The 144,179-nt window shown below is 33.7% G+C and overlaps 3 protein-coding genes and 1 pseudogene across 4 annotated transcripts in view; 2 read left to right on the top strand and 2 right to left on the bottom strand.

The window, feature by feature from the left end:
* The first annotated feature begins 30,889 nt into the window (after positions 1 to 30,889).
* LOC145265474 (condensin-2 complex subunit H2-like) lies at positions 30,890 to 113,161 on the top strand. Of its 2 annotated transcripts, none has more exons than XM_080121342.1 (19): positions 30,890 to 30,933; positions 46,939 to 47,055; positions 59,661 to 59,759; positions 60,932 to 60,987; positions 62,092 to 62,170; positions 67,926 to 67,982; positions 69,205 to 69,281; positions 75,812 to 75,945; positions 78,776 to 78,948; positions 81,603 to 81,680; positions 85,484 to 85,553; positions 87,369 to 87,488; positions 88,389 to 88,513; positions 89,207 to 89,276; positions 94,115 to 94,222; positions 97,380 to 97,438; positions 99,853 to 99,954; positions 112,541 to 112,687; positions 112,992 to 113,161. In XM_080121342.1, exons 2-19 carry the CDS (start codon positions 46,939 to 46,941, stop codon positions 113,142 to 113,144), a joined length of 1,824 nt encoding a protein of 607 aa, XP_079977468.1. In that variant the 5' UTR covers positions 30,890 to 30,933; the 3' UTR covers positions 113,145 to 113,161. The 2 variants fall into 2 exon arrangements, with proteins under 2 accessions (XP_079977468.1, XP_079977467.1); XM_080121341.1 differs by having other exon boundaries at positions 30,933 to 31,069.
* Positions 32,789 to 37,849, top strand: LOC145265652 (uncharacterized). The gene has a single exon (XM_080121718.1). The coding sequence runs from the start codon at positions 32,789 to 32,791 to the stop codon at positions 37,847 to 37,849; it is 5,061 nt and encodes a 1,686-aa protein (XP_079977844.1).
* On the bottom strand, positions 58,003 to 58,127 carry LOC145265809 (U2 spliceosomal RNA; annotated as a pseudogene).
* A 9,969-nt stretch (positions 113,162 to 123,130) lies between the features above and the next one.
* LOC145265650 (pleckstrin homology domain-containing family F member 2-like) overlaps positions 123,131 to 144,179 on the bottom strand; it is a 219,959-nt gene continuing 198,910 nt past the window's right edge. Inside the window, exons 6-11 of the mRNA XM_080121717.1 lie at positions 143,511 to 143,574; positions 136,471 to 136,596; positions 136,187 to 136,296; positions 135,226 to 135,382; positions 132,133 to 132,248; positions 123,131 to 123,555 (exon numbers count right to left, since the gene is read on the bottom strand). Coding sequence (XP_079977843.1) covers positions 123,526 to 123,555; positions 132,133 to 132,248; positions 135,226 to 135,382; positions 136,187 to 136,296; positions 136,471 to 136,596; positions 143,511 to 143,574 — 603 coding nt within the window. The 3' untranslated portion in view covers positions 123,131 to 123,525. The remainder of the gene's footprint in view (positions 123,556 to 132,132; positions 132,249 to 135,225; positions 135,383 to 136,186; positions 136,297 to 136,470; positions 136,597 to 143,510; positions 143,575 to 144,179) is intronic.

Here is a 144,179-nt window from a genome sequence, read left to right as displayed (position 1 = left end):
CAATTCTATTTTGAGTGTCACTCGCACTGAAGATTGAACCTTCAACCTCCACAAGAGTGTAACTTACAACTGAATTTTACTAAGTATTTTATCCACTGCACATAGGTTTCTTGCAGACAATTCTAGTATGAATTTTGGGAGACTAAACTCTATTTTTGGGCGATTACCACTTATCACTATTTAAACTCTTACCACTTATCACTATTTATATATTTCACAGCCAGATTTTGGCATGGTTTGCTTGATCTATGTTAGTTAATAGTATTTCTTGTGTACAGGGCGTTTGCTCAGTTGGCAGAATGCTTGTCTCGCATGCAAGAGGCTCGAGTTTTGAATCCTGAGTTCGGATGTGTCTAACTGATGAGCCCAAATGAGGGCGAAACTCGAGTCTTGGATTTCCCGTTCGTTGACTGTCATGGTTTTTGTGGACTGCGACGTTGTTTGGCTGTGGAAATTATATATATATATATATATATATATATATATAATGTTAAAAGTCCACTATGCTTCTAGAAAATGAGTTAAAGGTTATGAGGGTTTTTGAAGCATGAAAACGATGTTACTTTTTGCATTTAATATTTCATTTTTTATATTTCAAGCGGTCTTCTGCTCTTGGTCACAAAAAAAATATCAAAACTTTTCCGATATTTTTGTGACCAAGAGCAGAGGACCGCTTTAAATATAAAAAATAAAATATTAAATACGAAAAGTAACATCGTTTTCATGCTTCAAAAACCCTCATAACCTTTAAATCAATATATATATATATCGTTGACTGGGTTCAAAAACAGCCTAATGGATTCTGATTTATGAAAGTATGATAGGTTATGAAAAGGAAACGTTGTAAGGAGATAGCTTCGAATTTGGGGGGTATCAAAACCAAAGCAAAATATGATGAAAGTAAAAATAAAATAGATAAACCCCATAATTTATTATACCATACGTGTTCACATTGAAACACTTATCACAATATTCTGTGGATCTATATTAAAAGACCTTGTTAAACTTTGTGACATATTTCCATTCTATGGAGGTCAGGCGCGAATGAACACCCCATAATTTTATTATACCATTTTTCTTCAAACTGAAACATAATTATCAAAGTATACTTACGCAGATAGATATGAAAAGTCTTTATTAAAGTTTGTGCCTATTTCCATTCTACGCAGACCCCACAATTTTATTATATCATCCCTACTCAAGTTAAAACATACTTATCAAAGTATTATTATGTACATCTATATCAAAAACCCTTGTAAACGTTTTTTTTTTTTTTCATTTTTAAATTAAATTTTTTATTTCCATACTTTGTGGACCAGGCGCGGACACAGACCCCACAATGTTAATGAACCACCGTTCTGCCAGATCAAACATACCCATTCCTGTGTCTCGATACATCTTCTATCATTATATGTTATCAGTTTTCTATAATAGTCAACCATATAGGAGCCTATTCGTGACCAGACACACACACATACACACAGACGTTCAGCTTTATATATATATATATATATATATATATATATATATATATACTAGCATGACTACCTGGCGATGCCCAGGTCGACATGAAGTTCCGTTTGGAAAAAACCTGCTATACTAAGGATATTAATCATTTTCATTATGGGTAACATGGATACCCCCACAACAATTTCAAAAATAAAAGAATGGATAAAAACATGTAAATGTAATCGCCCAAAAAATGAAGTACATGATAACCTCTCCACCAGATATTTCGGCAGATTGGATACAAAGAGAAGAAGCTATTCTCCAGATATTGATCACTTTTTGTTGCTCGTACGCTGGACCCCACCCCTGCCAAAAAAAATAAAAAATAAAATAAAAAATATATGAATCAAAACAACTTTTGTTTCAATAAAAATAGTGGCGAGTGCTGGAACGACCAAAAAAAAAACTGAATAGCCGTGTAGGCAGACTCCAAACCTTAAAAGCGAATAAAGGGAAGAGCTAATTTACCCACTACAGAAATAATAACGTTATAAACATTATTAACGCGTTTGAAAAGTTTAAGAACAAAATGGAATTCCTTTTATTTGCTTGTTTTTGTTTTGTTTTTTTCACTGGCTTTTTTTTTTTTTTCATAAATAAATGAAATTTTCGACTTGTTTCTTTTCTTATGGGGGGGGGGAGTCAATTCCAAAGATTCTGTATAGTCATTTCAAGAATAATAAAAACAAACAAATGAGATCTTTTCGTTTATTCGTAAGTGTTTTATTTATTTTTTTTTTTAATATTTAAAAATAAAGCAAAACATCTTTCTGTCTACATGAAATTATTTTTTCACACTAGAAACTTATTGCGATCACCAAATTATTTTATGGGGGGAAGAGTTTTTTTTATCATTTGAACTTCAGAACATATATAAAAAACTAATCAGTGGAAATAACTCTACCCGTTTCTAAAAAAATGAATGTCGGAAATAATAATTCCAAATAAATTAAATTAAATATATTATCAATATAATTATAATTTAAAGTTGATGAAATAACAATCTTAAATAGAACACTTAAAATAACTCTCTCGCTAGAAACTTAGACTAATATAGAACTATTTAATAAAGCGATTTTCCTTAATACATATGCAAATGAGGTGACCTCTTAATCGTATATTTTGAAAGAACTATACTATATGTAGAAATAAATGAAATATTAAAGTAATGGAGCTTTTGTATATACCAATCAATTTGTGACCAAACAAACAGTCACGTCAGTATAGTGGTAACATCACAGCTTTGAATGCTGAAGTTTTGGTTTCGATTCTAGCTGATGACACCTAAATACATTATTTTTTACTTTTGAAATCATGACTCTATAATAATATATACAAAATCTGGACAAATTAAAATAGCATATTTAAGCGTATTTTACGCCTGGGCAGAGCTGGGCTCCCACCCCTGCTAATATATATATATAACATTTTAAAAAATATTAACAATTATTTTTACGAGGGGCGTGCAATGAGTAATGCCCCTGACCCACTTCCAGTTGTCTGATCTAGCTGAAATTTTGCATGTGCAATGATTTTGATTTATATCTCTACGGGTGATGTGGCAAATTACAGCTCTGAACTAATTGTGGTTTCTGTTTTACAGGTGTTTGAACTGAGTCATGTGTGAAATGGAGCCTGTTGAATGTCGAGCAGTGATCCCGTTTTTGCATTTGAAAGGACGCACACCACAGGAGACTTTTGATGAAATGAAAGAAACTTATGGTGATAATGCCCCATCATATGACCTTGTAAAATGCTGGCATCGTGAATTCAAACATGGCCGGAAGTCTGTGGAAACAGCTCCCAGAGCTGGTCGCCCCCTTTTGCCATTGATGAGGCATCTGTCTGTCAAGTTGAGGCTGCCATTTTGGAAGATCAGCGCATTACTATTCGCCAAATAGCCCAAGATGTCAAGATTAGTACAGGGTCTGTGAAAACTATCATTTTGGAGATGTGCCAAGAAGATGAGTCAAAGTTTTTCAAAAGACTGATTACACAGGATGAAACCTGGGTCCATCACTATGATCCAGAAACCAAAGCCCAGTCAATACAGTGGAAGCACTTGGACTCACCATCTACAAAGAAGGCAAGAGTGCAGCCCTCCGCTGACAAGGTCATGCTCACAGTCTTCTGGGACCAGGACGGAGTAGTGATGACAGATTTCCTGGCAAAGGGTACCACAATTACAGGAGCCTATTATGCTTCAGTTTTGAGGAAATTAAGGGAAGCTATCAAAATCAAGAGGCGGGGCAAGATCAGCAAAGGTACCCTCCTCCTCCAGGACAACGCTCCGGTCCACAACTCGCATGTCGCCAGATCAGAGGCAAGGGTGTGTGGTTATGAAATCCTACCCCATCCTCCCTACTCTCCTGACCTTGCACCCTCTTACTCACCTCTTCTCAGCCATGAAGTTGTTTTTGAAAGGAAAGCGTTTCCCAGATGATGCAGCCTTGATTTCTGAAGTCACATCGTGGTTGGAGGACCAACCTGGGTGTTCTACCAAAACGGTCTCCAGAGCTGCATCAAACGATGGGAGAAATGCATAACTCTGGGTGGTTCCTTTGTAGAGGAAGACTAATAACTGTGCCAAGTTTCGTTGCTCTACTGCTATGGGAAGTGGTTCAAGGGCATTACTTATTGCATGCCCCTCGTATACTTACAAACAGTAGTGCTTCATGCTTATGCAGTCATCAGTGTAAGAAGTGATAATTACTACTGGCTGCGAGATTTGAACCCATTCACAAAGTCATTCTTGATTTCGTAGGTTAGTACCATACCTCAACACAACCGACAATTAACACAAGAGGTGAAGGAAATTAAATGCCTATAAATGCAAGGTCGGCAAGCATACATAGTAAACAGTCAAGGAGTGTTCAACAACCAAAAGTCAAAATGTTGCATTTGTGTTAAAGTTTACGTTTTTTCTTAATTCTCTAAAGAGGGTTCAACTTTAATTTAATTGTGACTTTATCCAATATTTATAATAACACTCAAGATGAGAAAAGTAGTCCGAATATTCCAAATAATATAAACGTATCAATCTTCATCTAAAAAATTCAGAAACATTTAAGCATTGTTTCCTTTGTTTATGTTCTATGCTAGCTGATGTTGAAAATCCTAGCAGAGTGCTAGATCTACTAGGAGAGAGTTTATACATATATAAGATACTCACAAAGATGTGCAAAGTTGAGTCACCCACCAAGCTTAGTTTACAGTGTAGCTTACAGAGGCAAGAAATACATAAGAAAAAAATATATTGCTATCGCAAACTCTCCTGTCTTATGACTTAACATGAACAATACTGTCAATACGATCCGACATAGTACCAAACAGCACAGTCCTGAACAATTCCACCGACACGACCCAATATGGTCCTGAACAATTCCATCAACATTGCCTGGCACCCTCACAAATAATCCCGTTAACACGACCCAACACAATCCCAGACAACTCCGTCAATACGACATGACACAGTCTCAAACAACTCCATTGACACGATCCGACATAATGTGAATGTGAATGATCACGAACAATTTTGTTGACATGACCAGACATTTTGTGAGCAATTTCATCGATATGACCTGACACATTACGAGACCAACCTCGGCAGTTATTCTCTGACATCATTTTTTTCTAGCCCTTGGATGATCTCATTTTCAACATAGGTGGGCCCAATTGAGACACTGACACACAATTCTTGAGCACTTCTGTGTATGCCTGTCACAGCTGATAATAAATCAACCACATTCCTGAAGGAGGTAATGTCTGGGATGATGACCTCCTAAGTCCTGACCGGACTGAATCATACCTAATTCAAACAAAAGGTTCAAAACGCTTGGAAACAAAGATCCTAGAATCAAAATCTGTCAATGAATCTCAGGCTAATATGACAAGAAAAGCTCTTTATTTACATACGTCTCACGCAGGAAGATGTTACACAAGGTCAGTTTAACGTGATAGAAAACCAGCTCCACCAAGGATGCAGTTCTTCTTTTGTTTTGTTTTTTTTGTTTTTTTTACAAATGAATCACCATTTATCAAGGCCCAGAGCCCACTCGAGGATAAGGGCTAATGAGTGTACAGTATTCAATGGAACAATATCATAAGTAGTAGAAATTTGGTAAATTAGATTACTTAAGGAGGCGACTCATCAAGTACGAGGAGGGACCATAAATTGGAGCTCAGACGAGCTCCTGCCATGAAAATAACGATAAAGCAGAGACAGGCTTGCAACATCTTTTCTGTAGGAAAAAGGTTGCAGGGAAAAAGAAAAGGGCATCCCCCATTAGGCTACAAAATCTATTTTGAACTCTGTCAAGGCATGATAAGATGCTTCTAGCATCTCTTTCCCAAATGTGACAGCAGTACTCCATCCTTGAACATACTTGTCTCCTATAGACATAGAGAATTGCATCAGCAGTAAGATATCTTCTGGAGCAGTCGAATGATTCCATCATTTTTCAAGCAACTTGGTAACAGATTTGATGTACGTGTTCCATTTCAGATCAGGAGTAAAGGTCAGAGCCAGAAGCTTGATTCCCTTCCTAATAAATGAACACCATTTCATTATAGTTTTCTACTAACTAGGGCATTGTGTATGTGTATGTGTATGTGTATTTGTATGTGTATGTTTATTGTTGAATTTGATCATCCGCTCAACCACACTGTTCTCTGGCATGCTACCACACTTTCATTGCATGCCAGAGAAGCTACTGCTGCTCATGGGAATATGATTTTTTATTATTACTTCTCTAGATCCACCATGTTCTATCTATGCCCATGCATATTAACAGGGTGACCTTTTGAAGTATGAGACTCTCCACCACATACAGACGGTCATTTATTATGGGGTGACTGTTACAAACTGCAACTGCAAAATTGGTTATTTTACATTTCATATCGTGCTGGGTATATGGAGATCATTCCATGATGCCATAGAAGACAACTGAACTGTGTTAAACTAAATTTGCATGAGTTATTTCCTTTTGCATTTTAATGGACTACTAATACTAATGGACTAGTAATGCCTAGAAATGAACTACTTAGTAATGCTTAGAAATTAACTACTTAGTAATGCCTAGAAATGAATTACTTAGTAATGCCTAGAAATGAATTACTTAGTAATGCCTAGAAATGAACTACTTAGTAATGCCTAGAAATGAATTACTTAGTAATGCCTAGAAATGAACTACTTAGTAATGCCTAGAAATGAACTACTTAGTAATGCTTAGAAATGAACTACTTAGTAATGCCTAGAAATGAACTACTTAGTAATGCCTAGAAATGAACTTCTTAGTAATGCCTAGAAATGAATTACTTAGTAATGCCTAGAAATGAACTACTTAGTAATGCCTAGAAATGAACTACTCAGTAATGCCTAGAAATGAACAACTTAGTAATGCCTAGAAATGAACTACTTAGTAATGCCTAGAAATGAACTTCTTAGTAATGCCTAGAAATGAACTACTTAGTAATGCCTAGAAATGAATTACTTAGTAATGCCTAGAAATTAACTACTTAGTAATGCCTAGAAATGAATTACTTAGTAATGCCTAGAAATGAATTACTTAGTAATGCCTAGAAATGAATTACTTAGTAATGCCTAGAAATGAACTACTTAGTAATGCCTAGAAATGAATTACTTAGTAATGCCTAGAAATGAACTACTTAGTAATGCCTAGAAATGAACTACTTAGTAATGCCTAGAAATGAACTTCTTAGTAATGCCTAGAAATGAACTACTTAGTAATGCCTAGAAATGAACTACTTAGTAATGCCTAGAAATGAACTTCTTAGTAATGCCTAGAAATGAACTACTTAGTAATGCCTAGAAATGAACTTCTTAGTAATGCCTAGAAATGAATTACTTAGTAATGCCTAGAAATGAACTACTCAGTAATGCCTAGAAATGAATTACTTAGTAATGCCTAGAAATGAACTACTTAGTAATGCCTAGAAATGAACTACTTAGTAATGCCTAGAAATGAACTACTTAGTAATGCCTAGAAATGAACTACTTAGTAATGCCTAGAAATGAACTACTTAGTAATGCCTAGAAATGAACTTCTTAGTAATGCCTAGAAATGAACTACTTAGTAATGCCTAGAAATGAACTACTTAGTAATGCCTAGAAATGAACTACTTAGTAATGCCTAGAAATGAACTACTTAGTAATGCCTAGAAATGAACTTCTTAGTAATGTCTAGAAATGAATTACTTAGTAATGCCTAGAAATGACCTACTTAGTAATGCCTAGAAATGAACTACTTAGTAATGCCTAGAAATGAACTACTTAGTAATGCCTAGAAATGAACTACTCAGTAATGCCTAGAAATGAATTACTTAGTAATGCCTAGAAATGAACTACTTAGTAATGCCTAGAAATGAACTTCTTAGTAATGCCTAGAAATGAATTACTTAGTAATGCCTAGAAATGAACTACTTAGTAATGCCTAGAAATGAACTACTCAGTAATGCCTAGAAATGAATTACTTAGTAATGCCTAGAAATGAACTACTTAGTAATGCCTAGAAATGAACTTCTTAGTAATGCCTAGAAATGAATTACTTAGTAATGCCTAGAAATGAACTACTTAGTAATGCCTAGAAATGAACTACTCAGTAATGCCTAGAAATGAACTTCTTAGTAATGCCTAGAAATGAATTACTCAGTAATGCCTAGAAATGAACTACTCAGTAATGCCTAGAAATGAATTACTTAGTAATGCCTAGAAATGAACTACTTAGTAATGCCTAGAAATGAATTACTTAGTAATGCCTAGAAATGAACTACTTAGTAATGCCTAGAAATGAACTACTTAGTAATGCCTAGAAATGAACTACTTAGTAATGCCTAGAAATGAACTACTCAGTAATGCCTAGAAATGAACTACTCAGTAATGCCTAGAAATGAATTACTTAGTAATGCCTAGAAATGAACTACTTAGTAATGCCTAGAAATGAACTACTTAGTAATGCCTAGAAATGAACTACTCAGTAATGCCTAGAAATGAACTACTCAGTAATGCCTAGAAATGAATTACTTAGTAATGCCTAGAAATGAACTACTCAGTAATGCCTAGAAATGAATTACTTAGTAATGCCTAGAAATGAACTACTCAGTAATGCCTAGAAATGAACTACATAGTAATGCCTAGAAATGAATTACTTAGTAATGCCTAGAAATGAATTACTTAGTAATGCCTAGAAATGAACTACTTAGTAATGCCTAGAAATGAACTACTCAGTAATGCCTAGAAATGAATTACTTAGTAATGCCTAGAAATGAACTACTCAGTAATGCCTAGAAATGAACTACTTAGTAATGCCTAGAAATTAACTACTTAGTAATGCCTAAAAATGAACTACTTAGTAATGCCTAGAAATGAACTACTCAGTAATGCCTAGAAATGAATTACTTAGTAATGCCTAGAAATGAACTACTCAGTAATGCCTAGAAATGAACTACATAGTAATGCCTAGAAATGAACTACTTAGTAATGCCTAGAAATGAACTACTTAGTAATGCCTAGAAATGAACTACTTAGTAATGCCTAGAAATGAACTTCTTAGTAATGCCTAGAAATGAATTACTTAGTAATGCCTAGAAATGAACTACTTAGTAATGCCTAGAAATGAACTACTTAGTAATGCCTAGAAATGAACTACTTAGTAATGCCTAGAAATGAACTACTTAGTAATGCCTAGAAATGAACTACTCAGTAATGCCTAGAAATGAATTACTTAGTAATGCCTAGAAATGAACTACTTAGTAATGCCTAGAAATGAACTACTCAGTAATGCCTAGAAATGAATTACTTAGTAATGCCTAGAAATGAACTACTTAGTAATGCCTAGAAATGAACTACTTAGTAATGCCTAAAAATGAACTACTTAGTAATGCCTAGAAATGAACTACTCAGTAATGCCTAGAAATGAATTACTTAGTAATGCCTAGAAATGAACTACTCAGTAATGCCTAGAAATGAACTACTTAGTAATGCCTAGAAATGAACTACTTAGTAATGCCTAGAAATGAACTACTTAGTAATGCCTAGAAATGAACTACTTAGTAATGCCTAGAAATGAACTTCTTAGTAATGCCTAGAAATGAATTACTTAGTAATGCCTAGAAATGAACTACTTAGTAATGCCTAGAAATGAACTACTCAGTAATGCCTAGAAATGAATTACTTAGTAATGCCTAGAAATGAACTACTTAGTAATGCCTAGAAATTAACTACTTAGTAATGCCTAGAAATTAACTACTTAGTAATGCCTAGAAATGAACTTCTTAGTAATGCTAGAAAAAAAATGGCCGCTGAATCTTGTCTATGTTATCTTCTAAATGGACTGGAAAGCTGAAACTCTTATTCCACTAATCCGCTAATGGATATTACCAGGTACATATAATGAGAGAAATCTGGGCCAAATAAGTTTGGCGAGATTATATGTTACATTCAGTTATTTGTTTTAATATACTTTCTTATTTGAAGTAATTTTCAATTATTCAACTTCAATTCTGAAAATATTTATTAATAAAATAAATTATTTTCTTTTAAATATAATAGTTTTGCTTTTTAATTTGTTTTTTTATTGTTGTGGTTTTTTTTTTTCCAATAAAAAATTTTTAATTATTTTTTATTAATGAAATTAAAATTTTCTTTTCGATAAAATAGTGTTTTCAACAACAGACTTTCACTTTTTATATTTCGTTTCAGGTTCTTCCAGTTTTTATATAAACTCAGACACCAGAAGTGTTGTGCTTACATATTACCCGACTAATTCGATATTCATTCTTTCCTTTATTTGTTACATTCGACTGTTAATAAACAGAGAGGGAGGGAAGGAGAAGAGAAAGAGAGATAGAGAAAGAGAATGGTTAAGATAAATAAACTTATTTCATTTTGACTTGTGCTTTTTTTGGCTTCATTTTAATTCAATCAAATTTTCCGAAACCAATGGGGTTTACACTTGATTTCTACACAGATATGACAGAAAAGAATAGATACTAAAATAAATATTTTTCCTAAGATTAATACATGCTTATTTTTATTTAAAGATAAGAATAGTGCTGAAATAACTTAAAATACCTCATTAAAATTGCATCTAACAACACTGAAGCATACCACGAACCAAAGGAGCATCAGACCTATCAGAATTTCTGCAATGGTTAACATGAAGGTGATCTTAGTCAATGCAAAATAGCAGGAAATCTTTCAATACGCCTTTCTACTGTTAATAGAAGTATCGTACAATTCACAAGAAAGGACAAAGAGTGCACAAAACCTTAACTAAGTTGTCTCGGGCTCTCTGAAAGAACCTTGCATCTTGTGAAAAGAAATGTTGAAGAGAATCTTCAGTGAAAAGACTCTGACATTGCAACACCAGCTGGTGTCGGTATCTTCACAAGCTGAGCTACTATGGTAGAATTGTGAGAAGGAAACTGTTTCTTCATCCTAAAGAAAAGATTGCGCTTGTAGATGGTGGAAAGACCTATGACCTTTTGGACTAATTTTGGTATAAAGGCTCCTTCAGCAAGAGTTTGACTTAAAAATACTGTAACCAACATTGAAATTGACTTAAAAATACTGTAACCAACATTGAAACATGGGGGTGGGGGTCGGTTATAGTATGGGTTGCAATTTGGAATGATGATCGCTCAGTTCTGCTAAATATATTTTAATATAACATGAAGGACTTCAATATTCTCAAGTGTTAAAATAAACCAAATTAACTCTTATTTATGGAAGAATTGTCACTCTGCTAGGGCAGCACAACATTGGTTGAGCCAAAATGAGATTAATAAACTTTCATGGCTAAGTTAGTCCCCGGATATGGATCCAATTAAAAACCTTTGGGCCATATTAGACGAGAACTTTTACAAAAAGAAAAGGAAGCAATCTGAACTTTGAACATTACTCCATCAGACATGATATCCATCAACTGATCAATGCCATGCCTAGCATTAAACATTGAAAAGGGAATGTCAGCCAGTATTAGTTATGAAATTTGTAACCATTTTTTTTTTTATTTTGTTCTATAAATTATATGATTATTGAAATATACTGTTTCTATTTGTGTCTATTCTTTTTTGTCATGTCTGTGTATATGAGACATACAGATATTCAAATAAATTACTTCTTAAACACTGAGGAAGTAAAAAATTAAGAATATTAATTTTCCTCTCCCTAGTTTACCAGTGAAATATATTATAGTGAATCTTCCTTGTATTCTCTTGATTTTACTGGATTCCGAGACAAGAATTCATCTAGTCTGGTGGAACTTCCAGCTAAGTGTTGTTACTATAAGTGTTGTTACTATAAATGTTGCTACCATAAGTGTTGTAACTAAGTTCTTTTGTTTTTACAGAAATCATGTTAATGTATATCGAGGAAACGTCCCTTTTGATTAATGCTCATGCAATTCCAGTTGAATTTTAAAACTCTACAATAAATGTTTCATGTCCGGATGTTTGGCTATGTGTGTATGGCAAAAAAAAATAGTAGTAGGCAGGCAGGCTCGAATCTGTACCGCGAATGAGGAAAAGAATGTGAAAAAAAAAACCCCTGATATTTTTGTCGTTGCATCCATCGCCAAACCGAAAGTGGCGAAGGTTTAAATTAAGGCTAGTCAATCAAAAAACGGGGATGAGTTGAAAATATCGGCGGAAAAAGCGACTCCTCCTTGTAGGAAAGTGCCCAGTTGAGGGTAAAGGAATTAATATTTTTAGCCAATTTTTCGTTATTTGTTGTCCGAGCTTCAAAACAATACCAATCTTGTGAAAATCCATCGCTTCTGTCGAAAGTTTTAGGCAAACATACATACATACATACATACATACATAATGATTGCAGCGTCTTGTCAGACGAATGCCACTCCCTCATACACTTAAAAGTCCATGAGCCCAAAAATGACTTTCATCGCCACAGGACCATTTTAATAGACAAATGTCTGAGGGAGTATCTATACACAGATGATGTTACAGAGTCTTAGCTTTGTATGACAGCTAAGTCTCTCTCTCAGTCCAAAATGTTGAGATCCAGCAAGAGCAAGATAGCCAGCAACAAGTTAAACTGCAGACCAGCTTAATACAGGTACTGGTCTCCCGCTTTATGGTTTTTTAAATCAGAGATTTGCTTCTCCTAGAAAGGTTGCCTTCACCACGGCTTACGGGAGCCCTCTCCACCCCAACACACATATACATACACACAAACACACACGGTGCTAGTTGGCCGTTGACCCCAAAAAAGGGGTTCATTCGCCATACATACATGATGATGATTGCAACGTCTTGTCAGACGAGTGCCACTCCCTCAGACATTTAAAATCCATGAGCCCAAATACCTGAGAGAGTATCTATACAAAGATGATGTTACAGAGTCTTAGCTTTGTACGACAGCTAAGTCTCTCTCTCGGTTCAAAATGTTGAGATCCAGCAACAAGCAAGAGCAAGATAGCCAGCAACAAATTAAACTGCAGACCAGCTTAATGCGGGTAATGGTCTTCCGCTTTATGGTTTTTTAAATCAGAGATTTGCTTCTCCTAGAAAGGTTACCTTCACCACGGCTTACGGGAGCCCTCTCCACCCCAATACACATATACACACACACAAATATACACGGTGTTAGTTGGCCGTTGACCCAGAAAAAGAGTTCATTCGCCCTTTCATACATACATACATACATACATACATACATACATTTAAACAGACAGGTGACATTTATATTATAGATTGTTTTATTTTTAATGAAATATAATATGGTTTGATTTTTAATAAATTTTCAGAACGGTTAAAAAAATATATTTTTTAAAGTTTACATAAAAATAGTCTTTACTTTTAAATGCGTTTTTAATATTTTGTTATAAATATATTTTTTTAGTCTTTGCATTGAAATGTTTTCTTTTTTTTAAGTTTATATGAAAAATGATCTGTACTTTGAAATTATTTTTCTTATATTATATTTTATAAAAAATAAAATCGTCCTGAAAAAGAATGATGTCAAAGTTAATTAGTTTATAAGTAAATCACTTTTTGCTTAAGAGCAAGGATATAATGCTTCATCTTTTCTGTCCTCAGTCAGTAGAAAAGAAATCCTTCTAAACTGAGGTAATTATAATTTCAATCCATTGTACCTCTTTTGGAGGAGCTGGATTTCTCCCCACATTAAAAACTGACCTTGTGTTGAGTAAATATAGAATCTTAGTCAATTTCTTTTTGGTTTCTGACTTTTAAGAATAAAAGTATCAATGTATTTTATATACAAAAAAGCTTGTCTATGTTTGAAGGAAACTTTTAGTTTTTTCTACTTGTCATAGAATAAGAAAAGGAAAGAAAAATAAAATATAGAAAATAACCCTTTTTTTTTTTAATTTCTTATCAGTTTTTCAAGCTGGAGATAGGGCATCCTACCGGATGCTGAACATTTACCCACTAACTCAGATATTCCAATTGAGAGATCTTTTTTAAATTCTGACTCCTTTTCGGAGCAATTGTTTGAATTTCTCTTGCACTTGGGTCACTAGGTATATTCGCCAGGTAGTTTTCGAAATTCTTTTTCATGGATTCAGTTGTTCCTATGATTACTGGAATGAGAGAAATCTTCCGAAGATTCCAGTTTCTTTTCATGTCATGCATAAGACTTAATTATTTTGTTATCTTTTCCCTCTCCACTCTGTTTAAGCCAAGCATCATTGGGGGATACTAACTTCTACTAAGGTTGCTTCTTCCTCCTTCTTGTCTCATATCATTATGTTAAGTTTTATGGCTCAGTTTTCTCAGTACATACATTTTTAGGAATTGGATAGGCATAGTGGATGGTGTATGACTTATTTCCAACTGTTTTTTTCTGGTAAACATGTTCCTAAGATTTGCTGTTGCATTCGATATTCAGCGTTTTACAGATCGTCCAGTGGAGATATTTACACACTCTATTGTGTAGTGGCCGTATTCCAGCAGAACTTTACAGTTGGTTGCCAAGTGGCTCACACTCTCTACTTTTGTGTGGCTGAATCTGCACCTGTTGTCATTGCTGAGACCACTCATAACAATTATCCTACAATATGACTACTCAAATATTCAACCTAGTATTTTTCTGGACAAGGGGAGAGAACTCTGCATATTCATTTTGTTGTCATAAAGTTAGTGTTGTTGGCTTGACAAATGTTGTTCTCTCTCTCTCTCTCTCTCTCTCTCTCTCTCTCTCTCTCTCTCTCTCTCTCTCTCTCTTTTAAGCATCAAACTAGACATATATTTAACCATTTTCAGACAAAGGGCCGGATTGAAATTATTATTATTCGGTTTTTTTTTTTAGTCATGTTCACCCTTTGCAGAGCATATCGCCACTTGGACGTAAGGGGATACTATTTGGGGCTAGGTCTAGGAAAGATTAACAAGATATTTGTTTGTTACATTTAAACTTCTGCATATCAGTACAGTCAGGGAAGCAGGCAGCAAGAAGGGAATTCCAAAGTCTAGCTGTTCGAGTGAAAAAACTATTAGAATAGAAAGCTTTCTGTCATTTAGGTTCATCAACAGTGAAGGGGTGAGATCTTATGACTTTGTATTAATTTGTGTAAATTTCAACGCAAAAATAAAAGTAAATTTTTTTTTTTTTTTTAAGGTTGAATTTAGAAGTAAAAAAGTGAAATGGCCGAAGTGACTCCACCCCCACCCCCAATTTTTGTTTTAATATCGTCATCATCACCATCGTCATCATCATCATCATTACCACTGACACAATAACAGGATGATGGTGGCAAAGTTGTTAAATGACACTGGCTGACAACCTGGATTTGCCAATTTTAAATCTGGTTCTCCTTCACTGACTGAGGACAGAGGAGATGAAGTGCAGCTTCAAAGCAGATACTACACTTTGCGCTTGTTAACTATTCTGTACTTTCGAAAATAGATTGTTAACTATTATGTACTTTCAACGTAGTGGAGAAAAAAGAGTGTAGCAACTAGAGCCATTTGTTTTTTTAGCATTTCACAAATAACATGAATTGGAACAAATACATTGAGGTAATCGCCAAGGCTGCTGCAAAGAAAGTGGGCTCTTCTCTACCGTGCTAGAATGTTACTCACACCTGAAAGTATCCTGTATCTCTACAAAGCCACTATTCACCCATGCATGGAATATTGTTGTCACATTCAGGCTGGTTCATCTGCCACTTGTCTCTCACTCTTAGACAGGGCTTAAAAAAGAGTCACCAACCTAATCGGTTCCACACTGTCGGCCAAACTCCAACCTCTGTTCCATCGCCAAAATATGGCATCCCTGTGCCTGTTTTACAAGTACTTTAATGTTAAGTGCTCGAATGAACTCAAAGCACTAGTACCCTCTTGATGTAACTACAAACCAGACAAACAGCAAAATCTCATCCCTACACTGTAGAGATCCCTAGATGGCATAAAGCTTTCTACTCAAATAGCTTTTTCTCTCAAACTGCTAGACTCTGGCATTCTCTTCCAGGCCTCTGTAATGGTAAATGCTGTGACGAACTGCAGACACTTTTGCCCCCACGACGTAGACACCCTCGACAAACCCGACAGGCAGCTAAATCCCACCTCCACACAGTAGAGATCCCTAGATGTAAAAGATCTTTCTACTCCAGTAGTTTCTTCCCCAGAACTGCTAGACTCTGGAATTCCATTCCAGGTCCTTGCTTCCCTAACTGTAACTACATGCAGAAGTTCAAGTGTAATGTGAACCGACATCTTGCTGCCCAAATCCCAACATAGTGCCCCAGTAGTTGCTGCCCCTGATAGTAGCCCCCTACACCAAAGTTGCAATGTGCCTTGTTTGGGGTGAAAATGTAATAAAAAAAATTTTTTTTTTAAATGTGAACAGACATCTTGCTGCCCAACTGTCTACATGGTATCCCAGAAATCTGGTCACAAATAATAACACCTTATGACTTAGTGGCACTGTGTCTTGTTTTTTTTAATTTTAAATTTGATTAATTAAATTTAAATTTTTAAATCGCTTTACTACAAAACTATCCCAACAGATTCTTTGCATTGATAAATAACATATTGGCAAAAGTAAATCTCTGCCATAAGAGCTCTGCATGCGGCAGACATTTATAGAAAGGGACATCACTCTGCAAGACGAAAAATAAGTCTTTATTTATGACGGGGGGGGGTACCCGGCATTGCCCGGGTGTGGAGAGGTGGTGCAGTAAGGAGTCAATACAATCAGAAAAAAAAAGTTTAAACGAACAGTAAAATAATTCAGTTTTAGTTTTAAAAAGAAAAAAATCCCATTACATAAGCCTCAAAATAAGAAAAAAATAAATAAAAAGAGTAGGCAGGCTTAATGCCCGCAGCCACCATGGCATACAACTTTGTTACCATTCATTGCAAAATTGTTGGTGAAAAAGTGACCCCCTCCTTGTACAAAACTGCCCAGTTGAGGCTGAAGGAATGAATGTTTTTGGCCAATCTTTTGATATTTATCACCCAAGACATCGAACTTCAAAACGAGCTTATCTGGTCAGGATCTGTTGTGTGTGTCAAAAGTTTTTGTGAGACATATAAACACACACACACACACACACACACATTTTTCCTTTTATATATATATAGACTAGCAGGGGTCCCTGGCTTTGCACAGGTGTTTGTAGGTGTAAAAAAAAAAAGTGGTAGTAGGCAAGCAGGCTCAAACACGCGAGATAAAGGCAGAAATGTAAATGAAAGAAAACCTGACATCTTACCACTATGTCGTGATGTAAGCGTAAGTGTAAAGCGTTGAAATTTAGCGATGTCAACCATTGCACCATAGCAGAGAGCAAAATGACTGGCTTTAGGCCAGTTAAGCTTTCAGCTTTCTGCTATATTTGTTTACCCACGATGATGGGGAAAACCAGCTTCCCAAAAAAAGGGAGCTCTGGCAGTGTCCAAATGAATAGCAATTGTCTGCTATAAAGGGTTTCTGCCACATTGATCAAAGCTAATTGCCTTCAAGACGCCTCAGTTCGGAAGGCCAAGCAGTCGACTTTGCTTCAATCGCTTTATTTATACAAAGTACTGAAAACCAGGGATTTTTTTTTTAAAACTCGATCAAATAAAAGATAGAGACGACATTCATTCGCAAATCGGAGATATTATGATCTAGGGAGTATAAGGAAACTTCTCCAAAATAGTAACCTTTTCAAGACATACACGAATGCGAGGTGTAAAAAAAGAAAAAAAAGTTTTGGTAGGGAGGTAGGCTTGAGCCCAAAGCTTTGAGGCAAATAGCCTGATAACTTACTATGATGCTACGAAGGTACAGAAGTGATGATGGTTGAAATTAAACATTTAAAAAAGCATATGTTTAAACGAACGCCAACATGTGGTTTTCTAGATCAAACATCACACCATAGGAGTAGAGAAATGAAATTACAGTGCAAATTTTCTAGCATAAAAGTCACTGAAATAAAAGATACAGACGACCTCCTTTCATAAATTAGAGATATTATAGTCTAAGGAGTATATAAAAAGTTCTAAGAAACAGTGACCGCCCTGAGCATCCCCCCCCCCCAAAAAAAACCCTTTGGCGGACATACAAAAAAAGGCACACACACACAAGCACACACACACATTTTTGCTTTTATATAATAGACTAGCGGGTGTCGCCGGCATTGCCCGTGTGTTTGTAGGTGTAAAAGAAAAAAAAAGAAAAAATTTTGGGGAGGCAGGTAGGCTCGAACCTGAAGCCTTGAGGTGAAGGTGGAAAAGAAAATGCAAAAAAACCTGACATCTTACCGCTTGGAAAAGCATTTTAATTTAATGCTTAAAAAGTTAAGTGACAGGTGTGTAAATTTCATGTGGTCAAACATCACGCGACTTAACTTTGGCTGCAAGCAAGTTTTCCCAAGATGTTGGGAAAAACCAGCTCCCCATAAAAAGGGGAGTGTCCAAATGAATAGCAATTGTCTGATATAAGGGGTTCCCCCTTGCATTGATCAAAGCTGATTGCTTTTCTGGGCCTCCAGCACAAGTGACAGGGAGTTGCCTTTTCTACGGATTCAGTTTTGCTTATATACAGAAAAGCCAAACAAACACACAGAGATTTTTTAAATAATTGTAAAAATAACGTTTAAAAAGCGCCTAAATTAAAGATACACGTGATCTCGTTTTGTAAATCGTAGATTTTATAGTCTAGGTAGCATATAAAAGCAGTAATTTCTCCAAGTGCCACCCCCCTGAAAAAGCCTTTGTCGGACATACACAAAAAATGCACACACACACACTAACACACATTTTGCCTTTTATATATATAGATTGCTACACATTAAGCCCACAAAAATAGTCTATAACTTATAATTATGAAGCAGAAACCAATGCAAACAGTAGGCTCTTTTGTGCTACAGTTGGGAACTTTGTTAATGACTATGGATCAAATTTAATGCCAATCTGAAATATTTTAATTTTTAAATAGGAGGTTGTTCCCATTTTATGCTACTCAAAAAAAAACGTTTTAAAATACTCCAAATAAACTAAAATTTTGGAAACGTTTATTAATTGATATCTAATATGTATTGTTAAATTTTCTCCCTCCTTCTGTTTCTCTCTTCCTCTCCCCACTTCTCTTTTTCTTCTCTGCCCAGCCCATTCCTCTTTCTGAACACACACACACACATACATGACTCATTTTTATGAACTCCTTGAGAAATCAGTTGACATAAGGGAATTAAGTTAGAATGACTTCCTTTTATTTAATACATAACTGTCAGAAAAAAAACGACCTCTCCGATGAAATCTGCACCAGTTTGGGGTTAAAAAATGAATAATATTTTCGAAGTTTTAGATATTATTTATCCAAGGCAATATCGATCAAGAAAATACCAACTTTGTGGGTATTTGTTTTGTTTTTTTTTTTTAGTTTTAGCTGGATATACAAACATACAGACAATTATTAATGACAAAAGAACAACAACACATTTGCTATGAGAGCTCTGGATATGGCATATATTAAGCCCACAGATATATTCTGTAACCAACATAAACTATGAACTATGACATAGTAATTAATACAAACAGCAAACACTTTCATGTTGGAAAACTTTTCGGAATCATGCAATTTTCAGTCTATAAATAAAAGCCTATAAGTCCGTGATTTTTTTTTTATCTCTTTTCCTGCAATTTGACAACTATTAGTTATTCAGTTGTTTTGTATGCTTTTTGAACGTCTTTTCACCATTTAGTTCGATCCATGATACTCACCCCTCATGAAGTTGCTAAGTTTTCAAGTCCTTCTTGATAGTTGCAGCCCATGTCTTGCATGGACGGCCAATGCTAGACAAGCCATCAATTTTCATAACGCAAACTCTGTTTATCTACAAATCTTTGCATTTGACATGACCAAACCAACTTCCTATATAGTGCTACATCCAGAGATGAGATTTGCAGTTTTCCACAAAGAATGGAGTTGTTTATATACTCTGTCATCCGTGTGTGGCACATCCAGTGAAGCATGGTATACTCACTATACTAAAGTCATCGCCTGTTCTGGACTCGGAGAGGCCAGCACTTGTTGGCCTGCAACATTCCATTGTGGATGCAGTTATGAAACACCGAACAACAGTTATGTAAGGATCTGTCCTTAATGGTCAGGAGTGGAATAAGCTCCTAGAACTTGCCGCATGATGGATTGTGCACGCCTCACAGGTGCCTCTTGGACATTGACTATCCCTAAGGTAGCAGAACAACACAAGACCATCCTTTTATCTTGACATGGTCTTTTCATCTATTGTACAACCTATGCCAAGACATCTAGAACTTTTTATTCCACAGCACTTTTTGTGAATCCACAGTGTGAAACTCTCTTTAGTCCATAATCCTTTCCTGCAAATACTACAAGGATACTTTCCTAAGCTATATCGTGTGTTCAAGTTAAGCCACTGAGCATTATCTTGATCTTTCTCAGAGTAACTCGAATACCCCCGGCTTTTATGTGAAATCTTCCCTAACTTTTCAGGAAGCTATAGAGAAAATTGTAATGAGTGCAAAAAATTACTTGCTTCAAAATCACCCACGTTTATGTGTGTCTTGTTGGGTTCAGTTTCTGAATAACAGAAAAAAAATGAAGGAAGCGATACTCAGTTGATTTTATCATCAACAGTTGTTTAATTAACCAGATTTCTTACTGATGATATGCAAATTAAATGATCTTGGGCTGCATATAATCAAGCTGTTTAAAGAACAGGAGAGCTCATTTTGAGCAAGGAAAGCCGTGTATATGTGCTATGTTAAAGTATGACATATTATTTGGAGTTGAGAGAATACATTGAAGAAGTGGTGGGAATTACAATGTCAGTGAAAAGGGGTGCTGTCAATTTATTTAGAACACAGAAGTGTAGGAGATGGCAAGATCTATTGAACAAGTTGGAAAATTGTATCAGAAGTCTTTGTCTAATGCAAAGCAACAAAACTTTTTGGCTAAAAGGTCAAGCAGAGGTTCGCTAGTCACAAGTTGAGTCGAGTAGAGTTTGTTGTTCACAGCATGAGATACCCATTGACGTTCTCTATTCACATGTCTTAAATGCTTCCCCCACTCCTCCCAGCAGCTTGCCTTTTATAATGTTTTGGGCACACCCAATTTTCATATACCACACGAGACTGCTAGAGATCTACGTGTGACCGGAGGTATTAAAAGACAACAGCCACCATCTTGGGCCTCTCTTTTTTTTCTTTTTCTGATTTCAGCCTGCTACGAGACAGATTCTCACCCGTTTCTGAGGTAGGTCTTCTCTATGTCTATCACACTCCCTCCTGATCTCATAATCACAGAAATGGCAAAGGGGTGGTGATCGCCGTTTCCGGTGCTTCTCCAAAGGAGAACAATGCATGGCTCTTCTTGACTTAAGCTCTCATCCGCGGACTGGGGGTTGAAGAATACCACTTCCGTTAGGAGGCTACTGATATCAGAGTCACCTTCTGAGGGAGCTGCTATGAACCACAGCGATGTCTCACTGGTCCCTGACTTGGAGTCAGACTCACTCCCGTTGTTCACGGGTAGCTGCGATTGTGTTGTCGGCTGTAAGTTCTTAATGTGACGGGGCACACCGTCGACACACACTGCTTGCTTGCTGATCACTTCAGTGATGCGTCCAAGTCCATACTGAGTCGTACATTTGCCAAGCAGGTTCTTGATCCAGACAACATCCCCTTTTAAGCCTCCCTCCAGTTACTTTCATCTCAGGTACTGGGTGCGTTTCTATGCTCTTCACCCTAACATGATACCTGTACAATGTGTCAGCCGGCACTGTAGAGGGTGATACAGCATCCTTTGGGGTCACATTGTATAAATAAACTGCTTCAGACACCGCACAGCCCATTCTGGTGATGATAGTTTTGTGGTTCTGCTCAATAATATGATAGTCCTGTGGTTCTGCTCAATAATCCCATTCCCACTTGGTATGTAGGCACATCAAAACCGCAGATGTACTCCCCAGCCATCAGCAAACTTTCTGAATTGTTCACTGGTGAAAGCGGTGCTGTTGTCAGTTAGTATCTCTGTTGGGGAGGGGCCATGTTCGAAGAAGATGCTGTTTAGCTGATGGATGACTGCTGCCGTATCTTGCCGGCAGAGCAGCCGCCATATCGCAAACGTAAATGGGCCGCAGTCAATGAGCGTTAGGTAATCCTCGCCGTTGTGGTGAGTAACATCTATTGCCAGCCAGCTCCAGTGGCTCTTTATGTCCAGTTATTCTTTTCCCAGTGAACGGATTCTGGGTCAATGGATTGGCAAGCGTGTGACATCGTGGGGCATGTCTGGGACTTTATTTCCCCGTTTCCAATGCATGACGCCATGTTATCCCCAGACCTGTAAACTGAGCACCTGTGCACCATACTGTAGTCTCTCTGGCTCCTTACTGAGAAGTCCAAAGTTGTGGAAATGCTCCTCTACACGCGTCGCGGATACAACCCCTTCATTCACGTACACGTCATCAATATATGCAGATGTTGCCTGCCTTATGAGCTCATCCTGAGCCAGAATGGTGTCAACAATCGTTTGCATAATTGATGGTACCACGTTGAGTCCGAACCCCATACGGGTTAAGCAGTATCTCTTCCCCTTAACCAGAATTGTCTGATAAGGCAATAGTGACTGGTGTACACACACTTGAAGGTATGCCTTCCGAAGATCAAGCACGTACATATTAGACCCTGCTTGCTTCCTGTAATTTATCAGCGCACACATCTGCACGGCCGTAAAGGGGTCCATATGTTTGTTTAACTCCCTATAATCAAGCACTTTTTGTTTGTTTGTTTGGCTGGACGACCACCATTAGTGAGATTAAACACTTTAGAGGCTCTAATGCCTTCTCAGGATAAGGAACCAGCCATCCATTGTCGATCCAGGTCTGTAGTTCCCTATCATACTCTATGCGAGCTCCGGGGGAAATCTTGTACTCTGGTACTCTATTGAACAAATTCTCTGGCGGTTGTTCATCCGACCACTTCCAAGCCACAGTTCAGGACTTTGTGCACTGGTCAAACTCCGCACGAAAATCAGGTTTATTCAGGGTCAGTGCCGCGCAAACGCACTCTTCGCGTTGGGAGAACATCACGTTCCCGGCTCCATCTACTATGACTCCGTCCAGCTGCACAATTGCGTCCATTCCTAAGAGTAAATCGTACCCAAGTAGCTCCCTGTCCATAATCAGAGCTTGCACGACTACATCAGGCCTGCTACCGATGCTTATGTGGATGACATCTTCTCCGTAAGAGGACAACGAGCTCCCGCACCGGAGTTCTTGTCATTTTCCAAGTGTTGCAACATTCTTTGCACACAAGTGCGTGGCATTCACGCTCGTTAATGCGTACGCTCACCACAGGTAGCGCCTTGTTTAATGACGATCTGGGGAGAAGACTGGCGCTGTAACTTCCTCCCCTAGCCCATTTCCCAGACAGGCGTGAGCCAGGTGTCCCCAGTTTTTGCGGTCCGCTAGGCTTCCGGGTCGTTGACCACGACGAAATACAATCACAGGCTAAATGGTTTGGGCCCCCGCATCTGAAGCAGTTAACACTTCTGGTGTTTTCGCTAACTGTAGGAAGGTATGCTTGATTTCCTCAAGGTCACTCCATTGGTCCTCCAAGAGTTGCTGATATGTCTCACAAGCCACACCCTTCAGCCGCAGCGGCACTACTCATTCCACCTTAGTTATCTCGCACAGCTCACACATTAACTCTACATCCTCTAGCCATTCTACTATTGGAACGTCCGTTGCTGTGCCACTGAACTCAGGGATGAGTCGGAGGTCAAACTGTCTTAGAGCCATGATTAGAATACAGCCGGAATAGCTTGTCTTTGTCTAACGCAAAGCAACAAAACTTTTTGGCTAAAAGGTCAAGCAGAAGTTCGCTAGTCACAAGTTGAGTCGAGTAGAGTTCGTTGTTCACAACACGAGATACCCATTGACATTCTCTATTCACATGTCTTAAACACTTCTCCTACTCCTCCCAGCGATTCGCCTTTTATAATGTTTCGGGCACACCCAATTTCTGCTTCCTTGAAATAAGACTAAAAGGAAAAATGTACAATAAGAATTAAGTCTTTTATAACACATATCTTCAAAGTCTTTTATAAGTCCATTTTTTTTAAATAGCATTTTCATAAGGTACAAATTATTGAACTTTCTGGCTCCAAAGTTTATACAAAAAAAACTGTTTTATAAATAGTCCTTTTACTCAAAAATGGGAATTCCACTCAAACCGCTTCAGGTTTAAATTATCTTCTCAGACTCTTTTTCACCTTGTTGATAAATTTGTTAAATGAACAGCGGATCTCTTTTTGTGGCGTTTAGTTAACCATGAAGACAATGAAAGGAAGTCTTATTTTAACATTTAATAAACAACTTTATTTGTCATTTTCGTTAGTAGCGTTGGTAGATGCGGTGTTCTTATGTAGAGATAGAATTAATACATGGCTGGCTTGTTGAGGCGAGAACACATGTGTATAGTCCACATGTGTTTATAGCTAGTAGTCGCTGGAGCAAAGGAAGCCGATTAAGGGAAAAAGAAAGGGCAAAGTCTTCAGAATATTAATGTGTTGTTGCGGGTGTCAGTGTATGTTCTTTAGCTAAGAATGTTCGTTTGGGTAAAGCATGTGGAAAGGATCAAAGAGGGTTAATGGTTGCAGATTTCACCGTTTATATACTCTGTCACGTGATAGAGAGCTGGGTTGTGATTGGACAAACCAGGGAGAAAATGGATTTCAAATCTCGAATCATGAAAAGTAGCTCCTGCCTATGTTTGTAGCGAGTGTCAGTTGCTACAGGTGAAAGTAATGCAGCACATGACTTACACAAGCAACGGCGCCTCTGTCTATCGTGTTGAGTGATGGAATCAAGGAAGAAAAACCCTTCATCTATAGAAGGTTTATTAATAATCATATGACATTAATTTGCATATGAGGACAATGACGGCCGTGAAAAAGAATGAAGGGGAAAGCACAGGACAGATTTTTGTTTTTGAACAGCTGAGAGAGAGACTGGGAAAACGGTGGATGAAGATTACAATTGACGTCGGGAGTTGGCAAAAAGAAGTTTGGTGAATATTTATTATTATTAATAATTTTAAATTTTAATTTCATTCACATTTTCAATCTTTAGAAAGAAAAGTTGCTTCTTTACCAAATGTTATCTTTTTTTCTGGCTGTTCGACAGATTTAACTTCTGTATCTCTTACAGAAGAAGTCCCAAAAAATGTATACTTTCTCTAAGGAGAATCTCCTTAAACAAACAGTTAACTTGCTTCAGTTAACAAATTGTATTAGGCTTTCGAACTAACGTCTGAAAAAAAATTCCAACCGGCTCTTTGGTAGTAAATTTAGAATCTGATTAAAATGGGCTACCTTCCTGAAACACCTCCTTCATCCTTCCTCCCTCTTTCATCCCTGGCCTGGACTACTATGAAAGCAGGGAGGAGACAGACAGTGGTCATGGCAGATCATTCATACTAATTGAGCAGGCAAAAAGGGTCAAAGCCCCCACCACGTTCCCTGCATCACTTATGGCTGAGAGAGTTAAAAAAATAAAACTCTCAAAAAGAGAAAATACAAATCTGGCTAATTATAATAATAATTTTCAAAATCTTACCCTAATCCGGTGGTTCCCAACCTATTTTCGGCCATGCCCCACCTAGGCATTTCTAAAATCCTGATATTAGTAGCAGTAGTAGTAGTAATAGTAGTAGCAGAACTACTACTACTACTACTACTACTTCTACTACTTGCATATATATATATATATATGTATATATATATATATATATATATACATATCGCACACACATACACAGCCAGACGCTCCCCTTAATACAAAGATTCACTATGAAACAATTCACTGTTAATATAATAATAATAATAATAATAATAATAATAATAATAATTATAATGATAATGAAAAAATAACCCATTCTCAAATTGCCCTATAGTCTTTGGTATAGTAAGCCCAAGGGTGCACGTCCTGCCCATGCCCCACCAAAATATTGCCATGCCCCACCGGTGGGGCATGCGCCTCACATTGGGAATGACTGCCCTAATCCGACTAACAACAACCCCTTTTCAGTTGGATTATGTAAGCTTTTATTATTATGAAAAAAATAGAATACGCATCAGGTGCGCTTGAAAGCCAAATCACAACGTAATATTATGAAAATAGACAAATATTTTACTTGCTTGAAGTTTATAATTTAAATATATTTCGGAGTCAAACTCCACCCTAATCAGACCTGATTAATAAATCAGATTTATACATCAAGATGCGATTCAGACAAATTCTAAAAAGCGAATGACTTGAATAGCAACTCTTTTTCTTTCTCCACTCTGTTGAAGTTCTTCTCGTCATTTTCAAAAGCAAGTTAGTTTCCACAAGAACATGTTAACTCAAAATAATTTCAACCAATGGAAATCATTTCTAAGTCACAATCCTGTGACAAATTAAACAAGCCTATAAAACAGTGACTTTGTCAACTCAAATCAGAGATCTTCCATGGTGACACCTGCGATGTGCTTCGACTCTCAGCATCAACAACGCTCATCCTAAAAACTGTGAGTGTCCCAAACTAAAATGCCTTTAAGCCTGCTACGTTTTCTCCAGTGATCTCGGCCACCGAGAAGGTAAACTTACACACATACACACAAACAAAATTCTATTTATTCAAGAACTTTAAAACTTCTCCACAAATTTTTATCTTTCAAAGTATATTTTACATCTCGGTAAAATTTTTCATATAAATATATTTTGTTTTCTCGTTTCATTTTCCAAATCCTGTTGTTGAGTTAGCACTTGCTAACTGGTGACCCATTCATAACATTCACGTTTTTATCCATTTTTTTATTCACTAATTTTACTACAGTTATATTGTTAGCGATGTTCTTAGCACTTTTCAAAGACAATACTATCGTCAAAATATCCTATCTGAAGCCAAGTATGCTCATGTTTGGCTAAGGGCTTCTGGGCTTGACCATTACTCCTGATCTTAAATGGAACACGTACATCAAATCTGTTGCCAAGGCCGCTGGAAAAATGGTGGGATCTTTCTATCGATCCAGTAGATATCTCACTGCTGATGCAATTCTCTATCTATATAAGAGCCAGGTACGTCCAAGGATGGAATACTGTTGCCACATCTGGGCAGGAGCTGCTAGAAAGGACTTGGCCTGCCTTGATAGAGTTCAAAATAGACTTCGTAGCCTCGTAGGAGATGTCCTTTTCTCTTCCTTGCAACCTCTATCTCACAGAAGAGATGTTGCGAGTTTGTCTCTGATGTATCGTTATTTTCATGGAAAGTGTTCGACTGAGCTTCAATCTATGGTCCCCCCTCGCCAAACTTTCACAAGAAACACTCGTCTAGCTGTAAACACTATCAATAATTTCCCCCACTCTTTATCTGTGCCTAAACCTAAACGTAGATTCCATGAACAAAGCTTCTTTCTTAGAACTGCACGCCTGTGGAATTGTCTTCCGTTTTCCTGCTTTCCGGCTGACTACAATAGGGTTGTCTTCAAGTCTAACGTAAATAAGTTCTTGATGAGCCGTTCCATATAAGTTATCAAATTTAACAAATTTTCATTACTAATGATTATTATATTGTCCAATTTCTACTGTACACTCTTTAACCCTTATCCTTGAGTGGCCTCTTGGCCTTGATAATGTGTTGATAGCTATGAAAAAAAAAAAAGAAAAAGTCCAATGTGAACAAGTTCTAATTGAATCGTCCCCCTAAGTAATCCAAGTTACAAAATTCCCACTGTTTACTATGCTAAAATCACAATGACTAATGTATACCTATTAACCCTTATCCTTGAGTGGCCTCTGGGCCTTGATAAGTGGTGACACCCATGTAAAAAAAAAAAAAAAAAAAAAGTACAAGTGACGATAACAAGTTCATAAATATCTGAATATGAACATTCAACAAGAAAAGAGAAAAGGAAATTTTCTTGCCTTTGGTAAAAGTTATATGTTATATATTTGTTTTTTTGCATTATTAACTATACTAAACTTCCAATCTTTTTGTTCATATCAAGATGAGGATATGTCCTTGATAATCAGTTCGACAAAGTTTAGGTTATGTTTTAGTATGTGATGACTACATATCTGTCTGTGTGATTTATGGTTCTCTGCAGTTCTAGGAGATCCACTCCCCCAAGTTTTACCTTCTCTCTTTGAAAAAGGGTTGGTTCATTGGTAATTGCCTGATGTTTCTCTATAAGGAAATGTTAACGGGTTTGCTCAGGGATTTTTGCCGGTCAGAATACACACACCTTTTATTCGAACCTTGTGCCATATCTTTCTGTAGTGGGAGGGGGGCAGGGGTAAATGCCTACTCCTAGGCAGACTCTTATACAATTTTCTCTTTTCATCCTCAGCCCCAAAATCAACAGAGATTAAATCATTCCTGTAATGACCTGGTTCCTGTCGATTGCAGTGTAATGCTGTTCCTGTGCAGTTCGAGGAGGTCCACCCTCCCAGGCTTTGCGAAAGGGTTAGTTTTGTAGTGGTACTCAGGTCTGATTAGATCCCTTTTTTCACCACAAATAAATAGATAATAATAAAAAAAAAAATCAAACATGTGAAATAAACTTTGTTTATTTACACAAAAAGTGACAAGTAAAAACGAATCATTTTTCAATGTCCAAAAAGTGTGTCTTGGTAGACAGTTCTTGTAAATGTGAAAGTTATTTAGACTGTTCGTTGAGTTGAAAGGAAAGAACAGAGAATGTCCTTTGTTTTCTTAGTGAGAAAGCAGGCTTCCTTTTTTGAAGTGATATGAGAAAGAAAGAGGAAAGTAAATGTCTTTGTGCACGGCTGAACATCAGCATTATTCTGTGTGTGTGTGTGTGTGTGTGTGTGTGTGTGTGTGTGTGTGTGTGTGTGTGTGTGTGTGTGAATAGGTGTGTTTTGTCATGCTGGTGAGAATAAGTAGCTACGATGACGTTGGTAAGAGAAAAAAGAGGAGTAGAAAGTACACGTTTGTGTGTGCGTCTGAATGTCTGCATTATTCTCTCTGTGCATGCATGCGTATGTGCAAATAGGTGGATTTCGTCATGCTGGCAAGGAAGTAACAATGAAGACATTGACGAGAGAAAATGAAAAGAGAAAAGAACAAAGAATGAGTGAGTGAGAAGAGTTCGCTCATCGTTTATATATTTTTCGATATGCCCCCAGGCGAGTTGTGAAAAGGTTTGGAAATTAAGTCTTTCGCTGAGCATTGATTGGCTAAAAAATACACGTCTTTGTCATGTGGTATGCTTTCAACTACTTCCACCGAACAAAATACATTTTAAGTTTTCTTCCTGCAGAATTTGCGTGGGGGTATTTTTTTTTTTATCTTTGCACCTCTAAAATTTATTAATTTCATTTTTCATCACACACACATACACATGCTCGTGCGCAAATAAACAAACCTTTATACATTTCAATTTCCCCATGCATTTTGCACAAAAATAAGTTCTTCCAGCAAAGGCACAATTTCAAATACGGCCACACACTTCTCTCACAACAACAAAAGTAAAATGAACATATTTCTGGCAGACGTAGTTGGCGACAGTATCACATGACACGAGCAACCAATGAGAAAATTCAAAAGATTGTCTTTTTAACGCTTTTCCAAAAACCAAAATATCAGCAGTAGCAATCTTGCTTTTGGAGCCGGCCCAAAATGTATAAAAACGCATCAAGCAGTCTTCTAGAGGAATTCAATTAATTCAATTCATTTCGTTTATTTAGTCACTTGAGTCCTCTTCCTTTCTTCTCGCTTCGATGACACACGAGAACATGCCTCTCGTCTTCATAACATCGTCGCTGCCAAAGCCGTCAACACCATGATTACACACGCCACGCGGACATTCAAAAATCACACTTATGCACACACACATCCATTCCGCACATTTTCTAATCAATAACACCAAATTACTTTCCTCACAAATTACTTTCCTCATGGGACTTTTAAGTAAGGCGAACTTCGCCAGATAAAACACAAACTTTAAAATAATGTCATTATTTTCACACAGGACTTTAACCCTCTAAACTCCTTGATTCCATGAAGGACTTTCATCTAACATTTAATCATAATGACTTCGAAAGAACTTTCACCGATTGGACCTTTGTTCATTGACCTTGTTGTTTTTGCTAAAAAATAAATGCAGCGCATTTTAAATCAGAAGAAGGTGTCATTTTGTTTCATTCCTTTTTTATTATTTTGTTTGGGGCAGAGATTTAATTTTACTTAAATTTCTGCACCCCTACAGATTTTTATTTATTTATTTGTTATTTTTAGAACAAGAAATTAATGCATTTTTTTAAGTGTGTTTAATCACACAGTTTATTGCTAATCGCCTTACGCGCCCTTACTGGAGCTGGCCAGTCATATTTTGCAGATCAGAGCTCCCCTCCTCCTGGGCGCTGGCTTCTCAAATGTGGTGTCACAGTTTTTGCAGTGGGAAAGAACTAAATACCCCCTTAGCCTTTAGTTACTACACTTCATCTTTTCTGTCCTCGATCAGTGAATGAGAAATCCTTCTAAAACTGAAGCAATTTTTATTGTTGTCCTAACCCAGAGCGTCCTTTTGGAGGAGCTGGACAAAAATCCGACCTTTGTGTCTAAAAAATCCGACCTTGTGTCTAATTCTACCCTCATTAGTAAGCAAATTGATTGCGACATTGCGGGCATATATTAAATGGGGACACAACAAACTACTACACCGCTTTAATGTTGTTTGCAAAAGGCGCTAAAGTAAGGCAAAGTAAAAGAAAAAAAAAAAGCTTTTGTTTTATAATTGTTCTTAATAGTTGTATTTTTTTCTACTGAATAATATGTATAAAAATATATCTATATTTAAAATCATAAAATAGGTAATGCAAGCGGAAGTTTCTTTTTTTGCTGCGATATAGAAGAGGGAAATCGCAAATGAAACGGCTTCACTGATTGGTGAGTATCGGCATTAACTGTGTATTGTTGATATTATTGACCAATCAGAATTCATTTTAAAAGGTTTTTGAAATTTGTTGGTTAGCGCGATTGTATGAATCCAATGAATTCAATGGACGTAAACCCACGTTAGAAGGTAACGAAAAACAAAATGAAAAATATTTTTTTATTTAAATAAATAAAAGAATATTTTTCAAGAAAATGCAAATTAATATTTTTATAATGTTAGTTTATGATGATGAGATCTTTTTTTATTTTGTTGAATGCTGGTACGAATTAAGTTTATGTAATTGTTTTGTTAAAAGTTTGAGTGTTGTCTAGCTTTTTCGAGCGCTTTTTTGTGTTTATTTTGGATACTTATGCAGGATATATACCGTGCTGAAATAATAACGTTATCATTTAGAAAGCCATTCTTCATATAAAGAGGATGTTTAATTTAATAAACAAAAGATACCGTAAACATTGAATTTAGCTTGAAAATCATTAAAAAAAAAAATAACGTTTCGTATTTTGCACAAGTACCTTTATTTTATAAATATTTACAAAATAAACGTCAAATTTAACTGAAATGTTTTCGATTTATTTAATATATTGGATTAAATTACATAAATTAACTACTTTGTTGTTTAAAAATGCCTCCATAAAGATATGAGGTTTGTTTTACAATAGACAGAGGTGCAAGGTGCAATATATATACATAACAAACAAAATTATTATTGTTCTGGAGAAGAAATTACTGGAGTAAAAAGCTTTATTACATCTAGGGATTTCTACTGTGTAGGGATTGCATTTAGTTGCTTGTCTGGTTTGTCGGGGGTATTTACGTCGAGGGGGTACAAGTGCTTGCAGTTCATCGGAGCATTCACCATTTAAATACTTGTAGAACAGGCAGAGGGAAATATTATTAAAGTTACACTTGGACCTGAACGGTATACTATGTAGGGAGTTGAGCAGCAAGATGTCTGTTCACTTGAACTTATATGTCCGGGAAGCAGGAACTCGGAAGGGAATTCCAAAGTCTGGCAGTCCTAAGGAAGAAACTATTAGAGTAGAAGGCTTTCTTACATTGTTGAGAAGACTTGAAGCACTTACCTGCGACTCTCAGGAAGAGTGGCAGCAAAAACCTTTTGTGTGGGCGATGCCTCTTTTTATATTGGTAGATGTTACATTTAACTTATTTGATTGGCTAACTGGATTATAAGAGGGGTGGAGTGAACTGAATTTTGGTGGTGATTTCAGTTTGGGATTGGAGTTGAAGGAAATTGAATCGTTACCCTTATTACCAGACCGACAAGGTTCTACAATTTTTACCTAGTCACAGGTCGCAACAAACCATTGTTGCAAAATCCTTGTTAACCTCTACCTTTCAGTGGAGAAATTTTCCACACTTTGCAACATTGATCTGCAGACCTTGTGCATTTTTTTTTCCCCCTTTTTTTCTTCTGTTATTTTTTTATTATTATGGCCGCGGAACAAATGTCTTCCCTTGAGGATTCCTTAGGAATGCAAGAAAAACTGGATCACCTTCTTGAGGCCCTTTTGGATACGGAGGAAAGATATAAAAACATTATCGGATACACATTAGAAAAATTAAAGAAAAGAGTCGCAGTGGATGCATGTGCCTTGAAGAACACCACAGACAACATAAACGAGTGGCTTTCTAAAGTAGACCAAGTTCAGGAAAACTTGGTTAAATTCCTTCCTAGAGATAGGGTGGCACCGCATGCTTATGACCTTATCAAATTCAAAGAGGACGTGAAAAGAGATTTACAAAACTTAACTGCAGAGGTTCACAAGGATGATTCTCCTCCCTTCATGCTCCCAAATGTAATGCAGCCATCTCAAGTTGACACCTATGTTTAGGCCTAAGGTCAAATGCCCTAGTTTTGATGGCCTGGACTTTGAGAACAAATTTGCATTGAGAGATTTTCTCACTAGATTTGACTATTGCACTTCGGGATTAAAATCAAGGAGAGAAAAATTAACCTACCTCAAGACTTGTGTTACGGGACGTCCGTTTCGGCTAATACATCATCTAGAGGAGACATCCAATAATTATGATGCCGCAATAAAAATTCTTAAGGATAATTATTGGGATGAAGAGGGCATTAGAGAGGAGATATTCTCTAGCCTATTCAAACTGTCCACCCGAGGCAGGTATGATATTGAATACCTTAAAAACTATTTGTCTCAGGTTAAATACGAGTTGTCGGAATTGGACTCTATGTTGGGATATGGATTTATGGAAAGAAATTCAGGCGGAGGGGCATTAGCGGCTCATATACTGTTCCAAAGACTGCCCAACCGTCTTAAGGAAGAATTAGTGAGGTCTGTAGGGGCACCGCATCCATCTTTAACTTCTATTTTAGATACGGGCATCAGGATCTTAAAATCCTGGAAAGCTGCACTCCCTGAAGCAAACCAGAGAGATTTGGATTATGGTAGCTCTCGTAGATACATTCATCCAGACAGAAAACCGGAGACAACAACACCAACATTGGAGAATTTCCATATCCAGGAGAGGCATAAAACCTGCAACCTTTGTTTGAGGGATGGTCATTCCACTCAAGTTTGTGAAGAATACCATACATTTCCTCAAAGATGGCGTCGTTGTCAAGAACTCGGACTATGTTATAGGTGCACAAGTAACAATCATTTCAGTGATTCGTGTCCCTGTAAAAGAAGCCCTAAGGGCAATTGTGAGCGATGTTCAGCCCAGGACCATACCGCAATCATGTGCCCTATGCCATATACATCAACAAATGAATGTATCAATACCAGTTTGGGTGAGCAGCAGTGTATTTTGCCGATTGCTACCATCGTACTACAAAGAGGGGACAAAGCTGTGAAGCTGCGATGTTTGATAGACACGGGCAGTCAAAATTCGTACTTTAGTGGAAGAATTTTGCAGGATCTGGCTTATGACCCAAGATCTGTCTCAGAGGTAAACCTTGAGATTGTGACGTTTCTAGGAAGGAAAACCTGCAATTTTCAGCGACTTACCACAACAGTGGAGTTGACGCCAGGGGTAAAGCGGCAGCTACCTATCCTTATTGACAAGGAATTAGACATCATTCATACAGTGGAGCATTTGCCGATTGTGGTCGAGAACCTTACGAAATTGGATTACACCCTGGATACAGATTTAGGAAGAAATGCCAATATAACTTTGGAAGGGTTAATAGGGGTAGACCTGTTACAATTTATGGAACCCCTACAAATGATAAAATGTATGAATGGGAAAGCTTGGCTTTCCCCACGAGGAGTGATACCTTTTGGGGATCCCAGGAATTTCATGTTTCCTCACCAAATTAAAACGATCCAACGCAAGGTTCCAGTTTATGGAGAAGTCATGAGAACTGTTAAGTGTCCGACCTCCATTGTTAATAGTGTTCTTGACGTGTGTTCTTCTTATTCGGACCCCTATAAAGAAACTTTTGAGGACAGTACTGTAGAAAGAGGTCTGGAGTGGATTTACAGTGTGGAGTCTTTGGGGCTATCAGAGAATGATACCTTGTCCGACTATGATGCCCAGAAGGTAGAGGAGTTTATGAGAAATATAGAGTTTAAGGAGGGACGGTACTGGGTGCAGTTACCGTGGCACACTGATAAATTAGCTCAGGTGCGCTCTAATCACCAAGTAGCCCTCAAGGTGTTGGATAGGGTGGTACACACTCTGGAAATGAAGGGCCTCTATGAGGAATATTTAGAGGTTTTTGCCGAACAAGAGGCAGAGGGCATAATAGAACCCTTTCATTGTTCACCTAAACAGTTCCATAAACATGTTTGGATCCCTCATCGACCGGTCTTTAAATCCGATAGCATAGCAACTACTAAAATGCGACCAGTCTTCAACTGTTCATTGAAGGTCAAGGGAGGAGTATCCTTAAACGAGGCTGCATACCCAGGGGTAAATTTAACCGGAAACATGTTAAATCTAACTCTACTCTTTCGGACTAATAGATATACATTATTGGGCGACATCAGGAAGGCATTTCTGATGATTAGATTATCAAAGCAATCTGATAGAAATAAGTTTTGCTTCTTTCTAAAACGGGATGATCGTCTGGTATGTTACCGTTATACGACCATCATCTTCGGCTTTAACGCAAGCCCTTTTATATTGAACTGCATATTGAAGTATCATGCATCGAGATTTCCAGTTGATGATTGCACCAAACTGTTGAATTCAAATTTTTATGTTGACAATCTGGTCAGTACGAATAATTCGGAAGGTGTGTTGAGAAAACTATATCATGAAATAAAGGAAAGATTGAAGAAAGGAGGATTTGATCTTCGATCATGTAACACCAATTGCCCAAAGCTACAGGAATTGATGAGGAAGGATGAGACTTTGACAACTCACAGTTGTCCATGGAAAAAGGTTCTGGGTTACAGATATGACCCAGAGTCGGACTCCATCAGCCTAGTCCAGCGAACTTGTGACCCCAACTTAGCAACAAAACGTCAAATACTATCAGCCGCATCCAGTGTATTTGACCCATTGTCTTTATGTCTCCCAGTCACCATTCAAAGTCGCATATTGGTGGGAGAAATGTGGAAGGCTAATATTGATTGGGATGATCCCATTCCAAAGGAAATGCAGGAAAGGTGGAGATTACTAGCTAGTGATTTGTCGGTACTTCATTCGTTATCGTTTAGAAGACAGGTACTTGATAGCGATACTGTTGCGGATTTGTACATATTCACAGATGCCTCAAAAAAGGCATATGGGTTTTCTGTATATGCAGTTCAGGGAGGTATATCTTCTCTGATTTTTGCTAAAGCAAAGGTGGTACCATTAAAAGCTAAAACCTTGCCAACGCTGGAACTATTAGCAGTTTTTTTGGCAATTAAATGTCTTAGTAATATCTTGAGAGCCTATCAAGGAACGAAATTTGGAAGTTTGTATTTGGCTGTAGATGCCCAAATTGTACTCACTTGGCTGATGTCCAAGCAGACGAGCCATAAAAACATTTTCACGAAGAATCGCCTCAAGGATGTGACACAGATGGAAGAAGTGATACTTGCAAATTACAACCTTGCTATCAGGTATAAATATGTGCCTTCCAATCAGAACCCTGCGGACCTAATGACTAGGGGACTGACAGCAGCTAAATTTAAGGAAAATTTCTCTTTTTGGAGTGCTGGACCAAACTGGTTGTCTGGTGGAACTGTCTGTTGGCCTGATAGTACTTTGGATTGTCTTAGTGCAGACAACCAGCAAATAGTTCGTACGAACCTGTTCTACACCTGTAATGAGAGCTGGTCTCAGCCTATCGTCGCCTTTGACAGATTTTCGTGTTTTAACAAACTTCTACGTGTGGTCTCCAGAGTCTTCGAATTTATATCCAAAGCAAGAGGCAAGGAACTGGACTATAAACAAGCTGCTGCTGACTACTTGTTCAAGACAATGCAACAACAGGCATTTCCCCTTGAATTGAAGTTCTTACGTGCACCTCATGATAAACCCATTCCGAACCTTGTGAGTCAGTTAAACCTATTTCTGGACAAGTCTGGTGTCGTCCGCTCCAGAGGCAGGATCAAAAAAAATTTTACTCTACAATATGAGGTTTTAAACCTTGTATTGCTCGGGAAGAATTATCCCTTGACTAATCTAATTGTGAAGGATCAGCATGAGAGGGCTAAACACTTGGGTGTGCCGGCTACACTTAGTAGAATCAGGATGTCAGGATTTTGGTTACCTCAAGGCAGACAGGCTGTGAAGGGAATATTGAAGGACTGCTTTATTTGTCAGAAAATCAACTCGATACATTTTCCGTATCCTAAGATGACAGACCTGCCTAAACATAGAGTAAATCTGATAAGGCCATTCTTACATACAGGGATAGATTATACAGGACACCTGTGGGTTCAAAACCAAAATCTTCAATCTAAGGTTTACATTCTCATATTTACGTGCTTGGAAATCAGAGCGGTGCATTTAGAACTGGTTGAGGACATGACAGTACACACATTTATACTGGCCTTCATCAGGTTTTCAAACATGTGGGGCTTGCCTTCTCACATATATAGTGACAATGCAAAGTCATTTCTTGCTGGAGTTAGTTTACTAAATCAGGCCCTAACTTCTTCCGAATTTGATGAAAAATTTGGGCAGTATAATATAAAGCATGTTAAGATCCCTCTTCATTCGGCTTGGTATGGAGGAGTTTGGGAACGCATGATTAAAACATTAAAGGAATGCCTCTATAAAACTGTTGGAAGGTCTATTTACAGTCAATCTGAGTTGTGGACAGCCATTTCAGATGTCCAACGGGCAGTGAACAATAGACCGTTAACCTATGTGAGTTCGAATGACTCTGGATTGGAGGTAATTACGCCCAATCACTTCCTGCGCCCAGATCAAAACCCTGGACTTCTTCTTAGAATGGAGATTCAACCAATTAATGAAGGGGAACTGCCGTCCAGACAGATATTGTTGGAATCTTTGAAGAACCGGGATGAGCTGCTCAAGGAGTTTAAACGGATATGGAACGAGGATTACTTACTCTCTCTTCGAGAACGTAAACAAGATCGTTATCCAACTATATCTAATAAGGTACGACCTGGAGATATTGTGACGATAAAACTTCCAAACAAGTCTCGACCCTTCTGGGCATTGGGGAGAGTAGAAGAATTGTTTCCGGGAGACGATGGTATGGTACGATCGGCACAGATACGACGGGGTGATGGGAGTGTGAGAACATATTCTCTTAAACATCTATATCCGCTAGAACTACATGCGGAATATGAACCACAAGAGGATGGTCCGGAACCTAGTTATGATGACTGGGAGTCCATAGAAGGAATTTCTTGGTCAGAAACCAGTTTTGAGGAACCCACTTTAGTACAGGAGAGTGAGCAAGTTTGGATTTGTTCGGATGTAATAAACCTGATGACGGATCGGCCATGATCTGCTGTGATCAATGTGATAACTGGTTCCATTTTAGATGCGTTGGGATCAGTGCAGCTCCGCCAGATGAAAAGGATTGGGTTTGTCACCACTGCTCTGGGGATCAAGAATGAGGAATATGTATATTGAGAAGGCTTTACAAAATCAATAACAATTGATTTTGTTTTCTGTTGAGTGGGAGGGTGTTGAGAAGACTTGAAGCACTTACCTGCGAGTCTCAGGAAGAGTGGCAGCAAAAACCTTTTGTGTGGGCGATGCCTCTTTTTATATTGGTAGATGTTACATTTAACTTATTTGATTGGCTAACTGGATTATAAGAGGGGTGGAGTGAACTGAATTTTGGTGGTGATTTCAGTTTGGGATTGGAGTTGAAGGAAATTGAATCGTTACCCTTATTACCAGACCGACAAGGTTCTACAATTTTTACCTAGTCACAGGTCGCAACAAACCATTGTTGCAAAATCCTTGTTAACCTCTACCTTTCAGTGGAGAAATTTTCCACAACATCTAGGGATTTTGCTGTTTATCGGGGTTATTTACGTCGACAGGGCACAAGTGCTTGTAGTTCGTCGGAGCATCCACCATTAAAATACTTGTAAAACAGGTAGAACGATGCAACATTTCGTCGATGGGACAGCGGTTGAAGCCCACCCCAGCTGATAGTGCGGGGCTTATTAGGTTTTTTTGTTTTTCACTTTGTTTACTCTAGTTAAAATACTCAACATAACCGGAAGAAAAACACGCTTTAATTGGGAAAATATGGACACGATTTGGTATTTTTTTATTTATTTACTTTTTTTTTTTTTTTTACAACCTGCCTCAGCGAAGTATAAACACCCCCAACCACCCCATGTTAAGAACGGCTTTCGGAATACCCCCCCCCCCAATCTCCCCATGTTAAGAACGGCTTTTGTGGTTGGGTGTTTACTGGGGCATGTCGTAAAAATTTACCCACGATTTTTATAAAAAAAAAAAAAATTTACCGGCTTTTTTTTACATGGAGGTTGGAGGTCACCATTTATCAAGGCCCGGAAGCCATTCGGGGATAAGGGTTATTGTGTGTACAGTAATCAATGGGATAGCATCGTAGTAATCGTTAGTATTGGAGATTTAATAAAGTGTTTTACTTAAGGGGGCTGTTCATCAGGAATTTGTTTATGTTGGACTGGAAGACATTCAAGTTGTAGTCAGGTGGGGAACAGGCAAACGGAAGAGAGTTCCACAGGCATGCACTTCTAAGAAAGAAGTGTTGTCTATGGAATTTACATTTTGATTTAGGCACAGATAAAGAGTGGGGAAAATTGATGACAGTGGTTTCAGCTAGACAGGTGTTTATCGTTAAAGATTGGCGAGGGGGGACCAGAGATTGGAGCTCAGACGAGCACTTGCCATGGAAATAACGATAAACAAACACAGGCTCACAACGTCTCTTCTGTGGGAGAGAGGTTGCAGAGAAGAGAAAAGGGCAACCCCCACTAAGCCACGAAGTCTATTTTGTACTCTGTCAAGGTAGGATAGGCTGTTTTGTCGGATTTTAACTCCCTAAAGGGGGGGAGGCGTTTCTGCAACTCAACGGGTTAAACCAGAACTCGACGTAGAAGGAAAAAAACAATGAAACTCTTACCTTGCGTGGTGACTCCTTCACGCCTTTTCTTGGTCAACAAGATTTGCAACGAATTGCCTCGTTGCTTACGACAGATCATCTTTGTAACAGTAACTATGAAACGGGTTGCTAGACTAAAACAAAAAGACCAACCAAAAACATATCGATGATAGGGGTGTTTTTATAACCCACTAGTTGATTCTATGCAAATGTTAAGTCCGACCCAGATGAGTGGATAACAAACTAACACTATTATAAAAGCAGTCGACCAAGCACTTTCAAACATTTTGCTTGAACGACTGCCACACAGAATTCCATTGCTTCACCCCTCCACATCGAGTTCTGGTAAGTAAAAATTACCACACATTCCCATATCAAAAAAAGGAAAACTGTCTTTTACAGGATGTGAGATAGGGGAAAAGAGAAGGGAATTCATCATTTTTTAGTCGCAGTTTTTAAGGTCTTGCCTGAGACCTGCACCAGAAATTTCTGGTGCATTTTAGACCCCTAACCAGCTGGGTCTACCCTAATGCCTTGGCCTGCAAGTTGGAGAATCTTCCTACAGAGACTATAGAGGGAGTTTCGTTTTTATGTCTCATAAACAAGTTCATTGCAGGATGAACGCATTCCTTGTTCTTCCGAGAGGCAACCTAACTCGACCCTGTTCCACCGAATCTCTTCCTGCTTTATCCACGCAGGGCCTACATACCAATAGGAAAGGTTTTCCTTAAATTTTTTAAAGGTTAGTCCTCTTGTGATGTAGTCAGCTGGGTTCTCCTTAGTTGGCATGTATTTGAAACTCAACTGCAATTTCATCTCCGACCTGATTGTTGCAGACATTTGCGTTATATCTTGCAGCCTCTTGCGCGCAAAAATGTTTTTGTGGTTATCGACTTGGCTAGTATCCAAGCCAATACCACTTGCACGTCCGTTAGAACATATACTTTTTCTATCAGGGAGTTCTTTAAGGCTTCCTTTATAAAGGGAAAACATTTCAATGCTAGGAATACTGACAACAGCTCCAAAGTGGGGAGAGATTTACCTTGTAAGGGTGCTACTTTGGCTTTAGCAAACACCAGTGCCGATTGTCCATCTTGTACGGCATATGCCATATTTTGGAGGCATCACAAAATAGGAACAATTTTAGTGGCTTATTTTCGTCTAGGACTCTCCTTGGAAATGATATAGAGCCCAATTCCGTTAAGTCCTTTGCCAGAGCTTTCCATGTTTTTTGGGGGTTTTTTGACTCCTCTGGAACTTCATCATCCCAATCCAACTTTTGCCTCCAACGTTGTATCAGCATTCTGCTCCTCACCGTTACTGGAAGACAAAGGGACAAGGGATCAAACATTTTAGAAGCTTCAGACAGTATTTTCCTTTTTGTTGATGTGGTTACATCGCATTGGTGTGAACAGACCTTCATAGTATCATGTTCGGAACTGTACAAATACTCTAAAGCTTTCTCCACACCAGAATCAAACCCTGACAGTTCCATCTGCCGTCATCTTTTTTCGTAACACTGCACTGTTGGAGTTGCAGGATTGTATCTCAAAGTTACACACTTGCAGTCGCTCCTTCACCGTTGTGTACAACGTAGATAGAGTATTTACATCATTTCCTGTTTTCACCAAATTGTCCACATAAAAGTTCAACCTGAATACCTGGGAACATTCATCCGAAGGAAATTTTTCTGCATGATATTTTAAAACCTAATTTAAAGGGACTTGCATTGAAACCGAATAAGATGGTAGAGTATCTGTAACAATGCAAGTTGTAACCTTTCTTTAAAAAGAAACAGAAACGATTGCGGTCCTTTTCCAGGTCTAGTCGAATCATAAGGAATGCTTTTCATTTGTCGGCCAATAACACATTTGTTGGCCCTAAAGCGAATCAACAGTTCCAATATGTCTCCCATTAGGTTGACTCCTGGATAGGCTGCCTCATTCAGTGATATAGAATTTGCCCCCTTGTAGGAACAATTGAATACAGGTCTCATCTTTGTGGTCGTCTAATCAGCCAGTTTGAGTACCGGTCTCTGCGGAATCCATATGTAATTTTGAAAGTCTTCTGGAGTCACCGTTATTTCCTCTATAATTCCTTCATCTTCCTGTTGTCTAAAGACGTCCAAGTATTGATCATAGAGACCTTTCTTCTCCAGGTCTTTAACTACTCTTTCTAGTATTCTAAGAGCGGCATTGTGGTTAGAAGGTACAAACTTCACTTTGTCTTCATACCATGGCAGCTGTACATAGTATCGGCTATCTCTGTAGGATATAGTGTTCCTAAACTTCTGTACTTTCTCTTCATCCACAGTGGAGAATTCCTCTGTGATGGGTAACCCTAGTGACTCCATACTAAACATGCTTTCTAGTCCTCTCTGGATGTTTCCTTCTTCAAACCAAGCTTTTAACGGGTCTAGGTATTTCTCCTCTGGATTCAGCACAAAATTAATGTTGTACTCTGAAAGTGGAGGTGTTTTTTCCAACAAGGAGGTATAATTAATTTTTGCCCCTCTCTCTACTTTGTGTCTTGGGTTTAGTTGATTCTCATACATGAAGCAACGGCTGTTACCAAAGGGTACAAGTCCTCTTGGAGTGGAAAAAGCAGCTCCATACATGAAGGGGACGATTTGAAACGGTCCTATGAATTGAATGTCGTCAATTCCCAATAGCCCCTCAATTTTAATACGTTCCTGGAATTATACTTAGTTGCCAATCGATGCTGTTTCAGGTTTTTAACTATCTGCAGAAGCTCCAGTAACTCATGTGAAAGATTCAATTCACTGGAAAGAATTTGAAGAGTGTGAACTTTCTCAGGGATAAGTCTTAATTCCACAGAGGCCTCTTTAAAAGGTCTTGTTTCTAAGCCCAAAAAGGTCTTCACTTCCAACCTACTTTCTTTAGCTGTAGAAAGGCAATTCAGTTTTTCCAGCACAGAGGTATCCAAGTAGGTCCTTTGGCTTCCGTTTGCCTCGTTGCTTACAACAACAGATCATCTTTGTAACAGTAACTATGAAACGGGTTGCTGGACTAAAACAAAAAGACCAACCAAAAACATATCGACGATAGGGGTGTTTTTATAACCTACTAGTCAATTCTATGCAAATGTTAAGTCCGACCCACGTGAGTGGACAACAAACTAACACTATTATAAAAACAGTCGACCAAGAACTTTCAAACCTTTTGCTTGAACGTCTGCCACGCAGAATTCCTTGCTTCACCCCCTCCACATCGAGTTCCGGTAAATAAAAATTACCACAGTTTTTAGTCGCTCCTACCCAAATGTGGCAGCAGTACTCCATCCTTGAACGTACTTGGCTTGGTAAGATACCATTTGGTAAATGATGAGATCACCGTCCTAAACAGAATATGATAAAAAAAAAAAAAAATTGTGCTTGTGCATCTTTGGTTACCGTGCTATTTTTAAATAGTATTTTCAAGTAAAAATCAATTTTTACAATATTTTGGGGCATTCCGGCATATTCCTTAAGACAAGATTGACAAAATAGCTTCGAACCCTATATCACATAAAAAGAACCAAATTTCTCTAATCACCAGTATGTTACTTTGTAAACAGTTTTAAATAAACTGAGCATAAGCAATATAAACAAAACTCTTCTTTTTTTTTTTTTTAAATAAACATTTTTTATTTAATTTTAAACAATATACAGGACTTTTGTAAATTTTAAACAATATAGCAATTTCAACAGCTACCCATAGGAATTTCTGACGTCCAAGAATTAAATGCAATTTCTTCAGCAATATAATTTGTAAGAATACACACACATATATATATGTGGTAATCTTACGTTGGGTGAGTCCATCCATCGGACATACCTAAAAACATAATTAAAAAAAACATTCATACCATAATGTAAACTATTGTTAAAATCTGAGAAAAGATAGTAAACAAACATTTACAATAATAATCACTGTAGTATCTGTTCTGATGCTACACTTCATTTGTTCTGTCCTCGGTCAGTGGATGAGAAATCCTTCATGACTGAGACAAGTTTTATTTTATTTTTGTTCCTATCCAGAGTACCCCTTTTTAGGAAGCTAGATTTTCCCACATTAAAAACCGACCTTGTGTCTAACTGTGCCCTCGTGGGGAGGCAAGTAAATACATTTTAAAAAAAATATTTTTGACGAATATTCTCATGTAAAAATTATTTATAATTCTAAAAAGAAACAATCAATTTTTAATATATAACGTCCAGTCACAGAACAATTCATAAAATATTTTATTTTTAAAAGTATCTACAAATAAATAAATTACAATTAAATTATTAATAATTAATTATTAAATGTGTGATTATATTGTTTTAAATTTCTTTAAAAGTCCTGTATATTGTTTAAAATAAATAAAGTGTTTATTATAAAAAAAAAAAAAAAGTTTATATTGCTTATGTTCTGTTTATTTAAAACTAGTGAAATACCGGTGATTAAGAAAATTTGGTTCCTTTTATGTGATATAGGGTTCAAGGATGTTTTGTAAATCTTGTCTCGAGGAATATGCCAAATTGCCTATTTCTGTTTATTAAATTGTTAGGTGAGAGTACAGAATAGTTACAAATGACCATCCCCTCCCCATGTTAAGAATGAGTTTCTAAATAATAACGTTATTATTTCAGCGTGGTAACATGGATGCACAAGTACCAAAAATTTTGTAAAGACAATAAAAATGATTTTATATTAGTTTATTATTACATGATGAGCTATGTTAAATTAAAATCTATTTAGTATTACATGTAAAAGCTGAAGAAAAACCTGTTTATAATGGGTTAATATGCTGCATAATCAAGGTTTTTGCATGATAGCGTCCTATTGGGAGCAAACATAGGTTATTATGTAAAAAGCAAACTAAGTTTACGTTACCTGAAACGGAGAAAGCGTTTTCGTTATCCTAGAAAACAATTTTCATGATTCCAAAAATATTTGGCTATCTTTACAATTATTGTTTCCATTTAACTTCCGATTGATTTTTTTATGGTATCATTTGTTTATTAAATTGTTAGGTGAAAGTACAGAATATGTATTGTGAGAATTTTATTCCCACATAGCTTAGAACTCTGACAGAGAGCGAAATTAAAACACAACAAATTGAAAAGTGCACTTACCTGATGATGAAGTTACAGGTCATTTTTTTCTTGCAAAATGTTGTGTAATATTGCAACTCTGCTAAGCCTAGTAGTTGACTTCTTGATGAAGTGGCAGTTGACTAATCTTCTATGAAGATTAGTAATTATCCTTAGCATGAAGAACTGCTCTTTTAATAGAACGATCAATTAGTAAATCGGAAGCATCCAATGAGGTTGTAATTAACCAAAAATCAACAATCTTTGCTGACAGAAAAGTCGATATTACATCAAGAAAGAAAGACCTAACTTATTAGGTTAGTCTGAAAAATACCATGACAATTTGGGCGCCAAATTAATTAAGAAAAATAAAACAGCAGTTCAGCATCTTCAACGTTTTTTCCGGAACTGAATTAAAAAGGCTCGCAACTCGTGTGGTTTAAATTTGAATTGAACCAATAAGAATAGCTGTTTTAAAACAATTTATTGAACTAATCAACCAATGAGGAGACACGATTCAATTTGTAATTTCTCACGGTAAAAGGAATCCCTCCCTTCTCATGTTAAGAAGGGATTTTCTAAATATAAACTTTATTTAGAAAAAATGTTCTTAACATGGGAAGAGGCAACTGGAAATGAAGTGGAAACAGTATTTGTAAAGATAATCTATTATTTTATAATAGATAATGCAAGAAATGTTTATAATTCTATCTATGAAAGTGAGAATGTGTGTGAGGATAACTCACAACTTATATACGCAACAAATTTTTGATCTAACGACTTTAAACTTGGTATCATCATCATCATCATCGGCGGTCACTCGTGTCCGAGTAAGACTGTCCTCCGTTGAGCCCATTGAGGTGACAGATGAGGCTGTTCTTTATAGCAAAGCCCACGCCATGGATACGTGGCTCTTCTGCAGGCCTTTTCCAAAAGAAGGTGTACCCGCCTTTCTCCTCCCTCAGCTGCCCGTCGTCAGCCAGTCGGGTTTCAGAGAGCGCAGCTATGTCAATCTAGAACCTCCTTAGCTCTCTTGAGATAATGGCAGTTCTTCTTTCGGGTCGATCACTTGTTTTGTTGTCCATGAGGGTCCTCACATTCCAGGTTCCAAAATATAGGCGTAAGTTTTCTTTCTTTTTCCGACCACGTGGTGGTGATCCCTCTGGATGCGGTAGTCCAGACGGGGTTTTTTTTAGTCAGGCTATTATTAGGGGTACCTTTTCTAACCCCCCTCCCCTACTGGGGTGAGCAGAGTGGATCCTAAACAGGGCTGCTCAGTCATGGATGCAGCTGCCGAAAAACTCTTTCTGCCTCGGTCCGTGAGGTTAGCGACTAAATCTGGCACCCACCGCCTATGTGCCAGGTTGCAGCTAGGAGCTGCCAGACTACACTGTCCTGCTCCCGTCACCACTTCCTGGTCGCCACAGGACTTTTTCTATCTGGGAATTAAGGGAGAGCTCTCTCTGCCTCAGTCCGGGAGCTTAATGACTTAAACTGTCACAAGACTTTTCCATCCATGATGTAGAGTAGGATGTGTTCGCTTTCGGGAGAACGCCTGCGCGTGATGTCTTTTAACGTGGGGAGACTGATGCGCCTGCAGCCATAATGTTGATACATTTCAAGCATGTTTTTTCTCAAGTTTACATGCATAATACTAACTGGATTTTAAAAGGAAATGATTCCTCATTTAATAATTTATAAAACAAAAGTAACATAAAACTATTTAGAGCCTATACAAATTTTTTTTTTTCTTGCATTCTTCTCTGATTGCGATCCTTAACCTTAATCTTTTTATATATATATATATATATATATATATATATATATATGCCTGTGCCCAAATTGTGCTTGTATTATTTATTTCCTTCATTCTCATGAAAATTTTTTGGTGGCCTGGAAGTAAAGACTTAGTAAATGGATTCAAAGGTGGCTTCATAGCTGAGTTCGAATCATGCTACACTGATGATTTCATAAGCATGAAACACTAATGTCTAGGTATAAAAATAATTATTTAATTATATAATATATATATATATATATATATAAACTTTGATTATACAAAAACATACTAAATTTCCAATTGCAAACTCATTTAATTATTTATAAAAAGAAATCATTCTAATTATAAATGAAATATTTGTAATAAAAATAAAATTTTAAATTTCCATTTACAAAAATTAGTTTGATTTTCTTATGTGTTGACCTAAAATGCACCTGGCATAGAGTTTAATTGTTCACTGGTTTCTTCTGAATTAATTTTTATTAAGTTTAATTGCTCACTGGTTTCTTCTGAATTAATTTTTAAACAGAAGTCTCAATTCTTGGGTGTTATGTTGCATTGCTCATGGAATCCTGATTGTATTTTGTATCTCAACAAACTGTTAAAATGAAATTTTTTTTTCTTTTCAGATGATGCTGGGAGTAGAAGATGATAACCGTTTTGGATTCCTCCTCAAGCCCATCCGTGACCTCACCAAGAATTGGGATGTCGATATTGCTGGTCATCTTGAAGAATATTTGGAAGAGGTAAAAGAAATCTGTTTGAGATTGGGGCTAAAAATGGAAACTGAATCTGAGCATATTAACTGTGTAGAGTTTGATGTGAATCAAATTTGTTTTTTTAATTGTGATGTATGGAAGTGAAATCTGGTTCATAAATGTTGAGGACATGTGTTGCATGAAGAGAAATGATATCAATGATACAGTGGATATGCAATGTGAATCTTAAAGCAGCATTCCTAGTTGTTTTTTTTTAGTTTTAGATTATTTAATTAAATTAGTTATAAAGAGCTCAATAGAGATGAATCATGCAGATATCCTTATTTGGTTCAAAAGTTATCAGAATTTAAAGCTCTGAAATTGACACCCTTATATGGAAAAATTGATATAAGCATTATTTTATTTCCTTTTCTTTTCATGGTTTTGATTTGTTAAAAAAAAATCTTTCTGACAGATGAAACATCTGCATCACAAAAAAAATGTGATATACACATTTAAATTATTTAAAATTTACATTAATGATAATCTATATATATAAAAGCGAAAATATATGTATGTATGTACGCTTTTCCTCGATGTCCACAAAAGGCTTCTTTCAGAGAAGCGCTTGCTCGGTTCACAACTTCTTAAAACTTTTTATATCATCTATAAATTGTAATATCTCAGAGTTATCCACAGAGCTCGCCTGTCTATTTAATTTTATTCACTTTCAAATGTTAATTATTCGTCATTTCCCGCATCGGCACGCGTTACATTCGGTTTTCGGTATAAAAAAAAGCGAAACTCGACTCTAATCACAGGCCAAAAGCCAGTTGTCTAAAGAGAGCTAAGTAACGTTTGTTCAATGTCGACTTCGTCATATCAGACTGTAGCTTTCATAGCGGGTTTTTAAAAACAAACAAACCGATTTATTCACTTCATTCAAAACTGTCCCGTACAAAATGCTTACTGCTGAATACCAACCAGTAGAAACATACATAATTGTCTTTAAAAAAAAAACAAAAAAAAACGGCCTCACGTCCCCTAAAAAAATGCACAGGATTTGTCTCTCCTGGAAAAATAAATTAACTGCCTGAAAATGTTAAAATGGCCTGGAAAATGGTGAATTATTTTACATGAAATTTATATATGAAACTAATCACTCATTCTAAAATAATTGTTTTTGTTTTCTTTCTGCCAAGTTTTCAGGGTGTTCACATGTAATTTCCCCTAGCTCTACTACTAACCCGAAATCTGAGTAGCAAACCTCCTCGTTCTACAAATACCCTCTTAAAACCATGCATAATTATCTATAAAAAAAAAAAAACATACAGGATTATTTCCCATAGAAAAATTGTTAACTGCCCTAAAATATTATGATCTTTAAATCTAAGATTATTTTACATTAAATTTTTATCTTAAGTTTATAATTTTTTTTCTGCCAAGTTTTTCTGTGTGTTCATATGTAATTGTCTAAAAAAGGGAGAACCATATATTTTAGGGAGGCAGGTTGGGGCGATTTAACAAATGTAATCTATATATCTATAAAAGTGAAATTGTTTGTGTGCGTGTGTACATTTCTCTACCAAACTACTCTGTCAATTTTCAGTCTACAGACTGGAGATTTGACATAAGGAATATTGAGATTTGGGAAATCAGTTTTCGCCCAGAAATTTGGCTGTCAAAGGTCAATGATTTGACCTTTGAAAACTCCTCCGCCAATTTTGGGTCTAAACACTTGAAATTTTAGATGTAAGTTATTTGGACATGGATCAAACTTTTTAATTTGATTTGAAAGAGTTGACCTTTGCAAACTCTACCAAACTCCTCCAATTTTGGGTCTAAACACTTGAAATTTTAGATGTAGGTTACATTGTCATGAGTCAAACTTTTTAATATATATATATGCACGTATATATATGCACATAAAGTTGTGAACAAACAGTACATAGGGCCCGAGCAAAGCCAGGCTGAACTGCTAGTCTACAATAATATCAAAGAAATCTTTCAATATATTCATTTCTAACAATCCTAGTATTATGTTTCGCTTTCTTGTACATAAATGCATTACAATTTAACTTTTATATATATATATATATATATATATATATATATATATATATATATATATATATATATATATACACATGATATGTTTATGGTATTGCAACATATTTATGTGCATTTACTGTGGATTACTTAGAAACAATTAATTTCTGGAAATTTCCAGTGTCATATTCTTATTCCTTGCAGAAAAATGCATTTATATAATAAATTTTGTTGCTTAATCTTGTGTTTTTAACGATATTGCATTTTTACTGAAAAAGTAGTGTAAAAATATGACAAAACACATATGGTCTTAAAAAGGGAAACAATATCCAAACATGTGAGGCACAAAAATAGTCGTAACTTTCTTATTTTCAATCAGATTTTAAAAATTTTAAAATTCTTTCTTAGATCATAAAGCTCTGTCTAGGTATGCCATTATTAAGATATTTTAAGCATTTTCAATTTTTTCATGTGTATTGAGAAGTGGGTCAAGAGCATTACTTATTGAACACCCCTGCTATCAACAATTTTCATATAATTTTGTCCAGAAACCGTTTTGAATACATGTTACAAATGTAAAACACTAGCAGTTCAACCCGTCTCTGCTCGGGCCATATGTACTGTTCATAACTTGCCCTATGTATGAATTCCCTTTATGTAAAATTTCAAATGTGTAGACCAGAAATTGTTTGAGTAATTTGGTAGAGACTGCAGAGGTCAAATTATTTTTAACTTTGACTCTAATTTTGACCCCGTAATATTTATTGTTTTGGTCTCAAATAAAAATAAAGTTTGATCCATGTCCAAGTTATCTACATCCAAAATTTCAAAAATTACCCAAAATTACCAGAGGAATTTGGTAAAATCTGCAACGGTCAACTCTTTAAACTTTGACCGTTTGGCAGCAAAATTTTCACCCCAAAACTGATTAAAATGCTTGGCACATGTCTGAATACCTGTTATGTACAATTTCAAATGTTTAGACCAAAAATTAATTGAGTAGTTTGCTAGAGATTGCAAAGGTCAAATCTTTTTAACTTTGACAGCTCAAATTTTCAACCCAAACCAATTAAAAAGCTTGTCTTATCTCTGAATACCCTTTATGTAAAATTTAAAATGTTTAGACCAACAATTGGCTGAGTAATTTGGTAGAGACCACAGAGGTAATTTTTTAAACTTTAACCCCAATTTTGATCCCTTAACATTCATTGTTTTGGTCTCAAATCAAATTAAAAAGTTTGACCCATGTCCAAGTAACCTACATTTAAAATTTCAAGTTTTTAGACCCAAAATTGGCGGAGGAGTTTGGTAGAGTTTTCAATGGTCAAATCATTGAACTTTGACCTCTTGACAGCCAAATTTTTGACAAAAAACTGATTAAAAAGATTTTTCCGAATCTCAATACCCCTTATGTCAAATCTCAAGTCTGTAGACTGAAAATTGATAGAGTAGTTTGGTAGGGAAATGTACACACAAACAATTTCACTTTTATAGATAGATTTAAAATTTTCAAATGCAAATTATTTTTAGCTAACTTTTCATAATTATTTTTCAATATATATATATATATATATATATATATATATATATATATATATAATCTACTATAATATGAAAGGAACTTTGTATGCAAGTTCGTTTTCTATGGACTTTGAAACGGCTGGGCCGAGTTTTATGAAATTTCACACAAATTTACTTTATATATCTGGCAGTGTTCTTATATAGGCTTTGAATCAGAATGTCTTTGATAAGTATCGATAATCCAATAAAAGAAGGAACAGGCCATTTTGACCAAGGTTCAAACCTTATACAGCCTAACATCACAAGTGCATTAGAGAAGTTTTATTATCACACAAGCAAAAGGCCCAGCATGTCAAATCAACAGTAGGTTCTTTGATATGACGGGTGTTTTCGGAATGAATGTTTTTGCTTAAAGCACAATTGAAACATGATACTTTGATTTTTCATTTTAAACTTAAATTCAAACCATTATATATAAAAATAATTCTCTACAGTGCAATATAGATTACAATGTATTGTGGACTAAATCACTGGAGGGAAGCATGTGAAGCTCGTGATGGATTTCTTAACTAGAGCAGGTAATCAATCGATTGGATTAAAAAAAATGTGCGATTTCACCGATTTTGATGACAATAAAATATGAGTGTGAAACATTCCTTGATCATCATTCAATCCTCGGCAACGTCAGGTCTCTCTGCTAGTGTATATATGCATACCTCAGGCTTTTCTGAAAAGTACAGTAAATGTGTAACAGTTGAGGTAGGAAGATCAATTGGCAGGCATAGTTTGTTAAGCCTCTTGATTCCTTGGGGAACATAGGGCCGCAATGACACTCCTTCAATGTGCAGTCTTGCATGTCTCCTATAGGGTTCTGATGTTCTAGGTCCCTATCCTGGCCTTGGTCGTCAGAAGGGTTGTCAGCACACTGGCATCCCGGAGGCTTTCATCTGCTCGTGTCATGAACTCTACTAGAGACGACCCTTCCCAGACCAAGAAGTCCACAGATGATGTTGTTGCAGTTTCTGTAACTTTCTTTTACAGAATTGCGTTGTTGGCCTTGTTCTAACCTGGAGCCTGGAGGACTAGTGAGTTCCCTTAGTCTGATCTCTACCCTTCAACCTGTCTGGCTTGGGTGACCCTACCAGGAGACGATTCTCCCGCCAGCATATCTATCTGGATCGTAGAGACCTGTAAGCCCTCTAACCACGCCATGGTTGCACTCACTAGGGGGAATTGGCGGGCCTAGGCCAACAAAAATATGTAAGGAAGTGATAAAGCTGGCTGTGATAGAACATGAGATAAAGGACTTCACTTTCTATGGTGTATGGAGTTATTTCAGGGGAATCATATCATTAACAATCGGCAGAGCGTTACTATTATCAGGCATGTAACTGATAATGCATGGGAGTGAAACCTGGCCAATGAGGATTGAGAACCTGTGTGACACTATGTTCGTTGAGTACAGGGAGGAAGAGGAAAATAAAGGACAAACAAAAAAGGAAGTAGGTTTAGCGAGTAATAAATGAACTTATCAATAGACAATAGATATGAATTTGTTCTTAATGCAGAGAAAGGAAAAAAAAAGGGTGGGGTTTAATTCAGGGTGTGACAAGTGACAGAATGATCAATTGATAGGGAACAATAGGAGCAACACTTGACAGGGGGGGGGGGAGATAGTCATACGTTTAGTGAGTTAAGGTTTGAACTGCAAGGTGAGCAGTTGGATTTTGGACGCGGTCAAGAGCAGTTGGTCGCTCAAAGTTTCACGAGAGAGATTGAAGCTGTGTGAGGGCAGATCAGACCAAAAAGTAAATCACTGGAGACTGACAAAATCAGACAAATTAACGGACAACCTACTTTTGGGCGATGTGATGTATCACGCACACACACCAACTCGGAGCGAAACTGATTGAATTAAGGTACTAGTCTTGTATTATTTATCATGGCGTGATCACAAGACAATCAGGCTACACCTGCATTGCCTAAAGAAAAATGATATGAAGATGAATGTTTGATGCTAGATTTAGATCTGATGACCTCAGAAGGAAGAGTAGACAACATGAATGTCTCCGCCATCCTCATATACTTTTTGACAACATGAATGTCTCCGCCATCCTCATATACTTTTTGACAACATGTCTCCGCCATCCTCATATACTTTTTGACAGCATGAATGTCTCCGCCATCCTCATATACTTTTTGACAGCATGAATGTCTCCGCCATCCTCATATACTTTTTGACAACATGAATGTCTCCGCCATCCTCATATACTTTTTGACAACATGAATGTCTCCGCCATCCTCATATACTTTTTGACAGCATGAATGTCTCCGCCATCCTCATATACTTTTTGACAGCATGAATGTCTCCGCCATCCTCATATACTTTTTGACAACATGAATGTCTCCGCCATCCTCATATACTTTTTGACAACATGAATGTCTCCGCCATCCTCATATACTTTTTGACAACATGAATGTCTCCGCCATCCTCATATACTTTTTGACAACATGAATGTCTCCGCCATCCTCATATACTTTTTGACAACATGAATGTCTCCGCCATCCTCATATACTTTTTGACAGCATGAATGTCTCCGCCATCCTCATATACTTTTTGACAACATGAATGTCTCCGCCATCCTCATATACTTTTTGACAACATGAATGTCTCCGCCATCCTCATATACTTTTTGACAACATGAATGTCTCCGCCATCCTCATATACTTTTTGACAACATGAATGTCTCCGCCATCCTCATATACTTTTTGACAACATGAATGTCTCCGCCATCCTCATATACTTTTTGACAACATGAATGTCTCCGCCATCCTCATATACTTTTTGACAACATGAATGTCTCCGCCATCCTCATATACTTTTTGACAACATGAATGTCTCCGCCATCCTCATATACTTTTTGACAACATGAATGTCTCCGCCATCCTCATATACTTTTTGACAACATGAATGTCTCCGCCATCCTCATATACTTTTTGACAACATGAATGTCTCCGCCATCCTCATATACTTTTTGACAACATGAATGTCTCCGCCATCCTCATATACTTTTTGACAACATGAATGTCTCCGCCATCCTCATATACTTTTTGACAACATGAATGTCTCCGCCATCCTCATATACTTTTTGACAACATGAATGTCTCCGCCATCCTCATATACTTTTTGACAACATGAATGTCTCCGCCATCCTCATATACTTTTTGACAGCATGAATGTCTCCGCCATCCTCATATACTTTTTGACAACATGAATGTCTCCGCCATCCTCATATACTTTTTGACAACATGAATGTCTCCGCCATCCTCATATACTTTTTGACAACATGAATGTCTCCGCCATCCTCATATACTTTTTGACAACATGAATGTCTCCGCCATCCTCATATACTTTTTGACAACATGAATGTCTCCGCCATCCTCATATACTTTTTGACAACATGAATGTCTCCGCCATCCTCATATACTTTTTGACAACATGAATGTCTCCGCCATCCTCATATACTTTTTGACAACATGAATGTCTCCGCCATCCTCATATACTTTTTGACAGCATGAATGTCTCCGCCATCCTCATATACTTTTTGACAACATGAATGTCTCCGCCATCCTCATATACTTTTTGACAACATGAATGTCTCCGCCATCCTCATATACTTTTTGACAACATGAATGTCTCCGCCATCCTCATATACTTTTTGACAACATGAATGTCTCCGCCATCCTCATATACTTTTTGACAACATGAATGTCTCCGCCATCCTCATATACTTTTTGACAACATGAATGTCTCCGCCATCCTCATATACTTTCTCCACATCTGAGTTCCCATCCATCTCAATTGCCTTATCCTTTTTGCACACAAATTGGTTATAAATTCTTTCAAATTGAATTACCTTATTTCCCTTTCCACAAACTGAGCAGAAGAATTTTCTTCTTTTGGGGAGCTGCCCGACCTTTCAACCACCGATTTGATCTTGGTCACATTTCTCAAAGTAAACTTTTCATTGTTGCATAGGAAAGTATTAAATTATTAGCATGCAACATCTCTTCTAGACAATCCATACAAAACTCTCTGAAGAACAATTCTTCTAAAACACAAATGAAAAGCCAGGTACACTCTAAAATGGAATATTGTTGCCCTATCCAGCCTTGACAGAGTTCAAAATTGGCTTCAAAACCTAGTAGGTGATGCCCTTTTCTCTTCCCGCTACCTTTTTCCCACGGAAGAGACATTACAAGCCTGTGTCTGCTCTATCATTATTTTCATGGCAAGTGCTCAACAGACCTCTAATCTATGCCAAACTTTCACAAAAAAACCACTCTACTAGCTACAACAACTATATACGATTTCCCTCTCTTTCTAACTGTGCCTAAATCTAAATACAGACTCCATGAACAAAGCTTCTTTCCTAGAAACTGCCTGCCTATGGAACACTGTTCCACTGGTCTGCTTCCTGCTTGAATACAACATGGTAGCCTTCAAATCCATTGTAAATGAGTCCTTGTTGAGACGTCCTCATAAATAATCAAATTCGACCCAATTTACACCATTAATGATTACTACACTACTACCATTCATTAACACTTATCCTCGAGTTGCCTTCGAGCCTTAATAAGTGGTGACTCCCAAGAAAAAAAAATGGTCTCAGTACAGAACCCTGATCTATTCCTACTTTTACATTAAATGCGTTGTTATTTCATTCAACTTGAAATTTTCCCCCCTATTGCTTGAATTATTTTCATTAACCACATTTTTGGCCGTAGTTTATTACAGATAAATTCTCTTGTCAGCATATTAAAAGCTTTCTCCTGATTCTGTCAAGTCAAAAAATTCTTTTGGTGTTTGTTAAGATAGTCAACAGATCGATTATTTTAAATATGTCGTTTTAAGCAAAGACACTATTACATACTTAATTGTCATGTCGAAAATAGTAATATATCCAAAAATTACGAAAATTCATCAAGTAGAAAGTTATTATTAAAAGTAATATTTATGGAAAATTGTGTAAAATTGTATTATAGACGTTATAAAGTAGACACAGAAACGCAGGGGACATAGAACGAATATTTCAGATTACTTGTTCATGGTTGCAATATTTATTGTCTATAGTGATAGACTTTATTTTACTAAAAAAAACAATAGCCGTTCTTCTATTCAATGAATTTTCGTAATTTTTAGATATATTACTATTTTCGACTTGACAATTAAGTACATAATATTGTTTTCTGCTTAAAACGACATATTTTTAAAAAGCAATTTGTCGACTCTAGTTTATGAAAGAAAAAAAAACAACTCCGGTATTAGAATAGAGCAACTATTTTTCTAAGAACCATGTTTTCTTTATTTGTTTTTTTTTTTTTTAAGCATTAATTAAAATTAATCATGTGTGTTGTTTTTAACTGTTAAATTTTTTTTTACAATTATTTTTCAAATAATAAAAGCTGGACAAAACAAACGGTGCTGGGGTAAATATAATCTTCATTTTATTAAGAATCAACTTATATTTTTTATATTAATTGAAATTATTGCAGAGTTTTTTGGGTTTTTTTTAACCAAATTTGTTGCTTTTATTTTTAATTTTATTTTAAATCAAATATGAACAGACACTCAACAGGAGTTGTGATTTATTGTACATTTGTCATGCCTTAATTTGTCGCACATAATTAGTAAAACTCTTATTTTTAAATTCTATTTAAAATCAAATTTGTTTCTGTTTTTAAATTCTATTTAAAATCAAATTTGTTGCTGTTTTTAAATTCTATTTAAAATCAAATTTGTTGCTGTTTTTAAATTCTATTTAAAATCAAATTTGTTGCTGTTTTTAAATTCTATTTAAAATCAAATTTGTTGCTGTTTTTAAATTCTATTTAAAATCAAATTTGTTGCTGTTTTTAAATTCTATTTAAAATCAAATTTGTTGCTGTTTTTAAAGTCTATTTAAAATCAAATTTGTTTTTTAAATCTTATTTAAAATTACATTTGTTGCTGTTTATAAATTTTATTGAAAATCAAATTTGTTTATAAATTATATTTAGAATCAAATTTATTGCTGGTTTTAAATTTTATTTAGAATCAAATTTGTTTATAAAGTTAAATTTGTTTTTTAAATTTTTATTTAAAATTGAATTTGTTTTTTAAATTCTATTTAAAATAAAATACAATTAAAATATTTCAGTTTTGTGCTAAAATAATTCTGCTTCTTGTTATTCCCTGAATTTCTGGTAATTTTTATTTATCAAAAAAAAAAATTGAAAACAAAATTTATCAATAAATTAGATTTGTTTATAGTAATATAGTTTTGAAACAAATTAATAAAATAAAAAAAAATAATGTAAATTATATAAGCAATCAAAATGTGCCGGTCTCTGCAACAGATCCGTGTTCTAACCAGTGTTGTTGAGATGCGATACGGAACTTACTCAACAATCAATGGCACACTGGGAATCATCATAAGTTGATTTGGCTCTACAAGAATATTTTCATTGCTATTATTCAAGAGAATGCCTCAAGCCTTCTCTCAGCCTGCCCAGCCAGTAGGACATCCAATCAAGCTTCTTCATATTCCATATGCCACCACAAAGACTTTTTAGTTGTTGGCCAGAATTCCTTCTTTATTAAAAAAAACAAAAATAAAGAAAAGTTTGTATGATGTACATACTCTTGACAGAAAGAAAATATTGTATACAAAAAATCATGTAATCATGTTGTTCTTTCTTAGAACTGCACGCCTGTGGAACTCTGTTCCGTCTGCCTGCTTCCCATCTGACTGCAACCTGGATGTCTTCAAGTCCAACGTAAACAAATTCCTGATGAACCGCCCCCTTAAGTAGACACTTTATTAAATCTCCACACTAACGTACTGTACTAGTAATAACCCTTATCCCTGAGTGGCTTCCGTGCCTTGATAAGTGGTGACCACCTTGTAAAAAATAAATCAATGAAGTAGTTTTATTTTTAAATAAGAAAACAAAATCTTATGGATAACTGTAAGTGACGATCTTGAGGCGCCAGCTTGAAAAATAGTCTGAAGAAACACGGGAAATAATTCAAACTTGCAAGATTTTAGAAAGTCATACTTAAGAGGTCATTGAAAAACTCAAATTTGCTTCAAATTGATTTTTTTTTCTAACAAGGCCGATGGCCATTAGTCGCGTGCTCTCGTGTAATGAATGAATGCGTGAATGTAGGATTGGCATGAAATTCTTAAAGATAAACTAAAATGACCAAAAAATGGACTGAAATGACTTAAATAAATAAAAAGTAAATGAATTAGAATGACTTTAATGAACTTAAGGATGAATTGAATGACTTGAATGCTTAAAAAATAACTGGAATCCTTCAAAAACAACTTGAATGATCTGGAGAATGACTTGAATGGCTTTGAAACTGACTGGTTGTAAAGTGGGTGATCATTTTACATTAAATTAATATAAAAAAGCGATCCTCCACTCTATCACAATAAGTACAGCATGTAGTAAGAACAGATACTACACTTTGATCTTGGCCAAAAGGCCAAGAAAAGGGTATTTATTTGCTCCCCCACCGAGCAAATTAGGCACAAGGCCGATTTTTAATGTGAGGAGTGAAGGGGAAATGGGGGACCAACTCCCCGGGGAGTAGGGGAGCTGGATAATGACAATTGGTATGAAGGGTTGCCCCTACATTGACCAAGGTCTTATATGTGGAGTTGCCCCCACATATGGTCTTTGCTTGTAGTATCTGCCGGAACAGATACTACACTTTGAGATATTAAATCCTTTATTCATGTTAATAATACAGTGAAAATCAACAATGAACAAAAAACTTAGGCACATGGCCAACTCAAAAGGGGGGATTGTGGGGGTTGTTAGTCATCCTTGTCACTCCAGAATTAAACAAAATCAAAAGTTTCTCTCAGTTAGTATCTTCTTTCACCATAATACCGCATTCACCCTTTCATACTGGGGAACGTCCTACTTAACTCCCAGTTTTTAAAACATTTTTTTTTTTGACGTGTAAAAACAAAAGATAACAATAAAATGGTACAATAATTCATTTATGGCGGGGGAAGAAAAAACAAAAGGTGATTAGTAGGACCCTCTCAACCCCGTCTAGTTGATAGACTGCCCGTTCCACTAGGTTTGTAAAAGGAACCTCGCTTCTGCGGGTCAGTCTCTAAGTGGGGATGCCCTCTAGATGCGGGTGAATGGAGAAAAGAAAATTTTGTGGGTAAGGAATGGGGGTTAATTTGTATTTCTTTCTCTCCAAGATGGGTGAAATTTAGAGGAAGGGGTGAAAACAAAAATAAGTAGGAGGGGATGGGGATCTTGGATGCTTCCTAATCGGGGAGTCCTACTGACTTGCTGCGGTTTATCTTGGTCCCTGTAATTCTTTCGTACCGAGCGAGCGCCTCCAACACAATCTCGATGTCTCTGAAGCTCGACACAAAGACCGTGACATCATCGGCGAACGCGGATACCTTGGCAGCTGAGCCACCGGGTATTGCAATTCCGCGCCGGGCCGAATTTGCCTCCCCACGACTCAGCTTGCAGAGCAAGGGCTCCAAAGCCAGGACATAGAGCAGGGGCAACAGCGGGCAACCCTGACGAACCGACTGAGAGATAACAAAGGGTTTCGAGCACTTTCCGTTGACTTGCATGACAGCTGTGGACTGTCGATACATCAGATCCATTTGCAGAAGTCCAGTTTCAAATCGGCAGCTTCTAAGACAGATGCCAAGAAACGATGGTCGACCCTATCGAACACAACTTGAGTTAGTGTAAAGGAAATAATTCTATGAAAAACCATTGGAGTTATTTCCCTTTAGTTAATGGCTGGAAAACCAACTACATGATAACATTGTGTGTATGTCTTGATAGCATTAAATAATATAATTTGATCCCTTAATAATGAATCTTTTTCTTTAAATTTTAGATATACATCCAAGGTTTATGCCAACTTGAAGAAAAAATGATACCAACTTTGTGTGTTTGTTATGTATTTTTTAAGTTTTAGCTAGATATATAAACAGACTATTTGTTCTTTATATAATAGATTGTTTATTTGTTTTTTTTTTTAGCTTGAAAATGTCGCCATCACATTTGACGGAGGTCGAACGATGAACTTTGCAGAAGCTGCTTTGTTAATTCAAGGATCAACATGTGTCTATAGTCGGAAGGTAAAAAAATCAGAATCTCTTTCTACAAAATACAGGCGTTTAATTTAATTAACTTGGGAGAATTTATCCATTTTCCCAGATATATGGAGATTCTTTTGTAGGTTTTATTTATTTTTCCCAGAGTTTTAAAGAAATTAGAATAAACAAAATAATGTTTTCCTCTTTTTTTTTACAAATTAGTCATCAAGGATCCTAGATAAAAAAAAATTAAAATGTTTAACAGGATGTTTTTTTTTTCCCCCTTTTTCTTTCTTCTTCAAGTGATTCCCAACTCTTAAAGTTTAAATTTTGTGTTTATCTTTTTTAATTATTAATTTTTGGCACACACTCCTAAGTAGGTCCTGGATATGACCTTAAACTATATCCGATGGTGAGGCCCCAGCTTGCGGGCTCTGGGGAGTGTGAAGCCACTCTTTAATTGCCATTACTCCCAGGTCCACTCTGACCCTGGGATGGTAGTACCTGTTAGAGTCCCAACTATGGGTTAAATAGAAACGGACTTGCAAAAAAACAAATATATTCTATTAAAAAAAATTTCTTCAAAATCACCGGATTCAGCATTAAATAACCTGAAAAGGGTTAATATGCTGTAAAACAAAAACAACCAACCAACCAACCTATGGTAAGTAGGTCTATATCATTATAATTGGTTTGTATGAAAGAGTTTTGGCCCATGTAAAGCGTAAGTTCAACTGATGTCAAAGTATGTGCAGTTTTACTGCATCTAATTCCAGTTAAATGAATTGCCATCATCCTCTGAAACTGTAAATGTTACTAAAGACAAATAATATCGGTCTTGTATTTTATGTAAATGACCAACAAAATAAATTATAAATTATCGTAAAATTTTACGCTTGAAAAATTGGGTTTAATCTTGTTACAAATCTTTAATTGTTATGATAAAGTTGTCACTTTCAATAACAATCCAAACATAATCAAACATTACAGACCAACTTCAAATTTTTGGGGTTGTAGTCAGCTAACATACTTCCTAAGAGAGAAACGTGAAGGGAACTGATTTACCTTGTCACTGCTTTCAGTAGCGCTACGCAGAAGTTAGGAAGTACATTAGCTGACTATAACCAAATTTTCCTGCATCTTTAACCTGAAAATGTGTTTTTTGAGCTGTTTGCTTTTTTTAATTTTACATTTTTTTTTTGTTTTTCTCTTAGGTGGAATATCTTTATGTATTAGTATATGAAGTGTTGGATTTGTTAGTGAGTAAAAAGTAAGTGGTAATTTCTTTATTTCTTTACTGCATCTACCTGTTGTTGCCTGGGAGTCTTTTTTTTTTTGTTTTTGCTCATTTATTACTCTCCGTTTTTCTTGCTTGCTTGAAACAGCATTTGCCCGGAGCAGGTTGAACAAGCTCCTTTCAATCTTGCACTGCATTCATAACGAACAGCGACTGTTATGTCTGTCCAAGGATATGAATGTTTAACAAATTAAAAGAAAAAAAAATAATAAACTCAAAGTTAAAATAAAGAAATATTAACATAAATCAAAACCTACAAAAAATATTTACAAACTTAGTATAAACTTAGTACTATGTCTACTAGCTTTGAAAACGATTATAAGATGGTAAAAGGGAGATAAGAACTAACTTTAAATCAAATGTATGGGATGAATCTAACAAAAATATCTGTGATCAGTCAGAAAATATACAGAAATCTTTGTATTTACCAAAATTCCATTTTCTTCAAATGATACAGGATTTGACTTTTAAGGAGTTTCTTTCGGATCGATTTTCATCCTATAAACATTATCAGATTTCTTAACAGCGAGTTGGCAACTTAAAATTTAACAAACTAATGTGGCTACTAGTGCAGCGTCCTTATACAGGTTTCTGCATGGAATTTTCTTGATTATTCCAGATTGTTCCAAAAAAAGATGTATTTTTAAATTTCATTTTTCTTGTAATTATTTTTTAATAATATTTGGAATTTTTACTAACTTCAACATGTAATTCCATAATAATGTTTCTACTTAAAATGCATTTTTTTATATTTAATCGTAATACAAATTAATTTAGGTTTAAAACTAATTAATTAAATAAAATGGTTTAAAACTAATATGTTTAAACATTGAATTATTAAAATTTTCCTTAAAACGCATCATTTTATCATAACGATTTTCATAACGGCAATGGTGCCCCATAGAGTTGAGGTTGTGTATTACGGCTGAAATAATTCATAAATGTATCAATATTTTTGCAGTCTTTAAATGCATCCATACATTTCCTTTTAATGATACTAACAAGTTTTATGATATTATTTGTGTGTGTGTGTATATATTGTTTTTTTTTTTTGTTTTTTTTTATCTTGGTATAAAGGCGAAACAAACAAGATAATGCTGGGAAGAATAATGAGGATGGTGACCCGGATGTCACTTTTGATGATGAAGATAACCAGGTATTGAGATGTTTTTTCTCTCTCGTGCTTCTTTTCTTCCTTTTTTTTTTCTGTTCTTTTTTGTCTTTTCTGTCTGTTTTTCTTTTCCTGTTTTTACTTTCTTTTAATTCTTTTTTTTTTTTACTTTTCTTTTTCTTTACCTTATTTTTTACTTTTTTATCCCCTTTTTTTTTTTCATAATTTAATTTTTTACCTTTTTACTCTTTTTTATTTTTTTTTTTTACCTTTTTTGGTCTCCCGACAAAAGGAGGGTGGGCCTGTAAATTCACCTTTCTTTTTCATTTCTTTTACCTTATTATTTTACCTACTATTTTTATATTTTTTTTACCTTTTTTCACTTTTTATTTTTATCTTTTCTTTTTTACATTTTTCTTTTTTTGCCTTTTCTTTTTTCTTAATTCTCTTTATTGCTTTTCTTTTCTTTTTTCTTAATTCTCTTTATTGCTTTTCTTTTCTTTTTTCTTAATTCTCTTTATTGCTTTTCTTTTCTTTTTTCTTAATTCTCTTTATTGCTTTTCTTTTCTTTTTTCTTAATTCTCTTTATTGCTTTTCTTTTCTTTTTTCTTAATTCTCTTTATTGCTTTTCTTTTCTTTTTTCTTAATTCTCTTTATTGCTTTTTACTGTTTTCTTTTTCTTTTCTTTTTCTTTGTTTTTTCTTTACTTTTATTTTAAGAAAATGTAAGATTGAAATCTAAAACTGCTTAACCTCAATATCTTTTATATATAAAAGGCAGTTTTTCTGTGTGTTTGTTCCCTATGGAATCCAAAACAGCAGGACCAATTATTTATTTATTTATTTTTTTTTAAATTACACACAAATGTAGTTTATGTGTCTGGGAGTATTCTTAAAGAGATATTGTATTAGAATGCCTCAAATAAGTATCGAAAATCAAAAATCTAATTAAAAAAGGAACAGTATGATTTTGACCAAAGTTAACATCTTTATACAGCCTAACATCACAAATGCATTTGAGAAGTTTTATCACTGCACAAGCAGAAGGGTCCAGCATATAAAATCAACAGTAGGTTCTTTGATAAGACAGAGGCGTGTTCGAAATGAATATTTCTGTTTAGAGTGCAATTGAACCATGACGTTTTGCATTTTAAACTTTAATTGAAGCCATTATATAAAGACAATTTTATATAATCAAGAGTACAATCTCTACAGTGCAATGTAGACTACAATACAAGGAGACACGTGAAGCTTTTCTCCTGGTGCACTGCGGCAGGTCCCTGACTAAAGTAGACAATCGATTTGATTGAGAAATGGGCAATTTCACAGATTTTGATATCAATAAAAGTATTGGAAGTGTGGAAGATTTGTTGATCTTCATTCAGTCCTGGGAAACGTTGGGTCTCCCTGCTAGTTAGTTTTTATTTAATCAGAAGTTATAAAGTTCATCTGATGATGAACAGAAAGCAAAAAAAAAATTTTTCTATTAAATTTTACTTTATTCATGTACTAGACAACCCGTAACCGTGTCAGCATAACCGCAAACCTATCGAATTTTACTTGTGGAATGTGAACGATGGTTTTGCCATAATGTAATAATGTACCGACATATCATTCTATGCCAAAATTGCTAAACTCCTTTCACACTAATTAATTTAGGTGACTAAAATAGGAATTTCCCCCAGGGAAGAAAGTGTTTGTACACGTGAGGGAAAGAAAGTGATGAGAATTTTTTTTCAGTGCGAGGTTACCAATTCAGTTAATTTTTGGAGTTAAGTAAATGCAAGGTACAAATACATTTCGAGATAAATCGTAGTAATCTTTGTATAATTCAAAGATAATCAGTAAAGTCAACTCATAATTTAATGCAGTGAATATTACCAAAAAGAAAACCCCTTGTTTGCGCTAAAAATAGCATCAGTAATGAAATTCATTTTGTTATCATAACGATGTTTACAACTGCAATACAATATGGAAAATGGGAACATGAAACGAAACGAAAACATACGAAACGCAGTAAACCAGAACATCGGTTTTTAGAGATGCATATAGAAATGCATTCTCGATGTGAGTCGGTAAATATGTTAAATCACCCCTAAATTGATTTGTTACTAATTTGTGCTAAAAATAGCGTCAGTAGTGAAATTAATTTTGATATGAGTTATATCGTAATGATGTTTACAACCACAATGCAATCTGCAGAATGGGAACATGAAACGAAACGAAAACATACGAAACGCAGTAAACCGGAATGTTGGTTTTTAGAGATGCATATAGAAATACATTGTTTACATTTTTAAATGTATTAATTCTCGATGTGAGTCCGTAAATATGTTAAAGCACACCTAAATTGATTTGTTACTAATCGCTGTAAGTGCAAAATCAACATCGTACATTTTGTAATGCATTAACCGGAAAATTAATATGTAAATCAGTAATCGGAAAAAATTAAACAGAAAAAGAAAGCAGCGAACAAAAGGGAATGTAAGGGAAATGATGTCTTATATGTTAATGAGAAAAAGAAAAGGAGATAAATGTTTATTGTATCCTAGTGTAATAATGTTTCGAAATAAATTGTAAATAAGCAATGTATACATTATGCGTCATGCGTTTCCTGTAGTAGGAAACATTTCAGTTTTTGTATGTAACGACAAAACCCCTAACCGGTGTACGTTTGTATTAGTTCCTTGTGAACGACGAAGCGGTGGTGTAAATGGGGAGCAGGCTGAGGAGGAATTAAATGGAGAGAAAAGATTTTACCACTTCCATTGATTCTTACAGGTTTTGGCAATGAACTCTCACCAGAAAAAATATAGGAACATACGATTATCGAGCAAGTGTAGAGGTAATAGGCCTAACGCACACCTCAGATAATGTGCTGCAGTTTGTGCATATTACATTTGCATGAAATGTCTTTATTTTCAATCCTATTAAGGTCAAACTCAGAGGGGAAAAAATCATGTTATAAAATTAAAAAAAAAATTTTTTTTAATCCATTTACTTTTTCTGAAGATCGAATTATATATGAACTCCTTTTTTATATAAAAAAAATGATGTAAGTAAAAGTATTTCCACTGTTTAAATGTATTGGAATTTGAAAAAAATAATTGAAAAAAATAAAGATTCAGAGAACAATCAAAATGCAGATTTTGTAAAAAAAAAAAAAAAATAAATAAACCTCTTTATTTAAATTTTAATTTTTAACCCATATGGGTTTTTGTCAAGAAAATCTGGACCTTTTTTTTTTTTTTTTTTTTTTACATAGATTTTTGTTCTTATTTTTTTATCTGAGTCCAGTGACTTTGTGCCAGAGTGTTCACATGTGAGTAAATAGAAGTATTTCCACTAAAATATTGTTTGTATTTTCCTGATAAAGACGTCTTATCTTGAGTGTCATTTTCACTACAGCCTTCTTCGGGTGTGTCTTTTCGAACTCAGGAATGTTTCTGTCGAACTTGGAAATTTGGACAGAATAGGCACCCAGGCTAGTATTAGGCTAAGCAAAATTGGGGTGACAAAACACCCCATAGGACTAACACAGGGTTAAGTGCTTCTGATGAAATGATTGAAGATTACATTTTTTTAAAGCTTGGTAGACTGCAGGATTTTGTAGGTTAAAGACTTTCTTTTGTACCATGTTTAATAGGGAGAGACTAGTGGTTGGTGTACCAGCCCCAATGTGGCAACAATACTTTATGTATGGGCGAATGGTGTATTTTTTTTTTTTTTTTTTGGTTATTGGCAGGTATGAAGAGTTTTCTAGCCCAATAGAGGGAGCCCACCTTCTTTGCCACAGATTTGGTAGTATCTTTTATATATTTATTCCAGTTCATATTGCATGTGAATATTATGGTGAGGAGTTTAAACATCTAACTCTCATCCAAATGGTGCTATCAGTCATGGCAAATGAGTGATTGGGAAGGTTTTTTTTATAATTGTTGAACGAAAAAGAGATTTATACCAGTAGAATTGAATGTGACCACCACTTTTAGTCCCCATTCTACTACAGCCTGGAGGCCACTTTGAAAGGATTCAACTAATGCCTTTCATATATGTGAAAGATTGTCTATAGTTTTTCTCTTGAAATTAATTCCTACAAGTCATGTTCATGCTCGATGAAATGTTTGCTTATTTTCAAAACCATGAAAGCAGAAAAAGAGTCTGATTCAGAAATCTTCTTAATAATCAATGTTCTATTCCTTCTCCTACACCACCGTTTTAATTCCCTTTTCATCTTCTTTGTGACTGACAGCAACCTCACGTGCACAAGATGTCACTTCCCTTTTTATACTGTCGCCTTGAACCACAATAGCGCCTAACTTTTCATTTATCTTATTTTTTGTGTCAGACGGGTTTCAGGTTTTCTAGAAGACACATGTCAACTGTTGGTGTTGATTTCTGTGGGTCTCCACATCGTTATTACAATATGGGCATTCGATTTTCCCATGTTTTTAGAATAGTGTGGTGTCGTCAGCAAATATATGCATTGGCCGAAATTAGAATAGTAGTCTGAATAATATAAATGATCAATTTTCATCAAACATTATGAAACATTAAAAGTATATTGAGACTTGCCAAAAACGTTTTTAGAAGCATGTTTAAGAAATTTAAGATTTTGAATAAACAGATAAAATGTCTTAGAAATTTTGATAATTCTCTTTGAACTACCATGGCTACATATCTTTAAAAAAAAAAAAAAAAAAAAAAAAAGATTAATTTAAAAGGGATTTTATACACACTGCAGTGTGTAACAACATTCACAAAGAGCCTTGATAATATGAGTCAAGGACATTTTTTTTTTTTTACGTTAAAAAAAACAAACTCTTGCTCTGATGAATATTTACTATCCAAAATTAATAATAAAAAATATAAAGTAAAAAAAAATCTAATTTTGTTTTACTTTATATTTGCATCTTAACGTGGTTTCAAAAACCTTTTGTCTGTTTATTCAAAATAAATAAAAAAAAGTATCAGTCTTTGTATTTTTTTTTTTTTTTTTTTTTTTTTTTTTTTGGACTGTTCGAACTATTGTTCTCATCTTAGTTGTTTTTCTCACAATGTTTTGACTGATGTAATCTCCGACCGTCTTCAGGTACATTCACGCTAAATGTTATTGGTGAATAGTGAAAATAATAACATCCAGCAAGAATGCACGTAAAGACAGAGGTTACATTGACTGAAACATTGTGGAAAAAACAATCAAGATGAGAACAATAGGCCAAACAAACCAAATAATAAAAAAATATCAATCCTCATCTCAAAAAAAATACAAACATCATGAAAAAAGTATGTTGGCTTTTTTATTATTTTTAATTAAACCCTGGGTTTCATTTATTTAGTTTTTATTTGAGTAAAAACTAAAATGCAGAATCTCCATTCAAGACATGTAGCATTGTTACAATGGAAAGTCGAAAATCTGGTCATTTTTTCATATCTTATGAATCCCATAATTCTATTGTTGGCATTAGTTTCCCTGATATCATTCTAGTTAGAATTCTTTTTAGGCAGTCATCAGGTACTTATGAGCGGGACCATGTGAAGGTTGCCAATATCCTAAGTGAAGGTTTATTTGTGGAAGGAACAAGATTCCAACATGGCACACTTAGATCATCAGTCTGTGTTGTTAACTACTTGACCATCATCACCTCCCAAATCCGAAATAAAAATAATTACTAATTTTGATATTATTTTCAAGTGTCTAAGATTTGTAAAAAAAAAAAAAAATTTTTTTTTTTTTCTCTAAAAAACCTTTCTAATTTAATCTTTCCTTTTTTTTTTTTTTTTTTTTTTTTTTTTCTCAGCTTCTTCCATTGGATGATATTAAAGAATTGGAAATTGTCATGAAAGAAGATGAAAAGGTTTTTGGACGCTTTTTTTTTTTTTTTTTTTTTTTCCTATCATTATCTGTTTCTTATGGACAAAGTGATATCTATCTATACTATTAAAAGTGTTCCGTGAACAATAATGTTACAAATGTATTAAGTCAACTGAAAAAATTGATTGATAGATCAGGGAGCCTCTGTTTAAAAATTATGCAAATTACACATTCAAAGAACTGCCTTTGAATCATTCATCTGTATTTTATATATATATATATATATATATATATATATATATATATATATATGCAGGGTGTTTTTGTTTTAGAGGTGGCAAACTTTAAATTGACAACTCCATTTCCTTAATTGCAGATTTGGCAACTCGTTCTTGACCTTTTGGCTATGAACAAAGTGTAGTGTATGTTCTGATATTGCACTTCACTTTTTCTGACCTTGATCAGTGGAGGGGAAATCTTTCTAGATTGAGGCAATTTTAATTTTTGTTCTTCTTCAGAATGCTCTTTTTTGGGGAGCTGAATTTTCCCCCCACATTAAAAACCGACCTTGTCTCTCTGTCATCATGAGGGAGCAAGTAAATAGGAATTATTGTTTTGAGTTCAGCTTGGTTTGGCAATTCATCATGAAGAGACTGACATCCAAGCAGCGTTTTCAAATTGCAAATGATACAATCAATTTACTGAGAAAAATTTGATGAACAAATAATTTCATGAAATGTACCTGTCTACTAGCCACCTTATTCGTGTGATTCAACCTCATTAGTTTATTTTCTTTTGGAATATGTAAAGTACCATGTGTATGCTGATAAATCAAACACAATAGACCACTTGGAAGACAACATTTAATGCGTTATGTCTGAAATCAACCTAATTTAATGCATAGAGTTTGTAAAAATTGGACTTTTAGATTACATCATATATGTACAAGCCATGGGGGCAGGTGTCCAAAATTGCATTTAAATTATAAATGTCAAAAATTAATCATTGGAATAAAATACATAATTGTATAATAAATCTTTTTCTTTGATTTATTTTATTTTAAAGTTCATCACCTCTAAAAAAAAAAAGCACCCTTTATCTCCAACAGCTCAAATGCTTCCTTTTAAACATAATTCATTCACCTTATTTTATTTATTTTTTCAAATAGTTTAATATTTACCTAATAAACTATTGGAATATTTTCAAAGAAATAATTTAATTTTTTTTAAATTTATATTAATGAAACATTCTTATTTATTTCACAGTTAGTCGGAACAATACCTCGACGACCAATGTCAATGATTCCATTTGGCGAAGAAATGGGAGACGATCAACTTTTAAGGTGAGAAAAGATTCAGCTTTCTTTTGTCTCTTTTTTGTCATTTTTAAGTGTTATGGGTTGTTAGTTCATTTTTTAGTGAAATTTCATTTTTTTTCTTATTTTACTCTTAAATCATGGGTGTGAGTTTGCTGCTGTTTGTTCGAAATCCACTTTTTATTTAAAGAAAGTTGATTTTCGCCAAATTGCTGATCTATATTTCATGTGTTTTTATTATTAGTTTATGAATTAAAAATGGAAACATGAAAACCTAAAAACTAGCAGACCTAGTAAAGAATTTAATACAATATGTGGTACTTGTACCATTTAATCAAGACATTAAAAAATGAAAATATCAAAAAAAATTGTATGTAACTGTTATGGAATGAAGTTCTCTGAAAAAAATTTCACTTAATTTCATCAAGTTTTTTTTTATTTTTACAGTGAAAAGACAATTTATGATACCAAACAAAAGGTTCGATTTTTTGGAAGAAAAGATAGTATTAAAGATGGGGAGGGAGTGTCAGCGCTTTAAGCGTAGTTATCTCCCCGTGACATGTTAAAAAAATTCCAAGATGGCTATCTTCAACATGCTGTCATAAAAACGTGTTTTTCTGCTGTAAAAAAAAAACTAATCGATCAAATTAAATAAAAAAAATTTTTAATGTGTGTGTGTACATGATCTTTATTTTGGCAACATTTTTCATACAAGTGATCAAGGTCTTTATTTTGGCAACATTTTTCATACAAGTGATCAAGGTCTTTATTTTGGCAACATTTTTCATACAAGTGATCAAGGTCTTTATTTTGGCAACATTTTTCATACAAGTGATCAAGGTCTTTATTTTGGCTACATTTTTCATACAAGTGATCAAGGTCTTTATTTTGGCAACATTTTTCATACAAGTGATCAAGGTCTTTATTTTGGCAACATTTTTCATACAAGTGATCAAGGTCTTTATTTTGGCAACATTTTTCATACAAGTGATCATGGTCTTTATTTTGGCAACATTTTTCATACAAGTGATCAAGGTCTTTATTTTGGCAACATTTTTCATACAAGTGATCAAGGTCTTTATTTTGGCAACATTTTTCATACAAGTGATCAAGGTCTTTATTTTGGCAACATTTTTCATACAAGTGATCAAGGTCTTTATTTTGGCTACATTTTTCATACAAGTGATCAAGGTCTTTATTTTGGCAATATTTTTCATACAAGTGATCAAGGTCTTTATTTTGGCAATATTTTTCATACAAGTGATCAAGGTCTTTATTTTGGCAATATTTTTCATACAAGTGATCAAGGTCTTTATTTTGGCAATATTTTTCATACAAGTGATCAAGGTCTTTATTTTGGCTACATTTTTCATACAAGTGATCAAGGTCTTTATTTTGGCTACATTTTTCATACAAGTGATCAAGGTCTTTATTTTGGCAACATTTTTCATACAAGTGATCAAGGTCTTTATTTTGGCTACATTTTTCATACAAGTGATCAAGGTCTTTATTTTGGCAATATGTTTCATACAAGTGATCAAGGTCTTTATTTTGGAAACATTTTCCATACAAGTGATCAAGGTCTTTATTTTGGAAACATTTTTCATACAAGTGATCAAGAACAACAGGGCACAAATTTTTTGTTCAAGAACTTTTGATTTTTCACATAAGTATTGTAAATTAAAATTTTGGTTTATTTATAGTTCAAAATTTTGGTCCGTGTCCAGAATTCACCTTAAAATCTAAAAATGAAATAAAGAAAAATCTGTATGGTGTACATACTCATTATGAAACAAAAATATCATATTCCAAAAATTATGTAAATTGATCAAGTAGTTTTATTTTTAAATAAGAAAATCCAATTAAGTAAGCAAAGAACCAGCTGTCTTTTCCATCAATGGACCTGAGGTCATCTCGTCAGCATCAGTCATGGCCAAACTATTTGTCAAGAACTTTACAGCTAATTATCAACTCCCCATATTTCCACCTATAACAGAACACACTATGCAACATACAAATATCTGTGCGTGAGATCGCAGTAAAGCAACTGGCCCAGACAGCATTACAATTATAGTGTTGAAAAAGCTTCAACCAAAACTTTTACCCCATACTTACAAAACTGTTTAAGCGTTGCCTTAAGGAGAAGTGCTTTCCAACACCCTGGAGAACCTCATCCATATGCCCTGTATTTAAGAACTCAGGTGATAAGTCATCTCCCTCTCAGTACAGACTAATAAGTCTCCTGTGTGTCATGAGTAAGCTGCTGGAATTCATATTAAATAGAGAAGTAGTCACACACCTCAGCAAAAATAACCTTCTTAGAGACATGCCATATGGTTTCCGTTCTGCTAGATCTACAGCAGATGTGCTAACGGTTATATCTCATAGGATTAGTGAATCTCTCGACAAAGGCTTCCTTTCTAGGGCAATTGCTCTTGACATATCAAAGGCCTTCAATAAGGTATGGCATAAGGGCCTACTTCACAAGATTTCCAGCTACAGTATAACTGGAAATGTCTTCTCAATTATTAAATCATTTCTCTCTGATAGGCTCATAAGAATAGTAGTTGATGGGCAGAATTCAGAGGCCCAGAGTATTAATGTTGGAGTCCCTTAGGGGTCCATCCTGGGTCCAACTCTCTTCCTGATCTACTGATGTAGATCTCCCAAAACATACTTAAATCATTCGTTGACATCTATGCTGATGACACGACCATCTATGGCAACACATCAAAGGCCGTAAACGACAAAGTTCTCTTTGATTCTCTTTCCTCTGATCTTGAGCGTGTGGTACAGTGGGGGAGGAGGTGGCTGGTTACTTTTAATGCATCTAAAACCAAGCTTCTATCTTTACATCATCAACACTCTGATCCCCATCTGGCATCAATTGAAATGGATGGCTCTCGTCTTGGGGAGGCTCCATGTGTTGACAAGTTTCTGGGTTTGTCCTTTACTCCTGATCTGAAATGGAACACGTGCATCAAGTCTGTTGCCCAGGTTGCTGGGAAAATGGTGGGATCCTTCTACCGCTCCAGAAGATATCTCACTACTAATGCAATTCTCTATCTTTATAAAAGCCAAGTACGTCTAAGGATGGAGTACTGCTGCCACAAACAGCCTATCCTCCATTGATAAAGTACAAAATAGACTTCGTGCTTTAGTGGGTGATGCCCTTTTCTCTTCCCTGCAACCTTTCTCCCACATAAGAGACCTTGCAAGTCTGTCTTTGTTTTATCGTTATTTCCATGGCAAGTGCTCATCCAAGCTCCAATCTCTGGCCCCTCTCACCAATCTTTCACAAAAAAACGCCCATCTGGCTGAAACCACTGTCAGTCCACACTCTTTATCTGTGCCTAAATCAAAGCGTAGATTCCATGAGTAAAGCTTCTTTCTTAGAAGTGCACGCCTGTCGAACTCTTCCGTTTGCATGTTTCCCACCTGACTGCAACTTGGATGTCTTCAAGTCCAACATAAACAAATTCCTGATGAATCGCCCCCTTAAGTAAGACACTTTATCAAATCTCCAATACTAACGATTACTACGATACTATTCCATTGATGATTACTGTACACGCAATAATCCTTATCCCCTTGTGGCTTCTGTGCCTTGATAAGTGGTGACCTCCATGTAAAAAGAAAAAAAAAAAAAAAAACTTTTTTTTTTTCTTTTTTTAACAAAGGTAATAACTCTATAATAACTCATTCTTTCATAAAGAGTATGAGAGATTTATATAGTTTAAAGTAGCTGAGCCGCAGCTTGGTTCCCACCAGTATTGGCAAATAACAAACAGTCCTGAATAAAGGAATAACCTCTATCCCAACCATCATCAATGAACCTGAGATAATTTTGTCAGCATCTGACAAAGCACAATTCTTTGCCAAGAACTTTGTAGCAAATTCTACACTTTGCAACCAAGGCCACCTGTATTTCCTCCTGACTGAAAACACACTATACAACATACAAATATCTATGTGTGATGTTGCGAAGTGGCCCTGACGACATTCTAGTCATAGTGCTCAAAAAGATTCAACCGGAACTAGCTCCCATACTTACAACACTGTTTAAATGTTGCCTTAAGGAGAAATGTTTCTCAACAGCCTGGAAAACTTCATCATATTTAAAAATATGCCTCCTATTTAAAAATTCCAAAGATCGGTCATCTGCCTCTCAGTACAGACCAATCAATCTCCTGTGTGTCATGAGTTAGTTACTAGAATAGAGAAGTGGTCAACCACTTCGGCAAAAATAACCCACTCTATGACATGTAATATGGCTTCCGTTCTGCTAGATCTACAGCTGATGTGCTAACTAATATCACAGAAGATTTGTGAATCTCTCGGGGGGACAGGGGGGGGGGGTTCATTTCTAGAGCAATAGCTCTTGGCATATCAAAGATAGGGTATGGCATAAAGGTTTACTTCATAAGATTGCCGGCTACGGAATAGCTGGAAATGTTTTCAATCATTAAATCTTTTCTCTCTGATAGGCTTATAAGAGAAGTCGTCGATGGGCAGAAATTAGAAGCTCATATTATCAATGCTAACATCCTTCAGAGTTCCATCTTGGGCCCAACTCTCTTCCTGGTCTTCATCAATAATCTCCTAAATTAGATTCTTAGATCATTCATGGTTCTGGATATGACCTTAAATTATATCCAATGGTGAGGCCCCACCTTGCGAGCTTTGGGGAGTGTGGAGTCACCCTTTAATTGCCATTGCTCCCAGGTCCACTCTGACCCAGAGTGGTAGTACCTGTTAGGGTCCCAACTATGGGTTGAATAGAAACCGACTTGAAAAACAATAAATATAATCTATTGAAAAATTTTTCTTCAAAATAACTGGATTTGGCATTAAATAACCTGAAAAGGGTTGATATGCTGTAAAATAAAAACAAGCAAACCATTAGATCATTCATAGACATTTATGCAGATGACACTATGGCAACACTTCAAAGGCCAGCAATGACCAAGATCTTTCTGATTCTCTCTTCTGATCTTGAATACGTGGTGCAATGGAGAAAAAGGTGATGGTTAATTTTAATGCAGCTAAAACCAAGCTTCTCTCCTTTCATCATAATCGCTCTACTCCCCATCTCACTACAAGTGATATGAATAGCTTGGGGAAGCTCCATGTCTTGACAAGCTTCTTGGACTGACCTGACCGGATCTGAAATGGAACACGTACATGAAATCTGTTGTCAAGATCGCTAGAAAAATGCTTGCATCATTCTACCGTTCCAGTAGGTATCTCACTGCTGATGCAATCCTCTTTCTGTATAAGAGCCAAGTACATCCTAAAATGAAGTCTTGTTGCTACATCTGGGCAGTAGCTCAGCGTGACCTATCCTGCCTTGATAGAGTTCCAAACCAGCTTTTAAACCTAGTATGTGATGCCCTCTTCTCTTCCTTACAACCTCTTTCCCACAGAAGAGATGTTGCAAACTTGTATCTGCTCTATCGTTATTTTCATAGCAACTGCTTGTCTGAGCTCCAATCTATGGCCTCCTCTTGCCAAACTTTCACAAAAACACTCGACTAGCTATAAATGATTCCCCCATTCTCTCTGTGCCTAAATCTAAACACGTGTTCCATGAACAAAGTTTCTTTCCTAAAACTACCCACCTGTGGAACACTGTTCCACTGGTCTGCTTCCCAGAAGCTTTCAAGTCAAATCTAAACAAGTTCTCATTGATCCATCCCCATAAATAATCAAATTCTACCTAATTTACACCATTAATGATTAGTACACTATCACTTTACATTCATTAACCTTTATCCTCGAGTGGCCTTCAGGCCTTGATAAATGGTGCCTCCCTTGTAAAGAAAAAAGATTTATGTTGTAATGCGTACAAATTTCTATTAATTGCCTAAAATTGATTTTCTTTATAAAAACAAAACTACTTGATCAGTTTACGTGATTTTGGGAATATGATATTTTCATTTTGTCACAGGTGCGTAAATCATAGATTTTTTTATAAGGAAAATTCTGGAGAAAAACCCAAACTTTTAATGTGGCCACGTAATAGATCATGGCATGGCATAAACAATTATACGGATTTATTTTGGTAGCTCAGTTATCCACCGAATTATGGCGAATTCAAAATTGGTTGGAAATTGGAAAATATTGCTGTCTTGTGGGCTTAAGCTTATGGTGAATGAAAATTAATCATAATGGAAATAGATTTAACACAAATTCCATTACCTCTCGAAAAAATGTACAAAAATGATTCATTTCAACAGCTAACACATTGAAGATTCATAATATAGTAAAAACCAAGCTTTTCCTTCTCTCTGTCTCTTTCTCCTTTCCTCCTCTCTCAATAAAATAATTTTTAACTAATTCTTAATTCTATTCTTGATAGTGTTTGGTTTGTAATTTTATACAGATTTCAAAGTCCAACAAAACACACCTGGAGAAAGTCAAATCTTACATTAGCCAATATTGTGAAAATAACATCCAAGATGAAAATAGTCGTTTGATTAATACAAATTATTAATCCAATTTAAAAAAAAAAAAATCTGAAACACTGTATAAAATGTTTGTTTTGTTTATTCCAGCAAAAATGGTGAAGTCCTTGGTCGTCGAAAAGATTTCCGCCTGAACACAAGCAAAGTTAATCGAGACAGTTCTCTTCTCCTTGAAGTTTCCGCCCAATTGCTATCTGGACTGTTGCCTAAGGATCAGGAGAGTCGTAAGTAAATAATTTTATATTCTGCAATTTAAAGCTCCTTTGTGTTTTGTTTAAGAGTAAAGTGGAGTATCTGTTTTGATTACATGGCAGGTGAAGTGCATTTTTGCCTTGATGGGCAATCACTTAGAGATTGAGTCTTGACCACCATCACCTCAATAGATTGTTGCCAAAAAGAGCAGCCGTCCTATAAATTTGTTTAGGAAATAACTTGGAAAGAAACTGACAAGTGTAAAAGCAAATTTCAAAAAGTCATCCAACACATGCCAGCATGTAAAACAGACATTAAACTGCATCAGATTATTTATGTCCTCTGTCCGTGAAGAAGAAATTCATCTAGACTGAGACTATTTTTGGTCCCCCCATTTATGTTTTCAGTGGCGTTCGTGCATCCGTTATTTCAGACGATTGCCGGATGACTGTCCATAAGTTTTTGCTGTATTTCATTAAATAAATGTGCACAGTAAAACATTTTTTTTTTTTTTTTTTTTTTTTTTTTTTGAAAATTTCTGTTACATCCCCAGGGGCTCAAGAGGTCAAAAATGCCCAATAATTTAAATCCAGTATGGGTGACCCTGGCAAAATTCTGGTTCGTGTCCCCGGGGACTTTTAGTGCTAAAAACACCCCTTTTGTTGCTCTTTTTCCATATTTCTCAACAAAAACTTGATATGCCTGACTATATAGTGGTTTTTCATGCTTGTCAACTCAAATATACATATGTTATGGCCTGAAACTGCACCGTTATCCATTTACACTGGGATTCAGCATCCCCAGAGACTCAAAAGGTCAAAAATATCTCAAAATGGCCAAAAATGACACTTTTTGCCCCATAGTGTTTGATCCATCCATTAGATTTTCCTGAAACTTGGCCAAAATGTGGAGGCCATTGTTCTTAATATAAATTCTGTATGAGTGACCCTGGCAAAATTCTGGTTTGCATCCCTCTGGGACTTTTTAGGGCTAAAAAAACATGCCTTTTTGGAGCTGTTTTTTCATATTACTCAAAAACTGGTCACAAATGCCTCAAAATTTAAAAAAATGACACTTTTTACCCCATAACTTTTGCCTCATCCATTAGATTTTTCTGAAACTTGGCGAAAATGTGAAGGCAACGTTGGCCCTTCACACTTCTCACATTCATCATTTCTTCATTATTTTTTGTGGCGTCATCTCACATGCAGCACCGGAGGGGGACCACGCATGTGCGGTTTGTTATTTTCATCCCTATCCAGAGTGCCTCTTTTAAACCAACCTTATGTTTAACTCGACCTTTATGGGGAGACAAGTAAATAAGGACTATATATACTCTAATAATTTTATTTTTAACTAAATATTTTTTGGGGGGTTTTTTTGTTTGTTTTTACTTTGTAAAAAATCCTATAAAAAATGTAAACCTGACTATTTAAAACTACTTCTTGGCATTTGGTTAAGAATAAAGTGTAGTAAAAGTTAATCTCAAAGGAAGATAAAATCTGAACAATATAGGGATACATATTCATGGAGAATTTGTTGGCTTAGTCACATTAAAAGTTGAAAATAACTGGATTAGTAAATGTAGAAATGTTGGGATGGCAGATGCACTTGTTAGAGGAAGGCGAAAGAAAACATGGAAAGGAAGTGATGTGGATTGATTTGTGGGAGGAATAAAGACTTGGTTTTACGGATTTGTTCCTAGTCTAGGGGTAACGGAACACCGCAAACATATCAATGAAAAATAAGAGTAAAAAAAAGAAAAGCAAAATCAAAAATAGTAAATTAAACGAAATGTCTAATAAGCGATTATCATCGATAGTGTAAGGGAGATAACTGTTTTCTAGTTATTTCCCTTTTAATAAAAGTCAATGTTTTTATAATGTTTGTTTTTATCTTTAGACATAAATGTTTTTGGTCAAATATAATTCAGAAAAATCTATATTTACCAGTTTTTGATGAAAGTGATTTTTCTCTGTATCTTGTTTGGTTCATCTGTTATTTTAACGACTCGAATTTTCTTTCGGTCGGAGTTATAATAGGTGGTCGCCTCTCATTGCGTCCCAACGTCGTGTTATAACCGAGTTAAAAAATAACGATTGTTCGCTATTTATAGTTATTGCTAGAGAAGGTTCTGGAACAAACAGTTTAGAATGTGTTTTTGTTCCATATTTTGAAAATCTCCAGAGATGCTAATTTGAACGTTTTATATTCAAATTCTTAAGTAATACTTCTTACATTATTTTATATATAATTTTTTATTGTTTTTTTCCTTTTAATTAAGTAATTATTTTTATTAATATTATCATTTATATAATATTTTACGTGTTTTTATTTTGTTATAATTTATAATAATATTAATTATTTTTATTATATTTTATTTTTATTTGGATAATATTCTTTTGTGTAATAAATCATTTCTTCATATAGTAAGAGGAAAATATATCATCCCATGACACTTGGTCAGAGTTAAGTTAATTTTGAAAACAATTTCTAAAAGCTGTTCATGCCATCATATTAATGGAGATATTGTATAAAGTATTGTCATATTTGGACTTGTGAATCTCTGTTCCATTTGAGGGTTCTTAATATACTTCAGAAATCTTATACTTTTTCATTGCTTGACAATCGTAATGCTTTGTTGGTTAGTAATAGAAACTTCCTGAACTTACTTCGTCCACTGCTAATTCTTGCAATCACACTAGCACCTGCTCTTCTTTGTGATCTAATAATATAATTTCTGAGCTGCCTCAATAGTTTTGCCATCTAAATATACTATCTTCACATTTGAGTTCTCATCCTAACTTCATTTAAATAGAAATAATTTCTGGTTCCATTTTTTTTTTTTAATGTTTTTCATAGAGAAAACAACTTTAACAAACAATGACGGTACACCCATTGAGATACAAGTGAATGATGATTTAATGGATGCTGATTGCCAAAATTTTGATGACGATGATGATAAAGGTGCTGATGATCATTTTGAAGACGACTGCAAAGATTCTTCGGTGCTTCCAGTAGAAGAAGAAAAAGTGGTAAGATTTTTTTTTTTTTTTCATTATTTCTAATTAGAAAACTCATCTCGGTTATTTGGACTACTGTCCTTATTTCGTCTGTTATTCTCACGTTTCGGCTAACCTCAACCCACGTCATGTACATCTTGTCAAACTCTGGAATCTGTGCAAAGTTCTGAATGGAACCCTTTATTTAATCCATGTTCTCATTCTTTTCATTCCCTCAGCTGTGACCAGATAAAAGTAATTCTTAATTATGTTTAATATTGCCTATGTTGAGGAGTGAACCTTCAACCTCCTGAAGATTGTCATTTAGAACCAATTATTACTTAGCACGTTTATCTACTGATAGTTTTACATATCTGGTCATTCAATAACATTCAATGCTGCCAAGACTAAACTTCTTTCCTTTTAATAATTACAAGAAACCTTCTCAATCACTGATTGTGATGGCTAATGGTACACTAGCTGAAAGTACTTCATTCAAACTGTTCAGTTTAACATTCACAGGCAACATGAACTGGAACAAATAAATCAAGAGCATTGGCAAAGCTATAGCGAAAAATGTTACTCATACCTGAGAATATCTTACACCTCTACAAAGTCATTATTCTCCCATGCATGGAGTATTGTTGGTGCATCTGAGACGGAGTTAAAAGAGTTGTCAACCTAATAGGCCCCACACTAGCAACCAAGCTCCAATCTCTGTCCCATCACTGAAATGCAGCATCTTTGTGCCTGTTTTACAAGTCTCAAAGCATTTGTACCCCCTCAATGTAAATACCGCCAACTAACTCGACAATCAGCAAAATCCCACCCCTATATGGTAGAGTTCCCTAGATGCTGGATAGCCTATTTAAATAGTTTATTCCCTCGAACTGCTAGACTTTGAAATTCCTCCCAGGTTCCTGTTTCCCTGACTGTACTGATATGCAGGAGTTCAAGTGTAATATGAACAGACATCTCCCTGCTTAACTCACTACATAATATCCCTGTAAAATTTTGTCCCAATTAGTATCTCCTTACGTCAAAGTAGTACTGTGTTTTGTTCGTTGTGAAATAGCAATAAAAAAATCAGTTTATAAACATTGTTTAATTTTAGGATTAACAATCTATATATATAAAAGCAAAAATGTATGTGTGTATGTATGTACGCTTTTCCTCGATGTCCACAAAAGGCTTCTTTCAAAGAAGCGCTTGCTCAGTTCACAACTTCTTAAAACTTTTTATATCATCTATAAATTGTAATATCTCAGAGTTATCCACGGAGCTCGCTTGTCTATTTAATTTTATTGACTTTCAAACGTTAATTATTCAACATTTCCCGCATCAGCATGCGTTACATTCGGTTTTCGGTATAAAAAAAAGCGAAACTCGACTCTAATCGCAGGCCGAAAGCCAGTTGTCTCAAGAGAGCTAAGTAACGTTTGTTCAATGTCGACTTCGTCATATCAGACTGTAGCTTTCATTTCGCTCCTCCTAATAAACAGGGAGCAGGTTTTTAAAAACAAACAAACCGATTTATTCACCTTATTCAAAACTGTCCCGCACAAAATCGTAACTGCTGAATACCTATCGCCGTCAATCAAAAACGCGCACCTGTTTTTTTTGTTTTTTTTTTTAACACTTTACTATTATCCAACTGCGCGTCGTGAAGGCTTCATTTTTTTTTTGTTTTTTTTTTTCACGGGTACCTGTTTTGTTTTTTTGTTTTTTCACATACCCCGAAAAACACCCGGGCAACGCCGAGTACCGCTCGCTAGTATTTTATAAATAAGCATTTTTTAATTTTTGTTACAATTTTGTTCGCTTTTGAGTTTTTAATCGAAAATTATCTCTGTTAGTCAAATTTAAAATATGGCAGCTTGAGAACTTTCCAACATTTTTAAGGGAGTGGGGGTAGGGGCTGAATTTTATTTCTCTTTCTTCCTCTCTCTTTTTTTTTTCTCTTTTCCTCTCTTCATTTTATCTTGTCATGAAAACTAAGATGGTGTAACTTTGCTATAGTGTATTATCCAACCCAACTGTGTATTTTCAAACGAAGGCATTTCAGGGAAAAACATTATTACGTACTTAGGTGTCACGTTAAAATTAGTATAAATTCCAAAATTTGCGAAACATTGGATTTTCGGAAAAAAAGTATGTGGTATCGAGATTAAGTAAGATGGCCGACTTGAAAACAGTTATCTCCCCTTGATTTCAAGCATCTAAAGGATTAATTTACAATAAAATTGCAACTTTGAAAGATTCTGTTTAATTATAAAATTATTTTTCTACTAGACCATTTTTCGTAATTTTTGGAATTTATACTAATCTCAGCATGACATGTAAGTACGTAATAATGTTTTTCTTTGAAATACATTTTTTTGAAGATAGACTAAAATTGCACTGCTAAGAACAATTCAAGATGGAGGGGTAGGAGAGTTAGACGACTTTCATTTCATCAAAGAATGACTTCCTGTCTTCTTCCCTTATATGCACAATGTTTTTCTCTTCTTTGTTGATTACAGCTGTTGAAGAAAAGTTATTTGTTCTATTGTCTTTTCCATACACACAGAGGGAGGGAAAAGTGGAATTGATCTCGATTTCAGTATTTTTTGCCACATCCCCAATCTCTATATTTTTGAACTCTGAGACAAGTGCCATTAATGTCTGTTTTTATTTGTTTCTTGCAGGATGAAGGTGTTAAACGATCGGAACGGATTCGGGGAATGATGTTGCAGGACAAAGATAAATTTTCTTCGGTGCCAACGGTTAGTCATTTTTTAAGAATTTAGGCGTCACATATGTATTTATTAAAACTGGAGAATTAAAATATTTGATCTAATTTAAGATTAGCAACGTGTGGGTAAATGTTGCTAAGAAGGACAGATATTATACACATCACAGCTACACACACACATATACACATCACAGCTACACACACATATACACATCACAGCTACACACACATATACACATCACAGCTAAACACACATATACACATCACAGCTACACACATACATTATGGACAAATACATTTCATTTATTAACACTTTGTCTTGAATAAATTATAAAGGTACATATGACTAGTATACATAGTTTTTGCTAGTCTCAGTCTTTTCTATAAATATTATTATGACACGTATTCCTCTGAATTATCTGATCTATTCCCTGCTTCCTTTGTTCCAGCTCGTTTGACTCATTCGTCTAGTGGTCTCCGTCAATTTGTTTTGTTACTTCATTGTAATACAGCTTCCTATTTCAACATTTTTTCCAAGAACTGCAAGCTTGTGGAACTCTTTTCCTGTTGGCTGTTTTCCTCCTACCTATAACCTTAGTGCTTTTTCAGACTAAGACCAATAGACCTCCTCTGTCTTTATGATAATCATCTTTCATTCCTGTTAGCTCCTTACATCAAGTGGATTCATGCCTTGTCTGGGGTGATTTCCATTTAAAAAAATGCATTGTTTCTATATGATGAATGACAAGTTATTAATCTTTTGCTCTATAATAAAGACCAATGTGTATTAATTTGTATAGAAATAAATATAAATCTATAATAAAGACCGATGTGTATTCCTTTGTATAGAAATAAATATAAATCTATAATAAAGACCAATGTGTATTCATTTGTATAGAAATAAATATAAATCTATAATAAAGACCAATGTGTATTCATTTGTATAGAAATAAATATAAATCTATAATAAAGACCAATGTGTATTCATTTGTATAGAAATAAATATAAATCTATAATAAAGACCAATGTGTATTCATTTGTATAGAAATAAATATAAATCTATAATAAAGACCAATGTGTATTCCTTTGTATAGAAATAAATATAAATCTATAATAAAGACCCATGTGTATTCATTTGTATAGAAATAAATATAAATCTATAATAAAGACCAATGTGTATTCATTTGTATAGAAATAAATATAAATCTATAATAAAGACCAATGTGTATTCATTTGTATAGAAATAAATATAAATCTATAATAAAGACCAATGTGTATTCCTTTGTATAGAAATAAATATAAATCTATAATAAAGACCAATGTGTATTCCTTTGTATAGAAATAAATATAAATCTATAATAAAGACCAATGTGTATTCCTTTGTATAGAAATAAATATAAATCTATAATAAAGACCCATGTGTATTCATTTGTATAGAAATAAATATAAATCTATAATAAAGACCAATGTGTATTCCTTTGTATAGAAATAAATATAAATCTATAATAAAGACCAATGTGTATTCCTTTTTATAGAAATAAATATAAATCTATAATAAAGACCAATGTGTATTCATTTGTATAGAAATAAATATAAATCTATAATAAAGACCAATGTGTATTCCTTTGTATAGAAATAAATATAAATCTATAATAAAGACCAATGTATATTCATTTGTATAGAAATAAATATAAATCTATAATAAAGACCAATGTGTATTCATTTGTATAGAAATAAATATAAATCTATAATAAAGACCAATGTGTATTCCTTTGTATAGAAATAAATATAAATCTATAATAAAGACCCATGTGTATTCATTTGTATAGAAATAAATATAAATCTATAATAAAGACCAATGTGTATTCCTTTGTATAGAAATAAATATAAATCTATAATAAAGACCAATGTGTATTCCTTTGTATAGAAATAAATATAAATCTATAATAAAGACCAATGTGTATTCATTTGTATAGAAATAAATATAAATCAATTCCATCACGCAAAAGTTAGACAGCAATAAAAGAAAATTCCCCCCCCCTATTTTTTACCCTGAACAAAACCATTTCATTTGGTGAGGGGAAGCAAGAAAGCAAATAGCAAGTCAAAACAAGATCAGAGAAACTGCCACAAAGTCAACTAAACTAACAACTCACTAACTAGCACAAAATCTGAAAAAGAAAATGATTAATCAGTCAACACGGAAATTATCAGAAGTATATTCTTGCTGAAGAGGTTTTTAAAATGTCAAAGCTTTAAGGAGTGTAAAGTCACCTCCTTAGTTACCAGTACTTCCAGGTTTTCTCTAGTCTGGAGTTGTAGTACTTGTTATGATTCTGTCTATGGATTAAATAGAATCTGACCTAAAAATAACATGAAACTGGTTAGAAATATAACTTCCAGGTGCTTGTCTAGAACTTGCCTGTGAAAACAAATGAAAATAAACAAAAATCCATATGATTTACATTTTTGTGACAGAAAGAAAATATCATATACCAAAAATCATATAAACTGATCAAGAAGTTTTATTTTTAAATAAGAAAATAAAATTTTATGATCTTGCAACACCATTTTGAAAAATGCTTGAAGAAACGAGCAATAACTAAATCAAGATTTTAAAAGGCCATTAACATGGGGGGGGGGCATTGGTTTTCTTTATGAAAATAAAACTATTTGATCAATTTACATAATTTTTGGCTTATGATATTTTATTTGTCATGAGTATGTACACCATAGAGATTTTTCTTTATTTCTGTTTTGTCATGAATGGGAGATGAGTTATGAATTTTGAACCCTTTGTTCACAGAAAAGAAAATTTTGTTATGATTTACATTTTTGTGACAGAAAGAAAATATCATACACCAAAAATCACGTAAATTGATCAAGTAGTTTTATTTTTATAAAAGCAATCATTTTTAAGCAAATTGGAGTTTTTCCAATGTTCCTTCCTCTCCATGCTAAAAACAGCTTTCTAAAATCTCCCAAAAGTTTGGATTATTTTGAATTATCTCCCTTGTCCTGAAAAATAGTGGCAAGAGATTGTTGATCATTATTTAGCTATCAATTTTGATTTTTTTTTTTTTTTTTTTTTTTTTTTTTTTTTAACTGATAAATTTATATAATTTTTGATGTACAATATTTTTTTTTTTTTTCTGTCATGGATAAACCATAAAGATTTTTTTTTTTTTTTTTTTCATAAGAATTCTGGACAATTGAATGAAATAACAAAAGCAAACTCCATGACAAAATATTTTTAAATAAAAAAAAAAAATGTTAAAAACATTATTAAAATGACTAGATTGGCCTTTGCTCTAGATAGGTTTAAACGAATTATTAAAAAATAAAATTGACCATTCTTTTTTTTTTCAAATGAAAAAAATATTGAATTTCAAGTAAAACAAATGGTATCTACATAATTGTCAGGTCTTAAAGTAACATATCCAAAAATTACAAAAAACGATCTGGTAAAAATATAATTATTAATTAAAAAAGAAATTAGTGAAAGGAAGCGAAATTACTATATTACGCTTACTAAAAAAACGGATAAGTTGACAGGGGAGATAAATAAGTTCTTTTGCTGACATCATGTGACAAATGTAATTCAAAATGTCAGACAAAATATATTTTCCATATAAATTTTATCGAAAACAGTTTTTCATTAATAATTATTTTTCTATTTCATCATTTTCCGTAATTTATACTTCCATTTTATTTAGGCATTTAGTATTTCAAAATGGTTACCCATTAAATATGATCATGGTTAACATTGCTTAACTATGATGATCTGATTTTTACTTATATATATATTTTTTTTTCAATTTTTTTGTAATTAAGAAAATGAATCCATGGCATGAACAAGATCCGTTTGAACCAAAGAAAATGACTGATAAAGCTTTCAAGAAATGTGAGTATATTTTTTTTTATATCATTCACAATTTGTATTTATATGGAGTATTGGTGGTGGGGAGGGGGGTCCAATATTTTCCGATTCCAATACAATTACTAATTCTGATCTAAATTACTGATCCCGATTGTAAATAATCTCTATCTCTACTATTAAATAAAAGGAACAGTATCTGTGTTTGCGTGTGTAAGTTCATTCTCTATAGACTCCGAAACAGCTTGGCCAATTTTTATGAAATTTCACACAAATGTACTTTATGTATCTGGCAGTGTTCTGAGATAGATATTGTATTCGATAAGTATCGATAACCAATAGTCAAAAAAATCCAATGAAAGAAGGAACAGGCAATTTTCACCAAAATTTACCCCTTATACAGCCTAACATCACAAAGGCATTTGAGAAGTTTTATTACCTCACAAGCCGAATAGCCCGGCATATAAAATCAACAGTAGGTTCCTTGATATGACAGAAGCACATTTGAAATGAATGTTTCTGTTCAAAGTACATCTTGACTTTTACATTTTAAACTGAAATTCAACCCATTATCACTGCACAAGCAGTAAGGCCATGCATATAAAATCAACAGTAGATTCTTTGATATAACAGTACATTTGAAATGAATGTTTTTGTTTAGAGCTCAATTGAAGCATGATACTTGATTTTTGCTTTTTAAACTTTAATTCAAGTTGTTATAAAAATAATTTAATAAAATCAGCAGTAGAATCTCTACAGTGCAATGTAAACTACAACGTATTGTAGATTAAGTCACTGTAGGGAGGCATGTGAAGGCATGGTTGGTCACTGTCTAGAGCAGGCAATCAATCGATTTGATTGGAAAATGGGCGATTTCAATAACAAAAAAATATGTGAGTGAAACATTCATTGATCTCGTTCAATCCTGGGAAATGTTGGGTCTCCCTACTCATTATAAAGTTGCTGCATTTGGTTTTGGGGAAAGGCGATTACCATAAAAACCCATCTAATATGTGCATATATTTTTGCAGACATAAAAGTACACTTTTAGGCGTTACCTATAAATTTGAGCTTTTTTAGTAGTTTAAAATCAATAAATATTTATCATTTCATTATTAATGCCAGCAATGGAAAATTAAGTTAAAAAAACAATTAAAAGAATCATTTTGGAAAATCGACTAAAAGTTTTCGGATTCCCAATTCCGATTAATCATCCTAACATTAGTGTGAAGGGATATCAGTATGGAGAAGGGGGACAAAGTTGACAATTAAGATTTTGATTTCATAGCATCTCATTCATAAACGTTGATCTATTTGTCAGCAAAGAACTATTTTTGAATTCAGCACTTCTACACTATTGGGACAAAAAATTTTAGTCAATAAATGGAGCTTTCAGGTTATAAATAATGGTTTCCACTGATTTTTTTTTTTTTTTTTTGTAGCTTCCAAATTAATTATGCAGTTGAAATTACCTGAATTATTTAAAAAAAAAAAAACAAAAAACTTTCGTGTTAGCAGGTGAATAATTGCAGCCATCTTGTTTAAATCAAAATGGAAAATTACATCCTTTTTAAACTCTGTGTCTTTCGATCATTTTCTTCAAATTCTATTTTTTTTTCATTTTCTTTAATAAATAATTTTCTACCTTATTGATTTTTGTAATTTTTGGATATAATCTTAAAAATACGTAGATACTATTGTTTTTATGTGGAATTCAGTTTTACGATTTCCGAAGTTTCGTTCTAATAGTGTAAAAGCGCCTTGAATTCTTCATTAGATATGAAGGGGGGGGGTAAATTATTGTCCTCATTTTTCTGAAACTTTTATTTCTTACTATTTCAGGCAAAACTTTTAGAATTCCAAATTGTCTTAATGAAAACAAAAGTAAGAAACGGAAAAGAGTGCCAGAAGAGAAAAAAATGGACGACATGGTTTTGATCGGGGAATTCATTGCATCAACGCGTAAGTTTGAAACCAAGAACTATTTTTTTTTTTAAATCTTTTAAACCATTTTGTTTTTTGATTTGATGATTGGTGGAAGTTTAAGGTTCTTGACAATGAATGCCTATGCTATATCTTCCATTACTGGCGGATCGGCAGTGTCCCAATTGCTGTTCTCTGCCACGGATCTGGACAACAACCATCAAGGAAGACTTGGTTGAGGTCTCATGTCTATAGGTCGTCAGGTATTGACAATAGAATTGCAATTGGTTTGCCATCGTGTATGACTGTGATACTGTGGACATCCTTTCCTACAGAGAACTAGGAAGTGAGTCATAAAAAAAGGGGAAAAATTGTTTGAAGTTAAAAAAAACTATTAATCAATATAATAGGGGAAGTAATGCACGAAGGAATACAAACGCAATCGGAAATAGGATACGCAATCAGGAAATGCTCAAGAGGGTAATTCATTTCCACTTATCAGTCACTCTGAGACAAAGACGAAACTTTTAGAATTTCCAATCTTGAGTCAATAAATTTAAGATATGTATGTAATGTTTTCACCTGAAATGTGTTGATGTTAAAACAGCACTAATCTGTGCAAGCATCTCAATTATTTTTTTTAATAGAATTTTTAACAAAACTTTTAATACACTATACCATTTTTTTTATTTCAATAAATATTTATTTAGTAGTAAAAAAAAAAAAAATGTGTGAAACATCAAGGCAAGAAACACTGACGCACGAGAATCTTATTAATATAGAAATTCTCAGTGATTTTTAAAAATTACAACAAAATTGTAGCAATAGAAAATATTTTGTTTTGTGAATTATTAAAGAAATTAATGTGTACGAACTACTGCTAATAATAAAAAGTAACAACTTTAATGTTTTTTTTTGTTTTTGTTTTTTTTGCATCAGTGTTCTCATATAAACAGAAAATCCCAAAAGTGCTGCAGGAATCATGTTTACCAGAGTTTGAAAAATCATGTTGGTTAAAACTTTCTGAGCGGCAAGCAAAAAAGAAAATCGAAATTAATGCAATGGTCAGTTTGATTTTTGTATTGTTTTTTTTTTTTTATTGTTTTTGTTCTTTTTTTATTTTTGTATTTTTTGTTTTGTTTTTTTGTTTTTTTTCCCCACCTTTTTTTTTCATAAAAATTTTACTTTGTCTTCTTTTTGTCATTTTTTCTTTCTATTTTTCTTTTTAATTCCTTTTCTTTTTGTCATTTTTTCTATTTTTCTCTTTAATTCTTTTTCAATTTTCAGTTGATTATTTTCTTTTTTGCTGTTTTTAATTCTTTTTTCCCTCAATTTTCCTTTTCTTTTTTGTTTACCCCAATACTTATTTTATTTTTTTCTGCTTTGTTTTTCAATACTTTTACTGTCTTTTATCGTTTTTATTTTCCTTTTTACTTTGCCTTTTTCTTTTTTTTTTTTCTTTTCTGTTCAGTTTTTCCATTTTTTTTTATATTTCTTTTAATGCTTTTTCTGTCTTTTAGTTCTTCTTTTGAGTTTTATTTGGGTTTTTTTTTGGGGGGGGGGGGGGTTCTTGCTTTGTAAAATACTTTTTCTGCCCATTTTTGTTTTTTTCTTTTTCAGTCCATTATTAGTTTTTTATTTCAATTTTCTTTTTCATTTCTTTCTATCATTTCATTTCTTTATGTACTCTTAAAATTTGTATTTTCATTTGTAAAAATTATTTTTTTTTAAATTATTTATTTTCAATTTTCCAAAAGGAGACAATCCTGGAACAACAAATTCTTGAAAGTGAGAATCACCAAGAAGAAAACGTTGATATTGTTGCAGGTAAGTATTTGTAGCTTTACACATTAGGTTAGAAAATTATAAACATTTGCATCCCAATTTAGACATTGTTTAGTTGAATATATTTCAACTGGTTGTCATAAAGATATTTATATATCTATAAAAGTGAGAATGTGTTAGGACAACTCTCAACCTATATACTCAATGAATTTTAGATCTACAGACTTAAAATTTAGTATATACGGTATTCAGACATGTGGAAAACTTTTTAATCAATTTCTATTCGGAAAAAGAGCTGCTAAGGGGTCAAAATTGAAAAATTGGTATTTGGGGGGGTCATCAGATTTTTTATTGGTTTCATGATTGCACATGTGTGAATTATCGTTCACATGACAGCTTCCTTATGTTATAAGTAGGTTTGAAAACACTTAAAGATTGTGTCAAGCTGGTCTAGTGGCTATCATACTTGACTCGCTGTCTTCAGGTTTTGGTTTCGATCTCAGTTTGAATATTTTTTTTACTTTACTTACAAGTGAAGTGTTGTTAGAAAAAAAAACGGTACTTGTACAGTTTAATCAAGACATTAAAAAATGAAAATATCGAAAAAAAAAAAAAAAAAAAAAAAAAAAGTTTAAATTATGGAATGAAGTTCTTCGAAAAAAATTTCACTTAATTTCATCAAGTAGTTTTCTTTTTTACAGCAAAAAAACTATTTGTTATGATACCGAGCAAAAGGTTCGATTTTTAGGAAGAAAAGCTAGTATTAAAGATGGGGAGGGAGTGTCAACGCTTTAACTGGAGTTATCTCCCCGTGGTGTTTTCAATAAATTCCATAATGGCTGACTTCAACACGCTCTCATAAAAACGCTGTAAAAAATACTATTCAATCAAATTAAGTGGATTTTTTTTTTTTTTTTCGGAGATCTTCAGTCCAAAACGGATGTGTACAATATAACCTTTTTTCGATATTTTCATTTTTTTAATGTCTTGATTAAACTGTACAAGTACCGAGAAAAAAAACAATATTCACATGCACATGTCTCAGTTTCTTTCTGTCTCTTTTTTTTTTTTTCTTTTTTTTTTAAGAATTTAACATTACGTTTAATATTGGGCAACGCCGGATACATATGCTAGTATAGGTATAAAGTTAGTCTATTTTGATTATCATTAGCGTTTGTTCTACAAAATAAATGCTTTCTGGTTTGTCAGTTTTATTTTTTATGCAATGTTCTTCACAAGAAAAAATGGGTGCAAATCCAGAGTTCAACCTAATTTAAAAAAAAAAAAATACAGCAAAATTTTTATGATGTACATACCCATCACACAACGAAAATGTCATATTCCAAAGATCATATCAATTAATTAAAGAGTTTGTTGTTGTTTTTTTGTTTTTTGTTTTTTTTTATATATAAAGAAAAAACATTTTGTTTACAATCTTTAGTGATTTTAATAGTAATCATAGCCTGATTTTTATCTTGGTAGTTTGAATTGTCTCACTTTATTTATTAAATATGGCAGATCAAGATACAATGCTATCGTTTCCTCATAAAATTTGATTTCCTTAAAGAAAAAGCATACTTTATTAATTTACATAAATTTTTAACTATAACATTTTCATTTATGCAGGATTGTTTACAAGAAAAATATAGGTGAAAGTTCAGAGTTCAAGATAATTTAAAAACAACAAAAATTACACAAAGCCTGTCATTGAACGAAAGTGCCAAAAAAGCCTGTCATTGAACGAAAGTGCCAAAAAAGTGCATGAAGTACCGTATTTACTTGTGTATAAGTTGATCTTGTATATAAGTCGATGTGCATTTTAAGACCAAAAATTGTCATTTTTACCTGTGTATAAGTCGACTGTAGATACTAGACAAGTTAAATAGGTCGTCTCATGGTTCTTTCTTGCACAGATAATTTTTTTTTGGTATTTTTTTTTGTAAGATATATTATAAATTGTTTCTCTGCATCCGTAAGCGATAATACATGCATTTACACAAGTGTTGTCTATTCAATTTTTATATATAGAACCAACTCGCTGCACACTTTCATGCAACGAATACAAATGTTGCAAATCAGACATTCTGACCAATGAAATGCTGTAGATTCCAGACACAGTTACTGTTTTTAGACATAATTTATGTTGTGTGCCACAATAACGTAAACACATACATTGCACGAGCCATAATATACCATAATAATGTGAATGGGTGCGTTAAGTGCCATTAAATGGTTCCATTAAATAGTTATCATTAAATTGTTAAAACTTGTTGAACTTAGAGGAGAACCGCCCCCTTAAGTAAACACTTCATTAAATCTCCACACTAACGTACTGTACTTGCAATAACCCTTATCCCTGAGTGGCTTCTGGGCCTTGATAAGTGGTAACCACCGTGTAAAAAAAAAAAAAAAAAAAAAAAAGAACATATCATAAACACTACAATTCTCAACCAACTAAAAAAGCCGTCATATCATCACCAAATGCATCATATCGAACTTAGGCCTATAGCCATGTCTAGAGAACATTGCAAGAGCTATTCCAATTATTATTAAGTCTTCCACTGAAAAACCGTGCATGTGCTTACATCCTGGCAAACACTCTGCAGTGGGATTCGAAAGGAATGCAATTAATTATTAGGATTACCGGTATATACCGAATGCACAAACAAAATGTCGTTTTCTATATTATGATTGAGTGCCAAGTCACTCTTTAACATTTTCAAAAATATTATCTATGTATAAGTTGACCCCACCAAAATATAATCTTAAAATCGTCTCCCAGAAATTCAACTTATACACAAGTGTTTTTTTTTTTTTTTGTTTTTTTGTTTGTTTTTTTTTTTGGGGGGGGGGTACATAGGGGTCGCCATTTATCAAGGCCAAGGATCCACTCGAGGATAAGGGTTATTGCTTGTACAGTAATTAATGGGATAACATCATAGTAATCATTAGCAATGGTGATTTGATAAATTGGATTACTTAAGGGGGCAGTTTATCAGGAATTTGTTTGTTGGACTTGAAGTCATCCAAATTGTAGTCAGGTGGGGAAACAGGCAAACAGAAGAGAGTTCCACAGGCATGCATTTCTAAAAAAGAAGCTTTGTTCATGGACTACGTTTTGATTTAGGCACAGATAAAGAGTGGGAAAATTATTGACAGTGGTGAAAGACGGGTGTTTTTTGTGAAAGATTGGCGAGTAGTTTTTTTTATATAAATAGAAAATCGTAAGAAATTTTTTTTTTTTTTTTTTTTTTACAATTTTTAACAATTTTGATAGTAAATGTAGTCATTACAAGGTTGATTTTGATCTCAGTAGTTCGAATTTAGTTGTCTCTCTTTATTAAAAATTGCAGATCAAGATACTACGTTCTCATTTTCTCATAAAATTTGATTTTCTTTAAAAAAAATTACTTGATCAATTTATATAATTTTTGGAATATGATATTTACGTTTCATACATCATAAAGGATTTCTGTCTATGAATTAGGTTGAGCTCTAGACTTGAATAAAAAATGTAATTCAATTCGTTTGAAAAATTTTTTTTTTTCTAACACGAAGGATTTTCAAAGTGACGTTATTTTTAGAGAAAATTTAAGTAACTCTGTATTCATTATTCCAAAGTTATTTCCCTTTGTTTGCTCAATTGGATAATTACAGAGTACAACTTCATTAATTGATTGATTTTTTTGACTTTCACTCTTTTATTCTATTTTCTTTCTATTGAAAATACCTTTGCATCCACAATACATTATTTTAAATATTTTCAAATTTATGTTGATAACTGATACATTTTTTACAAATGTTTCTCATCTGATGAAAAGTGTTTCTTTGAAAATCTATGGGTTAAGGATTTTTCTTTATTATAATCTCTTGTATGCATTTTTAATGGATTAATAAATATTGTAATTTATTCAGTTTTTATTTTCATCAATTTTTTTCTTGTTTTTTAATTGCTCTAATATATTGAGCTTTCTTTTATCTTGATATAATATAAAGATAATATTTATCTCTGTAATTTATATATACAGTGGAACACAAATATTTCTAGAAAATTACTTAAATAATTTTAAATCGAATAAAACTCTGGTTTAAAAAAAAAATAATAGTTTTTCTGTCACTTATATCTTTCATATCCTGAAAAAAATTTTTGTATGCAGAGATAAAAAAGTTCTCACATTAACTTTCATTAAGTTGAAAATTTCGTAAGCAGTCTTTCATGTCTAAAGGTCCCACTGTGTGTGTGTGTGTGTGTGTGTGTGTACACACACGCACACAATAAAAATCTTGATATTGAAAATTTATTCAAATTTTCAAAAGCCTTTATAAACCTATAAGGATGGTATACAAATTTTTTATTATTCGACAAGGAGTACAAATAAAACAAGAAAAACTCTTATTCTATGGAGTTTCGGAGAGAGCGATTCTTCTCATCAAAGAGAAGAGTCTTGCAAAATATACAATGAATTTTGCAGGTTAATGCATCACACGAAACAAGCAATATGAAATTTTTCATATTTGCATAAAAAAAAGTCATTTAACAGTTTTTAGACAGTTTGTAGGGATTCAAATAGATTGGGAAAGCAATGGAAAAAGGGAGAAGAAGGATATGATATGATAAAAATCCAATGGGAAAAACGGAAAAATCTAATGAAGGAAAATTTCCAATCCGATGGCCATCCACAGAAACAGAAATATAAATGTCCTGGGTAAAATGGAACTTCAAGAAAAAGCATCAGGTCAAGGAGAAGTGAAATTATGTAACGTTTTTATATAATAATAATTCCCCAAAACAGCTTTGCACCACTTTTATGTCCTTCTTAGGAAGATTGATTTGGATCAAAAGCCAATACGTGATTTTTGTTTTGTTTTCCATAATAAAGGTGGTGTGTGTGGAGACGGAGATGACAATGATGAAGATGAGGATGTTGGCCTGGTGCTTAATTGGCAAGATGATCTTTTTAATGATGAGGTGGAACCAATAGTTAATGGTAAGTAGTCATATCCGGTTCTGTTGCAGTTGTTAAATACCATTTTTTTTTTTTTTTTATGCAAGTCACCCCTGACAATGCATGAAGCCATTTAATGTAAGGAGCTAATCCTAATAATAAAAAGGGAAAAGAAGATAGAATCACTTCCATACAAACCAGGTCTGAAAGAGGCCTCACCATCAACATTCGATCGCTTGGACTCCAAAGAGGCTAGCCACAAAGTAAAACCCTTCAAGAACTGCAAGGTTGTGGAATTCTCTTCCTGCTCACTGTCTCCTACCTACAGCTTTAGTGTTTTTCAAGACTGTTTAATAAGCATCTCCTGACTTTGTGATAATCATCTGTTGTTCTTGTTAGTTCCTTACATAAAGTGGTTTCATGCTTTGTCTCAAGCGATTTCCATTAAAAATAAATACATAAAATTGTTAAACAAAAATAGGGAAGGAGGGAGTTACAATACTGACTGACCAAATAGCCTACCCTTAAAAAAAATAAACTACAACCACGGCCACCGAGAGTAAGAAGAAGGCCTGTTAACTGAAAAATGTCTGCAAGCAATGTAGGTAAGATTTGTCAAGACTCAGAGGACCATTTGAAAAAGAGCAATAAAACATTTTTTAAAAAGAAAAAGGAACACAGTTCGATTAATACTGAAACTGAACTTTATTCAATATAAAATATAAATATTATCTATTAAATAATTTTAAAGCAATATACAATTTAATACTGATAAAACTGAATTATGAATTTAGGGAACAAACAATTAAAGAAGCATTAAACAAATATTTTTTGGCCTTCGGAACAAGATCAGTGTAGTATCTGTTTTGATGCTACACTTTATCTTTTCTGTCCTCGGTCGGTGGAGGAGAAATCTTTCATGACTGAGATAATTTTTTATTTTTGTTCCTATCCAGAGTGCTCCTTATTGGGAAGCTGGATTGTGCCCACAAGATATGTTGAAATATTTAAATAACTATTACTTTAAACACAGAAATTATATTTAAAGTTTCGGTTTTCTGTTCTTCTATGTCCATTTTTTCCCCATGTTTTTCATCAAAATTTGTAGCGTATTAGATGTCTCACCGGCCATCATCAGTGATCGCTCACTGGCAGTAACCTGTGGTGTTCCCTGAAGACCAAGTGACAACAAGTCTCCCCAGATTTCCAATGTTCTCCACCTCTTGACCACTTGTGCAGATGATTGCATGTTATCGCAACAGCCGTTATCATTGATTTCTCGTTGGCATCAGCCATTGGTGTTTCCTGGGGTTTGGGTAACAAAATGTCTCCCCAAGGTACCAGATTTGAACTGCACACTTCCAGTGGAGTGGTTAGTACTCTCCCACCTCGGTCTTTCCATCTTCCCCTAACCATTCACAATTAGTGACACCAGTCGATGTCATCTATACCAGTTTTTTATTATTATTACGATAATAATAAGGGTGCTTGTGCAGTGTACAGACGTATATTTTAAATATTATTTCCAAGTTAAATTAAATTTTGGGTTTGTATTACTGTACACATAGATTCGAAAAAATTATCAAAAAGCAAATATATAACAAATAAATATTATCAAAAGCAAGATAAGTTACTCTTCTACCTATCTGGAAAGGTTTTTAGTGGTTTTACTCGCTTTAAAACGTGTAATCGCTTTGAAAATCATACAATGTTTATGAATATATTTTATTTGTTATATATTTGTTTTTTTGACAACTTTTTCGAATCTATGTATAGTAAAACAAACCCGTCTGTAAATTATTTACAGTTAAAATGTTATAAAAAACAAAAACTTGAAGTTTTAAATATATTTCAAAGAAATAAATTATGCCCGGTACTAAAATATTAAAAATTCACTGATCGTTAAAAAAAAAAAAACTGCTGTGAAAAATGCTAACTATATTTGAAAATACTCAGTGAAAAGTTTTGTTTATTATTAAAAGAACGGACTGAAAAATATTGCATAAAAATTGTTTGTTTTGCAGTAAAAAAAAAATAAATAAATAAATAAAATGAAATATTCAACTTTCTCTGATAGAAATTAAAGGTTCAAAAACTAGTTCATTAGATTAAAATTCTCCCAATATGCAATTATAATAATTATTATCTAAATGGAGAATTGTTCTTTCTCTTTAGAACATACATGGACAATCGGTAACACATATTGGTAGCCATATTTTTTTGCCTATTAGCATGACCACATGGTTGAATACCGGAAGCTGTCTATACCTACAACTTAATCAGAAAGTGACATTACACTGTCATATGCATTGGCCTTCTTCTTACTCTCGCTAGCCACACTATAACTCCCCCCTCCCTCCCTCTCTGAAAATCCTGGCTTCCTGCATCAAACATTGATATTATTAGGGTTTTTTTTCTTCTCTTTCTCTTTACAAAACTCAATCATGTTCTGCAACGTCAAAAAACAATTTTCCTCTACGAAACAACCAAACCAAACAACATGAAGATTTGAAGCATAAAACTTTTTTTCAAAATTACTGGATTCGGCATTAAATAACCTAAAATGGTTGTATGACTAAAACAACTAAACCAAAACCAAATTCATTTCATACGTGAAAAAAAAAAAAAAACTCATTTTTTTTTCTTTCTTTTTTTTTCTGAAGAAAGCACCAGCTGTTGATTTTTCTATTTTTTTTTTCTTTTCTTTCCTTTTTTTTCTTTTCTTTCCTTTTTTTTCTTTTCTTTTTTTTCTTTTCTTTTTTTTCTTTTCTTTTTTTTCTTTTCTTTTTTTTTCTTTTTTCTTTTCTTTTCTTTTTTTTCTTTTCTTTTCTTTTTTTTCTTTTCTTTTCTTTTTTTTCTTTTCTTTTCTTTTTTTTCTTTTCTTTTTTCTTTTCTTTTCTTTTTTTTCTTTTCTTTTTTTTCTTTTCTTTTTTTCTTTTTCTTTTTTTCTTTTCTTTTTTCTTTTCTCTTTTCTTTTTCCTTTTCTTTTTTCTTTTTTTTCTTTTCTTTTCTCTTTTTTTTTCTTTTTCTTTTTTCTCTTATATATACATTTATATTTTTTTTACTTTGACTACTGATTTGCCTTGTCACCGCTTCTGGTAGCAGCCACACCAGAAGTTAGCAAGGACGTTAGCTGACTATAACCGTCCTTTATTGTAGAATGGAGGATAATCAGTACTTTTATTTTATTTTAATATAGATGATCGGGAGAATGATGAACCTGCCACCAGTTACGAACAATTAGTGCAAAAACACATCGTAAGTAATAATTCAGGTTTTGGTTTTATAAATAATTAGATACACTTACCCAGTATTGCCCAGGATACAGTGAAATCATTTTAATTTTTAATTTCTATTTTTTTAAACATTTTTAAAACTTAATAGAAAAGATTTTTATTTTATTTTAAGGGAGATAACTTTATATTCTTCAATGAAAAAATTAGTTACTCTCCTTGTTGATTTTGATTTTTTTTTTTTTTTTTTTTTTTTTTTTTTCTCTTATTCACCCAAAACAAGACATATGATGAGCGAGATGTCTGTTCACATGACATTTGAACTTCTGCACAATCAGGGAAGCAGGAGAAAATTTCAAAGTCTAGCAATCAGGAAGAAGAAGCTATTAGTATAGAAATCTTTCTGGCATCTAGGTACTTCTACAGGGATTTTGCTGTTAGGGGATTCAAGTGCAATGTGTTTATCAGAACACATTCCATCATTAAGTATTTGTAAAAATCAGCATAGTGATGCAACATTGCGGCACTGGAATAGAGGTTGCAGCTTGATTTATAGCGCCAAACATTCACGAGAAATACTCGTTTTTTTTTTTTTGTTTTTTTTTTTTTTGTTTTTTTTACATGGGTGTCACCACTTATCAAGGCCCAGAGGCCACTCGAGGATAAGGGTTAATAGGTATACATTAGTCATTGTGATTTTAGCATAGTAAACAGTGGGAATTTTGTAACTTGGATTACTTAGGGGGACGATTCAATTAGAACTTGTTCACATTGGACTTTTTCTTTTTTTTTTTTTTTTTTTTTTTTTTTTTCATAGGTATCAACACATTATCAAGGCCAAGAGGCCACTCAAGGATAAGGGTTAAAGAGTGTACAGTAGAAATTGGACAATATAATAATAATTAGTAATGAAAGTTTGGTAAATTTGATAACTTATATGGAACGGCTCATCAAGAACTTATTTACGTTAGACTTGAAGACAACCATATTATAGTCAGCCGGAAAGCAGGAAAACGGAAGACAATTCCACAGGCGTGCAGTTCTAATAAAAAAGCTTTGTTCATGGAATCTACGTTTAGGTTTAGGCACAGATAAAGAGTGGGGGGAATTATTGATAGTGTTTACAGCTAGACGAGTGTTTCTTGTGAAAGTTTTGCGAGGGGGGACCATAGATTGAAGCTCAGTCGAACACTTTCCATGAAAATAACGATACATCAGAGACAAACTCGCAACATCTCTTCTGTGAGATAGAGGTTGCAAGGAAGAGAAAAGGACATCTCCTACGAGGCTACGAAGTCTATTTTGAACTCTATCAAGGCAGGACAAGTCCTTTCTAGCAGCTCCTGCCCAGATGTGGCAACAGTATTCCATCCTTGGACATACCTGGCTCTTATATAGATAGAGAATTGCATTAGCAGTGAGATATCTACTGGATCAATAGAAAGATCCCACCATTTTTCCAGCAGCCTTGGCAACAGATTTGATGTACGTGTTCCATTTAAGATCAGGAGTAATGGTCAAGCCCAGAAGCTTGTCAAAACTTGAGGCCTCCTGAAGACAAGAGCCATTCATTTCAATTGATGCCAGATGGGGATCAGAATGTTGATGATGTAAAGAGAGAAGCTTGGTTTTAGATGCATTAAAAGTAACCAGCCACTCCTTTCCCCATTGTACTACATGCTCAAGATCAAGTTTGGCTATAAATAATTTCCCCCACTTTTTATCTGTGCCTAAACCTAAATGTAGATTCCATGAACAAAATGTCTTTCTTAGAACTGCACACCTGTGGAACTCTCTTCAGTTTATCTGCTTTCCAGCTGACTACAATATGGCCATCTTCAAGTCCAATGTAAACAAGTTCTTGATGAGCCGTTCCCCTTAAGTAATCCAATTTTACCAAATTTATACTTCTAACGATTACTACGATATTGTATATTGTCCTTTTGACCACTGTATACTCTTTAACCCTTATCCTCAAGTGGCCTCTGAGCCTTGATAAGTGGTGATTCCCTTGTAAAAAAAAAAAAAAAAAAAAAAAAAAAAGATGTGGCAACAATACTCCATACATGGGCGAATGGGGATTTTGTAGAGATACAGGATACTTTTAGGTGTAAGTAATTTTCTAGCATGTTAGGAGTCCACCTTCTTTGCAGCAGCCTTGGCAATGTCCTCAATGTATTTGTTCCAATTTATATTGCCCGTGAAGTATGGTTCCAATTTGATCCTAGAAAACTTGAGATGGGAGGGAGTGATACTATTTGGTTTCTAATGGAGATTTGGTATCTGTCTGAAGCTGAAGTTATACTATTACTTCTATTAATGTAGTACTAATTTTTTTAATGCTCAGTTCATGTGAGTGTGGTGTAGTATCTGTTTAATGCTTGCCATCCTGCTTACCATCCTTTCAGGCATTAAATGAATTAATTTTTTCTCTCTTAGGAGGCATTTTACGATGGTGCACAGAAATATGCACAAATCACAGAACTGTCCAAGAAAATAGCTGAATGGGAAGCAAGGATTATACCGAAATTAAAAGAAGAGGTGAGTATCAAAACAAATGATTGCAACAAAAATAATGTCCGTTTATCTTTTTTAGATTCAATAAAAGAATTTTTTGGTGCCTGTCCAGAGTTCAACATAATTAAAAATAAACAAAAATACAAAAAAATCTTTATGGTGCATATACTCGTCACTGAATGAAAATGTCACATTCCAAAAATCATGAATTGCTCAATTTTTTTTATTTTTTTTTTTTACGTATAGAAAATAATTTTATACGATTTTATTGAGCACTTTTATTAGTAACTAGCGGGGGTACCCGGCGTTGCCCGAGTGTTTGTTTCCGGGACGGGGGGGGGGGTTAAAAAAATGTTATGGTAGGTAAGTAGGAAGGATCAAACCCGGAGTCATGAGTTAAAGTAGGAAAATAAAGTGTGAAAAAAAAAAAAAAAAAAAATATCTGCAACGTTAACAGTTCAGCCACCAAGAAAAGTCCATTCCAGTTGTTTAGGAGAAAAAAAAAAAAAAAAAAACGACTACGGTAGGTCGGTGCGAACGTGAAAATATAATGTGAATTGTCCAGCACGCTAACCACTACGCCACAGAGCACTGCAGCTTAGCTTAGTGATTTTAAATAACTTCACATGAAAGAACTACGAAGCCAAACTGGTGTTCTCTTCTCAACTGTTCCTTGTGAACGATCCCCAAACGGTGTTAAGTGGTGGCAGGGGGAGGAGGAATTTATTAGAGAAAATATTTTACCACTTCTATTGATCTTAACCGATTTTGGCCGTGACTTCTCAGCAGAAAAAGTATAGAAATCTAAGATTATCGAGGAATTTGAGAAATAATAAGCCTATAACACACCTCAGATATTGTTCTGCCGTTTGTGCATATTATATTTGCATGAAATATCTTGATTTTTAATCCTATTAATGTCAAAATCAGACGGGGAAAAAATGAGTTCATTTTATTTATATAGAGATTACAAGGCTGATTTTGATCTAGGTGGTTGAAATTGAATTGTCTCCCTTTTTATTTTTTATGGCCAAATCAAGACGTTCTCGCTTCCTCATAAAATTTAATTTTTTTAATTAAAAAAAAAACTACTTAATCAATTTACATGATTTTTGGAATATGACATTTCATTCCATGATTATGTACATGAAGGTTTTTCTTTATTTGTGTTTTTAATTAGGACTTACACCAATTTTTTTTTTTTTTTTTTTTAATACAATACGAAGATGACTTAAAAATCTTTTTAGAGTATTGAAAGAATTATCTCCCCTTTAGTAATTGTATGCTTGAACTAAAATAATGGCATTAAGTTATCATCTACATCACATTTGTATGATAGCCAATCAGAATTGAGCTTGATGTAAGCAGGTGGCAGAAGTTGACTATATAAGCTTTAGGAAGCCTGAACTGGTAAAAATCTGTGGGTATCTATTTACTTGTTGTTGTTTCCCCCACCCCACCCGGCTAATAAATATTAATTCTACAGGGCAGGTTGAGTGCTATGTAGGCTGTTAGATGGGATTTATGTTTTGATCTGGTCAGGCAAATCTGCCGTTCAATCTTGAGAAAGTGAATACCACGTGTAACCTCTCCCTCTCTCTCCTTCTCTCTCTCTCTTCCCCCCCCCCCCCTCCGAAAAAAAAAAACATTTGCTTACAAACTGGGCTTCTGGATTTTGTTTTGGAGGGAAAATCTTTTTGTGTCAGGGCTGACTAGATCAAATAACAATTTTGGACCGGCACAACAAATGGTGTTATCACAGCGGTGCAGTAGACACACGAAAGCATGCTCATACATATAATAACAATATCTCATTAAAAAAATAACTCGAGACAAGGTTATCACAAACCAGCCTAGAGTTTAGTATGCAATTTCAACTTGTGATAACTTGTTCATTTTATTTGTTTTTTTTTTTTGTTTTTTAGGTTATTTCAGTGTAAACAAGATTTAACTATTTCTCTTTATAAATGTTTCTCTTGTGATGGTTATTAAATTTCTACCTTGATGTTTTTCAAATTAATGCATACAATATGTATATAAAAATATCTCCCTCTTAAAGAATAAAGGGCCCACTCATCAATATGGTGGACTTAATATAGGATTTTGAGTTGTCGTTCACAAAATTCAAATTTTAAACTTTAGTGAATTAATTTTTTGTGTTATTATCAAATTGTCTACATCTATATTTACATGGTACAAATTTGAAGGTTTTTTATTGATTTTTTGGTACTTGTGCATTTAACGAACCAGATGTAACTCAGCATTTGCTCGGCTTTGTCCGGCGCATGACGTCAACAGCCGGATAAAACCGAGCGTTGGCGATAAAATAAAAACAACGCTACAACAAAATAACTGTACAATGAAATTGTAAAATGTAGAAACATAAAAAAAAAAAATAAGTAAAAAGCAAAAACCTACCGTTCATTTATGCTTTTTTTTTTATTAGTATTTTGTTTTGAAATTGTCTTCTGTTTTCAAAATAAATACATATAAAACAAGTTTTTTTGTTAAATAATAGGAAACTTTTTTTTGTCTGAACTGTTTTTTTTTTTCAATTTTTAACATAAAAAAATCATTGTCTATGTCTTAAACACGTAAAAGTTAATTTTTTTTTTTTTTTTTTTTTTTTTTTTTTTTGCAACCTTTTATGTCAAATAAATGGAAAAAGTCTAAAAAAAAAAAAAAAGGGCAATAAAAAGCATGGGGGGGGGAACAAGGATTATTTGTACATTTCTTTTTCGCCAGAAACAAGGATTTCTTTTTATTTATTAGTGAAAGGAGGGTTTCAGCGTTCCTATTTGGTACAGTGATCAAGAAAACCCTCCTTTTCGGCAGGGTCGTATCCAGACCGGTGTCAGAAGTCTGCCAACGTTGTGTTTTCTGCGGTTAAAAACGGACTCGTCGATTTCTACTGTATGGCCTGGGCCTCCAATCTGCCGGGGATTCCTAAGAAAATAGTCCCTGCATATATCATGCAGGAAATTTTTCCAATCCACAATTGTGTGGCGAGAACGTAACCCACATTCGCGATGGAGATTTTTTTGTAGATGCCATCTCGAACGCCCATAAGTATATTATTTTTATTATACATGCGATGGTTAGTCGGGATTTTGAGAAGAAGGTCCCAATCCTAATGGAGGTCCATCGACGACATGTTACACTTCTACACCTCCAACCGTAAACGTCGGAAAGGCTTGTTCTCTTTGCAAGTACACAATCCTGGCCAAAATGTAAACACCTTTTCTCTTCTGCCAACAATTTCCGTTGCTGGCAAAAGTTTAGTGCAGCCTCTGGGGTCTGAAGCTGGTCCGCAAGGTTTGTAATATTCATTATTATTTTGTCAGTTATCTTTTTAAAACAAATTTTTTTTTAACTCTCTTCAAATAAGCGTTTCTTGAGTTGTGACACTCTTCCAATTAATAGCGAAATTCTCGTCTGCTTAATCGGCAACATTCGGTTTTATCCAGCTGTTGACGTCATGCGTCGGACAAAGCCGAGCAAATGCTGAGTTACGTCTGGTTCGTTAAATGCACAAGTACCGATTTTTTTTTTTTTTTTTTTTTTTAATCTAACTTGATTTCTACTAATCATATTATGATTTTTTTTTTTAAATGTGTTAACTGTTGAAATGGGTCTTATATAAACCAAGTTGCACTTTAGTTTAATTTTTGTATGTTTTCTTTTTCTTTGAGTGGTCTTGAGTGGAAAATCATTCTTGTAATAGAAAAATTATCTAATTGTGAATATTAAATGTAGTTGTCACAAGCAAAAATTGGCGATATCAATTCGATCAGAAGCTTTAACTTGTAAAGAATTTCAGGTAATCCAAACGCAAAAAACTATAAGTGAAAAATTCAAAGAGATTTAATATATCTTATACAATGATTCTGGTACTTGATTGGTTCATTCATTTCATACCTGGTTATAAATATAATCGTCCAAATATTTATGGTCCTACACAATATCATTATGCCAAAAATATTGTAATTTTTCGGCCGGTTTTATCTAATAATTCTTGTTCCCATTTTGATTTTCATCTGCCACAAGAAGACATACATTTGTAAGCATTTTTAGTTATACTGTTACACATGAAGGGTCCTACATAAGTACAACTTGAGTTAACTAGTATGAATTTTGATATGGGTCACATTAGTCCATGTCAGGATGAGCTAGATCTGTAAAACAGAACTGTTCTCAGGTTTGAATAGAAGATGGGTGATAAAGCAGAAGCAAGGTCAAACGCGCTAGAAAAACAAGTGTCAGACGATATGAGAATTTGACACAAGTTATGCTTTTGAGCAAGAAAAAAAATCTATTTTAAAAATCAGTCTTGCAGATGGAACACGGCCCAGTAATGTTAATAATCTAAGATTAACATCACTTCAATGTCCGTTTCCATGTCAACCATTTCGTTAGAAAGTAATTTTAAGAAGTGAACAATTATTAAACCTTTCTTACTCCATATTAATGATTAACCTTGTGTCACATCTGGCCGTTGTGAAAATGGTGGTAAATATAGTGATACTCACCGAACATAAAGTAGCGTTACCAGTGTCTGCTGTATTTTCGTGGACATCGGCAATATTACATACCTAATATGCATCAACAAGTCATATCTTTTTTATTTGTTGGTCAATTTTTAAAAGAATTATATTGATGGAAAGAGAATAGAATAAGCATTTTAATGATGTAAAATTTATTTTTCTTTTATGCGTTTAATGTTTTTATGCTTTAAGTTAAAAATGAAAAACAGTAAAAAAAATTACAACAGGGAAAGTTTTTTTTTTTTTTTTTTTCTCAATGTTTATATTTTATACGTCACGTTTGTTGGATACACATGCACGGAAGTAAATTTGATTGGATATAGCTGAAATTTTACAGGCTATATAAACAAAGAAGTCCATCTTTATTGGACTTTTATTTATTTATTTATTTATTTTTTTTTTTTTTTTTTTTTTTCACGACCACAGGAAACAAAGTTACGACCGAGCAAAGTTAACAAAGAATATTTCAAAATTGATAAGATAAATCGGCATATATCATCCATTTTCATATAGATAATAGTTTCAGAATTATTTTCATGTACATTATGTAAATATTTGATAATTATTAATTGCACGGAATTTTCTTTAAAATGTTATTTATATATATATATATATATATATAAAAGCGAAAATGTGTGTTTGTATGTATGTATGTGTGTTTGTGTGTCCGCTAAAAACTTTCGACAGACAGAACAAAAATTGACAAACTTGGTATCATATTGAAGCTCCATCCTTCGCCCGAAAAATATCGAAAAATTGGCCAATCAACAATTTTCTACAGGGGGAGGGGGGGGTCAACCAAAACCGTCCTCTCATGACAAAATCGGTTCTATGCATGCGTCAGATGATGTCATGATCCGATTTAGTTTAAATAGTTGAAGAACTGACTAAATTTCATGTACGTCGTGTGAGCTCGGTTGGTTAGAGTAGTAATACACACGGACGAAAAAACGCTTTGGATAATCACAGATTTCAAGGTAGTTCTACTAAAATAGCCATATTTTTTAAACCAAAGCACTTCAAGTCTTCAAATTACTACTATTTTGTTCGGAAATGAATATACTTTCAAATGAATTAATAAATATGAATGTACATTATATATTTTAAGAGTTTTAAGCAAATAAAGTGATAAAAATGTGAACGTCATAAAATGGCGTTTTCGGTAAGGTTTTGTAATGACCCCCCCCCCTGTTTTCTAAAGGTCCGTACCGTGATTGTATGAAGAATTTCGTCATGAAATTTGGGAACCAATTAGAAGAGGTGTTAATCTTAATACTGTCAAGTGTCCGAAATATTTTTGACCATTTCTTTTTTTGTCGTGTTAAAAATAAGACTTTAATATGACGAGTATTGAACATTTTGAAAAAAAAATTCTTCGGACACCCAGTAGTAAGTAAATCAATCTTTTTACTATCTTTATCAATTAAAAGTATTGTTTTATGTTGAGTAGGACCGCGGTAATTGATAATTTAAAAGGACCTACCCGAAAAAAAAAATTGTTTCTATTTATCGAATTTGGTCAAATCAAGTTTAAGCAGCAGCAGCAGCTCCAGCCTGTAGAATCAGCGATAACACAGTTGTAAACAAACACGCGTTCTTTAATTTTTATTCAAGAACGAATTAAGAAAAACATGAAAATATGAATATAAATGTTCTTATGTTTAATTAGAGCTATTTTGTTATCAGAATAACATTAGTTTAGAACTATTCGGTTTTCAGAATATATAATAACAACAATCCTAACCAATTCGGCATTATAAATCTGTTGCAATTTCTCACAAATCTCGTCAAATTTAAAAACATGGTTAAAAAAAAAAAAACTTTTGTAGATATATAGCTTGCATGCACTTTTATTCTTTAAATTAGTTTTGAACAGCGAATTAAAACAATGTTTTACTGCGAACAGCCACAAATGTTTGTTTTTTCAAAATCAAAATAAGTATCAAAATCTCGTTTATACATAGATTCGAAAAAGTTGTCAAAAAACAAATATATAACAAATAAATGTTATCAAAGGCAAGATAAGTTACTTTTCTACCAAACTGGATATATTTTTTGTGTTTTTATTCAATGTAACATGTTTATTCAGCTCGAAAAAAATACAGTATTTACCGTGGAAAATTAAAAATGGCGCCCGGCCCGACTCTCTTTGACACGGTAAGTTTGAGAAAAGGAGTTAAAAATAAAAAAAAACTATACAAAATACTGTTAAAAACTCACCGAATATATGTCAGCCTATGTCACGGTAACATATATTGAGCGAGTTTCTAGCAGTATTTTGTCTACTTTTTTTATTTTTAACTCTTTTCCCCAAACTTACCATTTCAAGAGAGTCGGGTGCCATTTTAAATTTTCCAAAACATCGGTAAACACTGTTTTCAAGCTGAATAAACATGTTACATTAAATAAAAACACTAAAAAATTATCCAGTTAGGTAGAAAAGTAACTTGCTTTTGATAACATTTATTTGTTATATATTTGTTTTTTTGACAACTTTTTCGAATCTATGTGTATAGTAATACAAACCCTCAAAATCTATATCAATATTCTTGAAATTTTAAAAGCAGTTAGAAAACACATCAAACTACAATTAGGAAGCTTTTTATTTCGGTTTTTTTTTTTTCTACTTATTAAGCGAAAGATATTTTTACAACCTGCTCCAGCGTAGTATAAACGGCCTAAAAATAGAAATCAACAAATTTTTGAACGCTCTTTTTGAAAAAAAGCTCTCTTAACTTCACCTCTAATACAAATTATGTGTGGCAAGTCTCCTCCTAAAACACTCTTTAACCCTAACAATAACACTAAGTGCGAGTGGCAAGCCCCCCCCCCAACAAAATACCTCTGTAAGCCACATACAAGCATCTAAAACAAACAAACAAAAAATAGATCCTTCCTTAAAGAAAAATACACATAAAAATAAATTGGTTAACTGTCCTAAAATGCTAGAATGGCCAGGAAATGATGAATTATTTTACATTAAATTTTTGTGAAACTAACCGCTCCCCCCTCTAATATTGTTTTTGTTAGCTTTGTCTCTGTCAAGTTTTCAGTATGTTCACACATAATTTTCCTTAGCCCTACAATTAATTCAAAGTCCGAATGGCAACCCTCCCCATATTCTCATTGCATAGAAACCCTCTTAAAACTACACATAATCATCTTAAAAAAAAAAAAAAAGCATGCATATTTTCCCATAGAAAAAAAAAAACAGTTAACTGCCCTAAAATGCTAGAATGACCTGTAATAGGAAATTATTTTATATTCAATTCTAAAATAATTTGTTTATCTTTCATTAAAGTTTTTCATGGCATTTTATACATAATTTCCTAAAAAGGTAGAATCACATTTTGGAGGGGTGGTCAGAAGGAGTTGAGTGGGGTTAAACAGAAGGTGTTGATCTACAATAATACCAAAGAAATATTGCAATATATTCATTTTTAAATGGTCTTATGTTTAGATTTAAGTTTTTTGTACATAAAGCACATTACAATTCAACTTTGAGTTCTCCAACTTCTTTTCTGTTTATGAATACATGGCATTTTTAAGGAATTGCTGCATATTTATGCACATTTACTGCAGATTATTTGGAAACCATAAACTTTGGGAGATTTTCAGTTGCATATTCTGATTCCTTGTACAAAAATACACTTATATGGTAAATTTCATTTCTTAGTCTTGTGTTTTAACAAAGATATGACATTTTTACTGAAAAAGTAGTGTAAAAAATGTGACGAAACGCATATGGTCTTAAAGAGGGAAAAATATCCAAACGTGTGAGGCACAAAAATAGCCATAACTTCCTTAATTTTAATCAGATTTAAAGAATTTAAAAAGATTCTTTCTTAGCTCATCAAGCTCTTTCTATGCATACCAATATTGAAATATTTCAAGCTATTTCAATTTTTTTATGTGTATTGCTAGTTAGAGCGTTGGGTCATTATCTAAACGTTTTGGGTTCAAATCGTGGTGTGAGATGTCTCCTTTTTTTTTTAAATTTAAATTTTGAAGCAGGGTTATTTAAGCCATTTTTCATGTAATGTTCGTTTTTCTGTTTTTTTTTTTTTTTTTTTTTTTTTTACTTCACTTATTCTTAGGTTTTCATTAACACCCCCCCCCCCACCGACCACACACGCCCAAAAACACCCGGGTACCCACCGATTTTTTTATTTTAATATTGAAACAGGCTTATTTAAGCCATTTTCACTTTTTTTTTTTTTTTTTTTTTTTTTTACGTTCGTTTTTCTTTTTTGTATTTGTTTTTCAGATTTTTACATTTAACATCGTTCGTTTGCCTTACGTTAGTTTTTTTTGTGTTTTTTGTTTTGATTACCACCCCCCCCTCCACCGCCCGAGTACACATGCACTAAAAGCGTTAAAAAACAACAAAATATACTAAGTACATGCGTTTAACTTCTTATTTGTACTTAAGGTAGAATTGTTTTTTAGTAGTCCAAAAAAAAACATATATAACAAATAAGATACTTGTGCACTTATGCTACCATGCTGAAATAATAACCTTATTATTTAGAAACCCATTCTTAACATGGGGAAGGAAAAGTGTTTTTAAACTATTCTGTACTTTCACCTAACAATTAAATAAAAAAGATATTGTGAAACTGAATTTATTTTTAACTCATTGTCAAGACCATTTTTCGAATCTCTAAAACAAACCCTTTTTTTCTTTTTTTTTTTAACTTTTTTTAATAATAATAATTCGGCAGTTCGATAAAGAATTTCATTGTGATTCATTTTTTACTTTTTTTAATTATAATAATTCGGCAGTTCGATAAAGAATTTCATTGTGATGCATTTTGTAAATTTTTACCTTGTTTCCACCTTAATATTTTTCTTTAAAATGATTACCTGTTAAGGTTTTTGGATATGCTGAAAACGAATATCGCATTTAAATTTCCACAAATAAGTTTTCCAGATATTAAGCAATGTCATTTCTTACGTTTTTGCTGATGGCCATCTTAGTATGTGTGTTTGTGCATAGTTTCTCGGGGTTGTGTTTGCGCGCTTGTGCATACCAAGATGGCCACCAGCGATAACATAAGAAATGACATTGCTTAATATCCGGAAAACTACTTATTTGCAGAAAATTTTAATGCGATATTCGTTTTCAGCATACCCTAAAACCTGTATAAGTAATCATTTTAAACGTTAAGGTGGAAACAAGGTAAAAAAAAAAAAAATTGCTGTTTTATTTCATTGTTTACATAATTGAATTTTCAGTAAAACAACAGAATTAGAATAACAAAAATTACCATCAACTGGTGAATATATAGTTGTTGCTTATCAGGATTCTTGGTATCCTGGTACTGTGAAAGTTACATTGAGGATTCATGTAGAGTACGATTTATGGTTGCATCTCAGAAAATAGGGGTATATTTTGCGCCAGATAGAGAGGATTTATAAAATCGAAAATTGGACTCGTCCCAAAATGCATAAGTTCTGGTCGACTATGGGAATTTCCATCTTTTACAGAAATCCAAAATCTATATGAAAAATTTTCTTTGATTTATTTCTGAGATTAATTCATATCTACTCAATTTTTTTTTTCTTTGAAGGGAGTAGTAAATACCGGACATGAATGCTCTTTAGGCATTCAATGGCTACACCCAAGATTAAGCTCCCCTTTGGTGAGGAGGCAGGAAAATGCCGATTCACAATAAAGCTATATTTAAATACCAGTATAATACTTAGTTTTGTTCATAAATAGACACCCACTGTATGATACCATGTGCCAGTTTAAAAACAATTGAAATTTGTGCATCTGAATTTATAATTCATGGCTTATGGTAAAGACTGCATAATCAGAAAGAGCACATAAATTTACATAAGAGTGCTAAATTTCATGAGAATAGCTTGAAAAATAAATAAATGGTGGCAAAATTACCAAATTTCTTGAAATGTTGAGGTCTGTAATTTGGCCCACTTTTTCTAAAGAAAAATGTCCACAGAAAAGCCTAAATTTTGGCACTTAAAATTTTCATAACTTTTGAACTACTGATGGTATTTGCATAATTCAAACAGTTTTAAGCATCTTTTACATAGCTCTTTTCATGCAAGTTGATAAAATAACAATTATCTTAAAAAAAAGATAAATCAACTTGTAATCTATATATAAAGCGAAAATGTATGTGTATATGTATGTTTGCTTTTCCTCGATGTCCACGAAAGGCTTCTTTCAAAGAAGCGCTTGCTCGGTTCACAACTTTTTAAAACTTTTATATCATCTATAAATTGTAATATCTCAGAATTACCCACGGAGCTCGCCTGTCTATTTAATTTTATTGACTTTCAAACGTTAATTATTCCACATTTCCCACATCGGCACGCGTTACATTCGGTTTTCGCTATAAAAAAAAGCGAAACTCGACTTCACAGGCCAAAAGCCAGTTTGTTCAATGTCGACTTCGTCATATCAGACTGTAGCTTTCATTTCGCTCCTCCTAATAAACAGGGAGCAGGTTTTTAAAAACAAACAAATCGATTTATTCTAAACTGTCCCGCACAAAATCGTCAATCAAAAACGTGCACCTGTTTTTTTTTTTAAAACACTTTACTATTTTCCAACTGCGCGTCAACGCTTCGGGTTTTTTTCACATACCCCGAAAAACACCCGGGCAATGCCGGGTACCCCTTGCTTGTGCTACATAAAGTTACATTTATGTAACAGTAGTAAAATTATGTAAAATTAATTTTTGAGCATGAGAACTCCTACATAAGTAAATTCTCTCTCCAAGTAAAACCTGGAAAGAAACTCCGCAAAATCTTATGCCATTCATGAATGACACGTTTATTTTGCCAAAGATAAGACTAGACGATCACAGTTACTCATGAAACGCGACGACAATGCAGAGAATAAAAGACCTGCACATGTAAACACACCACGTGCATGTATATATAAAAAGATTTTTTCTTCATCGCTTGTGGATGAGAACATTTGCGATCTCTAATTTAATGAAAACGTAACTCATATAATTTCTCCATTGACGGAACTATAACAATATACGGAAAATTAATCGACTAAAAGAACACAAGATGACAAAAAATTTTATTTCTAACAAATTTTGAATTGTTAGCAATTTAGTATCATTCTTTGTTTTGTGACATTCTATGTGCGTACATCAAAAGTTTCTATGAAAGTAAAATTTCGTTTGGGATACCTGCTAAGATGAGGATAGACTGCCTCAAACAAAATGATTTCAGTAACAATATGGTAATAGTCAACTAACATACTCTTAACTTGTGTTGCGTTTGCTACCGGAAGCGGTGACAAGGTAAATCAGTTTCTTTGCTTTTTTCTCTCTCATGCTTGTCCATGTACTCTTTTTTCTGATCATATTTTTTTTTTCGTTTTTTAAATAATCATTGAAAAAAATTTGCAGTCTTATTTTGTTTAAGAATTATTGAAATTTTATTTTATTTTATTTATTTTTTTTTTAAAGACTTATTGAAGAGACATTTTGTTATTAAAAGTGCAAATAAAGACTAATTGTATTATTTTGATTCATCGGACTACTTTTCTCATCTTGAGTGTTTTGGTTGATGTAACCTCCAACCTTCTTCAGGTGTATCTTGTCAAACTCAGGAATTTGGACGGAATTTTGAGCAGAACCCTTTATTTACTTCACGAAGGTAACATGCTCTTGTTCCATCAGCCATGCTGGATAGAGGTCCTAAGTAATTCGCAATTGTATTTTTTGGTTACCCACACTGAGGATTGAACCTTTAACCTTCAGGAGAATATTACTTTTACAATTGATTTTTCCAAGTACTCTAACCACTGCGCCACAGGTCAAGATACACCTGAAGAAGGTTGAAAGTTACATCGACCAAAACATGAAAATCACACTCAAGATGAGAACAGTAGTCCGATGAATCCAAATAATACGAATAACGAATCCTCATCTCAAAAATTCAGAAACATCGAAGACTAATTGTGTTATTTTTCTCTGTATAATTTAGGAAGTACGTTAGCTGACTATAACTATTTCATGTCAAATGTTGTCTTTACTAATTTAAAAAAAAAAAATTTTTTTTTTTTTTTTTTACAGGAAACATGCGAACCTTTTGATATACACGTCTACGGAATAAAGGTCTTAAATTGCACACCGAAAGGATCAAATATTTCTTTAGCAAAGCTAATGGCTGGGAAAGCTCCTCGTGAAATTGGGCGGCTCTTTTTGTCCACTTTGATGTTGGCAAGTATATAGAAACTTATTTTAGGTTTCGTTTTTGTTAACTCCACTTCCACACAACTGCGGCTATTTATTTAAAAAAAAGAATACTTTTATGTCTTCAAAAGAAAAAAGAAAAAGTTAGTTTATAAAATCAATGTTACTTGTGAAATTTGATTTTCTTATTTAAAAATAAAACTACTTGATCAATTTATATGATTTTTGGAATTTGATATTTTTGTTTCATGGGTGGAGGGTGATAACATACGTACGAACATGACATTGCATTCATATGTTATTTACATTATTTAAATTTTTTTTGTTTTAGGCAAATGCTGGTAATTTGGAAATATCTTGTCCCGGTGTCTTGGAAGAAGGAATGGACAAAGCCGAAGTCAAGTTGCTCCGAACGAAACTGCATTTTGAAGAACTAGAAACCTACGTAGCGCCTTCGTTAGCCAACAAGGACAAAGAAAATTAATCAAAAGAGAAAAGAAATTTATTATTTTTCAAGTGCCTATCACAAATCAAACGTTCATTGCAATCACACCACCAAAAAAAAAAAAAAAGTTTCATGATTGTTTTTAATCAAATTTTTTTATAGTTAACATAAAAACCCAATAATTACGAATGGTTAGCATCTCCTTGCATCGTGATATTTTGATAATGTGCGAATATCTTTTGTTCATATGATGTGATACGTTGTTTGCCATTGCAGAAAAATAAAGTTCTCATATTTTACGTTAATTTTCACAAAACATTATTTTGCGATGCATTCAAAAGACAAAACTAGCAAGCATTTTTTGTTGTTGTAGTTTAATGCAAACAACTTGTCTGCTTTCGATTATTCCGATTATTGTTCTCATCTTGGATGTTTTTTCTCCCAACGCTTCCGCCCATAAATCGCATGTCAATTCTCCTTCCAACCATTTGTCTATAAAAGTAAAACATTTGTTTAGAAAAATGGTTTTCAGCATTAATTATGACATTAGTTTTATTTAGTGATCAACCATTGACGACAGCTGCATCTTTGCTTTGTATATACAGGGTGATTGAAAAGTAACTCCCTATTTTAAAATACATGCAATTTATTTTTTGAAATATCATACAATTAATGAATATGAGAAAAAAGTATAATGCCTGGATTTTTATATAAAATTCAATATAGGCGTCATCAATTGTTCAAGTCAACCAGGAATCGCATCAACTGATTTTATAAGAAATTCTTGAGGAATGGTAATCATAACTTACCGTATTTGGCGTTCAAGTTCTCCTAAATTGCTTGATTTGGTTGAGTAGACTTGTTCTTTCAACCAACGGCAGAGAAAATAAGTCCAGCCGGCCATTTGTGCAAACCATGATGACCCATCTTCGAAAAAATTGGCCATTCGGTCATTCATGAACAACAATAGCAAAATGTGGCGGTACCTCATTATGTTGAGAGATGAAATTTGGCCAATTATTAGTGCTTGGGACAATATTAAAAATTTGATTTTTTTGCAATTGGAGCTTCTCTACAAGAGTGAATACCATTCCACAAGTTTTTTATGAAATCAGTTGATGTGATTCCTGGTTGACTTGAAAAGATGGTTGCAAATGAAGACGCCTATATTGAATTTTAAATAAGTGCATTATACTTTGTCATATTCATTAATTGTAGAAAGTATATTTAAAAAATAAATTGTATGTATGTTAAAATAGGGAGTGATTTTTCAATCACATTGTATATATAAAGCAAAGATTTTTGTCTGTCAAACCCTATGAACATTAATGCTAATGTATGCATATTAATGAATCTGTTTTGACTGATGACTACTATGACGTTCATGACTACAAGTTATTTTTTTTATTTTTTTTTTTCTCTATTTTTTATGATTTCGGCTGATTTTTTTTCTTCAGATGTATCCTGGTAAACATGGGAAATTTTTTATGAAGTTTATATAGAAAATTCCAAACCTTTTATTTAATTCATAAGGGTAGATTATTCTTGTTCCATCAGCCATTACCAAGTAGAAGTGAGTAATTTTTTTTTTTTTTTTAATTTTATCAGTATTGTCTGTGGTGGCAATAGACCAATCATTGATGACTGATGCTTAAGTACGCACAGAAAAGAGAATCATATTACAAAAGAATAACTAATCAGTTACTACTAGGGCTAGGACAACAGCATATTCTTTTCATTTTTTGACTCAAGTGTGTATCCATTGATATCTTATATGCTTCTACATAGTGATGTGGTTCTCAGTTGATTAACTATATCAGATATATATTCGAGAGTCAAAACAATGAAAAGAATATGCTGTTGTCATATCCCTAGTTACCACTTATCGGCCAATCATGATTGTTGTAGCATGTTCATAATTAAAATAATGCAACAATAGAATGTGTGTTTGTGTATATATATATAAGATTTCTGTATATCTGCATCAAAATAAAACATTTATTGCAATATTATATAGATTATCACAAATCAGGTGTCATTATGACTAATTATAGTGTTATGGAATAACCCAAGTTACCTCTTGAAAAATATAATGGACTACTTCAAAATTACTTACAGACTGTGGTAGTAGACATTCGTATTTATGACTGACTGTTACTGTATTAACTCTAGTTTGTGCTATCTGTACCGATTTGGATGTGGAATCCATTATATTTATTTTATAAAAATTTTTATGATCTAAAACCACGTTTTGATTTAATAAAAACGGATCCACATGAATGAATAAGTTAATAAGAACCTTGCTTTTATTCATAAAGAAAAGAATGCGAAAATGTAGTTGAATGCTTAAAAAAAAAAATAAGGAACAATAACTCTTACTAAAAAAAAAGAGTTATCTTTCCCTTACTTGAGTTTTCTTTTATAGTAACTATTAAAGGATTTCTCAATACAAGAAAACTTTCAGAGTAGATAAGTTATAGCAAACGGTATAGAAAATAGCATGGTACAACAATAACCGATGAAAACTGTCTAGTCAGAAGTAAAGTTTGATTAGTCAGCTTAAAAACTGTCTAGTCAGAAGTAAAGTTTGATTAGTCAGCTTAAACGCTATTTAGGTCCAATTCATATAATCCAGCCGAAATAATTTAATATATTAATTTTTTTTTTTTTTTTTTTTTTTAGATGAGTTTTGATAATTTGTATCATTCATACTATTGTTCTAATCGTCAGTGTTATTTTCACATCGTTTCAGCCGATGTAACCGACCTTTTTCAGGTGTATTTCGTCAAAATCTGTATAGAATTTTGAATGAAACCTTTTATGTAATCTACGAGGGGTAGCATGCTCTCATTGTCAGCCATGACTAATTAGAAAACTTCAGTAATTCACATTTTTATTCTTAGTAAAATCTTAAGGACTGAATCTTAAGTCTTAAACCGCCAAAAGATTGTCGTTTAGAACTGAATTGCCTAGTATTTTATCTTTTTTTATACGGTATAATCACGTTGACACACCAGTTCTTGCCAGATCACTGAAGTTAAGCAACATTGAGCCTGGCTAGTACCAGATGGGTGACCATTTGGGAAGGCAAGGCACTGTATGTGCTCTCTGCTCATCTCGGCATTGTTTTCAGTCATCCTGTACCTCAACTTGCCACTGGTATGCAACACCGTTGACTCAGGAGAGATGTGGTTGGAGATTGCGCAACTTTTGCCACACAAATTTCATGCACAGGCAACATTACAGTTGGTATCCATAGTCTGTCAAGACTGGAAGAAGCCATGTATATACTTAGTATTTTATCTATTCCACTAAGTGTTCCATTTGAAATTCTGTACATGGAAGAGTAGTTCAAATAGAATTTTATGCATTGGAAGATGCATTCTTAAAATTGCCCTGTTTAAAGGGAAATAAATAAAAAAATAAGTTCCTTTTTTAACTTTTTTTTTTTTTTTTTTTTTTTTATGGTGTTGTGGTTGTGATGAATCAACTTTTGTTTGATTTTCTCATCACTTGAATTTCAATTATTCATTTCATTAACAAATCACTTGAAAATTTTGATTTAAGTTGGGCTGTGTTATTTTTATTTTTTTCCCCTACCAAAATTGAAACCGTCTACAGAAAAAAAAAGTGTATATAAGAATGTATGCAAATTAAATCATGTTAAAATAATCAAGGGAGACAACTCTTAAAGAAAAAATGTCTCCTAATTAAATCTTAAAGATTTGTGTGTTTTGTTTTTTTTGTGTGTGTGCGCTTGGATTTTAAAACAAATTCGTTTCAGGTGAAAACATTTATGTGCCTTGTTGAAAATAAATCACAAAATGATCCAGTATATGTGCTAGATCTTGCTTTTACAAAAAATCATTTAATGACAGTTTGAAATGGTGAATTGTCAAATTGATCAAATGTAGTTACACCTCCTCCCTGATTTTGAGAACTTTTCGATGTTAAAACTAAATCGATAAATTGTATTTTTCACTTGTAATTATTTTTCTACTGAATTTTTTTTTTTTTTTTTTAAGAATTTTACTAATTTCAAAATAACATGCAAGTTATTTTTTATTGGAATCTTTTTGAGATGAGTCATTTGTATATTTATTTATATTGCGTACTATTATCCTCATCTTCATAGTTGTTGTTTGACCACGTTTCAACCAACTATTCTTCTGGCAAATAGAGGTGTTGAGTTTCTACAGTTCCAGGTGAGCATTGTCTGAGGATAGCGGTTTCAATCCTACCCAAAGCAAACGAAAAGATTAATTGGCCAAAACATGGTGAGACAGTAATTACTGAGGATACAGTTAAGGGTTTCAGCATTCATATCTCGTTAGGAATAATCATCTGAAGAAGGCCAGAGGAATAGTTGGCCGAAACGTGGTGAAACAACAACTATGAAAATGAGGACAACAATCTGCAAATAAATAACAAGTACGGAAGGTTTTCACCTGAAATGCGTTTGTTTCAAAATTCAATAACAAGCACTTTTTTTTTTTTTTTATTATGCCATCAATTCAACTGCAAGTGGTAAATAACCATTCATTGCATAAAATGAAATATTCTGAACTTGATATTTCAAAAAATAAACTTGTATATTTTTACTGCAGGTTTAAACTTATTTTCACTGGTTGGAGTCAGGAAGTGACAAATATGTATGTCTTAAGATGGAGAGATGCTGCTCTAAGCATTTTTCTTACATCACTCAAATTACAAAACAGTTTGTAATCTTCTCTACAACTTCTTCCTGACAAAGGCGTTACTAATCATTCTTTACTCCATCGTTATTTTCATGGAAGATGCTCGACTGCATTTAATCACTTGTGGATCCTTTTAAGGAATTCACAGCAAGAATTCATCTTCCTATTACCATATAAGTAATCATAGTTCAAGATGAGTACTCCTATAATATTCCTCATCTTTTGATTGACAATCATTCTCTCCTCAACCTCATGGCCAATCAGAATAAGTGATGACCCAATAGTAAGAAAAGAAAGAAAAAACATCTGAATTATAGAAAATGAGAAAGCCAAATTACGAGGTGTTTTCCTGAAGTTTCATTTTTCTCCAGAATAAGTAATTCATCTTTAAGAACAAACTTACTTTCAACTTTGAGTGGAAAGATAATTTACAAAAGAAAAAAAAGAAAATTAATGAATAATTTTAATTTTGGAGGAAAATAAAAACAAGATAATTCAAATACGAAACGATTTTTCAAAGTGCCAACATTTTTCTTATTAAAAACGTATTTCTTCTGTGTGCCCTATACCAAACAAGCAAGTGCTGTATGTATTCATTGAATAGGCCGTGATCGTCCACTTGTGCCAGTCCAGACGAAGTGACATGGATAGCCTTGAGAGAAAAAGGGATAAATAGACCTGGCTAGAGATAGGTTAGTTTGGAATCCCACCATGTAAAACATTCATCATCATATTTATTATAATGTAAGTAAAAAAAAAAAAAAAAAAAACATTTAATCGTAAGATTGGCTGATGTAGCTTTTCAAAAAGTGAGTTCAGATAACTGGGAGTTATTGCAAGGAAAAAAATTTTTAGCCTCAGAATACAAGTTGAGTCGGACACATTTTGATAGCTTGCATAAATCAGAGCATGTGGGGGTGTCAGGGCACACGTGTGGACAACTATAAAAAAGTTACATGCAAAATGAGGAAGCTCCACATTGTTTTATGTTTAAAGCGGATCTGATAATTTTCATCCTCATGCTGTTTATACGTTCATATTTTTTATATCTGTTGAAAGTGATATCTAGGAAGTTTATTATTTCTTCATCTGTAGACGGTAGACTTCATAACGACCTAGAAAGGAAATGACGCCAAGTTCTTAGAATGCATCCAATGTAAATGATATTTATGGCAATAATTTGATTTGGACAGGAGAAATAATATTTCAACTTGTCATGAAACCTGTCTGACAATTTTAAAACGATTCAATGGATTGCCGAACGTCTGTTAATAGCCATTCCTGAAGGTTTGAGACTTGTAATTTGCCATGCACATTGAATTGTTATTCGCAGTCAATTGATGGAAATGTTCAAACGATGGATTTTGTTGTTCAATGTTACTGATCGCCGATAAAAAATGTTGAAATCCACCATGTGTAAAAAGGCCGCACAAAAAAAAAAAAAAAAAAAATCAGTTTCAACTAAGAAAATTAAAATTATGAGGAAAGACAACAAATGCAAGAAACAGGAAGTTATTTTTGCTTAAATGAAAGTCATTTAATTCGCTATCATGGATTTTTTGAAAATTGACATATAAGTTTTCTCTGGGAACTAAATAAGATGGAAAGACAAAGGAGAGAGGAATGATAAAATGTGAAGGTGCAGAATGTGCATTCACCAGCCATGATCATCTAACATGTTCTAGGTTAAGGCTGTCTTGATCATCCAATTAACACTGCAAAACCAGAGATTGTTTTTAGTTTACAAATTTGATTTAGGTAAATGACAGACTTTGCTTGATCAGATTAAGAAACAAACCCCATTAACAAAGTTTCTTGGCTAAAGGACGCAAACTGGTTGGAGAAGTGACTGCCCCCTCTTCTCCCTCTTGTCATGTAGAGGGATAGCTATACTACCTTAGGATCTCTTCACCTATAGCTGGTTTTAGCCCTTTGTTAAGGTCACTGTTCGTTTTACTTTCCCAAGGTTATCTGTTCCAGATGTTTGGTGAGAGGAAGAGGAAGTGCATAGAACTGAAAATACATTTGACCGGCAAAACTATTGAGTAGATAAGATAACAGCTAAGAGTGTCTCCATTCCTGGGATTTAGTTGCAACCGTGGGCATCGTTTTTCTCACAAACACAATCCTAGCAGAATTTTTCCTATTCAAAGAGAATGTTTTTTGGGTGGTTTTAAATTTTCTATACTCCACCACCACCCACCCCTCTTCAATCATTGCAACATCCTGCATCATATGCTTACAAGAGTAGAAGAAAGGAAAATATTTTAAAAAAAAAAAAATGGTAAGGTGGTTTGGCAAGCATCAGCCTTTGTTTTTTCTTTACAAAAAAATAAAGGCTGATGCTTGCCAAATCACCTTACCATTTTTTTTTTTTTTTTAAAGAAAAAAGTTTTTGCCAATAGTCGACTAAAAAATTGCATCATTGATTGTCATAAATCATTTATTACTTACTAACTAGCCTAGTTGCATGGGTGTTTGAAGGTGTGTTGAGCAAAAAAAAAAAAAAAAAAAGTAGTAGGCAGGCAGGCTCAATACCGCAAAGGAGAAAAAGAATGTGAAAAAAAAGCGAGACGTCTTTGCTGTTGCATCCATCACCAAACTGGAAGTGGCGAAGGTCTAAATTAAGGCTAGTCAATTGAAAAAAAGGGGATAGCTTTCAAAAATATTGGTAAGAAAAGCGACTCCTCCCTGTAGAAAAGTGCCCAGTTGAGGGTGAAGGAATTAATGTTTTCAGACAATTTTTTATATATTTGTCATCCGAAGTGTCAAGCTTCAAAACGATACCAATCTCATGAAAATCCGTTGCCCGTGTTGAAAGTTTTAGGCAGACATACATACATACATACATTTAAACAGACAGGTGAGATTTCTATAATAGATAAAATCAGACAAAAGTTTATAGAAATTCATCGCAAGATGATGATGTCAAGAAATCCTGCGAGCATAACATCCATAGTCTGCTGAAATATAGATGTTGCTGCTTTGACTCCAAAACACAATTGGATCTAAATAACCCTTTGTGGTGTTGATTGTAAGGAACCCATTAGAATCTTTATCAACTTCCAATAGCCAAAATGTGTCTGAAAAAAATTGATTTTTGCAAAACAGATTTCACCATCTCACTTGAGAAAAAGGTCTTCAAGCAAAGGATATTGGTACATATCTAATGCATGGCTTAGTCCTGTGGAATAATCCGCATGGATGCGTAACTTTACAATTTGCTTTCTCATGACAACAATAGGAGCTGCTCATCTAGAGCAGTTCGATGGTTTTAGTACTCCAACTTCCTAGAGACGATTCAGTTCCTTTTCGACATTGAGAACTGAATAAGACACAGGACATTTGGGTCTAAATATTGGCTATCTGCTTTCAACTTAAGAATGACTTTGATCTTCATACAACATCCCAGATCCTCTTGAAAAACAACACTGAACTTAGACTTAAGCATGTCTTGAATGTATTGAAAACAGATTTCAATGGGATGCTAAAAAGATCAACTTCTTCAATCTGATGAGATTTAGATCTGCATCTGACACATAGCATATTCCAATTGTTTATCTTGAAAAAAAATGAATAATAAAAAAATGAGACGGATGTCATTTCCAGATGCGTTCTGGGCAGTAGGTTTTGTTTTTAGCAGATCAAGTTTACCAATTTCTATGTTTTGAGAAATAATGTTGATATCAGATGTATCAAATTGAAAATGTACTGATGTTTTGTTTAAGCGTTGATATTTTTTCTGTGCGATTTGGTATCAACTTTGAATTTCATTTTCTTGGTTCATTTTTTATAAGTTTTGTGAGCAGACTTACTATCAGTTTAATGATTAAGAGATTTGGCTTTTGGAGGATGACAAAACTTTTCTTTATGGCCGCGTTTATGGCACACATGGTTTTTGAATGGGCAAAAACGTATATATTGCTATTCGCCACAAAACCAGCATATAGACAATGGAACCTTTAGCGTTGAAACTTTTGCTTTGTTTGAGCGAATACTTGGGATAATGCAGATTATTGTCGAACAAACATGGTGTCTTTTCTCAGGACGGAGCAGTGATGAGAGATTTCCTGGCAAAGGGACCACAATTACAGGAGCCTATTATGCTTCACTTTTGAGGAAATTAAGGGAAGCTATCAAAATAAAGAGGCGGGGCAAGATCAGCTAAGGTACCCTACTCCTGCAGGACAACGCGCATGTCGCCAAAGAAGCACGGACGTGTGGTTATGAAATTCTCCCTACTCTCCTGACCTTGCACCCTCTGACTTTCACCTCTTCCCAGCCATGAAGTTGTTTTTGAAAGGAAAGCATTTCCCAGATGATGCAGCCTTGATTTCTGAAGTCACGTCGTGGTTGGAGGACCAAACTGGGATGTTCTCCAGAGCTGCATCAAACGATGGGAGAAATGCATAACTCTGGGTGGTTCCTATGTAGAGAAAGACTAATAACTGTGCCAAGTTTTGTTGCTCTACTTCTATGGGAAGTGGGTCAGGGGCATTACTTATTGCACACCCCTCGTATGACAGATATTTTAACTTGAGTAACGATTGGTCAAATGATGTAGTCCTTGACTATAAACAAATAAAATAGTAATCGGACGATGCCAATTCCAACATTACTGATTCTTTGTATTATTGTGATTCATCGGACTACTATTCTCATCTTAAGTGTGATTTTCACAACATTTCGGTCGATATAACCTCCGACCTTCTTCAGGTGTATCCTGTTGAACTCGGGGATGTTTCTGCCAAACTCAGAATTTGGACGGAATTTCGAGCGGAACCCTTTATTTACTTACATGCTTTTGTTCCGTCAGCCATGACTGAATATAGAAGTCCTAAGTAATTTGCAATTGTATTTTTCGGTCGCCCACATTGAGGATTGAACCTTCAAAACTTTTTACAATTGATTTTTCCAAGTATTCTAACCACTTTAAACCTTTTTATTTCTAGTTGTTAATGTCACTATTTATTATTAATTATTATTATATATTAACGTGTGTGTATATATAATATTTTTTCTATTATATATTAACGTGTGTGTATATATAATATTTTTTCTCATTACTTATATATATTATCTATTGTTTATAATTAATGGTCCTCATATAGTATTAAATTCTATACTAGGTCTATTTAGTAATTGGTTTATTTCAGTGAATCCAAATATGAATAATCAATCCTCATCTCAAAAATTCAGAAACGTCATGATTGATTCTCTTCTGAATTTCTGATTTATATTCTCGAAATATTTTTTATTATATTGTTGTTGCTTTCTAACAAACTCAATTGAAAACAAACTTTTTTAACAGAAGAAAAAAAAACATAGTTACTTATAAATCCTTTTATTTAACTGTTGTGCAAAATATGGATATTTTATTTAAAGAAGAAAATTTTGGTTATAAAAAAAAAAAATGAACAGGGCGGAGTAATGCATTTTTTTTTTTTTTGGCTTATCAGAAGAAAAAGTAAAACCCAATTAATTTAAGAAAAAAAAACAGTAAAGATTTTTTGTTTTTTGTTCTGTTCGTTTTTTTTTATCATTGTTTTGGCTAAAAGTTTTTGTTGTCGTTTTTTTTTTGTTAGGAAAAAAAAAATGTTACTGCTTCAATCTGCATTTTTTTGGTTTTTAATATCCAAGTGCAACAAGGGAGATAATCACGCAACAAACTTTTTTTTGTTTCTTCAAATAAAATGAACGTATGGCTGGCATTCAGTTGACATCTACATCGACTCCTGCTCGTAGAATTGGACCTGCAATATAGGAAAACGGCTTAATGAAAAGGAGAGGGTTTTTTTTTTACAGCATGGCAATCTAATTTACAAAAGTTTATCTGTACAAACCACAAACACAAATGTAAATTAGACGGCAAATAAATTTTATCTAATAAATAAATGTGAAAATTTTGTACACTTATCCAAAATATATTCACATCAAAGCAGCTCAACTAACGAGTATATTATATAATTTTATTTCTAATCAAATTTTATACAGTGACCTCTTCTGTGCCTACAACGCTCTTATATCCGGGTTACCCTGTACATTACCGCGGGCTCTAATTTGGGACCATAGAAAATCTTTCTTATATCCGGTTTTTCTTATTTGGGGTCTCTTATATCCGATTTACGCTGTATCAAAAAAACAATTTGATTTGTGAATCTTTCGTAGGATGAACCCTGGTGTGCTTGAGGGATTCGGAATGGGAGCTTTAGCAAAGATGAAGCATAGACCCCCCCCTCCCCTATTTTTGAGTGGCCTTGTGCCTAATTTTTTGTTTTTTATTGTCTTGTTTTTGTAACTTTTCATGAAAAATAAAAAAATAACATCAAAGCAGCTCAAGTTTATTTAACTCAACATAAGATTTGGAAATATTTTAAACACAGTTTAGCATTAATGCTAAAAGAAAAACAAAGCAGGGGAGGGTAGAGTGGTAGCTCTACATATATCTAAGGCTTTTGACAAGGTATGACATGAAGGTCTTCTCAGGAAAATCAGATCGTACGGTATCACTGGATGAATACTTAACATAATTAAATACTTCTTAGATAAGAGAAAAATCCAGGTTATCCTCGATGGTCGTACATCTAAACAATATGATATAAATGCAGAAGTGCCTCAGGGGTCTATCATTGGACCTCTATTATTTCTAATATTCATAAATGACCTTCCTGACAAAATTGTCTCTGAGATGGGTATATATGCTGATGACACCACGCTCTATAACAGGCACGACAGAAAAACAAATGAACACATATCTAAGGAAATGGAAAAACACTAGAGGATGACCTCCAATCTGTAGTGGAATTGGGACAAAAATGGATGGTCACATTCAATGCTGCCAAGACTAAACTTGTTTCCTTCAATAATTAATAGAAACCACTACCACTAATAGCAATGGCCAAAGATTCATTATCGGAAAGTACTTCTTTTAAACTCCTCAGCCTAACGTTCACAGGAAACATGAGCTGGAACAATTAGATTGAGAGCATTGCCAGGACCGCTGCGAAGAAGGTAGGCTCTCTCTACCATGCTAAAAAGCTACTAACGCCTGAAAGTATCTTGTACCTCTATAAGGCCGCCATTCTCCCATGTATGGGGTATTGTTGTCACATTTGGGCTGGTGCATCTGCTACTAGTCTCTCACTTCTAGACAAGGTCTAAAAGAGAGTCGCCAACCTCTAATAGGTCCTCAACTGTCATCTAAGCTTCAGCCTCTGTCCCATCGAAGAAATGTTGCATCCCTCTGCCTGTTCTACAAGTATTTTAATGGTGAATGCTCTGACGAACTGCAAGCACTTGTGCCCCAACGACGTAAATACACCCGACAAACCCAACAAGCAGCTAAATCCCACCCTACACAGGAGAGATCCCTAGGTGTAAGAGAGCTTTCTACTCCAGTAGTTTCTTCCCCAGAACCACTAGACTTTGGAATTCTCTTCCGGGTCACTGCTTCCCTAACTGTACTGACATGCAGAAATTCAAGTGTAACGTGAACTGACATCTTGCTGCCCAACTCCCTACATAGTACCCCTGTAGCTTATGTCCCTGATAGTAGCCCCCTACACCAACGTGCCCATGTGCTTTGTTTGGGGTGAAAATTTAATTAAAAAAAAAAAAATTTTTAAAGATGTCTGCTTAATTTGCATTTTTTTTTTTTTAATTTTTAATAAATTATTGTTATTCATTTGTAATTTTAATTGTCCTTCATTATACATACCAATATTTATGTTGATATTAATATTTAATGAATAAAAGAAATATATACAAAAATGTGGAATGGGTGCTTGTGAATTATAAGTGGATATAAAAAAATGAATTTTAATTAAAAACACTATTACATAATTATGTGTCATGTCAAAATTAGTAATAAATTTTAAATTACAAAAACTGATAGAGTAGAAAAATAATTACAAATAAAATAAATTTTTATCAAATAATGCAGTTTTAGGTTCTTAAAATAAGTCGGGTTTTCTTCCTGTTGGTATGACAAACTGACTTATCTCCCTTGTTCTTGTTTTTAGCTAATTTTATGACTTCAAGTTAGAACATTTCAGGTCAAGCAAGAATATACGATAATAGTAAAAAATTTTAAGCAAAAAGTAATTTTAGCAGATCTACTTTATCACTTTCGGTGTAAAGTTTATAATTACATGTTTTTTTTTTTTTAATTTATTTACTATGCATGTTTTTTATATCCAATTATATTTCACAAACACTGAAAATTGCTTTTTCTGCAAAGATTAATCACTTTCCATTAGGTTTTTTGCCTTATAAGAATAATTTGTATAAGAATGTCAACTGCAAGAATAACAATAATCATAATAAAAATTAATAAAATAATAAATAACAATACTCTAATAAACAATAAAAAATAATAAATAAACAATAACAACAATAATAATGATAAATATTAAGAATAAATGATAACATAATATAAAATAATAAATAACAATAACCATAATAAACAATAAAAAATAATAAAAAGATGATAAGGATAATAAATGATAAATAATGATAATAAATAAAAAAAAATAATGAAAAATACTCAGTTATTTCATTTGCATACTACATTATTTTTCATGCACATTAAATAAAAATTAAAAAAATCATTCAATTAACAAAGGTGGTGTTAGGTGATGAATCTGATTTCACTAAGGTTAAAAATTCTCACTTGAACCATTTTTAAATGAATTGTTCCAAAATTTAATTATGTAGTAAAAACAATGCATCTTTTAAATCCTCATCATAGCATTTCACTTCATCATTGGGCAGTGTGCGAGGCATCCCTCAGGTCTGCATCAGAGTATGCATGTCAGCACCACAGGACAATGAGCCATCATGTACATAGGCCCACTTGCGCAGCTTGTTCCATGTTTTGGCAACCTTCACTTGGGCCCGGTTGAGCATTACCTACGGGAGTTCAGAGTCTGCTGGGAAGTCTTTTTTCATTGTTGTTGTCTTTGATTAATTCATTCTATCAACACAGAATTGTTTGTCGAAAGCCTGTGACACATTGGCAAAGCTCTTGCGGGATGTTATTGCAGCTCCTCTTGATGGTGGAGGGCAATTGTCATTGCTTTGCTTGCAACGCTTCACCTCCACTATCGCCTCTCAACGATTCTGTGCAGAGCGATCGCAGACATTCTTAAGACAAATAGCAGGTTGGTCAATTTCAGGTTGCTGGTAATTGTTTTACATGCTTTGTTGAACTCAACGTCAACCCTTACAGCATGAATGGAACAAGCTCATGCCGCTGTGTAGTATTCTGCAATCGAGTAGCACAGAACCAATGCTGACAGGTGTAGCGTCTGTGCCTCAGAGTTGTTAGCCAGAGTTGTGCGCAGGCTGCAGAGTTTCTTGACATGGGTTCTGTATGATAGCGTCTGGCGTGACACTCACCAGGACACTATCACGCCAAAATAAGTTAGGTATGGTGTGTTTTCTAAACGTTTACCTCCCCAGGTGATGTTGAGCATCCTTTGGTTTATGTTGTTCTTAAAATGGAATGAACACACCTTAGTTTTACCTGCATTTACCTTCCATTTGATTGGGTTACAAGATACATTTTTTTTTTAAATAAATACATTTTAAAAACATTCGTTCTATTAATTTTAAGATAATATCAGTCAATCAATAAGGGTTTTATCACTCAATGAGGAACCCTTCCCTGGAAGGTAGCCATCAAACTAGGCATCCCAAACCAGCCTAGTTTAGGGTGCAAAAACTGGTAAAGTTAAATTTCCCTCGACTTCAACTTGCGATATCTCGTTTATTTTTTGGGTTATTTTGATAAAGTTTTGATTTAAATAAAATTTAATCTTTTTGCTTTATAGATATATAATTCTTTTTCTTATATCCTTAATAGTTTTTTTTCCAGGTTACTTCAAGTTATGTCACTAATTTTGGTGAATGCAGCTTTATTTTTTACACAAACAAATATAATGTTGGTGTTTTTCAAATTTGGTGCGCATGATATCGTGAGTCTCTAGGTATAAAAAAATAGTACCATTTTAAAGAAAAAAGGTCACTTATCAATATGGTGAGCTTAAAAAGGAGTTTAAGTTGTTTTTCACAAAAAAAATCCAACTTGAATACTTCAGTGAAAGAAATATGAAAGAAATTCAATTGAAAAGCTTCCAAAAATTACACTGTTTTGTAGAGAAATATCTCCTCTTTAATAATCTGTTGGTGTCATATTAACTACACTCATAAATCATCTGTATCTACACATTGAGATTTACAAATAAATCCCAAGTGACCGAAGTACAAAGTATCATCACGAAGAACTAGCCGCACGACCCAACGAAAACATAAACTTGTTTCACGTTGTTTATATCAAATCAAAATTCTTATGTGAATTTGTTTTTGTTTATCAAAAGTTATTGTTTAAAATAATATTTTTAGTGCGACAATAAAAAAAAATGAAAATTTACAATTTAAAAAATAATGTCAGTTTATTTTCTATATCTTCTTTCAAACTTTCATATGGTCTTCGTTTTATCTTCTTTCAGAATATGAATAAACTTCAGCATTGTTAAATTATCTTTTAAAAATTAAACTGGTTACATTTTAAACCAAAAACCATTTTTAGTTGCGTGTGACTGACGGAAAAAAAATTTTTTATTTTAAAAAACGTGCCTCATTTTTTTGTTTATTTATTTCTATTATGTCCTGTCGGGCGTTTTTGATATATCTAACATTTTGTTTATTTTTTACACAAAAAATAAAATGTTGGTGTTTTTCAAATTTGGTGCGTGCGATATCGTGAGTCTCTAGGTATAAAAAAATTATTTTTATTTATTTTTTATTTATTATTATTTTTTATTTATTTATTTTTTATTAGACTGTACAGTTACATTACCTTAAAAAAAATTAACAAAATATCACTAAGTTTTAAGTTACATACAACAAGTCATGTGTAAATAAAAAAATTAATTTCACGTAAAAATGTGCATTTTTTTTGTTTATGTTCTATCAGGCGTTTTTGATAAATTTGAAGATTTTGTTAAATTATTTTTTATTTACACTGTACATTACTTAAAAAAATAAGAACTAAAAATATAATTAAGTTGTGTGCACGTGGCGTGTAAATGAAAAAATTAATTTCAATGTAAAAATCAGTTTTTATTTTTTTATGTAATAATTCCAGAGATGGTACTTCTACAGTTTATCGCCAAAAATGTAAACGCCATTTTTTTCGTGCACCTGTCATTAAAATCCGAGGGAGAAATCAGTATTTTAAACTATGACCGAAGTTAGAAATAAATAAAAAAAATTAAACTAGATATTGATTATTTCCAGAAAGAACTATGAAAAAACTAAATAAATAAAGTGAAAGAGAACATATCCGTACTTATTGAATTGAAAATGTTTCGATTTAATTAATGAAAACGGGAATGTTTTTCATGAAACATTTGTATTATTAAAAACAGAAAATAAAAATGACATTCATAATTGTCTAAACTGGGTGAGCGCCATTTGAAAACTTAAACATTTACTGTATAAAAATTTATCAAAATATAATTGTAAAAACATTTATTGAAAAGTTTGTGTAAGAAAATATAATTTTAATAAAACAATTTTGTTATGAAAGCAACATTGGATTTTTATAAAATATATATTTTTTTTTTGGGGGGGGGGGGGGTCCGAACAAATAAATAATTTTAATGAAACATTTTTTTTAATCAATGCAACTTTAAAAGGTCAACAGCAAATTAATTTAAATGAAACCGAAAAATCATTGTCTAGTTTAATTTTTTTGTTATTTATTTCATGCTTCGGTCATAGTTTAAAATACTGATTTCTCCCTCGCATTTTAATGACAGGTGCACAAAAAAAAAAATGGCGTCTGCATTTTCGGCGATAAACTGTAGAAGTACCCTCGAGACCTATATGTTCTATCAGGTGTTTTTGATAAACTTGAACGGAGATATTTCAAGGTTGTGTTAGGTGTCAAAATCAACATTAGTGGAAATAAAGTTCAACTGGAAGATGCTCTCTCTGACAACTTGAGAAGAAATCCAGTTAATTCATTTCCACCTCCAAAGCAACAAAAAAAGTCCCTTAGTGAATCTGCTGAACATTCAGATAATTCCTGCAGTTGTGATGAAGAACCATCTCAGGATATCTTCAGTTATGAGCATCAAGGACAATGGATTGCTGTCTACTATGACACCAACATTTACATTGGCCAAGTCATGGAGGTTATACATGCATCCAGCGCTGTAATAAAATTTTTATCACAAACCAAAGTTAGAAAAGATTTTTTTCGATGGCATTTGTCAGATGACATTGCACAGGTAGAGTCAGCATTTGTTTACGGATGGGGTTTTGAGGTAATGCCAGTTTCAAGTGATGATAGGATTTGGAGTGTTCTTGAAATATCTACCATAGCAGAAGCTTATGAAAGAATTCTGAGAGAAAATCAATAAGGAAAGGAATTGTAGTAAAACCTCTGCCTATAAAATATCTTATTTGTTTGTCTTTTAAGTTGAAAATTTTCCAATACTTGAAAAAAAAAAAAAAAAAAAAAAAAAAAAAAAAAAAATGACTTGTGACTTTTTGTATAACAAATTTCTGAATCTTATTGTTGTCGGCTCTTTTTTGGCGAGTTTAAATTCCCCAAAGTAAAAATATTTCTGTGGCAAAAAGTTTTATTAAAAACAAGTCAAACATTTTTTTAAATTCCTCACCCAAAAATTAGTGAAGTTACAAAGTTTTAAGCTTCTACCTCCAATGGTTACATTTTTACAGCAATTTCAGTAACGTATACTTTTGACTCATTTTTTTTTTTTTTTAACCCTTTTTTTTTGTCCTTTTTACCAAATTGTCTGTTCGACTGCTTTTACATGGTCCACAATTGAGTGGTTTTATCAATTTATAATTAAAAGAAAAAATTATCTTGATCTCTAATTTGTTATGAATCATACTAAGAAGATTCAATACATTAGCTATTCAAATGGAATTGATATGAACAGTCAAAGTTGCATTTCCGTGTCATATTTGTACTTTTTTCCCCGTTGGTAGTGTGATTTTGCCTAGTGTTTAGGTTGGTTTCATCTAATAATTCTTGCATTATTAATTTTTAATAATAATTTCAGTATTAATTTTCATTTACTACAAGATGACATTACATTTATAATGATTTTTACTTGTTAGTAGCTTACATTTTTAGTTTATACTATGAAATTTGGCTTCTGGACCATGATAGCAAATTTTCAACTTTCCAACAAACTTTGACCAATCATAACTTGATGGCTAATTGAGCTACCAAAATAAATTTGGTACTTTTTTTTTTTTTTGGTTTACAAAAATCTATATGACCACATTAATTTATTTTAGATATAATGAAAATAAAATTTTGGTTTGGGATACCTAATCTAACTGTCCCCGAGCTATCCTCTGTTATGTGGGACCAATGTGTTGTATCAGGTCGTCCCTCCATCTCATTCTTGGTCTTCCCTTTGGCCTCTTATGTTCACGAGGTGTCCATTCTGTGGGACTGATGAACCATCTGTGGTCATGTTGTCTGGCTTCATGCCCTGCTATCTGGGTTTGGATGTTTTGATGGCAGTATTAATGTCAATAACTCGTTTGTTGGCAGATCAAGATGTTTGTTTTTGTTTTGTAGAGTGATGCCTAACAGTATCATCTCAATCTTCCTTTGTGCTATTGCAAAGATTTCACTTTGGCAAGTTGTCATGGCCTATGTTTCACTACCGTATATCATCACAGCTAGTACATATTCATTGAAGATCTTCCCTTTGATTGATATATTTGCTTTTCAGCTTCTCATAATATTCTCCACTTTCCCAAAAGCTGGCCATCTCAATGCTATCCTTCTCTTCATCTCAGGAAGGAGATCTCCATCTTTCTTTATTTTCTTTTTCAAAGCTACTTTGGGAAAGAAAATGACGAAAGATAATATAGTTAGAATTATATTACGTTTTTGAATTTTTGAGATGAGGATTGATTATTCATATTATTTGAATTCTTCGGACTACCGTTCTCATCTTGAATCTTATTTTTCACATTTTGGTTGCTGTAACCTCCAACTTTCTTTCGACATATCTTCTCGAACTCAAGAAACTGTCGAGCTTGGGAATCTGCACGGAATTTCAAATGGAATCGTTTATTTAATCCATAGGAATAACATATTCTTGTTCTCTCAGCTATGATGGGATAAAAGTCCTAAGTCATTTGCGATTATATTTTGAGTGTCGTTTGCACTGAGAAACCGTAACTTTCAACTGAATTTTATCAAGTATTTTATCCACTAATGCCATGGGTACAAGTTAATTCTATTAAAAAGATTCATTTTGTCCACCCACCTGTTGATCTCGAATGTTTGTACTATTGGCATTATCCAGATAAGAACTCGATCTTTCATCGTCGTCATCCGAAGACTCATCACCTGAAGAGTCATCATCTGCTGCTGATTGGCTATCTGCAACGACAAAGAAAAAAAATCAACTTTTAGTGAAAAACTCACTTGAAAACCTGCAATTTTTAAAACTTTTCGATATAAAAAAATTTCAGGCGATTTTCCAGAATAGCTAACAAAGCAAAAAAAGAAACAGGTAGAAAAATAAATACATAAATAAATGTTACGAAAGGCAAGATAAGTCACTTTTCTACCCAACTGGATAAATTTCTTTTTTGTTTTAACTTATTTTAAAATGTTTTTAGTTAAAAGTAAAGATAGTGTAAAGGCTGGTGAGTTAGAACAAAAAAAAAAAATGGTGGTCTTGTTCAAGTCATAGTCTCGCCTCAATAATCGCTCAAAAATCGAAAATTAAACTAAGTACTTGTAGAACAAAGGACAACATATCAATCCTGATGCGAAGAGAACTGACAAACACCTAGCCACGATTGAAGACTGACCAGTGTGACCAACGGGGTCCTGTTGCATGAAAAGGTCACCTCTGGTCGCCATTGACCAGGATAGTGATTTGGACAAGACCAGAGGCCACACTTTTGATGCCTCAACCGTGATCATCTAATCACTTGTTTCATTTTTTTTTAACATCAGACAGGCTTAACTAGTAACTCTATCCTCTTTAAGAATGGGAGGTGGGACACATATTGCAAATGTCAACTGTAAGCCGCATATGGAAAAGAAAAATTCAAATCAAAATAAAAAGAATAGTTTTAGAGAGAGATTGGAAAGAAGGACATTCCTTTGTCCATGGCAAATGAAATATTCAAAAATAAAAAAATGAATGAAGACAAAACTGATGTAAATTTACATCAGCAATTATATATAAGATTTGTTATTGGCATTTTTTCATATAGATAATAGTTTCAGAATTATTTTCATGTATAATATGTAAATATTTGATAATTATTGTGCGGAAATTTCTTTAAAATGCTATCTTTTATAGAAATTAACAGAAAAATGGCTCGCTAAGAGCTAATGCTAACATTATGCGCTGAGCTGACTAAAGTATTCTCTTGAAAATAGAAAAATGTTTTTCTGCTTTCGTGCTTCGTTTTTATCGGTTTTTTTTTTGGTTTTTTTTTTCATTTTTAACTTGGAGCATAAAAATATTGAACCCAGAAAAGAAAAATAAATTAACATTGGAATGCTTATTTTATTCTCTTACCAGAGACTAATGATATTTTTATTCTGAGTTTGTCAATTTAAAAAAAAATTATTTTCAAGTTTTTCAAATTTGATTTCTAAACAATACTATATTGAAACAGGGCTATTTCTGCCATTTTTCGCATTCGCTGTTTTTTTTTGTTTTATTTTTCAGACTTTTTTTAATTTTTAACATCGTTTTGCATCATGTTCGTTTTTTTGTTGTTTTTTTTTATCATTACGTTCGCATTTTCTTTCTTTGTTTTTCTTATTTTAAGAAATTTTAACATCGTTCATTTGCATCACGTTCATTTTGGGGGGGGGGGGGGGTCCAATTCTTTAAAGAAGTTTTAACATTGTTTTTATTTTTTTATACAATATTTAAACAAGGTTATTACTTCACTTATTCTTGTTTGATTTACCTCCCCCTAACACACAAACACACACACACCTCTAAACACCTGAGCAACGCCGGGTATCCTCGCTAGTAACAAATAAAAGGTACTTGTGCACTTATGCTACTATGCTGAAATAACAACATTATTATTTAGAAACTCATTCTTAACATGGGGAAGGAATTTGCATCTATCAATAAACTGGAAGTGGCGAAGGTTTAAATTAAGGCTAGTCAATCGAAAAGAGGGGATGACTTTCGAAAATATCAGTGAAAAAAGCGACCCCTCCCTGCAGAAAAGTGCCCAATTGAGGGTGAAGGAATTAATGCTTTTGGCCAATTTTTCGATATTTGTCGTCTAAAGGGTCGAGCTTCAAAACACTCGTCTTGCAAAAATCCGTCGCCTCTGTCGAAAGCTTTAGGCAGACATACAAACATACATTTAAACAGATGAGATTTATATTATAGATTAAAAAATGAGGAATAAAAGTTACATAGAACTTTATTTAATCATCAGATCAGTAAGGACGAAAATGGGAAGTGGAAAAGCTTGTTCAAATAGTTAAAAGGCTAGTTTAATATATAAGTTCACAATAACCAAAGCAACAATATATTTTAACAGGTTTATCATAAGATGTATTTCTTCAGTGTTACAATCGTTTAACTATTTAAGCCATGGCATTTTGAGGCTAAATGCTTCACATAAAAGAAAAACTGGCATTATAACACTATATGTGTATTACAAAGATAAAATCGGCTTGAAAATATTTAGATTGGAAATAAAGTCACAAAAAATATTGGGATGAATTAATGAGGACTTTTAAAAAGGGACAGGGATAAGAAATGAAGAGTGTTGGTAAGGGAAGGGGGTAAAACAATGAGGAAAAGATGAACGAAGAAGTAAAAAAGAGAAACGTAATAAAAATAAGTAAAAGGAAAGGAAAAACAAAAGAAAAATTTAAGTAAAAAAAAAAAAAAAAAAAAAAAAAATTTTTTAAATTCCAAACAAAATAGAAAGATCAACCAAAGTTCTTGGAAAAGTAATCCAGGTGTGATGACAATAGAGGTTGATTTGGAAATAAATTCTAAAGCAATGAATTTTTGGTAGGGGTGATCTTCAATAGATATCCAGGTTGAACGACAGTAGTCCAATAGGAATCAATTCCAAAATAAACTCCCAATGGAAAGAATCTTATGTAATGTAAATTTCAATCAAACCTCAGAGATCATTAAATGATCAGGAAGTGTTTTGAAAATGGAAAGCAATGTAAAATTCCACATGTCTGGAATTGATCCAGGGAGGTCCCAAAGACTAAGCCCAATGCAGTTTAACCGGGCGTATCAATCCCCAAAAGAACTTTACATGTTAGTAGTCGGTATGAGCATATCTAAAATAGTTTGCAGAAGTGTAGCATTAAATTAAAATATATGAGAAAATCTACTTACATCTATCTGCAGTCGGGGTGGTATTTGCATCCTCATCCACATTCGCCTCATAACAGTTGTTGCAGACACGCTGAGGCTTGGAAGACTGCTGGGGCAAAAGCATCTTTTTGCTGGAGCATGGACTACACACGACAATACCGCACTTCCGACAATGATGCTTTTAGAAAAAGTAAAACAAAACTTTGCGATTTAAATGTAAAAAATATGACAAAATTATCCAAAAATCACATAAGTATTTTTAATTTTATAAAGAAAATCATTTTTAAATGATTAATGGAAATTCATAGCCATTACAAGATAAATCTAGTAAGCATGAATTATTGTTACCTCCCTTGTTTTTCAAGATTTTGTTCAAAATGGCAGGTTATAGTCATTCTTTGGATGCTCATTAAATTTGATACAAATTTTTCATTATTTTTGTTTTTACTGTATGGGGAATTCTGGACAAGAACCATATTATTTTTGTTGTTATTATTGTTGAGTATCTCATTTTAATTGATGATCATACTGTTATTGTTGAGTATCTCATTTTAATTGATGATCATACTGTTATTGTTGAGTATCTCATTTTAATTGATGATCATACTATTATTGTTGAGTATCTCATTTTAATTGATGATCATACTAAATACAGCGATAAGATTGAAGGTAGCTTGGGCAAAACCTTGTGAGCTCATTTATAATTTAAAATAATTAAAAATTTTGTGCTTTCACTTGTGAAGTAGCCATTTTATAGAGGTTCACTTTGCAGTTATATTTCGATTAACAAAACATTTGAAATATAATATTTTAGTGAAAACAAAAATTTATTTAAAAAGTATTTTAAAACAAAAATCTGGTCAAGATTTCTCACAAACTTTCTTTGAAATAATATTTTTAAATGGTAAAAAAAACTTTATGGGTTCTATCTATATATAAACATGTTTTTGTCAAAAAGTAAACTTTCGGTAGAATTACTTACCCGTCTATTGATGACAGAGAAGACACACTTTTTGCATAACATGCACGCAGAAGCGTCAGAGTCTGGCACCCACACGGGACAGTTGGTGTCCGGTTTTTGGACGATTCCTCCTAAAGAAAATAATCATGTTTGTATATATATATATATATATATATATATATATATATATATATAATCCTAATTTCAATCTGTTTTATTGATATTATTAAAGACTTTGTAAAATCGACATGATGATGATGATGATGAATATATGTGGAAGCAAGAGAAGAAAAAGAAAATCTTACGTTTTTTGAGCAAATCTGAGACACATTTGCGAATGTGGGCCATCCATTCAGATTTTTCACTCGATGTTGCGGCATAAACAACAAACGATTTCATTGGACTGAGAATCTTCCAACCATTCCTTAAATCTGCAGAGACAAATGGTTACCAAAGAATTAGGAATCAGCAAAAAAATAGAAAGTTAAAAAAAAAAGTCCTAATTCCACAAATATAAGTTCTGTACCAGATTTATGTCCCCTTACAAAAATTAAACTTGACAGATAATGATACTAAACTTTAATAGAATTTATATATAAGTGTTGGGACGCTTAATTGGAATCAGAAAAATTTGTGCCTGTTTTCTGATGCCAAAAACGATTTCTTTAATTATTTTTTTATTTGATTAAAAAAAAAAAAAATTCCACTGCATTTATTGATTAAAACTTCTATTAAAACAAAAATCTATAGATCACCTCCTTACAAGCATTTTTTTACATTTGAGAAAATATATGCACATTTAACGTGTTTTTAAGGCAATCAGGATAAAATCACAATTTTATAGTTAAATGTTTAGAGATTCATAAAGAATCTGAATCAGTAATTATATCGGAATTGGGGAAAAATATTGGAATCATCCCATCACTAATATGTATATAAGCAGATTAGTAGTACAACAAATGGTAAGGCTTGTGTGGGAGGCTCAGGGTAGTTTCTTTAAGTGAGTTGCATTATCTCTTAAAAGAGCCTTTACCAAGATATAACATGTTTTTCTTTTTAAGGATTTCTTTGATTCTAGAAAAATGTCTAAAATATAAAGTTTAAGGATTCTTAAGGTGAAATTGAAATTCATGGAATCTTGTTTAATTTGTGTCTATAGTTCTTATAATTTATTATCAAATTTGCATGGATCTTTTCGGGCACTATTTTTTTAAATTTATCACTAGTTTATCCCTTGAATACCTTGAATACCTGTGTATGGCAATTTCCACCTTTAATTAGTTTCAATAGATTTATAGCTTATATTATTCCTTAACTGGAATTCATTTTTGAGATGAGCATTATTTTTATTAATTTATTTTTATTTCGGACTATTATTCTCATTTTTATTGGTTGTTGTTTTTCATGACGTTTCAGCCAACTATTCCTCTGGCCTTCATCCGTCGCGGTTACCACCTGACGAAAGCCAGAGGAATAGTTGGCTGAAACATTGTGAAAAACAACAACCAATAAAGATGAAAACAACAACTAATAAAGATGAGAATAATAGTCCGAAATAAAAATTAATATAGCTTTATAGCTAATACAAAAAAAAAAAGAAAAAAAAAGTGAAATTTTGTGGAAAAAAATGTTTACAATTTGCATGAGATGAATATATATATAATATATAATAATACGTATAATATATATATAATACGTATTGATTTTTATTTGAAAAAATTTAATGCAAAACTATTTTAAAATATTTTAATTTTCAAATGGAAGATTGTGCTCATATTATGCCCCTAAGAACTCTTTAAAATACTCCAAGGAAGAAATTTGAGGAATATTTATTAATTGATGTCTTAAAATTTCAAAAAAGAAAAATGGAGGTGTCTGAATTTTAATGAGACGCTTTTACCTTTCTGCATAGAACTAAATTATACTAAATATAGCCCATGCTTAGCTTTCTTACACTTAGCAGTTGTGTTCCAAAATTCTTAATGATTGGTTAATTAGTTTAGGAGTGAATCCTAAACATATAAATATACCCAATCTAATAAACATAGAGATATCGGGTGAAGATACAAAATGGCTACCAAACATGTAAAAAAATTTTTTTTAAAAATGCAAAAACTAGAACATATGCAGAAAAGACAGTAGCTACATGGAATGCGGTGACACAAAAAAGATTGGATGATAATTACTTATATGGATATATGACCTGAAAAAATTATTTACATCATGCAAAGGTTACAATTTTTTTCCTTATATAAGTTATTTCTTATATGTTGCCATGACTTATCCTGCTTTCGTCCAGTGCCAGAACCAGCCAATCAACCAATACTACATTGTGACAAAAGCCAACCGACCTTGCAACTTTCTTTGTTTTAGTGTTTCCATCAAATAAAATTGATTCATATTTTAGTGGGGATGCTTACATGGAAGATCGTGATCCTTTTCGCATTCAATATTCTATTTCAATCAGATGCATCCAGACACAGCCAATTATATCAGGTCTAATTAAATTTGAACAACGAAAAGAACCTTTATATAAAACTTATATTCATCCTGACCAAAGCACATCGCCACTGAGACAGAAGAGGTTAGTATGAATTAGGGGCCAGATTGACAGGCGCATCCTAAGTAAGAAGTTGTGCAGCAAAATGCTTGTTCATATTATATTTACATTTCTATATGTTGGTATAGTCAGGAAAAAAGAGGAGGGGCCAAATTCCAAAGACAAGCAGTTGAAAGAAATATATTAGAGCTCTCCGTTATTTGAGGACTTCTACAGTAAAAGGGGTGTAATTTTGCTGATTGTCCAGAGGTATTTACATTGAGGAGGCACCAATGCAGCAAGTTTGTTAGAATACATTCCATTAAAGTATTTGTAAAACAAACACAGAGATGCAACATTGTGGTGATGGAACAGAGGCTGGAACCTGGTAGACAGTGTTGACCTTATTAGATTAAAGGTTTATTTTGAATTTTAAGCAGGAGAAACTAGTGGCAATAATATTCCATTCATGGGTAGATGATGATTTTGTAGAAATATAAGATACTAGCACGTAAGAAAAGTTTTCTAACCCAGTAAAGGAAGCCCATCTTTGTAGCATATATGGCAACACCTTTTAACATTAAAAAGTAACACGTATGTATAAAAATATATTTTTTTTATTGTTTATTTGCAGCAGACAAGTAGTTAGTGATTTAATTTATGCAAAAAAAATGTATGTTTATAAACAACTAGCCTGGGTGCCTAGCATTGCCCGGGTGTTTTAGGTGTGTGTGTTGAGAAGAAAAAAAAAATTGTAGCAGGCAGGCAGGTTCGAACCCATGACGCAAAGACAGAAAAGAAAGTGGAGGTGTGCGCAAAAAAAGAAAAAAAGTGGTAGTAGGTAGGCAGGTTCCAACAGGAGGAAAAAAAAAATGAAAAAACATGACGTGGTAGCTGTTGCGCTCATCGCCAAACTGGAAGTGACGTAGGTTTAAATTAAGGCTAGACAATCGAAAAGAGGCGATGACTTCCAAAACTATTGGCAAAAAAAGTGACCCCTTCCTGTAGAAAGGTGCCCAGTTGAGGGTGAAGGAGTTAATGTTTTTGGCCAATTTTTCGAGATTTGTCGTCGGAAGAGCCAAGCTTCAAAATAATACCAATCTCATGAAAATCCGTCGCCTCTGTCAAAAGTTTTTGTGAAACATACATTTAAACAGAGAGATGAGATTTATATTATAGATGTTTTTATAACAATACTTATTACAAAGTTAATTTTCTGCCAAACTGTTTGTAGGAGGAGGGGGGGGAAGGTGTCGCTGATCATGCAATTTGTCATTCACTTTTAGACTTACTATATGCTAAACATTCACCATAATACCACATTCACTCTGTGGGTTGTTCCTACTTACATAACCTACAATTTATTTATTTATTGCTTTTTTTTTAAACTTTATAAAGAAAGAAAAAAATATAGAAAAATCCGTCGTTGGGTGAGGGAAAATATTTACAATATATGTTAGTAAGGCCCTACCAAGCCTTTGCTAAGTAATAGACCACCAACTGCTTTCTGGGTAATCCAGCCACAAATAAGTTGGTATCTAAATGAGAGTGACTGAAGAATGAAGAGTCCAATGGAAATTGACTGTCGTTAATTTTTCGAATTCGCTTACCAGTCACTTTCTAGCAATCCAAATCAGTTTGTTAATCTTACGTTTTTAGACACACCTGTATCCTTAATTTGGATTATGGGATTTCGTCCTCAATGTGGCCACACCCACTCTGGCACATGGTCTCCAGCTATGCATTGTTTATTTAGCAAACAGACATATTTCCTCTAATGCCTAAACCTCAGCAACCAAATATTATTCTTTTGTCAGCCATCAGCAGAAATTCCTGTCATTTTTTTTTTTTAAGTTTTGCTTGAGTTAGTTTTGTGAGATCAAGGGACTTCCTTTTGGACCTTAACATTTGATTTCATTACGATTTAAATTTATTAGTGATGGGACGATTCCAATATTTTTCCCTGATTCCGATTCTTTATAAATTTCTAAATATTTAACTATAGACTTGTTCCCCCCCCCCACCCCGATTATCGTCAAAACTCATTTAAATCTCTCTCTCTCTCTCTATATATATATATATATATATATATATATATATATATATATATATATATATAAAATGTTTTCATTTGTTTTTGTTAGCGATATTTTCTTGAATGAATTCAAGTATTTATACGAAAGTGCATTTTTACCTAAATGCTTGTTGGGAATAATTTTCCCATTGACCAATCTGGTACCCCCTTTTAATGGGGAGCAGCATATATATTATTTTTAAAATAATATATATATAAGTAGTAGTGTTCATGTGTGTGTGTGTCCAACTCTCCTATAGCCCACATCACTAGACTGATCATGACCAAACCTGGCATTATGATAGTCCCCCACCTACAAATGAGGCGCACCATTTTTCAAAGTCAAAGGTTAAAGTCATATTTTGTGCAGTTCTCAATCTCCCCCACCTAGAGATGGTAGCAAACTTAAACTTGGTGTGCACCATCCCTAGGTGGGGGAGTTTATGAAGAACTGCACCAAATATGACTTAATCCTTTGACCTTGAAAAATTTAACATTACATTTAATACCTGGCAATGCCCAGTACATCTGCTAGTGCGACTGATAGTTTAAAATCAATAAATATTATTTTATCATTACTACCAGCAACAGAAGATTTTATTTAAAGAAAAATCAAATAAAAAATATAATTAAAGGAATCGTTTTTGGCATCGGAACATAGACAAAATTTTTTTGATTCTGATACATCCAAAAGTCTTGATTTTTCAGATCCTGATTAATCACCCCAGCATAAAAATTTATATCCGATGGATCTTTTAAGAATAGATATTCTTCCTTTTCTGTATTTTGTCACAGGGATTGTTTCCAAGTATTTTTTTAGATTTTTGTTTTTTTATTATACCCATTGTTCCTATCACAACTGGTATAATGTCGATTTCTTTAAGGGACCATGTCATTTTTAAATCATTCTTTAAGGCCTGATATTTTGTTATCTTTTCCTGTTTGGTTCTGTTAAGTAATTTGGAAAAGTCACATCAATAATGAACGTAGATCTTTCAGGTTTTTCCAATGTCTGCCATGATGGCGTCGTCTTCTATGTATTTGCCTACCTATATGTCTTTGTCATCGAACACTCACCTTTCTGTTTGATGTTATTAGTGAGGGTTCACATTCCCAGATATTTAACTATCCATCAAGCAATATCTCTTCACAGATCTTCCAATGGAGATAGCTACATACTTAGTTGTGGAGGACAGTGTAAAGGCTGTCTGCCAATGCGATTTGGAATTCAAACATTATATGATTTGGGCTGTCAATGGTGGCAAACCTTGTCATTAGTACCTAGAGACAGTGACAATCAATAGTGTAGACAGTGGCTTTCAATGGTGGCAAACCCTGTCATAAATACCTAGAGACAGATATTCAATATTCCTCACCATCTTATTTTCCCAAATATCTCAGAGATAAATATTCAACAGCAAAATTTTCAATTAAAAGTAGTGAACATCCTACCATTTGGTATTCATGAACAAAACATTTTTATGAATTTTTTTTTCTTTAAATAAAATGTGTATGCTAATAAGGCAGCCGATATTTCATTAATCTGGGAATTTACAATCAATTATTAGCAATTTTTTGTATATTCATTGATTTACTAAGACCCCCCCCCCATCCCGAGTTCTTTTTTTGATCCAGCTCTTATTTTCGGCAGTGACACAGCTCTACTCAAGGAGAAATCAAGACCAAATATCTTAGCTTTCTGTTCAACTTGTCTTTCAAGCCATCTAAACATTACATTCAGGCTCTAAACAAAGCAAGAAGTATTCTATTTCTCATTTGATGTTCTTTTTGCGAAACGTACTCATGAGATTTTTCTCCCACTTTGTCATCAGAGCACTGTTCCATATCTAAGATGTGATATCCAGCATCTGGAAAAAGTTCAAAGACTCACAACCTGAATGATGCAGGGTCTATGGAATCCGCCCTATGAAAGTTGATTCAAGAAACTTAACCTTTACTGATGCGTTAATGTAGTGTTTATTTTGGCCTACAATCTCAATGGTCATATTTGTCTAGCTTTTTATTTATAATACCTTTTCCACAACTTACCGTGTTAAAGAGAGAGTCAGCCGCCATCTTGAATTTTCCAATAAATTGGTAAACACTATGTTTTTCGAGCTGAATAAACATGTTACATTGCATAAAAACACAAAAAATATATCCAGTTTGGTAGAAAAGTAACTTGTCTTTGATAACATTTATTTGTTATATATCTGTTTTTTGACAACTTTTTCGAATCTATGTGTACAGTAATACAAACCCGTTTTTCATATATATATATATATATATATATATATATATATATATATATATATATGAAGATATATTTCAGTTTTGGGATTGATTTACATTTGAAAATAAACAATGTTTTAAAGGGTCAAGGAGGATGGAACAATCAAGGAGAGAATGTATTAAACAGACTTCCACTGGATAAGTGCGAAGTGGACTGGTACCTTGAGGAGGCTTATTGCCACCAAAATTCCAGTGAAAACTGATGGTTGCTACCAATGAGAAATCAATGGTTAACGGCTTTTGTGATAATGCAAAATAATTTGTAAAGATTATCGAAAAAGGTGGTGAGTACTGCAAATCTGGAGAGACTTGTTGTCACTTAGACTCCAGGGAACACCAAAAATTGTCCTTAAAGAAAAATCTCTAAGGATTGCCTGTGTGAAAACTAGTGAACAACAATAATAATAATAATGAAAAAAATGAATGATAATACTCCTTACTTCCGTCATCTTCAATATCCTCCAATTTCACACCATCCAGTGGAATAAGATGTTGCTTATTATACTGAAATAGAATGAAGACAAGAAAAATTTTAAAATACACGAAAGGAAACAATAGAAAGTTTCATAGATATATAATCGAGGGTTTAGTTTATTGAATAAATTATTGAACTAGTTTATTGATAAGCATGACAATAGGAATATTTTACAGTAGGAATAAAATCGCAAATACAGGGCGTCCAAAAAGTCACTGAAGGCTTGAAAATCTGTCATTTACCATTATTTTTTATTTTATTTTTTTTTTTATTTATTTATTTTTTTTTTCTCTCTCAGATATTTTACAGATAACATTTTGGAAATCAATTATGAATAAGTATAGCATTGAACAATGTATGCAAGTTGTGAAATTGTTTCACCAAAAGCAGGGTCAAGTTCAGTGACGTTTTGTATAAAGTAGAACCAATATTTTGGTTGATTCAAAAGACCTTAATCTTTGGTGTAGAGAAACATTATTGAAATAAGGGGCCTATTCTTTTTAAAAGAATTTTTTTACAAACCAAATATCAGTTCTGCTTTATAAATGTATTTGTTTTCTTACTTCTACTAGTCTGTTGCCATGCTTAACCATTATTTTATATATATTAAAGTTCAATTCACAATTTTTTAAAA

The sequence above is a fragment of the Euprymna scolopes genome, chromosome 40 (assembly GCF_053919585.1).
Source record: "Euprymna scolopes isolate OS-2025 chromosome 40, ASM5391958v1, whole genome shotgun sequence".
NCBI classification, from domain to species: Eukaryota; Metazoa; Mollusca; class Cephalopoda; order Sepiida; family Sepiolidae; genus Euprymna; species Euprymna scolopes.
Note: the sequence above shows the minus strand (reverse complement) of the source record. Positions and strands in the feature narration are given on the sequence as shown.

Excerpts from the sequence above, each read along its gene's own strand:
- LOC145265652 (XM_080121718.1), top strand. The coding sequence starts at position 32,789 with ATGTTTAGGCCTAAGGTCAAATGCCCTAGTTTTGATGGCCTGGACTTT.
- LOC145265474 (XM_080121342.1), top strand. The coding sequence starts at position 46,939 with ATGATGCTGGGAGTAGAAGATGATAACCGTTTTGGATTCCTCCTCAAG. Across the intron at positions 47,056-59,660 it reads TTGAAGAATATTTGGAAGAG|CTTGAAAATGTCGCCATCAC; the intron begins GTAAAAGAAATC and ends TTTTTTTTTTAG. Across the intron at positions 69,282-75,811 it reads GGAGACGATCAACTTTTAAG|CAAAAATGGTGAAGTCCTTG; the intron begins GTGAGAAAAGAT and ends TGTTTATTCCAG.